This window comes from Clytia hemisphaerica, unplaced genomic scaffold (genome assembly GCF_902728285.1).
Source record: "Clytia hemisphaerica strain Z4C2 unplaced genomic scaffold, Clytia hemisphaerica genome assembly, whole genome shotgun sequence".
Lineage (NCBI taxonomy): Eukaryota > Metazoa > Cnidaria > Hydrozoa > Leptothecata > Clytiidae > Clytia > Clytia hemisphaerica.
Window position 1 is genome coordinate 103,193 of NW_027103897.1, and position 130,271 is coordinate 233,463.

Sequence of the window (130,271 nt, forward strand, 5' to 3'; positions counted from 1 at the left end):
TTATACGATTTGTATCAGATTAAGTGAAATATCCGGTTCATTGAATGAAAGTCAAACCTCCACGCACCAGGGAAGGCATTGCTAGTAAAGATATCTCTCTCGTAAAGATGCTTTATCTTAAACATAACTTAAGGAGGAGCCTTGAATGAGCTATTGAATTTATAAAGCAAAGTAATTTTCAAACTAGCTAGGATTAATCAAATTTGAAATGTGAAGTGTGTAGAACAGGATGTGTGCTCTTGACATTTTTGCGATCGAAAATCTTTGAATTCGGTATTCAATCAGGATAAAGGATGACTAGATTCCAAATAAGAATAGAGCTATTGATTTTATCTGAAATGTTAAAACATTGAAAATTGTTAATTTTTCTTTTAAGGAATCTTTGTCTGTTAGTTGAAAAGAAGTGCAATGAGAGATCAGGTAATTAGAAACAGATTTATTCACTGGGCTAAAAAGTGCATCATTTTATGGGAAAAGTGGAACAAGCCCAGGTTGATCCGAATGGCTCACAGATACGGGAAAGTCGAAATAACAATTCATATTTTAAAGTTTGCATGTCAATCGATCGTGATGAGGTCTGGGTTTGAGATTTGACGAGTCATGAAAACCAACATTGGAGAAAATAAACTTTCTGATAATGAGCTTATTTAGTGTCTTTGCTTGATCCATTAACCCCTTGATTGACTGTTCTCGTAAACTTTTCTGTATTTTTGGTCAAATCATAAACAACATTCAAACAAAACAAATCCTTCTCACGAGACTAAAAAGCTGTGCGCAGAATTAAAATGGTCTGGCTGAGTTTTACTTTTGATTTGACGAAAGTACTGTTTCATTTCTTGTTGGTCGGAACATTTTGGAGCATTCTAGTTATTCATTAGTTATTTCTTGCTTTCTGTTTAGCTTTGTTATTAGCGAGGTTAAACAAGTGTTTATTTAGACCGTTCAATGCGATATCGTAGGCATGTACATAAGATTTCACTTGCATGATTTGCTTTGGCAAGTTTTGTACAGGCCTACGGCATTGCACTTTATGGTCAAAATAAACCCGTGCTTAACCTCGCTATTTAGCCTGTATGCAGAACAGGTTTTTTCCATTTCAAATTTATTGTTGAGCGATACCTAAAACTGTTGTTGTTATAGACACTCAATATCACAATATACCCCTGTCTCACAGGCCCGGTGGAAACTTTTTTTCCAGTGGGGATAAAAATTCCTATTGAAATCCCAATGGTGATAGAAATTCTATTGTTCCAAGGTTGAAAATTCCAGTGGGGATGGTTTTGAAGTACAACTTTTAAACATTGAATATCGAATGGGGATCAAGTTAAAGTCAATTTCCTAGTGGGGCTGAAATTCTAGAGTATTTTCCCAACGGGGACCAAATTTTCGCCGAATTTTTCAGTGGGGCTGGGGTCCAAGCGGGTCTGTGACAAAAGGCTGTCACAATACATATGTTTTCTGATCTGGTCTCGGGGATGACAAAATTATATGTGTAGAATAGTTTGGACGTCATCTTTTTTAACAGATCATTTCTGTGTTTTACGTAATTCGGCTAGTTAAAAAGGACAGAGTCGTTCAGTATGAAAGCCAGTATCCTGCATAGCTGATAGCATCGCATCTATTGCACGTTTAACCTTGCGTGTAGAGACTCGATAGAGGGTGGAATTCCTTGATTATCTGGCTAAACTGGATTAGTCGGTAGATCAGTCGTGAGACTATGTGCCGAAATTTACGCGATGAGTCTAGTCGGTATAATTGGTATTAGAGAATATTGAATAGATGTTGTCATGTGTTGATTAACTTAAACGGTTGGTGGTATGTGATTAGAACAAACAATTTAAAAGAGGGGGTCATCTTTGCGTGAAAGTTAATTTTCAATTTACAAAATGAAAAAGTTTATGATGGTTGACATGATTGATTTGAATATATCAGTTTTATTTGACATTTTATCGGTTTAATCAAGAGTTGATTGACAAACAACGGGCAAAAGAAGACAGAGCTGTAAAGATATTATACACGTGGTACATTCAACAACACGATGAGAGTGTAGCTAGATAAAGAAGTGTATTCAAAATTTATGACGAAAAGGTTGCAATTTTTGGCGTTCGCCATTTTAGTGCGTTTTGATGCAAATTTTATGAGCCAACCCTCTTCTACTTCTGTTTTAACAATTAGGCAAGTTCTTGCACTTGGTCATGCATAACGTCCAGGACTAGAAATTATTAATGTGTTTTTTTTCTAATGGATTGAACTTTATAGGTAGATAAAAACAAGAATAGCAATGTCTTCCATGTGGAAAAAGGCGCTTCACCATGGAGGAGGAGGTGACGATGGCGAGGATGTGAATGAGAAACGTTTGACGCCTTTATCACATCGAAGATTAATGAACGAAGATAAGGAAGAACGAAGAAGTCTGGTTGAAAGTGAGGCTGATTCTGATGATGACATTCTCCAGTTCGATGAAGATAAAGAGGAGATTGACCAGCATTTGTCACCGAAACATCGAGCATCATCACCTCTCGTGAAAAGATCTCCTTCCCCTTTGAGGAAATCACCACTTTTGTTTTTGAAGAAGGAACAAGGGAACCAAGAAGAAAGAGCAAGTTTGATTGATGAAAACGATGATGATAGTGAAGGCAGCGGTGAAAGGCCAAGTACACCTGTACAGGAAATTGGTTCTAAGCCGATAGACCATGGATCTACATCAAGCCCAGTGAAACCTACTGATAGCCCATCGACGGCGGTACCGCGGCCTGTAGCTAGTAAATGGGCAAGATTAAGACTATCGGCACCAGTTGCAACACCAAAAGAGCCTGAGAAACGTGTTGATGTTGTTGGTAATGGAAACGAAAATCAAAATGGTAGCTTACCAAAGAAAGTCAGTCCGTGGCAAAAATTGAGAGATCAGAATGCCACCGCAAATGATAAACCGAAACAGGTGAACTTTGAATTGAACGATATGGCGAGTGATAAACCAACACAACCCAAACTAACCTCGAGCGGATGGGGAAAATTAAGAGCTCGACAAAACTTTGGTGACCAGAGCAATAATACTGAAAGTGTACCAATGGAAGAAATTAGTACCGAGACACCAGCGCCGAGGAAACTTGACAGTTTAGCAAACGCGGCATATGCTATGCATGCTACACAGAAACTGACAGGTGTTCTTAAGGATAGAGCTGATAAAGCTAAGGAAAGAGTCAGTATACGTGAACGCTTAGCTTTGAAAGAACGTATGGCTAAATTGGTCGCTGAAAGATTAACCATTAAACAGATTTTCAAGCGATATGTTGAAACGTCAACTCTACACGGTTTTTGTTACGTGTGTACGGAGACGTTTATAGTTCGACGTGTAATATGGGCCTTACTGATGATTTTTGGTGCAGTATATTTCTTGGTTAAACTGAACGATGGTGTACACCGCTACTTTACTTATCCTATTTCAACTTTAAGCAACACGATTTTTGTTCCGAATCTGATTTTCCCGGCTATCAGTTTTTGCCCTGTGAACCCATACAAACTAGAGAACTTTAACACATCAATTCTACACAAGATTCAAGAAACAAGTGGGCTACCACTATTCAGTAATTGGACAAACCCAGGGTACGATGTATCAGGACAGGACCTGCATGATGCAATTTACGCACATGCGTATGATATAGATGAATTGGCGCCTGATTGTGATTATATTAAGCAGGACACTGATCACCCAATGAGAGCACACAGAGATTGTGGTCCGCATAATTTTACAAGGTAAGTTGCTCAAACATTCAGGTTGTCAAGATACGCTCTTGAATTCTATCACTACATGTTTCTTTTATAAGCATTGTACTTATAAGCATATAAAATGTATGTTCCGGATTTTCGAAATTTTGAATGAGATATGAGCATCTTTACAAGCATTTTACCTAAGCATCTCCGAGTCTGTTTTCAAATTTTTGTATGCTTATAAAAAAACATGTATTGTAGTTAAATTTACTGCTTTTACTGCTCACTATCTAAGACTAAAAATAGAGCCCCACTCTTATCGATAATCCTTTACTTTCCCTAATCATTAATCCAAAAGCTGCGTAGCGATTGCAGGCAGTATAAACCAAAGTGTAGACGTTTCTAACGAAGATTCATTGAAGATTAGCGTGGAGACGACAATAAACTCTGAATTTCAAATACAGGACTAGACATCTTCAGTTAACAGAATCCGCAGCCATTGTTCAACATCTAAGCATTATGAATGTCAGTCCTTAATAAGTTTTACGTGTAAAAATCTCAGCCTACTTTTTATAGCAATTTTATATATAAGTCGAAGGAGACGGTATAAAGCAAAGTCTTCAAAATCACCAACATACTGTCGTCCGTTTAAGGTCCGTGTATATTAGGTGAGCAAAGACAATATAGAGCCGTATATCAAATATCGACTTTATTTTGCATCGACTTCGCTTACCATCGTCCTCGATATCTCCCGATACATAAACTCGTTACTAACTTGAACATGAATTTCAAACTCAAACTTTCATTCTGCCAGGTACATCTCACAACATGGTGAATTGTGTTTTACCATCAACTCTGGTCACGAAGATCACCCCATCTTGAATGTCAACCACAATGGAATCGGATATGGATATGAGTTACTGTTTGACTTAAATCTACCAGGATCAGTCCTGATGGAAGCGTTTAGTGGAATTCGTGTCATTTTACATGATCAAAATGAAACACCAGTTTTTCAAACAGGATTCTTATTGGCGCCCGGATTCAAATCGTTTATCCAGATGCAACGAACAGAGGTATTTTGAAGCGATCTTTAAGTTTGAGAAGAGTCTCAAAAACTCGATACTTCGAATGTCTCCTCAACTCAAACAAGTTCTTTGGCTAGGGCCATCATTAACGAGACTCCAAAATTCGAGCGAACTTCAGAACCATGCGCTTATTCGTTTACAAAAGGTCAGTAAGAAACTCAATCGTTTGCAAATTACAGGGTACACAATATTGCAAGTCTCAACGCTAAATATATACGTCCATAGGATCTGTGGCAATGCCTTCTATTTTAGCAAAATATTAAAACTATGCAAAAATTACTTCTTTCTTTCAGACTATCAACTTACCACCTCCTGTTGCCACTCGATGTGGCAGTAAACCACTAAAATATTCGAACGTGTACAATCAAAAGAATTGTTTCCTTGAAGTCATTACTGATCGAACAGGTGAAGCATGTGGATGCAGAGAGCTCTATATGCCAGGTTGGTTTGATAAATAGATAGATAGATAGCCCGGTAATCTAGGACTTTTAGGCGGTCTTTCGATTGTTTTCACGGTCAAGAGGCTTGGCTATCTTTGAACTGAACAGAACACTGGAAGGGGTGGGGATTCAACCTCGAACCCTTGGTTTTAAACACTGATGCTTTCGACCACTTGGCCATAGCTAATTGGTCTGAGACTGGTGAATTTCAACATTACCGTCGTTTTGCTTAAAATTCCTCTTCCCGGACTAATATTCCACTCACTTTTCCGGGATGTTTCCGCTATTTTTCTCAGGATAACCGTCCGAAAATTATAAAGGGTTTTTTTCTAAAGGTAAGGAAAATGTTTTATGTTGAATAAAAAACGAACTTATTTTCCGAAGCTCTTTTTTAACTAGCCAGAGTATTAGTCTTTTTCCGGGGATTAGAATCTTACAACACCCTTTGTAAATCGATAGCCTTTTGAATTAACTACTATGTATGTCTTAGTCGAAAATATTGGGTTGTTCCAAAAGGACAGGTTACTGTATGATAAACTTTTTCACGTTCAATTTTAGACAATGGTTTACCGTTCTGTTCACTCCAACAACAACTAAACTGTACTCAACCTTTCAAAGGTATTTACAAACAATATTTTTGGACCTACCTCCGGGTACCCCGGTGGAGGTCCTTTAAATTAACCCATGTCCGTTCGTCTGTCCGTTCGTCCGTCTGTTACCAGCTTTTCTCAGGATTGGCTCATTAGTTTTTTCTGATTTTTGGCACAATGATGCAAAATGGCAATGCCCAAAATGTGACGGAGCCCGATTTTCGAGAAAGAAGATTTTCCGGCCGATGCCTCGAGATTTTATCATTACTTTTTTCTGATTTTTTGCTCAAAGATGCGTATTATCAATGCTCAAAACATGGCTGAGTCCGAATTTTGAGAAAAGTTTTTTTCCGGCCGAAGATGCCGGAAACATGCCGGAAATCGCCGTTTTTCTGGATTTTCATTGGACTTTTTCCTTATAATTGGTTGTTTTTTCATTCAAAAACATTATTAATAGCAATGCCCACCATCAAGCATGTTTCAATTTTCAATAAAATTGATTTTTGAAGCCGGTGTAGCGGATTATTTTAACTCCCTGTAAATGTTGACCCCCCTGGTTAAAATAAACTAGGAAATAATGACTCCCCTAGAGTAGAAATTTCCTAGGAAATATTGACTCCCTTAGTAAATAATGACTCCCCGTAAACCTCTTGGGAATTGCTTTAAGGGCTCTGACCATAGTGAATTTTTTATAATTGCCGTGTTTAAAATCTGTTTTCTGACTGATGTAACCAACCAGAGATTTGGGAAAAGAGGATAAGAATTGCGCTATTCAGCTATAGAAATATAGGCTAGGGAGCCTTTTGTTCTATTGAAATATCTGCGCCCGATCGATTGTTTTAGTTCTGAACCAATCGGAGCGCTTGATTATACTATGCGCACAAGACTAGAAGTACAAACAAAAAATGGCAGCCGTGGTTGATATCGAAAGTGAAATAAAAATATTTTTAATATCGGGTATTTTGGTATTTTTTTATAAGCATTTTTCATTTTGGACAGGGCGGATACAGTGTTAGTCGAGCCAAAAACTTTCAGTTTTAGCCAAAATACTTTCCTCAAGGAATGCTCGAACCGATGTCACATATTTTTTTGTAGAAATAGAAATAACTACTAGTAAAGAATTTAAAATTTATTGCATTCAAACACAAAAAGAAGCTGGTAAAACGAATAGTTTTTCATTACTTCTCGGGCTAAAGTGTTTGACAATCATATAAACATAAAAAGAGCTAGCTTGGTTGAATATTAAAACAATGAAGGAGAAAGGAAGGAGAAGGGAAGGAAAATAAACAGGACTGAAACAATGGCAATTCATGATATCAATGACAAGAAATCAAAAATATCATGAATTTTTTTGTAAGAACTTTTTGAAGTTTACACAACAAAGCGAAAAATCATAGCAATATAATACAAAACAGTAGTACACAAAAGAATACATTAACAAAAATTATACGAAAATCTTTATTTGGTCGCGTTTTGTAATAACAAAAAATTATAATAAACTGGTTAAATTTCTGGACCAATTTGATTCTAATTGTCAATTTTATTTGTCTTATTGCTTCCAAAAAGTTACTTAAATAATTGCAAGAAAATTAATTACAATAAAAAAACTTTGACTTGATTTTTTCTCACTAAAAGCACTTTGGAAAATAAACATATATATTGTGAAACACTCTTGGATTTAGGGGGTCTCACTAATTCCAATAGAGGTGTGACTCAAAGATAAAAAGCAGTTTACCCTTTCAAATGAAATTTTAGAGAAAAAGAGCATAAATATAACCAGACTGAAGATGAATAATTATATAATGTGATGCATGAAAATAGTTCAGTGTCCAAACTGGAATTTCTATTAAAGCATTTTGATGTCTCTATGGTTGGTTCATATCTTGTAATTGTAGTCTACCCGCATTCTGGTGTCTTGTTTGGGACCATTTGCGTAATCAAGCAGGAAATCCTGGTAAAACAGGGATAAAAAGCCCTCAATCCAATTGCAAACAAACCAAAACATCATCAATGTCATCAGAAAAAAGACATTATTTGTACATAATGCAGCATGTTTTGGTATCGAAATTCAGTTGCCATTAAAAAATAAATTCCATATACTACATACATTATATACACATAAGAACTCATTTTCATTGGTAATTACAGCCATTACATATCAAAATCAAATCAAGATGTACTTTCCAGAGAGGATTTATATGATACAAATTGATATTCAGTTTACAGGGAAAAATTTGAATCCAAAAAACATCCAAGATTGTTAGGTACACATAATGCACATAATCAATTTGATAGAATTATTCCATTGTTGTTTCCATTGAGTTAAATATGGTTTCCACTCATCCATCTTATTAGCAGAATTTGTTGGTGTTTACAAAGATATTGAGCCTTGTACGTGACAAATTCAGACAAATTTTAAGCCAATTCTCATTGTATACCAACCACGTGAAGGTACAAAATAATTCATGGATCTAGGTTATTGGACAGTATGATGGTAACTAACCTGAAAGTATATAATAATGAAAATGGGAATTAGGATCTTTGCAGCAAGCTATCATTATCATGAACAAATACAGAACACAAACAACAAATCACCGACCACTGACAAAAACCGGTGAAATAAATCTTATATAACTGGACAATCTATTAACCGGTCAGAGCCAATCTATTATATTAACTGGTCAGAGCCAATCTACTAACCGGTCAGAGCAAATCTACTAACCGGTCAGAGCCAAACCGGTCAGAGTCATAGTTTTATAAATTACATAAGTAAAAATATTAGAACTTTGATTGCAATTTTCTGTTACATACAGTACAAAAACTTGAGATTTCAACCCCAAAAAAATGTTTTTCCTCAGTTCAGTAGAAGCTAAAAAGGCATCAAGGATAATTTAGCGTACTTACCAAATCTAAAATCCATTGCCAGCAAGTAAGTTTTGCTAGGAAAACATTATTTTTTCATCTAAAACTAGGAAAAAAATATACATTTTTAGACGATTTTGCCCATCTTCAATCAAAATGCTAAGAAAGTTTGAGGATATGTGCCATGTAAAACTAAGCTATAGGTTGTCACTTAATCAACCTTACTGCTACCCATAAAAATTATGTTGGCAACACAAAAAAATTCATTTTATTCAACTTAACAAACAAAAAATACACTTTTTCATATAATTTTTCAGCTATCTTTGAAGGATGTGCCAAAAAGATCTAGAAGGTGCCAATAAAAACCAAAGCTAGGCTAGTCACCTACAACCTTTTTCCAACCCAAACCACTTTATTTTGACTCTGAAAGACTTTCCAGTAAGGCAAACTAGCTAAAAATAAAAAGGTCCCATTTCACATCAAATTTTAGCATGCCTGCTTCCGCCATCTTTTTCTCAAAAAATAAAGCATGCAACAGCAGATTTTTTTGTCAGTGGAAACCCCAAAAGATCGTTATTTGCTTTTCAGTTGTTTATATAAGTAGGAAACCCCTCCAAAGGAGTAAATTCAGACAGTTTTTCTTGAACTGTTATAATACTGCACATAACGCCATTTTTTTCGCAGTACCTTCTTGGCCAAGTTGTTCCCTAGCCTAGCGACTTCAGACGACGCCGAATTCAATGATCAACAATGAGAAAACAGCGAGCGGCAGCGGCGATTCTTATCCTCTTTTCCCAAATCTCTGAACCAACAAAACTATGGCATATTATACATTTTCTGTTAGACAAACTATTCCTGAATCTGAAAATTCAAAAATTGCATTGAAAACATTTGATGAAGAAGAAAATGAAGACTTTTGCGAGGAAGAGTATTTCAACTTTGAAGAGCTTAGTTTCGGCGAAGAAAAAACATTTTGAAAAAATTTTCGCAGAAGATGGTGCATCTTTTACCGAACAATAAAAATTTTTGCGGAAAATTTTTGTAAATGCTTCTTTGTCTCAAAATCTTCAAAATAGTGGTTTTTCATCAATTTTTCATCTGGATTTTGCTTAAAAAAACAGTCATAATTTCTGACACATCTTTTTAGAAAAATTTTCCGCAAAATTTGAAATAGTTCAATTCTTTGCGGACAGTGTAAAGAAATTTTGAAACAAAAAAGTTAATTACCCATTAAAATTAAGCACTTTTTGTAAAAGAGGGTGATGCAACATATTATTAACATCTTTATAAAGTTCATAACGTCATTTTTGCAATTAAATTCTTAATTACTCTTAAGGGATTCTATTAAAAAGCAATTTATAAAGGCAATTCGTTGTTAAAAGTGTTAAGGAACCTGAAATATAACTTTTATGTTCAAATACCAAAATCAATTTTTGGACTATGGTCAGAGCCCTTAAGATGCCAAATTTTGCTAATTCGTTACTTTTCTCGCTCAAGGCTGTGAAATAAGAATTTTTTGCAGAGCTGATTTTCGTCGTCGACACCCATCTTTTGCCGAAATTCTTTCATTTATCAGAATGTATGGTATTCCGCAGAACAAATTTTCAGGTAATTTTCGGTAGACACGAAGTTTAAACGTTTATTCTTCATCCCGCTTCTCGTCAGTATTTTGTGACATGATCTTACAAAAGTATACGGCAGGTCTTAAGTATACAAATTTTGGGCCAAATCTAAAAATTCTTGAAGGAAATGCTTCCCTCAGATGGAGTATTTCTTTTACGGGGGTCTGTAGAGTTAGCCCTGGATTAGCCAAATGAATTTGAAATAACTTTGGCGGATTTGGCGGACAAAATTCGCCAAAATTAGTTCCCTCCAAAATTAAATTTTTTGTTATTATTGCTTAAATGACACCTGAAACTCATCAAAATTGCTTAAAATAAGGCAAAATAAAACAGATTTACGCCGTCATTCGCCAAAGTTATTTCCCGCCAAAATTATAAATTTTTTAGAATTTTTGCTGCACGCCAAAATTAGTTCCCGCCAAAATAAGTTCCCTTTAGGTGGAGTCCTGGTAATTATAGCCCAATTTTCAGTTTTCAAAAGCATGCTACACCCCTTCCTCATCATAGTGTCCTCCAGGGTTTGTCCCCCCCACCAAATTCTTAATTTTTTTAAATCTTCCCCCTCTTTTTTTTCCCCCTATGACTTTTCGGTTTTTTAGTCCCCCCCCCCTCTTCTTTTTTGCTTTCCCCCCAGAAAATTCTGAAAATATCAGTTGCCCCCATATACCCGTATAAATTTCTCAAATTTCAACTTGACACAAACGTAAAATTTTGCTGCAAAAAGAATACTAGACAAAATAGAACGAAAATTGGTTAATTTTTCAATCATGATCTAATCACCATGTGGACTGACCTTGGTTGCTGAGATAAAGTTGAAGTGATTTCATACTTCCCCCACCAAATTTATTGATGTTTTCTCCCCTCTTTTTTTCCCCCCTTTACTATTCAAATTTTCATTTTCCCCCCTCACCCATTCAAAATTGGAAAATTGCCCCCCCCCCTTTATAAAGGGGGGGAGGACACTATGCTCATATATCAGTGCTTTCAAAAATGAGAATTTCCCTCCCGACACGTGCTCTATAGCCCGACTTTTGGTGGATGGGCCCTTAGAGGTTTAGAGGGACTAAAACCGACCCTTAGAGGGACTGCAATGGAGGAAAAATCGATTATTCTTGAATTTTGTGACACTCACAGGGAGTTTTGTGCGCTTTTGTGCTTGAAATTTAGGCTTTTCAAGGTCAAGAAATTGGGTTTCGCTGTTTTTAAAACCCTTAGGGGGGCTGAAATTAAATTTTGTGATTTTTACGACCCTTAGCGGGATTAAAAAAGGCACCCTTAAGGGCGGCACATACCCGTACCCTTCACTTGCCTTATCCCCCCCCCCCCCCCGGGCGTTGACCGAACTGTAGTTGGCTGTTTGCAAAAATCTGTGGCAGGGTGTCTTCTCAATACATATGACATCAAATGAAGGTAAATGAGGACGTGCGTTGTCAATTCAAACTGAGTCCAAAAGTACAACAAACCCCACCTCATTAGATAAATCTAGGTACGCAGGCAAAAGTTTCCTAATGAAGAAAATTGGCACCCTCCAGGCAAGAAAAATGATAACCACCGCACCTGCACAACAGAGTTTTTATCTCAGATACATTTTGAAACAGAAATCACCTAGTAATGGGATCATTTATTGATTCTAGTGACTCTGTGAGTAAGTCGAGATGAATTTCTCAAAAGCAAAAGCAGAAAAAGCTTATTAAAAGCATTCTAAGTCAAAAAAGGCGAATTTCCAGGACTCCACCTTAAGGTAGATAATAGAGGGGAGTCATTTTAAACCAAAGGGGGTCAAGATTTCCTAGGAAATAGCAACTCTAGGGAGTCTTCATTTACTAGTTTATTTTGAGGTGGGGGGTCACTATTTACTAGTTTATTATGACTGGGGAGTCATTATTTAGGGGAGTTAAATTTTTGTGTGACACCGGAACTGTTTAAAAATCGCCGGAACAACCTATTTTCGCTGGAAAGACAGTATTTTTTGAATTTCTCGAGCTGTACTTTATATTTTTTTTATGAAATTTCGCACACTGATGTAAAATGACAATACCTAAAAAGTGACGGAGCCCGATTTTCGAAAAACTTTTTTCTGGCCGAAAATACTGGAAATATGCTGGAAAAACCGTTTTTTTTGACATTTTCTTGAATTTTCATCCATAGTTTTTACTGATTTCTTTGCAGAAAAATGCGTATTCGCAATGCTCAAAAAATGGCCGAGCTCGATTTTTGAGGAAAAAAATTTTCCGGTTAAAAATGCCGGAAATCGCCTTTTTTAGCAAATTTTCATTAGATTTTTTCCTTGTATTTCTATGTTTTTCACACAAAAACATTATTCATAACAATGCTCACCATCAAGCATGATTCAATTGTTTATAAAACTAATTTTTGCGACCAGAACTTTTTATTTATTTTTACCCTACAACCCTTCCCTCTCCTCCCCATCAACAATCAATGATGAATTTATTGCGTTATGCATTTTCGCTAAACGCTATATTTTTTGACTGATTTTTTTCATTTTTCTTTTCGCATTGCTATCTAACTTTCATCATCAGGTAGGTCCATTCAGCATGTTGCTTGTTGTTTTTATTTTTTTGAAAGTTATACGAAAATTATAGAAACCTCAATGGATTCAAACAAAAGTCATGAAAGAAACTCATATAGACATCCCTGTGTCACAGACCAGTTGGGACCCCAGCCCACTGGAAAATTTGGCAAAAATTTCGGCCCCGGTGGTAACCCTATTTGATAGGCTTACTGAGTAACCGCCAGAGACTAAGTGTAAAGAATCTCCACATCGGTAAATTTGAGGCAAAAAATAATACTCGAAAGAAAAAGAAAACCATGAATCTCATCCCAATTAGCAAACTCCAAAACAATATCATCTTAATGGAAAACGATTTGGAACAAAGTGCTATCTAACACTACCCAATAAGCAATTTTGAATTCCCAAGGGAAATTTGAAGAAGATTGTTATCCCCACTAGGTGAAAGCACTCATCCAATCGTTTAAATTTCAACAAATGAGCTAACAAACTTTGCTTTTCTTTTCTAGAACAAATCAGTCAGCTAGATTTGATAGATGAATGCCCCATCGACTGCAAAGTGACGTCATTCAAAACGGAGAAGACAGATACCCGATTTCTCCATAATGCACCGCAAGGCATGATGCCTACCATTTTGTTAAACAATGCAGCGCGAAAAGGGAAGAATTCGTCGCATCTGGCGAAGATTTATGAAGAATTGAAAGGAACTGATGAATTGGATCTTTATATAGAGTAAGTAGTGGTTTATGAATATAACTTTTTTTATAAACAGCTCTAATTTTCGGGCTAGACCTGGCGTTGCTTAGGATTCTAGCTCATTTTTCTGAAAAATATGCTTTGACCGCTCCTGATAATGCTAATGCTTATAAATCATATTCACTCGCTGTTATAGGGAAAATATGATACGAGCATTGTTTTTCTATCCTGAAATGAAGTTGACAGTGAACCAACAGCAACAGACATTCACATTCTATCATTTTCTTGGTAAGTGCAGTGCTGGTCTCAAAATTTCAATTGACCATTTAGGACTGTTCTAAAGCAGCAAAGGGTGGCATTCAAAATGAATCCAAAACTATAACAATACGACTTTCAGAACTAACATTCACTTTCTTTTCTGGCTATAGTATAAGTAGAAGTAAATTGTAGGTACGTATAGTAGTAGTTCATCTCCAACTAAAAGACTGCTTCATTTTCTGAAGTACATTTCTTTAGCCAACCGGAGTTCGGATCTTTTTTTCCGTCTGAGAGTGCCAATAGAAGCGGAAATGGAAACTTAGGTAAAACATTGGTCAATGCTGCACCTGGCTTGCTATCCAAACAGCGCATACTTAATTTAAACTACATTCACCATCATCTTCTATATACAGGTGATATTGGAGGCGAGTTCGGTTTGATGTTGGGTGCAAGTTTGCTGACGTTTGTCGAATTCATGGATCTGTTAATCTTCCTAACGTACCATCAAATGTTACGCCTCAACAAACAAAAGAAGGAGTCTGCTGCTGGGCAACAAAAAACTTGAAAATAGAGCTTCTATACTATTTTACCCTACAGAACTTTCAAAAAACCCCTTTATTTGGAGGACAATTAAAGTAGGATCCAAGTGTAGCAACAAAATGGAAGCAGTATTTAAGTATAACGCCCTCGTAGAATCAGTGGAGCTAAATTGAACTTAATAGCTTTATAATTGAAACATTTCAAGAATTTCAAGCGAAAGGGTAAACAAAATCAAAAGATTGGAATTACGATTGATTTTTCTATAGATAAACTGAGAAGTTGTAAATATGATGCAGTTTATACTTCTAGAACCCATTATGGCCATTATGCAGTATAAAGAAAATACGAAATATTTTAAACCATTAACAACTTTTTATGTTTACCCTGCATTTTCTACCCATCGCTAATTATAAAGGCTGGTAATATAGTCAATGGCGGACAAACGTTTGTTTAAAAGTTGTTTAGACTTTAGTAGAGCGTGAAAATATCAATGAGAGACTGAGGATAAACTTTCGCCCAGTGGTTGAAGTCTTAAGTTTTCAAATTCAAACTCAGTCGGAGCTCAAGTTACTGAGCAGATTTCACGTTAAAAACTGCTAAAGAACTCGTCGCCAACTGGTTAAGAATTTGGAAAAATGGTTAAGAATCCAGCCAACTGGTAAAGAACTCCCATATTATGATTGAGTCCGCTCAAACTGACGCCTGATTTGGGCAATTTTTCGCTACTTTGCCGTGATCAACTTTGATGATTTTTGTGATTAAAGAAGCAGAATAAACAAAAGAATTTCCCAAAATTTATATTCGCGAGACGCGGGAGGGGAAGAAAGTAGTTTTTTCTTTTGTTTAAAAAGGCTGTGCAAGCGAAATGGTAGGAGTCCTTTAACGATCCTTTAATAATTTTTCATCTCCAATATGTGGTAGAAATTTCAAGTATCGTCTTTTGTTAGATTTTTTTAAGCTATATGAACAAAGTGTTTTCTTTCAGTTGTTTAATAATTTGTCTACCGTTATTAATCTTCAACATGGGAAACAAAAGCTACGCGCATGCGTAAAAACATTGTTTCATCAGTTTCGAAAATGGAATACAGAAAGTAAGTAAAATATCAAACACTTGATCAACGAGGTTTTAAATGTTCTAGAAAATTTGCTTTTGCTTTGTTTGAGTTTTTTATAACAATGAAGATTTGCTATAGAGGTTTTGTATCGAGAATTTGAAGAGTGAAGGTTGACATTATGCGTTTAATTTTGACCCTTTTGGGTCTCCTTTTGTTCGTTTACGACATTGAAGGGCGTTTCTCACCATCAGTGATTCGTAAAAAGACACATCATAAGAAGAAAACGAATTCTTGGAAAAACATGGCAGTCCCAGTTGCTAATCTGACGTTCATCGAACCTGCAAGAACTCGTCAAAACCGACCAACAGTCGCTCCTACGACAACATTGTCTTTTAAACTCGGTCAAAACGAAACTTTCAAAACACTTGAGAACACTTTGGATAACATTTCACCAACAGTATCACTGAACGGAGATTTCACTCTAGAAAACAATGGGAACAATACCACAAATAACACAACTTCGAATATGATTTTGGAAGTTATAAACATTGCACCCTATTTTCGAGGGCGTTCAAAATATAGTAAAAAGTTTGCAATGATAGTGACATTGTATGCTGCTTTATCTCTAGGTTGTATTACAATGGCAGCGTGCTTGATTCGCGGAATACAGAAGCGGAACCAGAGGCATAGACAATATGTATTGTTAACCAAACGAGATATGGATTACCCTGTAGGAGGTGGTGGGATATGACATAAACTGGCATAAAGTTTAGTCAAGGTCGCAGTTGGATGTCGATCTATAACTTGTCTCGTCATGGATATATACAACACACAAGGCTGTTTCTAGAATTTGTCGCATAGGAACCTTATATAAACCTTATGTAAATGACTGGGAGGGGAGAGTAAAGTAATTTTGTAATTTAATTTGGAGAGGTTACTTTTTTGGGGGGGATCGACGACAATTTCAGGGCTATAAACTTGCGTATGGTCATGTGACATATGCACATGTGGATCTCTACATTCTGGTTAAAATGAATCTTGCATTTATGTAAATATTTGATTGTAAAAAGCTTTTAAATTCTATTTTATCAATTTATCCAAATCCTAAGAACCTATAAAATTTATAAAATAAAATTTTTTACGCAAAAATAAATTATTTTCAAGATATTTTAATGCTAAAATTATTGTCATTATCAGTGAATAATAGTATTAAAATTTTCAGTACTGCCGGAGTACTGCCCAGCCAAATTTCCTTAATGAAAAAAGTAGTACGCTGAAAAGATATCGAACCCAAACATAGCCTATTTTGCTTCAGCCAAAGCCGAGAAAATTGCATTTAACCCTTTAACTGCCGTTCGTATTTTTTAAGGTTCGACATATTTGCAATGGGAAAAAAAGAAGGTTCGACCTATTTGTCACGGGGAAAAAAGAAGGTTCGACCTATTTGCCAGATGTCGGCATATGCCGACATGGGCAAAAGGTAGCGATTTTGACTTCATTTTCTGAATGTTATATATGAAGTATCAGCCAAGGACTATAATTTCGAGTTGAACATTGTAGTAGTTAGTTTTCAACATAGAAAAGCTTTTAACTATTATCTTTTTTCATTTCAAACCATCTAATACAAAATCTTTGTAGAAGTGTTAAATTTTGCGGCAAAGGAATGGAAAGTGCCCATGTCGGCAAATCCCGACATCGGCAAAGAAATGGAAAGTGCCCATGTCGGCAAATCCCGACATCGGCAAAGAAATCGAAAATGCTCATGTCGGGATATGCCGACATCGGCAGTTAAAGGGTTTTAATGGTGACGTGCCTCGAAAAAATCAGTTTCAGTTTCCCAAATTACAGAAGGAGTCAAAATGAAGTTTGAAACAGACATCGATTGATTTTATTTTAACTAAAGGACCAACACAATACTCCCCTTGTGTAAACATAAATATACACATTAGTCCTTCTTCAGTTTCGAGATTTTCATTTCAATTTGGGTCAGAGAGATAAACAAAATACACGTGACACCAGAAATAGCCATTAGAGACGTATATGCACCATTCCAACCGTAGCTTGAACTTATAAACGCCAATGGGTATCCACCCAACACACTACCAACTAGAATATAAAGATAAATGGTGGATGATTCTTCAGGGATTCTTTATTCTATACATTGGTGATATTGTTGGCGAGAGAAGACACGTGAAAGGTTAAAGAGTTCTAGAGTTTATTCAAGGTCTTTCTAAGACAAAAGTCATAATATTGGGCTGATAGCTTTCTTGAGGTATATAAAGGTCCTTAGGGTTTTAAAACTAACATCTTAGGCTAAAAGGTTCCTTATGATGATGAGGTTAATTCTTTAAAAAAAATGTCCTTAAGACGTGGAGGGGATTTTTTTCCGGAAAGGGTTTTGGTGGTCAAGGCAAGTTCCCTTAGCGATCAGTTTATTCGTGAAATAATGTTTGGTACCTGTCCATATGGTAGTAGAGAGGGAATGACAAAAGACATGGAGGAAATTTTTTTTGGAAAGGGTTTTGGTTTCTAGATTAAAATAATTAGGGACTTTTCATGCGCATTGAAGTTAAGCGATTAGTTTATTAATTCGCAAAAATAATGTTTTGTACCTGTGGATATGGTTGTAGAAAGGGAATGGGTTGTTCCTTTCATTTCAGACGGAGCGCTCTCCATTACAACTAAGCCCAGCAAAGTGTGAGGTCCGTAACAAGAAAAACCCAAAATGAAACACGCTAACGATAAGATGATCTGAAAAATGAAATGATATTGTTTTATAAAGCGAGGCTGTGGGAAAAAACCCGGGGGGGGGGGGGTACTAGGGCAAAATGGGTTACGGGGATGCTCCGCTGGTCAGGGTACCTTTTTAAACCTCCACGAGTCCCAGGTAGGGTCGCAAAAACACCAAAATAGAAAAATCAGTCCCTCGTAGGGTGCCTTTTTTTGGAAAATTTGGGGAAAAAGTAGAACATTTGAGAAAATTTTGGAATTTCAGTCCCATTCAGGGTCACTTTTTTCGCAAATTTCGAGTCCCACGTAGGGTCCATTTTACGAACCTCAGCGGAGCACCCCCGTCGGTCGACAAGGGTAGTACCCCCCCCGGGGGAAAAAATTATTGTTCTTTGTATTCTTTCTTTCTTATAATACTTTTATACTACCACTCATGTACAACCTTCAACTCTTACCTTCTTAAACCTACACGAAAGGGGATTGCCTAGGGTAGGGTCGAATATGAATGATGGATTCCATGCATTGACGTCATTTCATAATGGCAAATCAATATCAAATGTACTTTTGGTAGCAAGGTGGACAGCTTTAACTCCTGACTGTGTCTTCTACCTTAAGGCCGGTCTCCATTTGCGCGCGCTGCAATCGCACTTTTTGTCTTCAATCCTTTTTGCTTGGAAAAAAGATTACGTCATAAAAATGTAGCGCGCGCTCAAAAAAAAAGTTGAACACATTTCAACTTTTTTCAACCGTTACGTCAGATCGCGCCAATGGAGTTGCTTCGTTTTTCTTTTGACCAATAGCGTGGAAGTTTTGCTCGAAAAATTGCAATCGCAGCGCGCGCAAGTGGAGACCGGCCTTTTCAGTCAATGAATTAACATGTTCCTCACAGCTACCCTATCATCGCGGGGATGCACTTTATGTCCAGCCTGTTTAAATCCTGTTGCCGTACCTCCTCCTACTGGTTTCGCTATAGATCTTGAAGTTGTTCAGACATTTTGTTATCTCGGTGATATGATTGGCAACAATGGTGGCTGTTTTGATGCATTTACTTCCTGTGTCAACGACGACCTCAAGTTTATCAATGCGACTGTCGACATGACTAACGATCGGGTAGCCTGGCGTACAATCATCAGAGGAAGGCGTCCAACCCCAGCTGCTGGGAACCACACACGTAAGTAAGTAAGTAAGAATTGAGTCTCATCTCTTAAGTCTCAACAAGATTAATGGTACCATTTTAACAAAAATTACAATTTGAGGTTGATTTTAAACTATCCTGGCATTTTGAACAGTTCGCAGAAACCAAAGAGTTCACAAAAAGGGAATATTTTGAAAGATTCTAAGGACATATCCTGTTTGGGCCCGATGACGAAGTCATAGTGGGGATTAATGTAGAAGTGAATAATTTGGTTTGTGGACGCTTGTTCGTACGTACTTTAAGGGGAACATCTCTGGCATTTGACAGAGGAGGTTAAAACTGTGATTTGAACGACGATTATGATGCGCAAAAACGTGGATAAATAAACATCGGTAATTTTAGAAATAATAACTATTGCAATTTTTCAATAAAATGGAAACGCGTTAGTTCCGAGAGTAATATATCAAATTATGGAAGGAGGTGTTCCAGATGGATTGACGCAATTGTGGTAGATGACCACTTGAATATTTTAAATGCACTTGATAGAAAAAACAGAACCATCCATCGCCAACCTGTTATTGATGTAAATAAGGTATTTATTGTAACCGTCGCAATGAGAAAACAGAAAAAAATAATAAAAGTTCTTGCCTTTTTTGGAAAAGACGGAAAAAGTGGTATTTGGTATTTCAGTGTCACTGAGGGTTATATTATTGAAATGAAGAATTTAAGTCCAAATTAGGTTTCAGCAATACAACCCTTTAGGCACTGAAAGAAGGCATACCGTTATCTTTCACTTATCGACCACTTATTCCTTGATTTCGCAAGAATCTACGATCTTCAATTAGTAAAGGTGTGTTAATCTTTAACTTTTCATCATTTTTATAAAAATAGAACAAATGACCTAGGGGCTACTAATTTTTTTTTCCATTAAAAATTCCTGGTTGCTAGGTAAAGAGCTTGACTAATAGAGAGTAAAGAACTTAACAAAAAATTCTTAGCTTCGATTCTTTCGATCTTTTTGACCTCGTAAAACTTGGAATTGTTACTTGAATTACTTAACTACCCTATCGGCCCTTTTTAGCCGGTCCTAAGTAGTCACCAGCCCTTCTACGCCGGCTCTTAATCTACGCTGAATAAATTGGCTTTAAAACAGCCCAGGTTTTGAAATTTGCATTTTATTTGCAAAAATATGGAGCCTTAAACATTTTATGGCTATATTAAGCTTAGTAACATATATCCTTGAACTTTTAGATTAGATGTTTGGTAAGTCCTCGTAGCTTCCTAAAGAGCACGTTAAACTCAACCTGGCCTTCATCAATTCTGCACACACCACGTTCTACTCTAAGTAGATTCAAATCCACGAAACGAATTTTGAAGAAGTCTCTACGGAGTTATAACTTCCTAAAGAGCACGTTAAACCCAACCTGGCCTCAATCCACTCTCTACATACCACGTTCTGCTCTAAAGGAATGTGGGTGGCGAATATGAAGGAAACATCGCATATATAGTGACAACGTGCTATGCACGCGGAATAACAGAACCTGCTCTAAGATTAGCCTTCATGTGGATCTGTTTTTATCTGGCTTCATCAGGAACGGGGGAAGCGGGGAGACTAGGGACACTTCAGCCTCCCCACTTTTGGGGAAATGACATTTTTTTCTCAAATTCCTCGCGAATTTTATCTCATTTTGAGCCTTCAGCCTCCCCATTTTAACGGCTGCTCCGCCGAGCCTGTTCATCAGAATGTTGAATTTCACTCTATTGTTATAATTCACGTCAATACAATCTGTGTTTAAATGTTTAAAAATCGAAGAAAACCATTGTAAAACAAAGACCACAATTGCATCAATCCATTTCTAGTCAAACCGGTTTTGAACCTGCGCAAACCCACAGTTTTTAAAACAGGAAAAAGGAAAACAGTGCAGGAATTAACTTAAAGCTCAAAAAACAATCAAAAGATTTTTTTTTTAAAACGTCAATGGAAATCAAAACGACGTTATTGAGCAAGTTTTACAGAGTTCTATATTTCGAATATATTATGACTTTTACCATAGGAAAATTTTGCCATACCCAAAATGACATGTATTTACATCGATGACTTTTTCTTAAATAGCTTATAATTCAGGAAGTAAGAAAAAAATGATCCTTCAAAGTGCCTTAACTTGAATGAAGTGAACAAAATTGTTTGATCCCTAACAGTTAAATGGTCCTTAATATGGTTCGATGGGGATTACATTCAAAACTCTTGGATCCGTTAATTCATTTCACTGATCCCTTTTTTTTACTTCCTTCCTTCCCCTTTTTACGTCTGATGGGTGTTTAGTATTAGTAAATTTACGGATTAAAAAGTTACTTTTTATGGGCTAAATAGTCCTGACGGGTCTGATTATTTTCACTGTTCGATTGTCTAGCCAAGGAACTTTACTTTACCAAACGAAAATGGAAAATATACCAAAACGTAATATACCAAATCCATTCATATCCAAGACACTCGTAAAAACACTAGAAGTATGACCTCAGGGCCCACTGCATGAAACCATATTCTCAATAAAGAGAGGTGACCAGAGAGTCAATGTAAGTTAAATTGCATCAACATTTTCATCAACTCATTTTTTAGGCTTTTCACCGAACAAACAGCATCAAATTTGTGTGATTAGTATGTACTTATAGAGACCGATGTAGGAGAGTATTTGACGAGGACTACAATTTGAGTTACCACCCAACTCTTTTTCATGTTAAGTGCCTGATGATAAACAAGTATTTTTGTTTCATCCTCGCTGTTATCTTAATCTTCTTACTCCTACGTTCAAAATATATCAACAACAAACAAGATTTTGTGGCTTATAAAAATAACTTCATCGTTGAATCATATGTATGATAAACCTGATATTTTCTCAGATTAAAATTGCATTGGAAGTAAGAAGGAATAAAGCTGCAATTTTTGCTGAAGCAAGCAAAAGGGATGTAGATGACATTATGTGTCCGTCCTTAATACCTATGACGTTTACTGGGGTTTTTGGCATTGATATGTCAAAATGACGCTATCAAAGGAGATTGAACGTGAACTAAAGGATCGAAGAAGTAAAATTAGGGTATAAAGACTAAAAGGCCTAAGATACTTCAATTATGTAGAACACTAATTAAGAACAATTCGAATGTGCCAATAAGATAAATAAGAACACTGGAACCTCAGTAGCAATTTACTGGTTCCTAATAAAAAAGAGACCTTCCTAAAAATATTATGATGAAGGCATAATGAGATATTGAATGTTTTGAAAGCGGAAAAATGATATCTTCACACGGGAATTCACTTTCTCTCAACCGTAGGCTAGACTAATAGAACACGTATCCAAAATATACAAAATGGCGGGTTAGATCAAATAGAAGTAACTGATGACAGGTTGTATTTTCATATTCAGATTTTGGCTCATGAAATACATCCTACGAAACCTAAAATAGTCACATTGAAAACATTACAGATAGCCTGTTATGGCATAAAATAACATTCGGAAGAAAAAGATTCGATTTTGATCCAGCATTATTTTGATTACTGTATTTGATTGAAATATTTCAGTTGATTTGATTTTCAAATAGATCCGGGAAGTTTCTCCTTCAAAGAAAAATTCACATTTGTCATATCATGATTAGCAATAAAGGAAAAGCGCTATTTCACAGAACGGTCAAAATATCAAGTGATCTAACTAGGACAAAAATGAATGGTTTTTGGCGATTTTTATTTTTGCCGGGTAACTAAGAACGGTGTCAAACTAAGTAAAAAGATGACAAAATTCAGAATACAAATGGTATTTCACAGAAAGAAACTTGTTCGGTAATTTACAAATACCTCCCACATGATCAATTTTAGCATTCCCGAAAATAACAATAGTATAGAAAATTAGTAAAGTACTGTTATGTTTCATAAAACCCTTTGTCCAAAGCTTCTCAAATTTTCTTGTAAATTTGTAAGACACTCTAGTCAGGCTTTAAAGGTCACTTTTCTATTGGCGTGAATTTTACTTTTACATAAGATTTGTGTAATGACGCTGGGAATAAATTGGGAAACAAGACCACAGTCAAATCTGTGCTAGAAATTCTTGTTTTTTGAACAAACACCGTAACTAACCAATCGGTCAAAAAGAGAATGATTCCAAATTTACTTTTTTACACGTCGGAGATATGATTGGTGTATTTATAAGAAACCAACTGGATTTTGATTCTAAGTTGTACTTAAAAATAAAATTAAAAGTGTGGTCTCAGAGACAGGGACGCGAAGCCTGAACAGTAGTTTTGAGACTGATTTATCAAATGATCCTAAGCCTATGTGGGCTGACTATAAATTTACAACTTATTGGGCACAAAACCATTCAATTCTGCCTCAGAGACAATCGTATGTTATATTTAACGTTACAACCCCTCGATTAAAACATTTTGTTCTTATAAAGGGTCACACCAATCGGAGGATTGGAAAAGAAAACAAAAAACTGTCAATCACAATCGAGATGATGGTGACAATAGGTCGATGACCGTTAGAAAAAGAATAGAAAAAGCAAACGTCTCGAACAGAAGGACATTTAAATATTGAATATCATGAAGTGAAGTTAGGTGAAAGAGATATAGTTTTGTCAAGAAAATATACAATATTGGACTAAGGAAAGGAAATTGGTAAAAACAGTACGCTGGGAAAGATTGATCAAAGATTAAGCAACATCTTCAAGTGTGACAAGGAGAATTTTGAAATTTTGGTTAGTGAACGGAACACCTCATCAAGATAATCGTAAAAAACACTTGAGAATTTTGTTGACCGTCAAGTGGATTTCTTAACTCTTTGTTTTGGTTTGTGGTGAATCCTCAATCTCATATAAAAAGTAAAATCATAAGTGTTAGTTATCCATATAACAGCCAAGGATGAAACAAGATCTTGATTCTCCAGTCTTGGTGAACGAGGATATGGTGACTGGCACATCATCTTTATTGGGTCGTCCCATGATGGTTATGGATGGTAACCTACTGTCCGCTTTTTGGAACAAAGGAGCTTGTATACCGGACAAATTAGTGGATAAGAAGGATATATTGAACGAATTGATCGATGAGATATTGATGTCTATGAGAGTCAAAAGCGATGTAAGTTTAACCCTTTGAGTGCCAGGGTCCTTTTTTCTAAGTTTTTTTTAAAAAATCGCTAGTTCAAACTTTAAGGGCTTATATCTCCTGATCTAGAAGGAATTAGAAGCTCGTATATAGCTCGTTGGATAGCTTAGAGTCTCTTCTTTCTTTTGGGCGCCTTCGGCGCCGCCCGATTTAGGAAAGGCGTGGTGGGCGGCGGCCAGGGGGGGGGGTAGGTTAGGGAATTAAAGCAGTCAGGCCCGCTGCGCGGACCTGACTGAACTGATGAAAAGGTGCCCAGTGGTAAAATTTCAAATCAATTCACTAGAAGACAGAATAAAGTAAAACAGGGCCAAATTTGGAGGTTCTTGGATCACTCGTTGACCAAAAATAGTCAAAAAAACGGTCAGAATCTCAAAAAAGTGAATTTTTGTCAATTTTTTGCATTTTTTTGACTTTTTTGCTTAAAATTTCGCTGGAAAGACTCACTTTTGAATTTTTTTTTGCTTGACCATAAAGGACAATCTAATTCCTACGAGTTCGACCAAAAATAACGATTTCTAACTCAAACTGGGCATTACAGGAGGGCTTCGCCCTCCTATATAGCCCATGTCGTATATATACGACATCGGCACTTAAAGGGTTAAAAGTTTCTTCTTTTGATTTTTTCAACAAAATTATTCAGATTGAGTTTTCTCGTTGAATAGGCTCTAGAAGTCAAAAACGAAAAAAGGAAAACATGTGGCAGATTGATGACCAGAGAGCCTAGTTTATGGTCTTCTCGTCATTTCAAATATTGCCCAAAGCAAGTATAATAATTCTCACACATCTTACATATCGTGAATGAAATTCTTAAGTGATTAATTACTTGATTAATTGTACTATAATTACAGTATTAAGTTGCAAAATTAATGAGATGGGGATTTTTAGAACAGCGATAGTCAACAAAAAAAAGTCCAGCAAAACTTGGTTAAAAAACCAGGACACAAAACGAAACTAATTAACTGGGTCACTGAGATAAAAGCTGACGATTAAGATAAATAATTGTTTCAAGAAAAGAATAAAAGATCCTTTCAACAACAAACCATTATGAGAACAAACATTAATGGTCCTTTTTGTTATTGTGTAACCACCTTAGGACCCCTTCAAGACTATAAACAATATATAGTGACGTCACTGATTGTTTGTATTCACCGTTAGGTTCGGAAATAATGACCTTGTTTTCTCTGACTGATTTCTGAGATTTTTTTCAGCTATCTTAGCAATTTTTTTCTTAACATTCCTTATAAGTAGAAATTGATAAATTCCCTGTTTTTTAGGGAAGTTAGAATGGAATATAGATAATTCGGGGATAACAGGAAATAACTCGAATATGAGTAACTTTAAAAATTATCTTATAAAAGGTCATATGATAAGGTAATCTTTAGACTTTTAGGACCAATGGTATATAAGTAAGATCCTCTAATGTCACTGATACTAACAGATACTAAACAATCCAAAACCCCGACTCGTCTAATCAAAAACTTCTACCTTATTTTCTACAGATGCACGATCCTGACGATTTAATGGACCTCATTAAAAACCACCGACGTGGCAGTACAGCGACGGCAAAATTACATAGCGTCAAACCTAAAGAACAGCAGCGTCGTAGTTGGGGGCCGGACGATACATGGTCCAGTCGTTTTGTTACTAAACAAAGTCTCTTGGAATCTTTATCTAAAGATCCTAAAAAACCAGAAATCACCAAAAAAGACAGTAAAAAATCTTCTTCGAAACGTTCGAAACATTCTAAAAAAACTTATCAACATTCAAATACTGAAAGCGTTTTGAATCTGCGAACATGCCAACCATTAGGTGGATTTCAGGCTCGAGGAAATAATTTACGACACCACAGTGAAAAAGACTACGACGCTGAAAATAGCGATAACGAATCAGAAATAGCGATCCGATTACATAACGATCGTAAATTATCGCAAAAACGTCGTGAACTTATGAAAATGATGTCTTGGATTTGTGATGAAGGTTTTGAATATATTCACAGTGAAAAAGTGAAAAACCTATCCGAGGCTGAAGTTTTTATTGATGTGATGTTGTCATCGACTATCCCGGTTCAAATGACATTCAAAGTCAATACACCAACAGACATAAATATAACATACCAATTTTTGCCAACATTTAAAGAAGAATATATGGTCTTGAACATCAGCAAAACACATTGTATGGTTATGAGGGCGTTTTGACTAAGAAACATACTTCAGCAATTCGAACTTTCTTTTAAGATTGTGTTGCTGATGAGAGACTTTGAAGATGGAATCATAAAAACAAACTTTGATGCTTTCCAAAGGCTTTTTATAAAGCCATTTTGGGAGGTAGCGAATAGGCGGACGAGAGAAGGCTTTCACAGGACCGAGATGGACGCGACATGAAGTAAATTCAACCAAAAAAAAATTTTTTTAACAAAAAGTAAGAGGGTTTTATGAGAATTTTTTTGTATCAAAAAATATTTATTTATACATATACGAGACGAAACAAAAACTTTATACCATATTGTAAATAATGTGTAAAATTTATTGTATTTTCAAGTTTTATTGGTTTAAATAAATTATCTTAAAGTATCTAATGGTTAAAACCTAATAGCATGTTAGTTCGTTTTTTAACTCCATCTTTTTCTAAAAACTCACTGGCGTTTTTATAGAAATGTTGGGATTCAATGCGAGGCCAAACATTTCAAAGGCATTTTTCCAAGCGCTAAATTTCAGGGGTAAAGTTCCCGGAGGTTATTTTTGCCAGGAACAACGGTGGTGCGCAGCAGTATCCAGTTCATTAAATAGCGACCGTAGTACAAATGTAGCGCAGGGCTGTGGATTCAATCACCCGCCGAGTCATACCAAATGACTTTTTACAGAAATGGCACTTGATGCCTCTCTGCTTGATGGTCAGCAATTAAAAGAAAGATTAAGGGTAGGTGGAGCAATCCAGGAAGAAAAAGTGGCGCACTCCCCTACCTTCGGGTAGATAGACATCTAATGAGGAGCCTTCGGGTCGCCTCCGACTGCGGCCGCAGACTTATTCACTTTTAATTTATAGATTTATAAGAGAGTGATTTTGGTTTCCTTAACATGAGGGATAGCACGGAAAGCGTTCCTAACAACCTGCACTACTTGTTTCATCTTGCTCACCCAGAGGGCTCTCAAAACACCGTGTTAGTGGTATGTTTCCTTTAGGAACGATATTAAACCCTTTGAGTCTCGTTTTGTCTCTCTGCCTTTGATTTGGTCGAAAACGATGCTCCTTGGACCACGTAGACATATTTTTGAAGTGCGAGACAAGATAATTTAGACCTTATTAATAAATTCTGATTAGTAAAAATTTGGTCTGGTTCTTCGTAATAATTTACCTTCTTCAAAGTACTGCTAAACTGAGGTTTACTCTCGCCAATGGTAACATATTCAGCTTGTATGTATTTTTTAATGCAGAAATAGGGGCAAGGACTTTCACAAGGGTCTTTCAGTATGTGTATGTTAAAAGGTTAATCAACATGCGAGTCATGGGAGCTCCTTTCATATTGATAATAAATCTCCAGCTTAACTTTCCATTTGCCTATGACCTAGATTAGGGGTAGAAACCAATCAAGTAGTCAGACGGCTGAAAAGTAAGTGTGAGTCGGTAGATATAAGTTTGGCATAAAATCATGGCTAATCCTCGAATAATAAGTTTTGGGGAAAATTTGTCCCGATAAATACAATACTAGTATGAATAAGTGAGGATCGCCTACTCTTAGGTGCCAAATAAACGGGGGCGTTCGAATAAACGGGAGGGTTGGAAAAAATTTTCAAATCAAATAAACGGGGGGACCTAATTACCGGGGGGTTGGAAAATGGACTTTTAAAAACACTAAAAAGGGTCAAAATAGACTAAATTTAGGCTTTTTGGAGTAAAACAAGAAACTTTCCTTTTGGGAGCTGGGAATTTTTTCAAAAATTAATAAACGGGGGGGTCCTAATAACGTCCGGGGGGGGGGGGGGGGGGTTGGAAAAAAAAAATTCGAAAAATAGGCGGGGGGGGGCGGGGGGGGGGGCATTTATTTGGCACCTAAGAGTACAACCATAACTGCAGGGAGGGAGGGAGGTAAAAAATATTTCATCCTGTCAGCTTTCAGTTAGAGCGTCGACTTTCCAGAAAAAGGTGGAAATAGATTTTGCTGATTGATGTTTTATATAATGACACCTAGTTGATGATCTGAGCGAAGAAACGTGGGCAGTACAGTATGATAGAGATGAGCCTGATTTAGATGCGTTTATTAGTTTAAAGTAATTGACGTCAGCAGTGATATAACAACAAGCTGAAATACTTGCACCATGGACCTCATTTGATTGGAAAATAATCCAAGGGAAGGATTAGAAGCCCCAAGATAGATGGCACCACTATTCTAGCATTTTAGTGTTAACTTTTGAAACCAGATTAACTTGAATGGACATTCATACGTACGACCCTTCGTATTATTACTTGTTCGTACGACCCTAACCTCTTCAAGGGGTTAGAGGTGTGGATTTCGGGCCCGTAGGTGCGAAATTTCCTAAGAAGCAGGATTTGAGAAATACGCATAAATTAGGAGGAAGGTTTCATCAAAAGATATTAATCAACATAAAGCTTTATGTGAACTGAAATCAATAAGGTGTTTACAGTAACGTGAAACAAAATTTTCAAAGGGTTGATTTTCCAAGTTTGGCTTTGACACCCATGATGCTCTTGTACTCTTGTGAACCTAGTAACCCCCCCCCCCCGGATGAAAAGTTTTAAATGTTTATCAATTCTCCATAATGGACGATAGTCACGATTTTGTCTTCCTATGCTAAGTGGATTGTTCGAAATATCATATGAATCAATACCTTGTAAGTTGTTGTGTTTCTTTCCATTGATGAGTCAGCTAAATTCTACTCGACTCTGGTAATATTTCTAAATACAGTGATTACTGTTATTCTTTTGCCAATATCCCTGAATATCCTAATAAGAAGCATTTTTTTGAATCAGGACTAGAACTGATAACAATGTGCGTAAGTTTAATAGATGCAGAGAAACATCAACATATATCGCCCTTGTTGAGGAGTGTTTACATTTTAACTGACCCTTGAGAAATTTCCTAATATTTCAAATCTCCTAGCTGGAAAGAAAATAAGCCTCCTCAATCAAAAGGGGTTGTAGTTGTGGTAAAATCAGTTTTTGAAAAAATATTTGACACAAAAGCATTGCCGTTGGGTTGGTAAAAAGTATGGTTTTGCAAGGAAAGGTCATTGTATGCCATTTTGCAAAGATGTACACTTGTTTACTCAGGACATGCCATATTGCTATAAAACTTATGAATAAAACAAATATTTAGCTGATGTTAAATTCCAACATTCATTTGATAAAATGTGAAATATTTGAACTTGTATTTTGTTGCACAAAATTTGTTTAGAGCTTAGATTTTGAGAATGGATGGACTTTGGTTCTTGTTTGTTCGCAAATGTCACCTTACTAAACAAGACACCAAAACCGTTTGAAATTTATCGAACCAGATTTAAAACATTTAAATCGTATCAGCCATATCTTTAAGTAATTGCTGACGAAAGTTCACTTTCACAAATAACTTCAAAATTACTTACTGTAGTAAATTTATGGTTTGCTAAACACGTTTCCATTTTTCCCATGAGATTATTCTTGGGCTATAAATTCTTACAATTTTCAAGAATATACCCTCAAAATTGTTTACAACAATGTTTCGAGCATTTGATATTAAGCTGATTTTACAGGTCGGATCTTTAACGAATCTTATATGTTGTACCATAAAAGGACTATAACAGTGAGTTTTACTGACAATTCCTGCATTAATAACACGCATGCGTAATTTATCATTCTTTAATTTAAACCATAAGTCGTTAATCTTTGCAATAAACGAAGAGGAATTAAATCATAGGGGCGGAAAAACTATCCGTGGTTGTGGACGGCGAAATTTGTCGTTTTTTATGAAATTTGTCGTTCTTTTTGTCGATTTTCAGCAAATGCAGGAATCGTGAGATAAAAGCCCTCATAACGAGCTTAAACTAAATTGTACGGTACCCGCTGTGTAGGCAATACATCAGATAACAGCAAATCGATGCACTGCACGACAATTTATCAAATATAGAAAAATACTCATTGACATTGTTTCCAAAGGGATGTACAAAATCTGCAAAATCTGCAGAAAGTTTTTGATAAGGAAACGAGTGTTTTGACACACAGGACAGATAAATGTCATCCATTGCATGACACAAAAGTTACAATAATCTTGCTTGATTGAGAAAGGAAGAGTAATATGTTTTAGTGGAGAAAAGATGATAACCACAAAAAATGATAACACAAAGAATGAGAATACAAGATAATAAACGGCGGAATGTTACCCATTATGTCCGTCGATTAAAGTGCAAAGGGCGTCCGTCCTTGAACATCGTCATCAAACGTACCGAAAATAACAAACTACACGATTTTTTATAAAAGCTGTTTTTAAAATTCATTAAAAAAAATGTACTGGTTATTGTTAAAAAGGTAAAAACTTTTTTGTATTATCAAACCATTTCTCGAGGAATTGAAGTTAGAAGTTTGATTATGGTTCTGAAGACTTCAGGATTTCAACTATAGGGGGCCTATAAGGGGCCTGACCTTCAAAACAGAAGCTTACAGTAATTGATATTTATTCATCCCTTCCTTAAAAACCTTCTCAGGTAGCCACCAAGAGATTCAAGGTCAATTTATACTGTAAATGTGTTGATTTGTATAAATGCTCCAACCTAGCAACCAAGGAGAATGTTCAAGCGAACTAAAGGAGTGCAAGTAAAAATAAAATTTTATTTGCTGTAGCTTGAGAATAACATGAGATTAAAAATGTTTGTCGTTGACATAAAGTAGGATGTTAAAGTCTATATACTAATCAATCACTCGTGAGTGTTTATTTCAAATTTACAAGTGCTGGTTTGGATCAATTTAATCCGAAAGTATCACATCAGATTTTTTTTGGTTAGATTTTTTCATCCGAGTGTGTTAGATGCTTTTATCTCCAGAAAAGCATATACCAGTGGATACCCCTTAAAACCACATACCCCTTAAAACCCACAATGTTGCATTTTTGGCTTTCATAACTACCAGATTTAATTTTATGTGGTATGTTTCACTTTTTTACAACCTCTTATAAATGTTCTTTCATAAAATACCAAATTTTAAGGATTTTAAAGATGCTAAAGTATCTTAAAATTCGAAGTTATTCAAAATTTTATCAAAAATCCCTTCAAAAAATCAGGTTTTTTGGACCTAGAAATTACACAATTGAATTTAAGGTCATAAAACCTATACTTTTTAGATACCTATACTTATGGTAGGTATGAAAAAATCATTTTCATCTTCGTGAATAGACCCCAACGAAAATGACAGGCCCTTAAAATTCTACTTTAAAAAGCACTTTTATGGTGGATGATCAATAAAATCTGAAAATCGAACTTTTCTCAAACCTGGTCATGTTGCATAACAAAATGTCACAAATTTGATGGAGATTTAGAAAAACATTAGAACCATAGGTCAAAAATGAAGCAAATGAAGGTTTTGGCCTTTCGTAGCCGTTTTTGACGAAAGAATCACACACAATTGCATTATGGGCATGAAATCCTGAAAAATGAAAATATTGTTGTGGGAATGAATTTCTAGCAAGTCTTTGAACCATTGAATCACGAAGCAACACCAAATTTGTATCCATCAGCTTGAGTATCCCGTTAGCAAGGGTCGGACTTTGTGGTTTTTAGCCTTATTTTTGTAGGTTTTAAGGGGTATTTTGATTTTAACACATATTTTTGAGATCATTTAGGTACTAATGGTATATTCATAACATTAGTAACTTTACAGTGAATCACTGTTCAAAATTTGAGGTCAAAAGAACTTTTTTGTAAAACGTTATTCGAGAAAAACCATTTTGTAGGTTTTAAGGGGTAAATAGCTAAAACTGCACTTTTTCACTTCCTCGTGAAAAACTGAAAACTGTTTTCTACAAAACATCACTGCTAGGGAAGACAATCATAGACAACGTACTTTCAACACAAAAAGTTTCAGCCTTACACTCCAACTAAACAATGAGATAGAGGGTACCACTTTTTATTGTGGGTTTTAAGGGGTATCCACTGGTATATTATCTGTTGGTATCTTTGTTTCTAAAGAGACGTAGAGTCCATTCACAAAGTGATCTTTTTATAGAGAATGATTTTACATGTTTTGCTGACAATATTTTTTCTCTTTAAGCAGGTTCTAGGCATATTGCCAAAATATACCCGGAAAAAAATGTGTTAGTGTAAAAGTAAAACTTTGACAGTTTTAAAAACACGATTCAGGAAACAGGAAAAATATGACTTGGATATCTAAAAATAAGGATGAACTTTTATCTTTGATGTATGGTACAACCGACTGGCTGAGAAACATAGCTGCTAATATATGTTCAACACTTATCGAACTAAAATTGCTTGTCTAGACAACATATCGTTGAGCTTATCTGACAGTCTACAAGTCTTTTTATAAGAACATCCAAAATCTTGAAAGCTTTTAAGCCTAAAAAAGTTCTTAACCTGTTCTTATTTTCACTATACTTTGAGAGTGTTTTTCTACTATTTCCTAAAAAATAGAGTCCGGAATGCCTTACAAATGTACTCAATTTGTTTACGATCATATTTTGGCTATAGATGCCTTATGCTCTTTATTTAGTTTGTTCTTATAAAAAAACTAAGTTCTGCCTGTTCTAATTTTAATTTAAAGGAAAGAGTAATGAAACTTTTCGACGAATAACGCAAATTGGTTTGAACACAAGAAATTCGAAACTTACTGTGACAGTGGCCTTTGTTAATTGCACGACATCCAGTAGAATGAAGAGTAAAAATGCCACAATGCTGGTCAGCGTACTGACGATCATCACCAAAACACGTGGATTGCCTGTCATCTTGGTGGAATACTGAAAGATGAAAGTATTTAATTTTTTAATATTAATTATTTTTTATTTAATTCTTGGTAAATTATAATTTGCTTGATTGGAGTCTTTTGTAATTAGTGTAATGCAGTGATATAGCTGCTATAATAAGAAAGTTATTACGTGATAATATGAGTTTAAACTGTATAAACTGTTTCTAAATGTCGTCACATGAATAAGTTTATGTTCAAACATTATAAAACAAAAGACTGGACATAGCTGCTCACATGGGAATTATAATTTTATTTTTTCTAATTATTTTTTTTCTAATTACTCATTAATTTTTACGACTTGTCGATTCTAGCGGTGTTTGAATTTTGAATTTTTTCAATTAGATCAAACTTGTATCATATGTAGCTGATGATTGTAAGCATGAAACTTTAAGTTCTACATTTTAAAAAAAGTTTTGACTCATCATTATTGTATTGCTCCTTTACGTAGAGCACTGTCTTTGGTGAAACAAACCCACCTTTATTGCTACTAGATTACAGTTACACTTTTCATATCTATTTTTCTAAATTTTAAATGCTTGAGAGCTTTTATAATCGTCCAAAATGTTCCAAAATTCTGAATATCTTATCTAGTATGGTCTAGAACCACTAATTTATCAATAAAATACTTTGGCGCATGTTTTTTAGGCCGAAAACTTCAAATATATTTCCGTCTAACCATTTCTTTTCTTAATTGTGTTCAAAAGTTTAAAGCAGTGAACTGGTTTAAGGCCTGCGAGATGATATCTGCTTGAAAAATTTTTTATATGTGTTGAAATTAATAGCGAAAATCATTCCATCCCACGGTGCCGCCAAATTGAGTTATAGGTAACTTTTAAGGTGCTTAAATAGAAAGCATCGTAGCTAACATAATAAGTTTTATCATCCCTGCTGGTGGGTAAAATGTTGCACCAGAGAAACAATGATTTTTCGGTTATAATTATATTTGATTTGATTATAAACTCTAGTGCTCAAGAAAATACCTTCTATCGATTATTATGTTCAACAGATATCAAAATAGGGCGTGGCATGAGCACCAAGCTTCAGAACAAGATTCAGAACAATTCGAAATAAGTATTGAAGGCTTTTTATTCAAAGTTTCAACACAAACAATTTCTCTTCTATAAAGATTCACACCCAATCATTGGGTTTTCAACACCAACTCGAGATTAGAAACAGGAATGTATTTGTACATCTAAGAAGATTGAAAGCATTTAGCTTTTCAAAATCATAATGTCATAAATGTTATACCGTGTGACTGGGAACCCCATTCTGCCTTTTTATTATTGTTGGAGTACAAATGTCAATGTAGCAACGGGTCAAAATCAGTTAGAAGACTACTAGATCTACTTTTTCCTTGATATTATACTAATAGCTACATGCTAAAGGAGGCGTAGAGTGTTTATTTGAGGGGGCGTAGTATTTTTATTTGAGCGCGGGGTCCTGATTACCCATGATTCCCTTTGACCGTGGAATAGACTCTACCGAATGTTTTTAAAAAACGCCCTTTTTGAGATTTTTACGTACAAATTTTTAATTAAAGGAATTTTAGTACAAATTCAGAATAGGCTGTTTCAATCTTGTCACAAAATTTCGGGTAGATATTTGACGGTGGAATAATTTTTGAGGCGTATGAAATATTTAATTCCAATAAGCATGTGCAAAATATATAAAATTTATTTCAACTATGAAAATAAAGTATGAATCAAACAGATTATAATAGATATATAAAACTTCAATTATAATTAATGACAAACAACGATTAAACTTGAGAATCCAATAATAAAAGTTGATATCTCATTATTTAGAGGTATGGTGACTAGCGTGGACTTGTTCCTTCATGATAATATGTTCCCTCGTTTCGTTGGCATCCTTACTGTATTCGAATTTGTAATGATGATAAAGCTTGGTCATTGGAAGGGAGGGTCCGTCAGAAAGAGGTCTGATCACTTGGTCAATACGGATTGCTTGATAATCGCCATCTACCGTCTCCGAAAGCTGTGAAAGATAAGGACATAAACCAGATTATGATGACTACATATTTACAGGTTTCAGCTCTTTTTATATAGATTTTCTAATCTTAAACTTTGGTCATACACATGTTATAAACAGTAGCGTGATGGCCCCAACGGCCAAATTACTTTGGGGGCACCGAAATACATAGGGTGTAAAAAGTCTCTGATTACTAATTTCGGTTTGGCCGAATTTTAGTCGACCCACCACGCTACTGGTTATAAAATGCGTTTTTTTTGCACCACTGTACTAAAAAAATTTCTCAATTCAAAAGTTATTCAAAAAAACCTCTTATCGAACATGGCAGTCTATTCTCATCTCAAACATTCAACTGAAACTGAATTATTGCCAGTTAATCTCCACAGATATAAAACATTTTCCTGAAAGTATATATAAGAATGCTAGGACCAGGGGTTTTGCTTTGTTTTTGGTAGGCTGGCGAATGAAGAATTAACTCTGGCGATTTCTAGATTCTAGGCCGGCGAATTTTTAGCAAGCGCAGTGCATTGATTAGCGTAAATATGTACTTTAGATGGCGAACTGAATTTTTCGAACGGCGAATTGTAAGTTTTTCGTGCCTTTCGTGCCGTTCGCCGGGCCTAAATGAGACCCCTGTAGAACTGTATCTGAAATTACTAGAATTGACAAAATTTCAGTACCTTGACGAATTCACAGTTGTATCCATCTTTTCCCGGGAAATAGACGGAACAGATATCAGGTTCCACTTCCCGAAGACGTTTGCCAAAAACATTACCATCGGGTTTAAAACCGCCACCGTTAACTTTGACGCGGTTGTAAATCACTCCGTTTTCGTACGTTAACGTATGTACGGACGTATACTCTCCATCATCGACAAAATGACTGTGTCGTGTTTGGACGTAACCCTCTGGGAACAGACTCTTGATGTGGTCAGGTATATCTTTTGGGTAACGGGTGAAACAACTAAAAACGTGGGAAAGAGTTGACATTTTCGATTGAGTCTAAGTGACCTTGAAAAGTCTTTTTTAAACACATAATTCTTTTGTCATAATAGTGTCATAATGCACCATTGGCGTTTGTAAATGAGAAACTTTCCAAGATTTGTTTTACACATTGTATTTAAACTTTTTCTGTGCTAATATTTAAACCAAAGCACCCAAAATGAAAAGGATAGGTCCTACTCTATCCAACGAGCTTTAAATTCCATCTAGATCAAATTAAAGATTAAGCTAGTCAATTTTGCTCACTTTATGAAGAACCTGACACTAGTAGAGTTGTGGTACGATTAAAATAAAGCTCTACTTACACTTGTCCGTATTGGAAATTATGAGTGATTGCTGACCATGAGCATGGCAGTTCACCTTCGGAAACAACATATTTGCCAACCATCAATCCTTTCTCAGCATTGCCAACACCTTTGCCACGAATGGAGAATTTGTGATCATCAATGTCAAAATCAACTTCCACGACAAAAGGAAGTTCTTTGTTGAAAATCAGAGCGCCAACATTGAATGAGCTCATGTCCATTCTAGAACCACATTGCGAAAGATTTTTTTTGAATTTTGCTGTTACTATGTGTAGACTGGGTTGTAGTTTACCAGGTAGGATTGACCACTCTAATTGATCTCATTGATATCTGAAGTTGTTGCATTGATTCTCTTAGACTGAGATTTCTGATCATCCCTTCCTGGTAAACTCGCACCAATCCCCCCATTGTTGTGTTTAAGGGTGATAGGTGTGGAAGGTCAATCTTTTTTGTAACAACTATCAACTCTGGTATAGATGATTAAAAGGTTGAAACTTGCTTCAAACTCATTGATTTCAAAGTAGCTCAGTAAGAGGACACTGTTGGAAAAATAGAGGAACATATTGCGTAAAAAGAGATATGTAATGTGACTTACTTTGTGAGGTGGTAGATGTATATCAGCTAATGTGCGAGTCTTCAGAACTCCTTCAAAAGTGATGCTTTGGTCAAGTGAACAACTCATATTTATACCCAGAATAGTCACGTGTAACACCCATGTTGCCTGGATCAGTGAATCGTCCACCCTGGGCAGACTCACTACAAATTATAATCCGATAAAGTCTCCTTGCTTTGCATAGTATAGTCGTCCAACCAAGATTTCAATTATTTTGTGTCACCTACAACTCCAGGCCTGGTCACACGTCTGTACATAGTGTTGTGTAATATAAGGGAACTGGTTTTGTCGTTCTTTTGTCAAAGAGTGTTTAAGTAAAGACTAAATTGCATAAATTACTATTAATTTAATTTCCTCGCATTTTTCAGACATCATCCTTTAACGAGAAAAACATTCCAGTTCATCTTTTTAACCCTTTCCATACCGGTGTCAACATCATCCACCAAATTCGGATACATAATAAATTTTGTCCTCTAGAGAGTTAATTGTAAGTTTCATAACTGCAACCCCTCCTTCAATCTTGTCAGGTCTAGCTGCGCATGCACGCGAAGTCGAAGGTTATTATTACTCTAAGTTACCCAAAGAGTTTAACGAATGAGAAACAAACTCTTAAAAAAAGGTCCTGGTACTTAAAGGGTTAACGAGAAACCAATTTGTACAACTGTCTTTAGTTAATATTTCATCCTTTAACGAGAAAAACATTCAATACGGTAATTTGAAGTTGTAGTAAGCTCCGTCAGTCTTTGACCCATAAAAATTTGGACAGTCTTTAGCAGGGAACCCCCCCCCCCCCCCTAAATCACAAAAATTACTTCAAATATATTCAATTCTAAGGTTTCTAAGGTTTGGCCAAAGTACCTAAAGTAAATTCGTGCAATTTTACATGGATGCATGCATCTTGTCATATGCAGTTTGCGAGTTCACAAGTGAGGAGAGAGATATAATGTAGATAGCAAAATTACGTATACTGCAAATTTACTACACGTTTTGGAATGCATCAAATTTTGCTACAATTTTACTGAATGTGAATAAATCTCGTCGAAATGAGCCAAAGAGAACTCCATTCCAATAAAATCACTCAAGTATCCCAATGAACCTCAAAAGTTTGGATTCGGTAATAATTTGGCAACAATCTTTATAATCATGAATGGGTTAGGTAAACTTTGGTGGGACCTCATAAATTTGACACTGGCATGGCCAAAGCAAAGGGAATGATTATCACTTAGGTTCTTTTTTTTCAGGGACACGTTCAATTCAGACATCAAACACTCTGGTGCACTCCGCTTCGATTGGAGAGTATTAAATGTACTTTCATCAAAAAACAAACCTCTATTTATCAAACTATTACAGTTAAAATAATGCTGTGTGAGAGACGATTATTGTTTGATCTTTTTAAAGTTATCATCATTGCGGTTGATATCCTCCTTCTATTTACTTCTCCAGCTCTTTCTTCACAATTGAAATTCACCGAATTTTTCAATGTGTTGTCTACACAAACTTATATAACTTAACAACTGAGTGTACTAGTAAAATGTTGGTCGGTATGATGCAAATTGCCGAAAAAGAATTGGTAGACTTTTCCTATTTCCTGTAATAGTATGGGGCTTATATGCCGAAATAATATCGAGAGATTGTTTACCCGTCCCACCACTTAGTAACTCCGGAATTTTCAAACATTTTAATTATGGGCGGACACGAAAAACCAACATTCGTTCACCTGCTTAGTTCCACTTTCCAATTAACCCAATGCCGCTACCAGCATATGAGATCTCTCGATTTTTGCGCTTCTGAACCAGTATGTAGGTTTGGGCCTAGGTGCGCCGCAACCACCACTCTTCTCCCACCCGACGAATGAAAAAATAAGTCGAAAGGGATTTTTTATTAGTTGGGGATGTGTACACACATTTAAAATTGAAAAATATTTGAAGTTACGGAGTGATGGCATTTGATGGGTTGAGCTTCATTTTGCTTTATATTCAAAGCTTTTAAGTTCAAAACAAGATGGTTATGCCACAGTCTACTTCAGCATTGTCGTAAACTTTCTGTTATCATTAATTTGAGTAAAAAAAAGGCGTGGAAATCATGTATAATCTGTAATAGGGTTGGCTTATGATATCAAACTCTCTGATTCTATTGGGTTTGTATACATCCATCGTAATTCTATCTGATCGAACATTTTGCAGATGTCTTTGCTGATAAAAAACTTGTGGTGAGTTCATGATAAAAAGCGATCACTAACCTTAGAACGAATAATCATTAATGATTAATCAGATTCTAATTTGCATCGAGTCAAAGAGAGATTATGTCTATATGTGATTTGAGGAAAAATTTCAACCTGAGAAATCAATTAAGTTCATTCGCTTTTCTTTTTTTTTGATCAACTCCTGTTTTGCTCGTCATTTTTCACTAATGGAAATGAATGCTGGGGTCCAGATGCAATCCCCAAAAATACATGCATGGGTCATACTTAGAAAGTCACCCCTTTCATTCAGACCTCGATACTGCTTTACAATTAGTTAAAGTTAAAGTTAAAGTTAAAGTCCCCCCCCCCCCCACGTTCGCTCTTATTATAGAGCGCTAAAACGTTACTTGCCGTGTAATAAATCGAAACTAATTTAAAGGGATAATCAGATAGTACAGGGATTGTCCTGTAAATTCTTTATCTTTCTTGGTGAAACCTCCTATTCATTTTTGCTCAACTTTTCCTTCAAATAAAAAATTTGAAATCTCTTAAACGACTCTCCGAAAATGTGTTCTTACGTTGAAATTCTATTGTTTCCTTACCAAAAGTTTATAAAAACTGCCAACTTGAAGAATGTTGACTTTTGAATTCTCTAAAAAAAACCTGGTTGGAAAAACAACGAATAACCAGCATACCTTTTGAACGAGAACATCGGATATGCCACCAGAAATCAAACTTGCAATAAAACCACCTGTTTGGAATACCATCACGTTGAAATTCGCTGGAAAAGGAAGGATAAAAAGGCTGTTTACATTAACCCTATTCAACCTAGGTATTTAGGGGCGGTTCAGAACTAGGGGGGGGGGGCTTTTCCTGTACCACCCCTTAACTTTTGATCTAGTGGGTCTTTTTGGATGAAATTTGGCACACATCTTTGTGACGTAAGGTAACTTTTCACAATTTTTTTTTGATGACGTCACTCATCATGCCTAAAGTGGGCAAAAACCGAAAATTTCCTTTGTTCTTATAAATAGCTATTGTACTCTAAGAAAGGCTTCAGAAAAAAGTTGCCTGAGTTTAAAATGCTTATTTTATCCTAAATATTCAATAAATTACGGTTTAAACGATATATTTGACATTGAAAATAAATTTGTATAGGAAAAGTGTCAATTTTTGTGACACCTTACTGTCAGAAATGTCATCATGCTCAAGGTGTGAAAATATTTAGGTGTCAATTTTTTTTCATTTCGAAGCTAAATAAAAGTTAGGAATTTACAGAAAATTTCACCGCAAAAGCTCTATTATTTCAGGAGCTAGGCCGAATAGGGTTAAAGAACTTCGTCTGTCGATTTTTAGAAATTCTCTAGGCAAACTCAGATAAAAATCATACTTCAAAAGAACGAATTCTCTTTTTTTTTAACATATTAGAGTATACGGATTTGGGCTCTATATCTGACCTGGACTTAGATTTAATATAACGAAAAATCAGGGTAAATGGTAAGTCTGAATCACAGACCTCTACAAAACTGTATGTAGTATAAGGAGCAGGAATCCGTTAGTGGATTCCAGCAGTCTATATAAATGAGCGTTGGTAAAGAGCGGTAAGTAACTGTAATGCAGTGGTAGAGCATCCTCCTACTGTGCACAAGGTTGTGGATTCAACACTCAGCCGAGTCATACCAAAGGTTTCCAAAATGGTACTCGATGCCTCTCTACTTGATGCTCAGCAATTAAAAGAATGATCAAGGGTAAGTGGAGTAATCCAGGGACAAATACTGCCACCCTCCCTACCTTCGGGTCGATAGCCATCGAAAGTGGAGTCTTCGGGACGCCTCCGACGCAGTCGCAGTCTTACTAACTTAAAGAGCGGTCTTTCCCTACCTTCAGTTTGCGACGAGGATCTGCCAGTCAGCAGATACAATTGCAACCAATCTTCAGATCCTACTTTGACCAGTGACCACAGCAAATAACAACTACTTATCAACCAAAACACCGGACTGGTGAAGAGAAGAGTGAACGGTGAAGAAGTTGGTGTGGAGCCGGTGCCTTCATTTTTTGTTGATATTGTCTGTGAAGAATCTGAGCTTTTGGAGATATTAGTATCTGCTGTATTTCCAACTTTAGTCGAGGAAGATACTCCTGATTGTTTATTTTTATCGTCTGACAGCCCTGGTAGCGGTTTTTGGTACTCCTTGATGGTTACTGTTGCAATGAGGGCAAAAACACAGGTGATACTACCAATGATGAAGAAACACGTTTTCCAATGATGATCTTTGGTGATGACCATGATAATGAATGGAGTGATGCTGGTACCGATATTGATGGTGGAAGAGAGGAGCGACCAGACGGTCCCAATCTGTAAAGATGAGCCAAAAAAACATCTTATGACATGGTATAGGGTGGGCTTGGACTTCTCTTATTATATGTCCCTAATTTCCACATTGCTGGGAATTTAGGATTCAGTATGCAAAATTTCTCATGGTCATATAATGAAATGATACACGAAATTTTTTTTTTGTTTACAGTTTGTTACAGTTGTTTTAGATCTGTCGAATAATCTGTTTGTTTTGATCAAAGACCTGATGCTCCCAATATTTGATCCTAAGGACCCCCAGGTGACAGACAGATCTTTGGACTTTGGATTTTGACAGCAGTAGCTTTTTAAAGTGGACGAACTCATTTTAATTATATTTACAAAAATAGGATTAAATTGAACTGTCATTATCATCATTCATTAAAGGGTGATTTAGAGTGGCATCATATTACAGTTTGTAACCTCTTCAAAAACAAATTTGGGCGAAATAACAAGAAACAAAATATGAAGTGTTTAGATAGTGTATGAGTAGCACTTGTACTAGAAAAAGCAAGAACACGAAATTCCAACACACATGACATAAGTTTATTATCTCTTAGCTATGGATATAAACAAGGGGTATCAAAAAATCATTCTCATTTTTTCATAACGTTTAGATTCGGGGCCCACTTTTTATGGATTGTATCACAAAAAGAATTCGTTTGTGAGTTAAGCAAGTTTTATTGGTCATGATGTTAACTGCTTACTATTTGAATTGAATAAGTTAGAATAGGGGAAATATTAATCAGGAGAATCAGTTAACGGTTAAATTATAATTCTAGATTGAACATGTTGTGTTTTAGGTGTAAAATATTATTATACAGGAGAACCAGGAGAAGCTACACCACACTAACCATGGATCATTTACCAAGACATCGGCAACAAGAGTACAAGGAGAAATTGAGACGTAGAGTTTTGGAAAAGAATGAACAACTTTTGGTCCCTATCATGAGTACATTGACAAGCCCAATGACCAGAAAGATTGTTGACATTTACACTGATAATCTAAATGGAGACGAAAGCACCTTTATTGCTTTAACCTATCCTCAACCAGGAGAAATATTGAAACTGTTTGAAGGTAGGGATACAATTTCAAATGATGACTATATCTGTCTTGAAGACGAATTTAAAAAATGCAAGAAAATGTTTCAATTTTGGTCAGCTGATTATGACAAGCAACGTGATCTGCATCTGAAACATATGTTGGATGTTTATACTAAAGGTTCTTGGATTTTATACACTGTCACTAACATGTTAGAAGATCTTGTGAAGGCTACAGGAGAGAAAGACAGCAGATTTGTATTCAACTACTATTTTGGAATTGCCGCAAATATCATTGAATCTAGAACCTTTAAGGAGGATTTTTCCGTACATCACGATTATTACATAAAGCCACTTACAATGGAACACTTTTATGGGTCAGTTATAGAGAATTTAAGAGAGCAGTTTGGACGAGAACCCACTTTACGAAGCGACCAGCTTAAAATTAGTTTGTTATTTGGCTTATTCCCAGGTATTTTTACAAAATATTCCGACAAGTTAGTTGGTTGGATTTCCCTAACTTACGCTGGTGAAATTGGTTCATTGTATGTGGACCCAAAACATCGTAACAATGGATTAGGGCATTCACTGTGGTATTTCATCAAACGTAAAGCCAAACAAATTAATGTTTTTTCATCGGGTTATGTAAAACAACCTCGCAATGAAAAGGGAAAGAGTTATGTATCATTTAGTGGTGTGTTGGGTTTTAAGCAAGGTATGTCAAAATTATGAAAGCATACGAGAGGTGAATACTGGATGGGGAGGTTTACGAAGTTTTTTATATTTTGAGATACTTTTAAGGATTTTTGACATTCGATATATTTTGGCAATTTTTATTCATTTTTAAAGCATTATTTTGATTTTTGGAACCTTTAAAGGCTGTGGACTAAAGTTTTAGTGCCATTTATTTTAAATTTTGAGACTTTGAATATAAAAATAAAGGATTTTTACAATTCTCCGAGTGAATGTTTTTTACTTGAATTTACAGTCCTGGACAAATCTTTAACTTTCTTTGATATTTTTTAGCATTTATTTGGGGAATTCGTAAAGAACAAAATAAAATGATGAGAACTCGAACGCTTCTAATTAATTTTCATCCCTATTATAAAAATCCTAAATCCATAAAAGATACTCTTTAGAGATTTATGTCCGGGGGTACCCCCAGACAAACGGAGTGCGCAGTAATGCTGCTCTTAAGGGAGCCTTTTTTAGATTCTCAAATTCCCGTTAAGGATTGTACAAAACATTTACAATTTTCGAAAATCCCACCCACCCGTCTTCCGACAAACCTAGTACCTCTCGGGGATTCATAAAAGCATTTCAAGTCCCTTGTTATATTACAGTTTTCGCATATTCAATTTCAAGATAATATTTCGATTGCCAAGATGATTAAAATAATATTTCACCCTGATCGTTTATAAAAAAACCATTCAAACTCATTATGTACTGTAAATCAATGAGTAAGTGAAATAAGGTGGAAATTCTTTGTTCGAGAAATAGATATTCCACTCCCAAAGTAATTAAAGTGGGTTTTTGGAAATCAAAGTTGAGATCCATTATAAGGATACAAATTACTTACCGCTTTTTCAAAGACTTACTTTAAAACATTCAGCATGATATCAACAAAAAATACCCAATAGTGAACTGACTGAGCTTTTATGAAAAATCTGCATGCTGAATGGACCTACTTGAAGGCTAATGTAATAAGAAAATAGAAAAAAACAATACTCAGCCACTTTCTAAAGACCTTGCCCTCTGTCTTTGTGCAAAAAAAATAGAAAAGCTGGAAAGATAGTAACAGACGAACGGGCGGGGACGGACAAGGGTTAATTTGTAGGATCTCCAGGGTCTAAAAAGGGATCAAAACAATAAAATTTAGGAGAAACCTCCGCTTTGTTGTACCATTGGTTGACCAGAACAGCAATAGCATTCCATCCAAAAGCTTGAAAGAATCCATTGGCAAGTACAATCCAAAAGAACATATTTTTCTCTCCAACAGCACTGAAAGCCAGATTAGTCAATCCACAACAAAACAATCCGAAACAAAAAATCTTCTTATTACTGTATTGATCCACTAAGAATCCAGTTAAGAATTTCCCGATCGAATACGTGATCATTTGTAGGCTAGCCATCAGACCAAAATCTCTTTTAGTCATCCTCATCGTGGAATCTTCCATTAGAATGGGAACTGAAAATGTTAACGATTTTCTGGTTACATAATACAAACAGTGTCCGATGAAACATGATACGAACAAACTCCTTCGCCATATTCCACTTTGTGTCATTTTAAACGAAGTTTTTGTACTGTTTTCTCTACAAAGACAAAAAAGCAATTTACACTTAATACCTTTAAAATTCTGAAGTAAATTCTCATACTTGGAAAAATATGGTAATAGAAAGTACATGAAGTTTTGCCAGTCCACAAGGTGAGAGTCATTGACTTTCTTCTGTCTATTTCAGGGGAAAATTACCCATAACCCCCCCTCCCCCATCGCGTAGAAGATAGTAGAAGTAAATCATTTTTGGGAAATTGAGAGAAAACTTTAGAGAGCCCTGGATATTCGGAAAAGTTTTTTTGTAGTCACCCTTGGAACCCCCTGGTACCCCAAAATGGCACGAGCCCTGAATTTTCAAAGTTTCTCTAGGGTAGCCCCTGGACAGGAAATACGACCTCTTTAACATAATATCTAGACTATTGGACTTTGTCTGTCAATTCTTTTATACTTTAAAAAAAAGTTTTGAAAATCAATTTTAAGACTTTGTTTTTTTTTCAAAATTGAAATTATATAATTCACTTTAAGGGTCAAAATATACACCACCGCACCATAAAAATTCTATAAATAATATAATACCTAATAAAAATTCAAAAGATCAAAATACAAGTCCTAATCAATCTTTAAAAAAAAGAATTTCTTGTAATAAAATCGCCTATTATGGACCTTTTCATAAATTACGTCATGAACATCACTTGCCTCGCTTTGAAATTATTGCCATGGTGATTAACTCCCAGCGCATTTTATTAAAACTTATTAATTTATAAAAAATCATTCAATGTCTCAAGGTATAATTATTTGAATACGAGACAAGTATTATGAAAAGTAGTAGTATATGAAAAGGTCTATTGAAGAAAAATGTTATAAGAAAAATGAAATTCTACATTGAAGGATCTACAATTTTATGTTTTTTATCACAAGTGAAAGAGACTGTGATAGCATAACGTGTACCATTTTCAACTCGTTCCACAAAATGAATGTTCTCTGAACCAGAAGTAAAGAAAGAGAGTCTTCCAAATTTTGGTTCAACACTTTTGTTAGTATGTCCATCTACGAACATAAAACGACCTCCAGTGAAATCAACACCATAATCACTGAGATAGAGTAGAGATGTGTAATAAAATGTTCCGTATGTTACACGATCAACATGTTCATGCCAATATTCATCGTGTTGAGTTGACGCTGACTTATTGTCGAGTCGTGAAAAAAATGTCGGTTTCGTAAGATGCAACACCTTTTTATCAACATTAAACTCGTCAGCTATTGTTTCTTGAATCTTATTTCGAATTTTAGAATAGACTTCGAAATCTGATTTATTGAAAACTGAACTTTCAGAAGCGGCATGTAAATTTATAAATTTATCTCCTTTACTTAAAGCACCACTGTGCAAATCCAAAATGGTAGCTCCACCGTTACCTCCACCATATTGCATTCCTTTAATTGCAATTTCACGCATGTGTTTGATATCTTCTAAAGTAAACAAATTATCACGAACAGCTCTGCCACACTTTTTGGGTTTGCAATTTTTAAAACTTTTTCCATAATCATTTGAGCATTTAACTTCCACAAAACGCTTTTCATAACTTTCAGTTTGATAAGCATCATTCAGTAATTCATTGTTCTCCCAACGGTGCAAATAATCAACAAAATAAATAGAAAATGTCAAAAAGATGACAAATAAAAACAAGTAAGGCCAAATAGATGCATTCTCAATTTTTTGGATCCTTCCTTTGTTCTTCTTGCGATTCAAAATAACATTCAAAACAGCTGAACCAACTTTTTGCAATCCTGATGGTCCTTTGCCATCTTCCTCTTTAGTGCCAGCAGCAAATTTGACATTTCGTTTTCTTACATTGGACATTGTATTTTCTTATTTTATTCCTATCTGAAAAAATAAGAAAATATTGAAATGAGAATCTGTACAGCGCAGACCTTGACAATTGAGTAAAATCTAGATAGAGAATGAAACGCTAAAGACTAATTGAGACGTACTCAAATAGAAGCACTGATATGTTTTTTTTAATAAGCCATGCAGGTCCTTTAAATTCCACCTTAAAAATCATATTAACAAAAAAATTTATTTGTATTCTTTTCACGCGTATCTATTTACATTATGTATAAATTAAATGAACGAAAAATTATAGCTTGTGAATTTAAACCATATAAAACTACAAAAATTTCATTGAAAACTTCTCTAAAAAACTATAAAATATTTTTCTTTAATTCTCAATGTATGATAAAAGATAGAGTGCAATGTGTTTTTACTAAAGGGATATTCAAAAAAAAATTTCAGTGCTTCAAAAAGTTTATTCAATCAATTATTGATAATTTGATTTAAAATTCCACCTTTGTAGACTCATTTTTAGAAATTTCAAAATCAAATGAAAATAACTGAGCCACAATTTAGAAGCTTTTCTTAGGCTCTGTTGAAAAAATTCTGGCTTTAATTTTTTTAAAGGAAAGGAGAAAATCAAAACATAGCTCTACCCGTTTATGGCTAAAAACCTACTACTTGCTGCATTCGATCTTCCCCATAAATGCAATTCTGATTCCTAATAAAATATTTGTATATACTATTTGTAAAGATATGCAATTTTGGATACCAACTAAAAACTTGATAAGCAATCTGAGAGAATCCAGATTGCAAACAGTTGACCTTTTATCTTTTAGCTTTTGCCACAATCACTCCAATTGGTTCCACATGAAGCAAATACAATAATTAAAATAAATACCTGTAACGAATAAAAGAAATTAATTAACGATGCCTTTTTATTAGCTTTCCTTTTTAAAATTAGCATTTTCAAACCGTTATCAGTCTTGTCAGATTTAGGCCCAAAAACAAAGATAAAAAGCAACGAGAATCAGATAAATAGTTATTTGAAATATACCGGGTGCACCAAAAAAAAGTATACAACTTTGTCGAGATATTGTGAGCTTCAGGATTTAATTTCTTTGTTCATTCTTTTTTTATTGTATAGAGGATGCTCTAACTTGAATTTTGAGCTATCATACATTAAATTTGAAAAAGTAGTTCGGAAGTTATTACCAAAAAACTGACTTTTTTTCCATGTCGAAATTTCAAAAAATCATTAAAAACAGCGAGCAAACTTTTCTCTCGACACTTACCTTCTTTACACATAAAAATACCAAAAAAATGCAACTGTGTTCATCAAAACTTACGGAATTTGATAGTATGGTAAAACTATTCCCACGTGGGTTAATATTTTTGGAAAGGCTAAAAAAATTTTTGGGAAATCTCCAAGAGAGGTTTTGATGCTATGTATGTGTGCTATGTGAGAAAACCTTTGAAAAAATATATCACCATTTCTAGACTAGTTGCTCAAAGAACTTGGGTCTGCATTGAGTTTGCTGGTGTTGGAAATGTTCATGACGTGCAAATAAGATGGAGAAACTGTTGGCAAAATATAAGATAAGAGAAAAAGGAATAAAAAAGACAATGAAGTTGTGTTTTTGTCATTTTGTCTTATTTATAGCGTGATTGCTGTTTTTAATGATTTTTTGAAATTTCGACATGGAAAAAAAGTCAGTATTTTGGAAATAACTTTCGAACTACTTTTTCAAACTTAATGTACGATAGCTCAAAATTTAAGTTAGAGCATCCTCTATATAATAAAAAAAGAATGAACAAAAAATTTAAATCCTGAAGCTCACAATATCTCGACAAAGTTGTATACTTTTTTTTGGTGCACCCGGTATTTCAAAAGAATGCGAAGAATGACATACCAATATAACACATACGATGGCGACTGTAATTTTCACATTTTTCATAAACATTGTTCTCTCAAGAGTTCTGCTTGATTTCTTAAAAGTCATGGCCTAAAATAAGAAAATTTGTTTAATGGTTATCGAATTGTAATAAATTTCTAGATAACAGTTTAGGGTTAAAGGCATCACACACACAAATACTAGACTTTGATAAACCTCATTCACTTACAGAAGTACTTAGGTCATCAGTCTTTTCAACAAGAAGCTCTAGTTTTTCTCCTCGTTGTGCTATTGAATCTGGTGAGAGGAAAAGAAATGTGTAGGTGTGGTAAATTTATCAAACCATGTGATATACGTACATAAATGGATACATACAGCTTCATGAAAACAGTTCTTTTACCAGATTTACCAAGATGTCAAAGCTTCTATTAATACACAGAACACAATTTTGTCCATTGCTGATCATAACCGAGCATATTTCAAATTAATTTCAAGAAAATAAAGTATTACGTAAAGCTGTACTTAACAAAGAAAAGAAAGCTGTTACCAATATTATTGATCATGATCCCTTTCAATTCACTCAAATCTTCCTGTACTCTCTGCATTTTGCCAGAATCTCCTTTCGAGAAATGTCGCTTAAATGAAAACAAGCTAGATGCTGAATGGACCTACCTGATGATGAAAGTTAGATAGCAATGCGAGGAGAAAAATGAAAAAAATCAGTCAAATTGAATCATGCTTGATGATGAGCACTGTTATCAATAATGTTTTTGTGTGAAAAACATAGAAAAATAAGAAAAAATCCAACAAAAATCTGCAAAAACGGCAATTTCCGGTATTTTCGGCAGGAAAAAAAAATTTCTCAAAAATCAAACTCGGCTATGTTTTGGGCATTGTTAATACACATCTTCGTGCAAAAAATCAGAAAAGACTAATGATAAAATCTCGAGAAAATGCCAAAAAAACAGTTTTTCCGGCATATTTTTCGAAAATCGGGCTCTGTCACATTTTGGGCATTGCCATTTTGCATCAATGTGCCAAAAATCAGAAAAAACTAATTAGCCAATCCTGAGAAAAGCTGGTAACAGACGGACGGACGAACGGACAAACGGACGGACATCGGTTAATTTATAGGACCTTCACCGGTGTACCCGGAGGTAGGCTCAAAAATTATGTACAGTATGGGTCCGTTCATTTTTTGGATTTAGGTGACCATTGCTGCTCAAATGATATAAAAAATTATCCAGTTCAAATAAAAGACAGTAAACCATGAATAGATATTTTGAGTGAAACATATTCAAAAACAAGAAAATACGTACCATCTCACTGGCTAAAACACGTGAAAATTCACTCTGCATTGCATAGGGTAGCGCAGTATCGGCCCGATTCTGGTATGTTTTGGTGAACCTGATTAAGTAAAAGATTAAGTTTCATGATAAAAAGCAAAAGACAAGACAAGTTGAATTTGAAAGCAATAAAGCTTTTTTGCTTTTGAATTTGAAAACGGAAAAAATTTACATTGTGATCTGATAGATAGATTCCCTTTATCTTCAAAATAAGATGATTACAATTCCTTGTAATAGAATCGTTTGTATCTCAGCCTCAGATAAATATGCCCAAAATACTCCCCTCCCCCTTAAGGACAACCATGAAGTAGTAAAACATTAGATACCTTCTGACAATTTCTCCAAGATATGCAAATGATTTGGATCTATCAAATCCCTAAACATAAAAACATTAAAAGAAAGTTTTAGTGAACAAAGTACTCAATATCTTTTGTGTTTAACCTGGTTTAACAATAACAGGGGGCTTCCAAGAGTCTGGTATTTCTGTATTTGAGGGAAAGTAACTGGTGGTTTTGAAAGGCTAAACTTTCGGTACTTGTCATAAGGGGCCTGGAATTCCTGAGTTATTTTATTGAGTTATTTTGCATGTGACGTCATATTTTCAGTTTTGTGACGTCATAATGATGTCATCACACAAATCTTAACTCGGTTTTTCTCATGCATTGTTAATACGCATCTTTGAGCAAAAAATCATCTCGAGAAAATGCCAAAAAAACAGTTTTACTCCAGGTCCAAAAACCGAGTTTAAAACACCAAATATAACTCGAAAAATTAAAGGCTCATAAAAACCTCGAGTTATCACTGACATGACGTCATAATGACATCACAAAACTGAAATTTTGACGTCACATGCAAAAATACTTGGAAAAATAACTCGGAGAAAAATAAGTCGGGAAAAAATATCACGGTAATTCCAGGCCCCTTGTCATAACATTTTAAACCAGTATTTGGAAAACTTTTGGCCAGTAAGCTGGTATTTCATGAAAAAATTATTCTTTGTACCCTCGGGAAGAACATGAACATAGATAAGTTCAGCTGGAGCAGTAAAGAGTTCATTACTTACATCTTCTGTAATACACAAATACGTTATTCTGTTTTGGACAATGTAATGAAACAGGTACCTAAAAAGAATAATTTGATAAGAAGAAATTAGAAATAAACAATAATTTTCAAGGAGAAAATAATTCTACGGAAACAAGTTTTTGATTTCAAATTAAAAACACTTCTGTGAAAGGTGAATGATAGGCTTTCTTCTTGGTAGAATTGTTGGGGTTTAAAACTTTAAAAAGGTACTCTTGTCTCCTGAATAGACGTCCCCCTGCCTTAAACTTGTTAAAATTTTCCTTTTTGTTAGGATATTGGTTCTTATTTTATGTGTTCATTTGCTAAAGTTTCAATTTTGTTGTTGAAATTGATATCAGTTAAAAAAAATTCTGTCTTCAAATTACCCCCCCTCTTATTCCACCCCCCCCCCGCTTCTATTCGAGAGACAAGAGTATATAGTAATTCAAATTCGAAACACTTCTGGGAAAGATGAATGGTAGGCTTTTTTCTTTAAAAGGTATATAACGTAATAATATTAACCCTGTTTGTGTGTATGTCATTTTATCATCGCTTGGTCCAATCTTTGAAAGGATATGATCTGTGATTTCTTGAAAGTTTCCACTGCAAGAGGCATACCTTGCCAGCACAGTGGTGCCCCTTGCAACTGTGGCATACAATATATCATTAGACATCTTTTTACTTCAGGAAATATTATACTCTTTTTTTTGTAATTCCTGGAAAATTAAAAGATTTTTCAATTAAGAGCAATCTGATAAGTAATTAAAAAATAAATATTTAAGAATGATAAATGAAGATGAATGAAACTAGCATTCTTTGCCAAACGTACAAATTAACACAAAGAAATTACTCTATCGTTGCTATGTCATAGAGCCTAAAGCTACAATGCATCAAATATTAAAATACATAAACACTAATAAAATCTCTTAGTAAAAAAAATAAGCACTGTAGTGGAATTAATTAAATTACAAAAAAAAAATCTGAAAAATAGTACAAAAATTGCATAATTGAAATTGAATACTAAAAATAGTTGTCAAAAATTGCATGTTCTTGGGTTGGGTTGATAGGCTTTGAGGAACACCAGTGGTTTGCTTAAATGTGTGGATTCTTCAACATATAACATGAAAATTGACATTCAAATAGCTTGCTACTGTCTTACTGTAAACGCAGAGCTAAAAGGAACAAATCCCCTTGTTGTGCTTTCAATCTTGGGTTTGAAAGATCTTTCTGGATTTTTATAATATGTTGAGAGGAAAAATCCTTCTTTGTGTGATCTGTTTGTTAAATAGAGTATCAAGGAATTTCCTAAGCCATTAGCACGATGACGAGGATGTACAAAAAGATCACCACTTTCCCCAGGATAAACTGATGCAATCCAACCAGCAAGCTCATTTGTGTCCTTTGTAAATGCTCCAAAATATAAACCAAAGAAAACGCTGACCTTTAACACCTCTTTCAGGGGGGGGGGGTCTTGCAGTTACTCCTTGACACTATGTGGAGTAACTGCAATTTTGGACATTTTCTACAGACACCACCACCCTTGCAGTTATTCCATAGTGTACTAACTGATTTTACCCTCAAAATTGGTGTATACCACCCCCAAAAATGCCAAATTTGGCAATTTTTTCACTGAATTCCTCATTTTTGATACCATTTCACTGGGTATGTCTTATTAACGACCATTCAAGAGTTAAATATCTCGATCATTTTCCAAGTTTGTTAAAATATCTTTCATGCCTTGATTGAAGAAAAAAATTTGATTTTTTTTTGACTTTTGAAAAAAATGTTTTGAATTTTTTTGCTTCCGGAATTTTTAAAAACCTAAAATTTTGAGTGAAAAATTGAAAAATGTGCTCACTTAGTACACCATATCCTACCAAAATCGACAATTTTGGGCTTAGGCACCACCCATGTTGCAGTTAGTCCACTGGTGGAGTAACTGTTTTCCCAAATTTTGGTTTATATACCACCACGGTAGTAATTGTCATAGTGTTTATATAATAACTGCATGACCCCCCCTGCCTCTTTACGATTTCCTGCCATTTCCCCATGTTCATCCCAGTTTTTGAAACCTGATTCAAAGTGTTGCATTTGGATATGTCTAATGGTGTAGCGATCATTTAAAGATATGTCAACAGTTGTTTCTTCAAACATATTGTAAACTGATGTATGGTCTGTCACAGTTCTGAAGAAATAATAATCTATATTAAAGTGGTTTACCATTGAAGTTGATTTTTCTGCAATATTTAAGAGGTTTTCAACCAGTTCCGTTGGAGTGTGACGAATTGGAGACCTGTGAATGTAAACTTCAAGCATATATTTGAGATGAAGATCGAGGTTCTTTTGATAATTCACTGACCAGAATTGAAAGATTTTTTTGCATTTTTTTAATTGTTCTTCAAGACCAATATAGTCATCATTTGAAATTGTATCCCTACCTTCAAACAGTTTCAATATTTCTCCTGGTTGAGGATAGGTTAAAGCAATAAAGGTGCTTTTGTCTCCATTCAAGTTATCAGTGTAAATGTCAACAATCTTTCTGGTCATTGGGCTTGTTAATGTACTCATGATAGGGATCAAAAGCTGTTCATTTTGTCTTAATATTCTTTGTTTCAATTCAAACTTAAACTTTGCTTCATTTTCTTTCGAGATAAGGAACATGTTGATTGCTACTTGGTTATAGTGTTTTCAATTGCCAAATATAAAGTTAAAATTTAATAAAAATATCAATTATTTTTTTGGCTTTATTTCTAAAATAAAAACCGATTAGAAAGCCAAATATTTTTGAGCATTTTGGATTTCGACTTGAGCCCTTGGCAACAGGTACCCCATGCATTCTTCTAACCCCAGATTTTCCAAAATATTCATCCCATCAAAATGCACATTACAAAATACACATCCCTTTTCAATTATGAGTTTTCCTCTTGGTAGGTTTAAGCCTTGATATGTTATTTTGTATGGAGCTTTCCAAACTAGTAAAGTCTGTAGACCCGTAGAGAGTACAATTATCAATTATAAACACTAAAAAATGCATACAAATGCTTAAGCCAGCATCGACAAAACTAGAAAATGTCAGCAGAGAAAATCCTCACTAATTGTGTCGTATGCACCAATCAAAATGTTTTATGCGATGACATTCAGTCATTTTTATCATTTTTTTGCGTAATATGTCAACATTTGCTCTCAAGTAGTTGATATAGACCTTTTCGCCTTTCCATCCGCCATCTTGAATTGTATGCAAAAATACAGGAACGAAAAAGCCGTGGTTGGATTTATTTGGAAAGTATGGAAAACATATGCAAGTTTACACAAAGATTAAAAAGAGAACGAAGCATCTTATAAATAAATATTATAATCATTAGAACAATAAAAGATGTAATTTCTTAATCTGAAAAGAAATATCTACAGAACAACAAAAGCCTTTTAGAAATTTGTTCTTAAAGACATAGCATATTCTGTTTTCTTGCCACTAAGAAATTCCACGAAGACGGAGTACACACATCAAACTTTCAAAACACGCAAACTGAAAGCAGTAATTAAGACGTCGCACATTCTTTCCTGTACAACTACAAGAAAATATTAAAAAAACCTGTTTTGATATAAAGGTCAACTGCAACACGTTAGTAAAAGCGGCTGTAAATTAGGGGGTTCAGATTAATCAATGTTTTAATTTGATCATTTGGCGGTCCTAATTCCTTGAGAATAATTTACCGTCAGCCGAATACGGATTATTTTTGTACCTTCGCTGGTGACTTTTCAGCTTGAGTTTATGTCTAATGTTATGGTTTTTTTAAGCGCTTTTTCTAAAGGGCTACTTAGACTACACAATATATTGACGAACAATATTCGACAATATGGTTTGCGGACCGTATTGTACGAAGTAAACAACTGGTACTCTATTATAAAAAGGAATTTTCTTTCTGTAAACAATCCCCCTTTATTGTTGGAATATTGCAAATCGAGCTGACAATATATTGCGCACACCTTTTCAACATATTGTCGACATTCAGCAATATATCATCAATATATTGACTGACAATATATTGTGTAGTGTATGTAGCCCTTAAGAAATGAGCAAATATAATTATTTCTAGTTTTCAAGAGAAGCAAATTTAATCTTTCTTTAGCCTGGGAATCCAAGCGTTAAACTTTGTTCACAGTCTAGTTTATGATATTTTTGCTGCTTGTTTAACGCTTGGCACAGGTAACTCGCCTGCAGGGAGATTTTTCCCTGCAATGCAGGTTCGGCCTGATTGGCCAGCATTTCAGCTTATTACTTAGCAGTACTTTCGCGAGCATTTTGATAATTTCGATGCGCACGCATAATTTATGGAAAAAGCTGACTCTGCAGAAAAAAGGAAAACAAATGAAAATAAAAACATAGATTCATTTAGAAACAAAATGGCTGTTGACTGGAAGTCTAAAAACATGTGGCTGATGTTTTGATGTTGTTTTTAGTAGTTTTGAAAGTCTTTAGAGCTTGTGAAAGAGTTTTTATGATAAGTTGATTATGTGGTTCACACACAGACTGTTTATAACATTCTGTGTCAGACTAATCTACTTGCACCAAGCTCTATAATCTTAGAACTTTGTGAGGTGAGGTATTTTTTGTTTTTTCTAAGATTATGAGCTTGGATTCCCTAACCTGATAACAGCTCACGGTAAACCTCTGAAGGCGCTTGGAAATTATACATCTGAGGAAAATAGTCCTCCCGCAGAAAATTCTACAACAAGAATCTTGTTGTGCGCCGGAAAGTTAAAAACTGATACGGCGCCCTATTCATAAACACAAACGCGGTCCTTACGATTTCGAGATTGCATATTCGTCAGATTGTTATGTTTTCACACATCCCTTTAGAGCTTCAGCGTCGTGTGCAGAAAACATTCACAATCTGATCTCAGGTTAGGATTCCCAGGCTAATCTTTCTTCTACAAGACTACACTTCAAAATAATGCCAATTATGTATGTAAGTTTTATTATATTGATACCGTCAACTGCTCCAACTTTGGACGATTGGTCGAAACATGGGACTGTCAGTTAGGAACATTTGGCGAGTTCCTGTACGTGGCCGCAATCGAAAAAATCATAACATACTTACTTTGGTTACTTTTTGTTGTCTTCGAGCATATAGCTCTGGCAAGAATCTTTTGATCCACACCACAATCTTCGTTAAATCCACAATTCCTGAAGGAAAAATGGATCAGCAGAGTGATTTCATGTCTAAAATTGAGTTTGAGTCAACCCTCCTGCACCCTGTATGACCACGGATTTGGGGTTCATCGGGAATTGTTTTGAGGTGCTTATCCAGTGCAGTTTTGAATTTATCAACTGGAACATTTTTCAAGTTTCTAATGCACTTTGGCATTGCATTGAACAGCTTTGCACCATGTATTGCTAAGGTGCTGTCACGTTTTCGAATTATTTGGACCATTGTACTTGGTAACACACATTCGTCCTAGACGCAGGTGGTCTTTTGCTTTGAAGCCATCATTGATATTTGGTATTATGCTTTCTAGAATTTTCCAAGTATATATCCTATATCGTTCTCTCCTTCTCTGAAGTGAGTATATATCTTGAGCTGCTTGAGACTTTCCCAGTAGTTTTGAGGTGTTCCTCTTATTTGCTTTAAAAAAGATTTCTGTATCTCTTCAAGTCTTTGAATAAGGCTGACAGCAACAGGGCTCCATAGAACTGAACAGTACTCCAGAATTGGGATAACAAGCGATTTATATAGAGTAAGCAAAGTATGAGATGAGCGGCAAGTGAAAGTTCGCAATATCCAAGAAATGAGATCTCTGGCTTTTTCAATAGTTGTTTCAAATCTGGACATTAGGACTCTCAAATCTTTAACAAAATCTTTTTCTTGAATTTTATCTCCTGATGGTGAAGTATAACAGGTTTTCTTTTTGATTTCATTATTCGAACCATAACGCAACAATTCAAATTTGGTATCATTCAATTTCATATTGTTAGTGATTGTCCATTGGTATATGATCTGAAGCTCTTGTTGTAGTATTTTGACATCTTCAGGATTTTTTATTGATTTGGTGGCGCAAGTGTCATCTGCAAAGGACTTTACGATACAGTTTATGATGACATTTGCGTCTATGTCTCCAATGAGGATCAGGAAAATCAGGGGTCCGAGTACACTTCCTTGTGGAACACCTGAGATTACCTCCTGTTGGTTTGATTTCACACCATTCACCATTACTGTTTGTTGTCTGTCTCTCAAAAATGATTCTATCCAATTATAGATTTTACCAGTTATTCCAAGCCTTTTGAATTTTGACAGTACAATTGAATGGTCGACTTTATCAAAAGCTTTTGAAAAGTCTAGATAGATAACATCAACATTGGTCTCCTTGTCAAGTAGATTTAGTATAAGATCATGTTGCTCAAGTAGCTGACTTAAACATGACCTCCCACTTCTAAGGCCATGTTGATTTGGGTTGAAAAGGTTATTATCATCCATGTGTTTAACTATGTGACTTCTGATAACTTTCTCAAATATTTTTATTACATGTGAGGTTAGTGCAACTGGTATAATTTGAAGCCATTGACTTATTTCCGCCTTTGTAGATTGGGGTGATGGTTGATTTATTTAATTTTGTACATAGCTTCAGCCAGGTTTCTAGGTCCCCCGAACAAAGTAAGGTCCCCCCAATAATTTACCTCCCCCAAAAAAATTGCCTTGTGCTATGTCCCCTTAAACACTTGGGGAAAAAACAAAAACATTGTTCTTCCGCCCCTGTAGAGAAGTCAATAAAAAATATATGCGAGTACAGTACTGATAAATGAAAACTCAACTTTACTTGTATTAATATTTATGTTTACAAATCTTTTGCTTTTTATATTTGATTTAATAGTAAGATAAGAGATCTTTTGAAATTAGCTGAACAGCCCCCAGAGTTTCAGTCATGGATCATCTAGGTCCCCCCCAACAATCTAGATCCCCCCAAATATTTTGGTAATTTTAGCCCCCGGGCTCTTTAAAGGCCAAAATATTTCTTAGCCCCCCCCCCATGATGCTGATGCTATGATTGTAGGAACAATTCCTTTTTCAAGGTTTGTTTTCCATAGATGGCACATCGGGAAAGCTAATTCCTCTTTGCAATGCTTCAGAAATAAAGCTGGGAAGCCATCTGGGCCAGCAGCTGAGGATGGAGATAGCTCACTGATGGCTTTCATTATATTTTCTTCTGTAACTACCATCTCTGAAATTTTGGTTGCTCCTGGATCAAAGGCTTCAGCATCTGGTGACACAGGTTGACTGAATACTTTAGAGTATTGTTTCGAAAGGATGTCAGCCATTTCTTTATTTTTCATTGTAAGTTTTCCATTGTTGTCTATCAGTGGTCCAATTTTGGTCTTTACTTTTGCTTTCTTGCGGGCGTATGCAAAGAAATACTTGAAATTCTTTTTAATAGATTCAATTGCTTTATTTTCAGCAAATTGCTTTGAGTCTTTGAAAGATTTTTGCAGCTTTTTCTCAATTTGTAGCAACTCCTCTTTGATTTTTGCCTTTCTGTTTTGCGAGTTACTGTGTAAAAGCTTTTTTGTAATTTTTCTTCGTCTTTTGGTTAAGGTTCGACGATACCTTTGAACTTTGGATCTTCTTTTGCTTTCGTTTTGTGTTCTGCTTGGTATGGAATTTTTACAGATCTGGAAACACAGATTATTGATTGTCTCCATGGTAAGTGTAAACCGCAGGTTACAGGTTGCAGGTCACAGGTCACAGGTTACAGGTCACAGGTTAACAAAACACAGACCGGAAAACTGTAACGCACTCGTAACATACAACTCATAACATAAGTTCCTGAAAATATTATATATTATGGAAATGTTATATCAAAATATGTTAATAATGTTATTTAGAAGACTTAAACGACAAATCATCAACCCCAAATATTGACAACAAATGACGCTTAAATTATGTAAATAAAGATGTTATCTCAAAGTATTAGGTTTTGTACGCCAATTAACAATAAAATATTCTTCATGCATAATAGGATGCTGACGCTGCAAGTGGATATAGATTGACAGGTTTTGAAAACAATAAATACTCCAAGAGAGCTGTTTTAGAGAGATGAAAAAGGTGACGTCATTTTATCAAAAATACAAAGCAGGGGATAAAAATATTGAAACATTTATAAAGTATAATCCCATTGACACTATTTTCATCAATTCTTGTTATCATACCCAAGGTGATGCAGGAGATAAAATGAGATATGACATAGTGATTGTGAAATAGCTATTTTCCTGTTAGGGGGCTGTTTAAAGCAAAGGTGAGATCCATATTTGAATACTTCTTTATTCTTTGTATATAACATACGTAACATGCGTATAACATTGAAAAGATAATTTTTTTAAATGTGTGATATAGATGTAATATATAATACAAGTATTACAGGTTATATAATACAAGTATTACAGGTCCGTGTTATACACGGCATAAAACGCAAAATCACATGGTAAGCACGTGGGTAGAATTTAAGCTTTAAAATAGTTCAATAAATAGATCAATAAAATACCTTTGGAATTATATTTTTGACATGAAACATTTTCTTTGTGTTTTACAGTAATTGTCAACACTGACCTGTGACCTGTAACCTGTAACCTGTAACCTGTGGTTTACACTTACCGTTGTCTCCACTATTTCATTTGGATCTTCACTAAGTGTCTCTTTCCATCTGACATTTTGCACCTGTTCTTTTATGTTATTCCAGTCTATTTCGTCAGCAAAGAAGTTCAGGGTATCAAATCCTGTACGAGGTTCTGGTCGTTCATCTTCATTTGAGACAGAATTAACATTTAAACAGGTTTCAACAAGAACAATCTGGTGGTGTGATGTGCTTTGTAGGACAGGAACTGTTGTGCAGTTGTGGATAATGTTTTCATCGTTTGTAAAAACAAGATCAAGTATGTTTCCATCTTTATGTGTGGGAGTGTTCACATATTGGGAGATGAAGTGGTCATTGCAAAATTGATTTAGAGCATTCAGTACGATTCTGTCATCCAAAGGACAGCCAGATTTTGGTGTACCAGCTGGCCATGTAGCTTTGGGCAAGTTGAAGTCACCACCAAAAATTATACTTGGGTGGGATAATGCTGTCAAAGCCAGTTTTGCTCCATTGAGTGGGGTAGTAAAATCATTAGCCGTTGATGGATTTCCATTGCTTCTATCGTCTGGTTGACGGTAGACAACCAGCAGGACCATATTCTCAGCTTTTGAGTATAGACAGAGAAGTTGAACTGTTTTTGAAGAGTATGAATAAAGTTCTTCAAATGATGCTCCGATGTCTTTCCTTATATTACAAAACAAACTCCACCAGTGTGTCTTCCTCTGCTTTTCTTCCTTTTGAAGAGTCACAGCGGAATAATGTAACGTAAATTTTTCTATTGAATTTATTATTTCTTACATTCTATCAAAATGTAGGCTAAAATGGCAGATTTCTATCCTTAAAATTCGAAAAAATTTTCTCATTGCCCAACCATGGTGGGCAACATTTATTTAAATTTTCAATTTGGACCCCCAATTTTTTTTAACCCCGCATTTTTATGATGTACATGAATTCTTTCTTCTCTTCCTCAGTTGGTTGACGTCCCATGACATGTTGATACGTATAAAAACTAGTAATAATACTACCGGAAATGACAGTAGCTTTTTTTGCTGGGACCTGAACCTTGAAAGCAATTTTTGCAGGGACCTGAACCTTACTGAAAAGTGGGGGGACCTAAATCGTAGGGGGGCCTTACCTAAAACCCCATTTGGAGCCATGCAAGTGAAATTTGTACGCTTTCAGTGGAGTTTGTGGACAAAATCAGAAAGAAATTGGCTGAAAAGATTTTCGTCCCAATACTTGTTTTTTTATCGAGAGTACCCTGCCTAATTGGCGACCAAAATTTTTGGATTCAAATTTTTCACTTATATACTTTTAACTTTTTTGAAAATCCTTGTCAACCAATATCTGGTCTTTATTTTCACTGTAAAAACGAAAGAGAAATTGTGTATTTTTTAATACGCTTAAGTATATAACTCAAATCAAATGATTTTGGAGAGGGTTCAGTTAGTGAAATGGTGCTGGTGGGGCCGAATTGCCGTCCCATGTTTTGTCAGATAGATAGTCCCAAGTTAGATAGAGCAGTTGACGGTACTTTCTTTTTGCATATATTTTGCATACTTTCTAAGGGAATTTTACCACGCCACCATAATTTTTGCATACAATTCAATATGGCGGATGGAAAGGCGAAAAGGTCTACGGCTGAGTAGGTCAGTTGTAGTTGAAACAAAATTGGTATATCAACCCGTTTTTGCCTGCGTTTCCATAGGGAAAGTTGGTTTTTTGAGCTTTTCTTAAGTTCTGTCGCAACAAAATCCCCTCAAATTTTAGTATGTTCTCATCAATGGGCCATTCCAGAAAAAAAAAATTACCCCCTAATGGATGACATCAATTTTTGAAATAAATTTTGGCACGGAATTCCAGGCAAACTTTAAAGAGAAAGTATCAGAATTCCATGAAATTTACTTAATTTTGCATTAAAGTATTGGAATTCCATGATTTTTTTAGGTTACAGTAACGGAATTCCACTGTTTTGATAGGTATTTTGTAAATTTGTTACGAAAATTCCGGACTTTCTTGAAAGCAATTTGCTACGGAAATTCCATGTCGTCCATTGGGGGGTAACGAATAAAAACTGGAATGGCCCAATCTTTTCATGATCATGATATTATTATTATTATTATTCAATCTCCTCAATTGCGGTGTCACAAATTTATAATATTTACATTCCAAAGTTTGTTTAAAAAACAATCAAATCTTACAAGCAAACCCTCTAAATGTTCCATAAAAATCAATTAAAAGCCTATTAAAAACGATTTTTCAGCTAAGTTTATCTGCCATTTTGAACCAGCTGAATCGGGTTCGAGATTCGGAAAACTCTTCCGAATTCGAATTCCGATATAACGTAATCGAAAACAAGAGCCCCAAATTTGACGATAAAATATTTAGATTAGACATTATTTTATGTCACTGTCTGTAAAAAAAAACCAGCCCGATACTTCAAAACTCATTGTCTTCATTGCGATACAACTCAATACAATCTGGATACATAGTCATATAAACGACTGGATGTCTATCTTCGTTGCCGCCTGCACTTCAAAGTTGGTATATAAAATATCCGACAATAATCCGTCACAATTTTATTTATTTCTTCGAATTACTTTGGTAAAAGAATTGATAGAGCTTGAACACTACTCGTAATTCACAAAAGAACTATTCTAAGTTCTTTTCATAAACATAAAGGGGACACGAGAAGTTTTTTTTGTGTTGGGGGCCGTCCACATAGTACGTACGCAATAATAGGGGGAGGGGGTCTTGTCAAAAGCGTATGCTTGCGTACAGGGGGAGGGGAGGGGTCAAAGGAAAATTATACGTACGCAGAGAAAGTTTTTTCATAGCCCTTTTTCGCTTGTTTTTTTGTCGACTTTTACGCTTGTTATACGCATCAAGGAAAAGAAAAAGTTTCTTGATAAACATGTATGAAATTAAGGTCCGAACCAAACGATTTGAATTCGAAATTTTCTTCAACCGAGGGGGGGGGGGGGGTGAATGAAAAAGTACGTACTTTTACCAGAGGGGGTACAGCCATTTGTTGCATAATTGCGCACCAACGCGAAAAAAACTTTTCGTGTCTCCAAGCCTCCAACCTGAAACGATTTCTCGTGTCTCCACCCCATTTTTCATTCTACCAATCAATCAATCAAAGTGAATTCTGACTTTTGTCCCTGGGACAAAATCAGCGTGTCTTTTGGGTATTTCCCTCACTTTTTGTCCCATGAAACAAAAAAAAGAAACCATGGGACACGTACTTTTTTTCTTGTGTTGGTGGGATTGAGCATAATTATGTTGCATTGCACAAACGCGAAAAAAACTTCTCGTGTACCCAAGCCTTTAAATTTGCAATATATTTTATCAACATTTTTCAACGCTGAAATGCAGAATTTCAACTGCGTATATACTTTTTGAATCACTTTTGTCACTCCAATAATTTTTTATGACTTGAAAAAAAAAACAGTATTTCAAAGTTGAGTGCCTGGCCTGTGTCACAAGAATATCATAATTTGATTCCCATTCTCTCTAAAATTATTCGAAACTTTTGAGTCAAAATTTAGAAATATTAGTCAGAGTTTTGACAAGCTGACTATGATTTTGCCTATTATTTTTGTCATGAAATAGATAAAAGGCTTGAGAAAGGTAGAACAACACACAACAGAGTCTGATGTCGAACTTTTGACGTTGTTAGCAAGGTATATACCAAGAGGTATACCATAAAATTTATTGTTTCATTTTATATTTTTAACGAAGCGGCAACAAAGCTAGCAGTGCTTTATATAAAAGAGAAGAAAGAAAGTTGAAATATATTTTTCAAGCTGTACGAAAACAGAGTTGGCGTTTTAAAGACAATTATATTCTATTTCCTGTGCATATCAAAATAATAATACTAACAAAAAAGAAAAACATTTAGAGTCCTTGTGGGATGGTATTGATGAAACATTAAAGTATTCCTACTAAAAAACAAATATTTTTTCAACGACGAAAAACGCTAAAAATTCTCATCTAGATTTAAGTTTTAACGACTATTAATTTTAGTTGGTTCAGTATTACAAACTAAATGTGTCCTAAAAGCATTTCAACCCTAAAATACTATTAAAGATGAAAAATGCCAGATTGGCGAAAAGCAAACAAAAAATAATTCACTATCTCTAGAATGCTAATAAATGGCATAACAATAATGATAACTATGACTCTTGAAAATAATGATAAGAAGAATAATAAAGTTGATAAAAAAATAACAACAACACACGTAACAAAAGAAACAAACAAAATGCGGGTGTATTTACAAAAAATCAAAGTCAGTCGACACTCGTTCGTTCGACCAGGGTGGGTAAAGGATACTGAAAAGTGACCAGGCAACCCCTATTATACCCATCTTTTGTTTAAACGTGAGATTTTACTTTACAACCTGGTTAACCTAGTTGGTTTGCTTTAAGAATAACACAGTAGACTGCAACATTAAAATAGGGGTTTCCTGCTCAAAAATTTAGAGCACGCCTTTCAAAAAATGAATAAAATATTATAATTAGCACAGATTACGGTATTATAATGGTATATACAAATTTGCCTAACTCTCTTTTTCTAAGCCTTCCTAACATCATTCAGAACAAGTAACTTGGTTCAAAATCAAGAAATTTCAAATATTTTTCCTCAGTTCTGATGTAATTGCTCCCTTTTGGACAGAAAAATCCCACTTTGCCCTACTCTACTTTGTTTTGAGTTGAATTTTGTTTGGGTAACACTAAGTTTTTACTAAGGGTTAAAATTTTCTATAAAATTAGCAAACTATTTCATATTTTCCCACTTCTTTTTTAAACATACAAAATATCGTCTTTGGCCATATTATTTTGTTCATTGCAGTTTTCTAAAAGCCTATTTTAGGCCAACCATCAAAGTAATTTGAGTTTTATCAGGTCTTATATGGTCCTGATGCCATGAGCGAACCTCGCGAAGGTTTAGCTTGGATCTCGTCAGTGGCTTTCCAGCATTGTTCGAATATTTGTAATACAAACTGTGCAGTCGTATCATTTGAAATTGCATGATTTATACGACTTCCTAAAAAAAGAACGTTCTGTTATTACGCGACTTAAAATGGCGATGAGTAGTAATAAAGAAGTGTAGTGAACACTAAAGAATAGGCATGTTGATACCACGTCTAATGATTTTTTACTGCTATTCTTGGATAAAGATATCACTAATCAATAATCTAAGCAGCGGAGGGCATTACCTTACTTGTCAGATTTAGACGGTAGGAGCATCACCGTTCTGATCTTCTCCCATATCAACGCCAGAAGTTAAAGCAACCGGTGCCACAAGTGAATTGAAGACGGCTGGTGAGATGATGTTCTTGGTCCGTTGTTGACCATCCAAATTCGAACGGAATGCGTTCACCACACGGATCTATCGTGGGAAAAGAAAATGTGTCAATCTGAAATCTGAAAATTCACTAACTCTAGCTGAAAAACATATTGTAATATACCTCACACTATAGTACACTACAGAGGAGCACTTCTCTGAATTATTCCGAGGTAGCGAATAGACCTTTTCATAAATTATGTCACGCACATCACTTACCTCGTTTTGAAATTATTGCAATGGTGATTAACTCCCAGAAGATTTTATTACAGCTACTTTCTATTGATAAAAAATCATTTAATGTCTCAAGGGATATAATCACTATGGAAATTGTTTGAATACGAGGCAAGTGATGTTCGTGACGTAATTTATGAAAAGGTCTATTAGATGGAATTCGCCGTAGACTAAAAAAGCAATCCCAATGGCCTTCCCATCGTCCAGTAGGGTTGTACTAGGCATCAAGTTAGTATAATATTGTTAAGGAACGATGGTCTTACTTGGTACTGTAATCTTGATAAACTACGCATCCACAACACACGTCCCATTGGTCCTTGGTCAGTTTCACTAAGAGAAACACCTTTACTTCCGAGACGGAACCTCTTTGGAATCGTGAATTTGGGAATGGAAACGACCACTTGTCCCCATAATAGTTCAGTGAAGCCAAGGAACATACACCACATCCATTGTTCAATAGTGAGAGAGGTGACGGAGAACGCACGGCCGAAGAATTCAACCAACAGGATCTAGCAAAACAAAAAGCGCTGGTTTAAAATTTGATAATTTTATACAGGTGCCTCGTCATGTAATTTTCCTTTATGACTAGCAAAAACTTTTAACTAGAAGAGTTAACTAGACCAAATTAGTCCTAATATAATCTGCAGCGGAGAGAAAAATGGCCAAAACTTTTGATAGAATTCAAATTAAAGCGGTTCGTCCTTTTTTAATGGACATTTACGAGTGGAATATTATCATATAAAAAATACTTTTGAAAAATCAGAAAATAGAAAGATGAAAAAAGATTGGACGTTGCTTTTTTGATCCCCAGTGTGAAAAAAATTAACCAAAATATTTATTCAATCGTAAGATTTAGGTCAAAGTTTATCACAGATTGACCTGGATTGACTTGAAAAAAAAGAAATTAAAATTGAAAGTTTATTAAAATGGTGCTGTTAGCACAAATTTTTTTCTCATTTTTTCGAAAGTTTTTGAATTTTTTCTCTTTGATAAAACTCCTCTCCTGATTATCTTTTCAACGAACACGAGCACAAAACCGCTATCTAATTCGAACCTATCAAAGGTTACAGCAATTTTTGTCTCCACTGCAGATTATATTCAGACTGCTGTTTTAAAAAGTCGTGAGAAATTCCTTAGAGATAATTTATTCATTTATGTAAGCAAATATCAAGACACAAAGTTTATTACCTGGAAAAGGAGAGTTCCAATGACAATAACACTGAACAACTTATTGGCCATGAAATTGTGGAAAACATTACGTTCACCGTGAACTTTTCTTGCGTTGATTTCGTTGAAAACTTGCATCAAGACGAAAGTGTTGAAGACGATGGTCAAATGTTGTGTTGGTGCAGCACCGTGGGAGCGTCCGAAACCGTATTCAATATCGAAAAGAATGTGTCCGTAGAAACACAGAACGATCATGCACACTAACTGGTATAAACCATGTCCGAAAATGAATCGGAGCATGGATCTAGAGATCAGTGGCTTGGTGCGACCGTACGGTTTACGCTCCAAGAGGTCAGGTGTGGGTTGTTCGGTAGCCAGAGCTAAAGATGCGAAGGAATCCATAATGAGGTTCACCCATAAGAGTTGAGTGGCAGATAAGGGACTTTCCATGACGGCAACAGCACCAATAACAGCGATGGAGATAGCAACCAAGTTGACAGTCAGTTGGAATTGAATGAATTTTGAGATGCTGTCGTAAACGTTTCGTCCCCACATTACAGCTTTCACAATACTGGTGAAGTTATCATCAGTTAAGATGATGTCTGATGCTTCTTTGGCTACGTCAGTTCCTTGGATTCCCTGTCAAAGCAATTGGAAATACATTATTGGGCTGTTTGAAAACAATCCATTTTACAACTTTTGAGACATACTCTTTATTAATTCAATAGTTATTAAGTCCCACCTAATATGCTCAAATAAACTTTTCAAAAAAAATACCGGGAAATACAATGTTTTCCAAAAAATGAGAAAGGTTTAATCAAAATGAAATACTGATGATTTATGTGATTTAATTATAATGAAGCTTTTCGATCTCCCTTTCAAGAGTTATTGAAGATGACTTGGTATCCATCGAAAAAAACAAAAACAAAAAAGAATGTGTACTAAGGCGAAAATATAAAAAAATGTAGTGTTTCCGGAAGCCGGCCAGGTGAATGAAAATTTTTTTCTGACTTGGCCGCAGACTATGGCGGTTCCTCTATTATGGTTCATCATAAAGAAAATCAAGTTGACCGTTCAAGCTATCAAACGTCGTTTGGTTAGATATTCCCGCTTGTAAATTAAGTTTTGTTCGTTAGTAGTTGATACATTAGTATTCAGGACTTATTTCATACTGTTTGTACATGAAAGTTATCTTTAAATTTCAATGATCTTAAGTTATCAAAAATAGCAACAAAAAAAATTTTCCGGCCGGCCGCATGAAAGCTTTTTCATGGTTTCTGCCTACTTTTTCAGTCCCCCCTTAAAATGCAATTTCGCCCTTAAAGAAAACTCCCCCCTTAAATCGAACAAAAATTACCGGTACCCCTTGCTAGAATGTCCCCCCTTAAAATGAAAAAAAAAGAGGAATCCCCCCTCAGATTTTTATTTTTAGACTTTGACAATAACAAAGTACAACGATTGGTTTGATATCAATGCCATTAACATTATATTAGGTACATAATGATATCCAACTACTGTAAATAAAATTCAATAAAAAGAAATCATTGAAAATGAACTGGATCCTATAATCAAATGATACAAATAAAACTTTTTATGAATAAAACCAAACAAAAGATGCAGTACCTGGTACAACAGTTGTGTCTTGTTCATATCTTAGGCCTTGTAAATTATCTTTATCATTAGATTTGAACTGGGAATGTTTTCTGATTGTAGTCCTAGTTTAAGTTAGGTCGAGTAAGTGGTCTTCCCAAGTAGAGAATTTAGGCAGTAAAACACAAGTAAGATTTCATGCTTATGACATTGATTTTGGATGTGACAGAGCTGAAAATGTCAAAGATCATTAATGTCAAAGATCATTGATGTCGACCAACTATTTCAATCTTTGTACCCTCCAGCAAACAATTTTTACAATATTGAGAGAGAGAAGAGAGTATGCAGATTCATGGGCCCCGGCGAGCCTTTTGAGTTGGGGGGGGGGGCAAGATTTAGGAAAAAAATGTCGCCCACCATGGTTGGGCGACGAAGAAAAATTTTCAAGGTCATTCTAATGTACATAACTTTCAATATAGCATGGTCTGCAAAATAGTGGGTATGAGATTGTGAGCACAAAAACGGGAAAGAAGATATTATTAGACAAAGAAAATTTATCAATAAAACCAAATATTTTAGTCCCCCTTTTTTCTTATTTTGATAGATTCTTGCAGCCCTTGATAAAGAATCCCCCCTTATTTAAAAAAAATGACAAAAATCCCCCCTTTTTCAAAATGCAATTTTTTTGACCCCCCCTTATTTTAGGGGGGGGGGGGGGGCAGAAACCATGTTTTTTCCTTCACCCGCATTCCGGAAACACTACTTTTTTTTATTTTCGCCTAAGTGCTCAGTAGAAAGAGCTAAAGATTTTAGGGATTTATAATGGGGAAATATAAAATGTCTTACCATGGCAAATCCAACATCAGCTTTCTTCAAAGCAGGTCCATCATTTGTTCCATCACCAGTGACGGCGACAATCTCACGGTTCTTGTTTAATTTGCTGTCAATGATTCCTTTCACCAAGATGTATTTATCTTCAGGTGATGATCGTGCCATGACACGGATTTGTGGCCACAATTTGTCGATCAATTCTTGTCGCACCTGAAAGAGAATTGGAGCTGTCCTTCCTTCCTTCCTTCTTTTTAGCGAAGGGAGTCTGCTACGTATTAAGTGTTACGTATTTTCTATACTTACTTTTTACAAGAGCTTGCCATCACCAAAGGCTGATAAAACCTTATAGCCTGTATTTTGTGGTATCTAGATTGGTTCAATATCATTTTAAATGCGTTCAAATACTACTTACTTTCCCATTTTCATCTTTGATTCTTCGGTTGAATTCTTTTCCTTCAATTACCAAGAAATCATCATTGGGTTTCAAAATACCACATTTGAAAGCGATCGAACGTGCAGTGTTGACATTGTCACCAGTTACCATACGTACTGTGATACCAGCACTTTGACAATTCTTGATCGCATTAGGGACCTGAGATTCAAAAAATCCCATCAATCAAGAACCTGCTTAACATCCGTGCATACTCTATGCAGCCAAACATTAAAAATGGTTTAAATCTATCCTAGAGCTTCGAGAAAACGGTAGGGCCATTGAAAACTTACAGCTGAAAAAAGCCCCGGATTACTACCCGGTCCTTCACTCTCTACCATCATAGAGTGGAAAAAGTGCCTTTCTTTGGAGAATTTATTGTTTGTTAGGCTTGCTATATCAGTTGGTAAAGAAAAATAAAAAAGGTTGCTATACCTCAGGACGGACAGGATCTTCAATTCCGACGATAGCTAGACAAGTCAAATCATCCACGATGACACTTTCATCTTCCCAGTCAGGAACACCAAGGTCTTCGGGAAAATCGCGGTAAGCAATACAGATTGTACGTAGCCCGTTCGAAGCCATCGGTTCGATAGCTGTCTTCACCAAAGCCTCGTTATCACTTTCGGTGAACTGCTCAGCTTTCATACTCGGGTCTTGGATAATGTATCGACATTTGCTGAGCACCATTTCGGAAGCTCCTTTGGTGAACAGTCTATATCCACCATCTTTCTTTTTAATGACGGTTGACATCGATTTTCGCTTGGAGTTGAAAGTGAAGATTTTGACGAAGTCTTTCTCCTGATGGCTGTCACGGAAGTGTTGGTATGTTTCACCCAATTCCAAAACAAAACCGAGCAACGCACATTCTGTCTTGTTTCCCAATTGTGTCGGTAATCCTTGCCCATCTTCTGAGGCCTAAAAAGGTGGAAAGTGTCCAGTCTTTATTTCTTAAATTCAAACAAAGCCTTAACAGTTTTTGCTTGTCAGTGCTCTAGTAATACTGTTTTCATCATTTCGAGAGCTAAATATCAAGGAAGGGCAAATACAACAGTGGACTAAAATAATATGATAATTATCTTTTTGTATTGCATCATTGAAACTGTATTATAGTATAAAGTAAAATGTAGTATGGGCTTCTTCTGACGTATGTAATAGTGTATTACTAAACAAAGCTTAGTCTCAACAAAGCCACGAAACATCAAAAAGAATTATTAGAATGAAAAAAGTAACAAACTATTAAAAACATAGAGGGGAACCATCTAAATAATTGATAGGGTTAGCTTAAGTGAGATTCTTTCTTTCGAATTTACTAATAAAACAGCAAGATCATGGTTTCAAATAAAAAAGTCTTAGACTGTCTTTTCATAATATTTCACATATTTTGAGAGTTTGAAGTAAAAAATGTGGGCTCATTCATTTTTACAATTTTTTTTGAAATTCGAAATATGAGACTAAGTGAATGAGATTAAAGTTCTGCACGAAATATCTATCCCTTTAATAAAACCGTTTCACCCAGGAAGTAAAGTAAGGTCAATCCCTTCAAAAACAAAACGTACCTCTATTCTAGAACTGTAATTACTGTTGATAGCAATACCTTGACATAAAACATCGATAAACTCTAAACCGAGGGTATCTTGAGAAGGAATATTCTTGAAATGGTTTCCTTGAATATAGCTTTCAACAACAGTCATACGGTTAGTGGTCAATGTGCCCGTCTTATCAGAACAAATAGCAGTAGCATTTCCCATTGTTTCGCAAGCATCCAAATGACGGACTAAATTATTATCGATCAACATTTTTTTCACAGAGTAAGCCAAGGAGATAGTAACAGCCAAAGGTAATCCTTCAGGGATGGCCACAACCAAGATGGTCAAACCAACAATGAAAGCTCGAAGGAAATTGATCAAGTGCTTGTTGTCCCAGCTTTCTTTTTGGATTCCATAAGTTTCGACTGAAAATCGGATGATGATAACGATGGTGGTGATAACAGCAGCAATTACACCAAGCCAACCGATAGAAACAGCAAGCCTGGTCAATTTGTTTTGCAAGATAGATTGCTCCTTTTTCTCTTCCTCCTCAGCATTTTCTTCCTTGCCATCAGCTAAATCTACATCTTGCATCAACTCCGTATTTTCGGTTGCTTCAGTTTCGCCATTTGCTTGATCAGGTTTTTTACCGGCACCAAGCAGCATCATGATAACACCAGATTGAGAATTCGGACCAACTGCAGTAACAATGAATTTTCCGCTGCCTTCCATAACATGAGTACCAGATAACAAACCAATGTCTTTTTCAAAGGTTTTCTTAACAATATCTGATTCTCCAGTTAAAGAGCTTTCGTCCACCTTCAAATCACTTGCTTGAATAATTATTCCATCAGCAGGTACTAAATCTCCATATTGAATATTACATAAATCTCCAACAACTAGGTCAGTGCTGGGAATCTTAACAACATTTCCACCACGAATCACATCTACTGTTTGTTCTTGGTCTATCTTTCCTTGCAATTGACGAAATTGTTTCTCTTTTTGCCAATCATTGACAGCAGTAACTAATGATACAACAGCAACAGCAACTAAAATAGCAACACCTTCAATCCAGCCAGTCTCGACGCTTTCAATAACCATACCAAGTACTAATGAAACGATGGCTGCTACAATCAAAATCCTTAAAATAGTATCTTCTAATGCTTCAAATACCAATTGAAGAAAAGTTTTTGCTGGTTTGGGTGGAATAAAGTTTACTCCAAAAACATTTTGTCTAGCTTCTAGATTTGCATTAATGTTCATTAATCCTCTTTGGGATGAACTTTTAAGTTTTCTAACTAATCCATTGATATCACCAAACTTTTCTTCCAGTGCAGTAATGGATTCTTTTCCCCTATTTTTCATAAATTCTGATAAGTCTGTTGGGGAAACTTCAAATTTGATGATGCCACCAACCAAATCATCTGTGTAGTCAAAAGAAGCTTTTCGACTACGATTTTCTTCCAAATCACTGTCATCAGCCGCTTCAGGTGTTAATTTATCTAGTTCTGTATCCCCCATCTTTACAGATAAGCTAAAACGAAAAAAGTAGAAAAACTTAGTCACAGAAACAGAAAATGAATGTTAGTTACTTGTTGTGTTTTTGCCATATATTGCCTTTTTCACTCACTATTTTATTCCTCAATAATTGGCGTGGCAGCCTATGAACTAAAAATCTATCTAGAAGTATCATCATCTCGTCACCCCTTAAGAAGAAATTTTGCCAAGTGCTCTTACACTCATCCTTAAGTCAAATTGTTGCTACTGGGAAAATACAAGAATTGATTTAAAAGGGCCTTCACCTTATCACCCTGTTATCTTTATAGCTCTGTGTCAAGTATTAAAGTGTACCACAGAAAGGTTTAAATTCTTAAGAAGTTTCGTATGATTGTATCTTGTTAGCATGTCCATATATAAACACCAATAAATCATAACTTATCAAAACAAATAAAACCAGTTTATAATCTTCCTAATCTGATTAGCCAATGTCTTCTACAATTTCTTATTAAAATTAAGAATTCAGTCTTAACAAGTTGGATACTTGGATAAATTCTGAACAACTGACTTTAGAAGCAAAAAATGGTTATTCAAAGAATGTTACCTATGTGAATTCAAATAACAAATCTCTGACATTTGATGAATTAAGTTTATAACACAAGTTCCTTTACCAAAGGTTCTCTCAGTTTGCTATTCTATTAAAAATTGACAGGGTTTTAAGAGTTTTCAATCAATCATTTTTGAGTGAATTAAATCAAATACTTTCTCGAAAAATACCGAAAATACATATTTACACAATAATTTTAATTTTACTATTACGGCATGATTGTCATTGAAATTAGTTCATGTTCATGTTGGGTTGAATCTATTGAATGTCCGTAAAAATGGTTGTGTCATTGGTGTCATGAAGCTTTCCAAATACCAAAAAACTCAAAAAAGTACATCCTGGACTAACATGAAAATAGCACACAGCTTTCATGTTTCGAGCTGTATGCTAGCTATATTCCTATGTTGGGTACGGGTCATTGCACCACAGGCTTGTTGGTAGTCAACTTTTTCTTTGGGTGTGCTGCATATTTGATTGACCTATTCACGTACAGAGCAGTGCCTGTATTGAGAAGTGAACTGACACTTTTTGGGATATTTGTGAAGTTTGGGAAGTACTTTTATGTAATTTAGTGCTCAGTTCAACCCAGTTTTGTGTTGTACATAGTTTATTAACCCATTTGTGCCACTGGCATCATTCATATGAGCTTGATTTTTTTGCTCCTGTATCGTTAGATCTGGAGCAAGGACATTTTTCATCACAATTGCAATTTGGTGTACTTTTGAACCACAAAATGGTAGACAAGATGTGATAGGACAATTTTAGGTAAAATAGAACTTTAACTGTTTTTTAAACTCAAATAACAACCTGATTATAGTCGAATCAAATTTCACACACTGAATTTATATACCTTTACTAATTTTGTTTATAAGTGCTTAGTACACAAAGCTAGAAAGTACACACGTAGTAATCAGTAAGTTGCAATGAGAATATATTTTTACTTTAAGCTTGGTTAGGCTTGTATCTAAAAAATCTGTATAAAAAACCCTAGTCTGAAAGACAATTGTTGATCACATCAGATCTTGTTACTAAATACTCTTCCTGGGATTGATTGTGAGAGGTAGACAAAACTGAAGATGCCTAACTGTGACTGTGCTAGGTATCAATTCCCTAAGACACTGTGGACAAAGTGATAGTGCAGTGGCCTTGTTCCCCAATGGTTGACACTGGCCCAAATGAAAAGGATTCTCATAATGCAAGAATTTTTGAGGTTACTGTAAGTTGTTCTAATGTTTGCTTGCATTATTTTTGCAAAGATATTTTATATAACTTATTAAAAAGGGGGCGCTAAAATCTCTCCCAACTTTCGAAAATTGCCTCCCAGTTTTGGTTGACCCCCATGCTAATGCCAGCCAGGTGAGCTTTTTTCCTCACCTGATTCCTGGAAACAAGACTGTTTTTTTTTGCCCTAATGAATAACTCCAAAAATTCGTCGCGAAAACCATTACATAGTGACTAAGAGCACAATAACTTGATGATATTATATATTAATTTCCATACTTTTAAAATTTTTTTATCTTACTGTACTAGTCTTGAAAAAAGCATCTGCACACCAAAGTTATAAAGCTTATTGATTGTATACTGTAACTTTGTGTAATGCCGAACGAATCTTGTCTAATTCCGTCATAGCAACTGCCTGTTCTTTGAAAAATGTTTATCAATGATATCTTCTGAATAAGCTGTTTAAAAACCACTCTAATATAAACTACTTGTAACTACTTTACGGACCAGATAGTTGCTATGATGGGATTAGACAAGATATGTCTGCATTACACAAAGTTACGGTACCGTAAACCCAGATGACTTCGGCCACCCTCTGTTTACTTCGGCCGACTTTGAAGGGCTGTAACTTTTTATAGAATGAATGAATCACATTCATTTTTTCTACACGTTTGGCCACAATAAAGGTCTTTCGGATGGTGCAATAGAAAAAACAAGAATATTTATTCCTCGCGAAAATGGGGCAAAAAACGGAAATCTTTGACCGTCTTTTTTGAAACCGTGATTATAAAAGATTGCAGAAAGATATCTGTAAAAATTTTACACAGCAGTGCTGCATATAGACCAATTGTAAAGTGTACGAAATCTTTTTGAAAAATGATGAATCTTTAACGAGCTATAACCCCTTAAAGTTGACCCTATTTTTAGCTTATTTTGGATAATAAGTCTATGTTGACAACTTGAAATATTCATGTCAATCGATTAAGTTGTTAAACTGTTGCACGATCTAATTAGAATGACGTCACATTTTATAGATTTCCTGCGAGAGTTACTTCATGAAGTTCATTGACATGCAAATGAGTTCAAGGATATTTTTAAGGGCCTCTTTATATCACGATCGATAAAAGTGAGCGGGATGAAAGTTTAAAAGCTTGCTCTTTCATGTTCTTTCACAAGCATTAATTCAAGATGTATATTAAGGCAACGTAAAAAGGGGAAGGAAAGATACGAGAATTTCCCGAAGAAGTATCAGTTTATCAGATACGTATATCCCTGCCTCATGCAAATAGCATTTTAGCTCTCCCCGCCTCTCGCGCCTCTCTGGGTGACCGCCTCTCTGGTTCCAACGAAGGAAATACCATATTACATCCCTGTCTCGTGCGAGTGTGTGTATGTGAGCTTTCCTATTTCCCTGTCTCACAACGAAGAGAATACGCATTACACCCCTTTCTCGCAACGAAAGGAAATACGTCACACCCCTTCTCACAACGAAAGGATACACGTTACACCCCTTTCTCACAACGAAGGGAATACACGTTGCACCCCTTTCTCGCAACGAAAGGAATACACGTTACACCCCTTTCTCACAACGAAAGGAATACACGTTACACCCCTTTCTCACAACGAAGGGAATACACGTTACACCCCTTTCTCGCAACGAAGGGAATACACATTACACCCCTTTCTCACAACTTCTCACAACGAAGGGAATATACATTACACCCCTTTCTCACAACGAAGGAAATACGCACCAATTTTTTTAGTTATTACGGATTTTCAATTTAGCAAGAACTAAGTTTCGCGAAAAGGGCCAAAATTCATGAAAATCACGAATTTACCGTTTTTAATTACTCCACGGAGTTTAATCCACCTAAGGCGGCGGACACGTAAGGTATTTTGATTTGATTTAAGTCAATGAATCCAGAGTTTCGCCGGTTTAGGGATTGTAAAAATCTTCTAGCGCCACACGATGGACATTTGAAAATGTTAGAAAAGGTTTTGAAACGCTGTTGTGTGCCAACCGTTTCATATTTGATCGGTATTAAATGTGGTTTTGCCGGTTGAAGATTAAAATAATTTGAGTATCTTGCTTTTCTTTCAAGATATTCCAAATCAACACGTCGAATAATGGTACAGCTATCAAGTATCCCGGAGTAAGAAGTCAACGCATCGTCATATTGGACGGCATACAATTAGGAAAAGGTATTTCGTTCTCGAATGTTTTCACCTGGTTTTATCGTCATCCTTTATACCATTTTAATATGTATCTTTCGTCTAGTAAAAAAATTTTGTCATGCACCCCTATTTTAGGCCGTTGACTACTAAATGACAAAAATTTATCCCAACATAGATAAAGTAAAGTTACATCTTCTAATTTACAGGATTTTGACATTAACATTTGCGTTCTAGGTAGTATCAATGACGAGTAGCGGAATATAATGACATAAAAAGGAGGGATACCGTGAAAGTGCAGAATAGTGTACAAGTAAGTACTCTCGGGTACCTAATGGCTGGGGGCCGCTAATTAATTTTCCACTTAGGACAATTTTATAACCCCCCACCCCGCTTATTAAGTTTTGAGATAACATTAACTGTAAATTTCTTTATATGTCTAATAAATATTCGATGGGTTTGGTTGTGCTTTCTATCTAAAGAGCTAACGTAATGAAGCCCTGAATATACCTATTTTTGTTCATTCGTTGTCTTTTATAGGAACCACTGGATAAACCGATTATCGAGATCGTTCTCAGGTAGACATGACCCTTAATTGTCAACTTGACTAAAACACGGCAGGAAAATCATTTATTCAACATCGAAGCGCTAAGAATTATGCACCCGACTGTATCCACGGAGATTTTATATGCAAATATTTTTATTATACCCCTATATCAGTGACCCGGTCAGCTCCACTTGATGGATAACCCGGTGAAAGAAATTACATAGAACCCAAATCATAGATCTTATTTATGGTCTTACCCCGGCCAACAATCGTTAGTTTTTTTAAGAATTCTTGGAATATTACTTGAAATTACTTTTTTCCTACTCGACGAAGTTAAAAGTTATCACTTAGTGAGTTTTGGAGATCCTATAATCAGACCCGGTGGGCTTCAAAACTTCACTGGGTCACTGAGAAAGGGGTGTTCTATTATATGTGAAATATAAAAAATGTACGTCTATGTGTGTCAGTAAATGTCCGGGACAGTGTATATCATCCGTTTATGTCCAAATATACGAGCGGCTTTACAATAACCACAGAGTATCATCAAATTTTACACTTGCGTTTGATTTCCAGTTTAGTGAAATCGGAGAGGTCATGTCGCAGCTATTGGTGAATTGCACCCAATGGAGAGAAGATAAAAATTCCAATTGGGGAAAGAGAAAGATCCATTGAGTAATTCGGAACTTCCAAAAGGAGATAAACTTGAACGATTCGGGGGGAAATTATGAAAAGTTAACAAAAGTTTATCCCCCGTCACAATTTTTCCCCGACTTAATTAAACCCTAAATCTTCTTACGCTATAAGATATTTTGCAACAGAAATTTACTACTGCTATTTCCCGTGTTAGGTCCCACCGGGTTCTGTGATACAAGTGTGTAGGGCAGATTATTATGTTCTTCTGTTGCTCGCTTTTCCTTTTGACATGTAATCGTTACAGCTTCGGTAAAACAACAAACGCAAAGCAAATGCTTGCAGAATTTGTTTGTTCTTATAAACTTCGTTTCTTGATCCATCCTGATTCCAAAGAGGACAGGGCCTAAAAATGAAATCGGAAAAACGATTAATTAAAAAGCACGTTGTTACTTAACACGATCCCACCGAACCGGTTTACTGCCTAGTAATCGTAAAAATATACATGAACAATTAACGAGCCGTAATTACTAACAAACAGATATATTTTCATATATTTGATTTTGAGGCTGGCCGAAGTCATCTTTTGCTACTTTTTGGGCTTCTTCGGGTCATTACTTTCGAAGGAAATACTTTTAGGTTGTGAAATTTTAACACATTAATTTGAGGGACTTCAAGATGATGTATAAGAAGTTTCATACTCGTACGATCCATATTTATTGCAAACGAAAATAAAAATGGTCAAAAGTGGCCGAAGTCATCTGGGTTTACGGAACTTTGAGTGCTTCATTGAAGGTTAAGAAGATAAGAAGATAAAAAATGCGCTGGATAATTTTCATTGCAACTGTTTTTGGTCAATCATTGCTGAAAGTTTGAAAAAGTTTTTCTGACGCAAAAAAAAATTTCAGCCAATTAAAAGCACAGTGTGCTTATAATTACTATGTTTGCTATATCGTCTAGGCTAAAAAAAGTGCGAAAAGACACGAACGTCATTTTTTAATGAGTGTTGTTATGATTTTTTAGATCGCGGTCGCGTACAGAAACTCGCCAAATGTTCCTAACTGTCTTAAGCTGTCCGCATGTGAAGCCCACAAACGGGAAAACCTTCAGTGCTCAAACGCAAAGCGTGAGCCTCTCCTTCACAACTAAGGCTTTTTCTTTCCTAGAAGCAACCCTCTCACCAACTCAGACACCTTTGGGCGTCTGCAACGACGAGTACCCTCGATAATTTAATTTTGACAGGGTCACTTATGGCATTTCATTGAACACAAACTTCCATTATCTTAAAAAGACATATCATCAAGGCTTACAGACACAAAATTTTGACTAATGTAGAAAGTTTAGAAGTATAATTTTTATTATTGTATTCGGCGGCATTTTAAGCCAAAACGATGTCAGGAATTAACCCACATTATAGTAAAGGCTTTTGATGTGCAAGCGACGACGGTTTGTTTGTTTGTTTGTTTGTTTGTTTATCTGTTTATCGGGAACCGTCTAGTAATACACTAGTTCAATTTTCATACTACCGTATACTACCCTGCCAAGTCTATCTGTCATTACCATAAGACATATACCTGTTATGACCATAAATGCTGAATTCTAGATTCTTTTTTACTTTTGTTCCCTCATTTTCCTCATAATTTTTCTTCTTGCTCGCTGAGATTTCTATTTGTTTTGATTTTTGTCGGTCCCGTAATATTTTTAAAACATTCGATTTTTGTAAATATACAGACTAAAGATTGAATCAAATTTGCTATCTAAATAAAGTGTATAATAATGGTATGGAATTTCTATAAAACAATATAATTTAAAAAAAAAATTAATTTAAATATTATCAAATTTTGATTATAAACATGATTAATGTGCAATAATTATTACTAGTTTCTGTGTCAGTAATTTAAACGCCTATAGGTAAGTACCTGAGCTCTCCACGGGATCTCCACCTGAGATATGGAAACTCGCTCGCACCGCTCGCTCGATCAACAAGGTTCAACGGGTTCAACAGGAAGGAGGCAGCAGCATTGTCCTCTTTTCCTGATTTTAAATTTTTACCTAGCCTGCGAAGAACAAAGAATTTTGATTGAACGGATAGTTTTATTTGGTTTAGACAGGTATGATTTCTTGTGATTATTGAAGCCTGTTCATAGCAAAAGGTTCAATTTCAAAATAAAGTGTCTGGATTTTCTTACCAGGCGGTACAGCAGTTACAGGGCGGTACTAATCAATAAATTACCAGTTCCTACCATAAATTGGTCTAATAAATACATTACTCTTCTAATATCGACACCCTCCTGTTTAGATAGGAAGGTCAGAATCACTGATAGACAAAAGATTTTTTTCTCTCAAAGTCTTAAAAGAATGGGGCGGGGGGATGGATGGGAGTGAGGAGAATGCAGAAATAATTGAATCAATCGAATATTATCCATGAGTTGCCGTTCGATTGTCAACTGTAGTTGAATCAATCGAATATTACCCAAGATTTGCCATTTGATTGCATTCGATTGATTCGATAACGTTCGATTGATTGATCCTTTCGATTAATTACATTTGATTAGGCAGGTTCGATCTTGTTCGGTTGATTTGATATTTGTACAAGCAAGCGATTAAGTTGGATTGGTTTGATTGTGATTTTCGTTCTAAGTTGTTCGATTGACACCGTCTGGTCGAGAGCAAGAATGGAAAAGTGAGAATGAATGGAAAAGCCAGAATGAATGGAAAAGCCAGAATGAGAACGGGGGGTGAGAATGGGAATGGGGTGAGAATGGGGGAACAGGAGTGAGGGAGAATGGGAGCGGGAGTGAGCAAGAATAGACCCGTTTCAATGTTTTTATTTTTCGCGTTTGTATGCGCATGCACCAAAATAGTTACGGTTTTTCAGAGGCAAAAAACACGAAGCGCTTGCTGGAAAAAGGCAGTTTTGATTTTATTATTCAAAATCTCTTCATCAGAATTTAATGAAATTTTAGTATAAAAATCCTATATAGTTATTAGATAACATACTAAAATTTCTATTCAAAATTCCTTCTAGATCCGGAGAAAATTGACATAAACTGCGTACCTCCAGCTAATGTTGTTATCTTTTTTGCCTCTGAAAGTCGGGTCGTTTTGCGGGTCGTAACGAGCCGATGTAAACATGTGACGTCACATGAAACGGGCCTATAGGAGTGGGATCAAGAATGGAAAAGCGAGAATGAGAACAGGAGCGAGAATGGGAACGGGGGTGAGAATGGGGGAATAGGAGTGAGAATGAAAGCAGGAGTGAGAATCAGAACTGGAGTGATAATGGGAACAGTCAGTGAAAATGGGAACAGTCAGCAAGAATGGTCGAATAGGGGGAGTTAAAACAGGAAAGGGAGTAAGAACAGGAACGGAAGCAAGAATAGGAACGGAAGCAAGAATATGAATGAGAGCAAAAACGGGAACAGAAGTAAGAGCGGGAATGGGAAAGGGAGTAAGAATGGGATTGGGAGTAACAACAGAAAAGGGAGTAACACTCACAAACATCAACTTGTCAGATCTAAAAACTGCACGGATGAAAAACTTTAATCTGTCAATCATTTTCTCAAGCAAAAAGTATGCAAAGTGATTCTAGCTTCACGAAAATGCTGCAGATCATCAGTGGACAGTATTCCATTATCATTATCTTTTTATTTTGAATTCTGGAACTTTTGCAAAAAAAGGAAAAATAGAAAAGCTGTATTATTCACTGCTCTATTAATAACATACTGAATTTGAAAAATCTTCTATGTGGCGATTTTTTGCAAACTTTGAAAAACAGATTTTTGTCCTGCTTCTGCAGGTCTTTAGCCTAAGAGCAAAGTCCAAATATGCGTTTACCCAGGTTTACCGTAAATTTTATATGAACAGTTACTGGATACATCATATCTTCCTTTGGTCCAAGTGTAAAACTCCTACTCTTTGGGATATGCCCACTATTTTGAATATTGAATTGTACAGTTTACATACCATGTAAAGGCTCTCAAAATTTTAAATTTAACTCTACCCAATTTTCACATAAGCTATTGTATTTCTTTTCTAGTGTTACATTTTATGAAATAAAAAAGAAAATAAATTTAATAATGGAAGGGCAGGGGCAAAGTTATGGCTCCTCCTATTCTGGTTCAGATTTTGATTTTGTTGAATTCATCAAAAGACCATTGACTATCTGCAGATTATTATGTATTGTAAGTGATTTTACCCTTTTTGGTTGAATTTTGTTCTGCATCTAAAGTCTGTCTCAAAAGTAAGCTGACACTTAAATTTTTTAACAATTTTTGCTTTTTTGAAAAATTATACACTGTTAGGAATATGATGTAATTACTTTGAATAAACGCCCCGGGCGTTTATTAAATTTTTTGTGTGTTTATTCGAGGGGGCGTTTAAAAGAAGGGAGCGTTTATTGAATAATTTCCATTCAAGATCACCTTTGGAGGGAATCAATACCCTAATTTGTCTTTATTGATCTTTAAGCCCGAATATCCCTGTTTAAAAACATAAAATTGTGTCAAAATTACTTTAGTTGTGAAGATGCTACAAATTTTAATTAACCAATATGTATCTTTGATTTTATTTAAACACTTTCTTGATGCTTGAAGCCACTTGTTTCAAATAAACGCCCCTCCTGGAGGGGGCGTTTATTGAATAATTTCCCTTTTAGAGGGGGCGTTTAAAAGAAAGGGGCGTTTATTCGAAGTAATACGGTAGATTAAAATGTTTTATACTATCAAGAATCAAAATTCAAAAATCATAGCATGACACTTATATTTGAACCTCGCTGATTTCAAATCCACTTTCTGATTTTTCAAGTGTCTATATCATCTTTTGTATAATTCCCTTCGAGAATATCTTTCAAACTTTTTAACATAGGGTTCTGAGAAATTGTTGAAAAAGTAAAGTGTCCACATACTTTTGAGATAGACCTAAATATATATTTTTATACTTGAAACTGAGAGTAAAACAAATGAATTAATATTTCAATGTTTTTCTTTAATTGTCTTTATCACTCTTCAGATAGAGAAAAACGTGACTTTTCAGAAGCCTGGAGAAGTTATTTCTCCTGGAGGGTTTCTTGGGGTTTATAAGTAAGTCTACGACTACAGTTGGAGGTGACTCAAAGGTTCCTTATTCGATAGCTGCCTACCCAATGGTAGCGAAGAGTCGTTAGGTTGCTAAGCCATTTTTGCCATCCTATTATTACGAAAACTTGCCTGTACAAATTGTGTAAAATTGATTCTTATCCTGTCTCCCTTTTAGCTTTTCGCTATCGTTGTTTTTGGATGTATCTCAGCTGGTGGTTATGATGATGCATCAAAGCATTGTGTGTTCAACAGAAACAAAAACGCCTGTCAATATGGTGTCGCCATTGGTGTTATCGCATTCCTAGCGTGTCTACTATTCCTTGCTGTTGATGCACAATTTGACAGCATTAGTAACACAGTCAACAGACGTCACCTGGTGACTGCGGATCTTGGATTTTCAGCTTTCTGGACATTTCTTTGGTTCGTTGGCTTTTGTTTCTTGGCTGACCAGTGGCGTAAAAGTCCAATGCAATCTCAAAATGTGACAAACCATGCTAGAGCAGCCATTGCATTCTCCTTCTTCTCTATATTCACATGGGTGAGGATTGATTGAGGTTTTTTTTTCGAAGGGAATTGTACTGTAGTCACAAATAGTTAAACACTTGTACTGAGGTTATTGTCAAAAAAGAGTCTCTTATTTTGCTCTAAAAGACTAATATTTAGTCTATGATTGCTTTAATTTTGGGTATTTAAAAGTACAATTTTCAACTCTCGGTAATTGGCCCTATCCCCAAATGATTAAAATCTAAAGATTTCCCCAATCCTCCCCCTCCCCCGTTTATTCAGCACCTAAGAGTAGTTTCTTCTAATTCCTTTATTCAGTGTGTGAGATTCTATTCGAAAATAATGTTTTAAACATTTTTGGACCTACCCCGGTGGGTTGGAGGTCCTATAAATTCACCTCTGTCCGTCCGTCCGTCCGTTCGTTACCAGCTTTTCTCGAGATTGAATCATAGGAATCATTTGATTTTTGGTACAAAGGTGCAAAACGGTGGTGGCCAAAATGTGACGGAGCCCGATTTTCGAAAACAAATTTTTTTTGGGCAAATTTGGGCCAAAAAACGGCTAAAAAACGGGTTTTTTGGACTTTGTGAAAAATTGGATCATTAATTTTTTCTGATTTTTTGCATGAAAGTAGGGTACCATCATAGGTAAAAGATGGCTCAAGCAGATTTTTGTAAAAAAATTTATTTGGCTTAAAAAACGCATGTTTATCTATAAGAATCACTATTAATAAGCATACATCAATGTTCTTAGTCAAATTACTCAATTTTTTTATGAGATAGATGTTTTTTTTGCTCATGAGGGCTTATTTTTGAAGCATATGTGTGTTTAGACATGAAATTTTGGTTGCTTGGCGTGTTTTTATAGAAAAACTGGCCAAATTCGATATTTTTTTATAAGCACATTATCAATTACTTAGGTATTAGCTTTTCTCGAGATTGGCTCTTTCATTCTTTATGATTTTTTGCACAAAGATGCATAACTATAAACCCTCGAATGTGACTGAGCCCGATTTTCGAATTTTTGGGCAAATTTGGGCCAAAAAACGGCTAAAAAAAGGGTTTTTTGGACATTGTGAAATATTGGATCGTTGTTTTTTTCTGATTTTTTGCATGAAAGTAGGTAAAAGATGGGTCAAGCAGATTTTTGTAAAAAAATTTATTTGGCTTAAAAAACGCATGTTTATCTATAAGAATCACTATTAATAAGCATACATCAATGTTCTTAGTCAAATTACTCAATTTTTTTAATGAGATAGATGTTTTTTTTGCTCATGAGGGCTTATTTTTGAAGCATATGTGTGTTTAGACATGAAATTTTGGTTGCTTGGCGTGTTTTTATAGAAAAACTGGCCAAATTCGATATTTTTTTATAAGCACATTATCAATTACTTAGGTATTAGCTTTTCTCGAGATTGGCTCTTTCATTCTTTATGATTTTTTGCACAAAGATGCATAACTATAAACCCTCGAATGTGACTGAGCCCGATTTTCGAATTTTTGGGCAAATTTGGGCCAAAAAACGGCTAAAAAAAGGGTTTTTTGGACATTGTGAAATATTGGATCGTTGTTTTTTTCTGATTTTTTGCATGAAAGTAGGTAAAAGATGGGTCAAGCAGATTTTTGTAAAAAAACTTTTCAGCTCAAAAAACGCATCTTTATCTATAAGAATCACTATTAATAAGCATACATCAATGTTCTTAGCATGGCTCGCACCCCCCCCCCCCCGGGAGCTACACCTAAAATTTGCTATATAAGAGGTGGGAGCTGCTTGTTTTTCCTGACAGGCGGGGGGAGCTCTATCTTGGGGGGGGACCTGCATTAGTTTATGTAATTCTGGGGGCTAAATAACACTTCCTAAATATTTTTCTTTACTGTTGGTTTTTAGTTTCTCTAAACCTTTATGTTTTGTGAACCCTTTAAGTGTCAATGTCGTATATATCAGCCATGGGCTATGTTATGTAGGAGGGCGAAGCCAAATTTGGCCCTGAGAAACTTGATTCTGTCCTCCAGCCAATTAGTTTGAAGTTTTACCACTTGGCAGGCGCCTAAAAGAAAGAGAATCTAAGCTATCCAACGGTCTATAAACGAGCTTCTAACTCCTTCTAGATCTGGAGATATAAGCCTTTAAAGTTTGAACTAGCTATTTTCTTTAAAAAACTTAGCAAAAAAATGACCGTGGCACTAAAAGGGTTAAAATGCAAAAAATGAAGACATTCTATTGCATTCTCTAAAAGTGCACACACATGTAAAAAGAGCTTTGTGAATGCCATAAAATTTTTCCCCTATACTGGGACCTAAAATTTTATCAGGCTGGGGGGACCTTGTTCTCAGGGGGGACCTAAATTTGGCGGGGGGACCTAGAACCCCAGTCGGAGCCATGCTTAGCCAAATTACTCAATTTTTTGATGAGATAGATGTCTTTTTATGCTCACGAAGTCTTGAATATAAAAGAATATTTCAAGAGCATGAAATTTTGGTTTCTAAACGTTTTTTTATAAGAAACAAACGACCGATTTTCGTAAAAAGTTTTTTTTCCGGCCGAAAATGCCGGAAATATGCCGGAAAATCCAGTTTTTTGACATTTTCTCGAATTTTCATCTTTAGTTTTTTCTGATTTATTTTAGAAAGATGCGTTTCCGCAATGTTCAAAACATGGCCGAGTTCGATTTTTGAGAATTTTTTTTTCCGTTTGAAAATGCCGGAAATCGCAGTTTTTACAGATTTTCATTGGACTTTTTCCTTATATTTCTATGTTTTTCACACAAAAACATTATTGATAGCAATACTCACCATCAAGCATGATTCAATACACCTTTCCCGTAATTCAAAGTTCTCAGAAATGGCCTGGGAAAATGTGCGCTCCACCGTTGTGTGTAAAATTGTTTGGGAGGTAAAAAACGCGTTTTTGCCTGCGAGGGGTTAGGGAAAGTGGGATTTCAGCATCTAACTTTTGACAGCGATCTTTTTGTGGCAAAATATTTTCAGGGTGGTATAATATCATGAATAGATTGAACATACTAAAATTTGAGGGAATTTTGTTCGACAGAACTTAAGAAAAGCTCAAAAAACCAACTTTCCCTAAGGGAACGTAGACAAAAACGGGTTTTTTTAACTCCAGAGACCAAACGGTAGAGAGCATCAAAATAATGCGCGCGCATTAGTTTTACGAATTACGGGAAAGGTGTATTGTCAATAAAACTGATTTTTGCGACCAGAACTTTCTATTTATTTTTTCCCCACAACCCTTCCCTCTCCTCGCAATGATGAATTTATTGCGTCATGCATTTTCGCTAAACGATAAAATTTTCTGGCTGATTTTTTCATTTTTCTCCTCGCATTGCTATCTAACCTTCATCATTTGGTAGGTCCATTCAGCATCTAGCTTGTTATTTTCTATTTTTCTCAGATTGCACTATCACTCATGGCATACCAACGTTACCGCCAAGGCGATGGATTCGAACGCACACATCAACAACCTGCATCGGGCGGTGATTACAACACTGCCAACCAGGGTGGATACAATAAGTCACCCTATGCCTCATTCCCACACCCTGGCGAAGATGAGTCCGCCCAACAGTCGTATCAGTCACAGCCATTTGGTGTACCCGAGCAACCGTTTGGGGTACCACCTTCGCAACCTGTGAAAACTGAATATAGTGTTCCCGAATACTGATTGAACGAGATGCGAAATTAACAATTAGGGTATTATCTTTCTTGACATTCTTTTATACAAAATATCAGATCATTGTATAACACAAAGAGATTCACACATCTTCTCCTGAATAAGTATATCATATTCTTTGTGAAATTTTGTTATGATATTTTTTATAATGACAAACAGAATGCAAAGTGAAATAGACTAAAGATTGGGATATGCTTACATCGTCAAAAATCAATGAAACCGAAATCCACTCGTTGAACTTACCTTCTTTTTTTTGAGCATTCTGTATACCCAATAAACGACTAATATTTTTCTGTCATTAACTTTGGCTGAAGTCTATTTTTTCAATCATTCTAAATTACAAAGTGTTTTTTATCAATATCAATCAGAAAAGGAAACTATTGTGAATTAAGTGACCTTTGTTGATAGGCATTCATTGCTGAAAATTACAATTATAACCCTTTTCTCCAAATAAATTAAAGTTATAGTTTTTTCATAAATTTTAAATAACATCATTGATTTGGGAGCAAGGAAGGTTTTAAAGTAGGAGATTCCGCTAGCTTTAATTTTTTGTAGAATTACTGGATTTGCCTTTTTCATATTTTTGAATTTGAATTGTCGCAAAAATTCTAGGAAATCGCACGGTTTTGTTGATGAATTTAACTTTACTGTTTTTTTTAGTTTGTAGTTGAATAGAGTGATCCAAATTATTTTAAATTCAGTAGTGGGTAATGAAATTTATGAATCAACTGATATTTCGAAAATATTTCTTAATTACTATCCTTCTATTGCCATCCAAAATTATCTGCCATATCTGCCATTTTTGATCGGAGTTTTCTTGGAAGTGCCGTAGTTTTAAAACTCCAAACCATGATGCATTTCTTGGGGACTCCTCCCCATGGGTAATACTGCTAAATATTTTCAAATTGTCCAAAATATTTCATGATTATAAACAAGTAGTTTAATTTATTGTATTTTTTAAAACAACAACAGCATTTTTTGTTCTTTTTAACGCTTTTTTGTCGTATTTACATTAACTTTTTCAAAAACTTGGTAGCTTTTCTAGACATGTGATGATTTATAATGACAATGTCACCTCCGTGTCCATAAAGGGATATATAGGGTGTCCTTTAATGAGTTAGTTTTTTTAATGAATTTGAAAGCTAAGGTACGAAGAAACTAATAATGCCACGATCAGCCAGGATGAGATTGCAGAAGAAATTCACAAATTTATTTTCACGAATATTCGAAGTGAATTTTCTTCGTGACCATTTGATTTCGGGAATTCAAATTATTTTCCGATATATACATAGAGTGAAGGAAATAAATGAATCTAAAGTAGATTTTGATTTCTGAAATTTTAAAGCGAGGATCGACCTCTCTTACAGTAGCCTTTTAGGATTTTCATCATCAGTATTTTTTGTTTTGTAAATTCGTCATTCATATATCTTGGTTATTACGTTGTTTTTCTGTTTTTTTTTTTTTTTGATAATTTTATCTTTTTTGGAAACGAAGATTTAATAGTAGTAGAATATTTTGTTATAAACGGATTGTTCGATACTGTTTTGATTCTTATTCCCGGTTTCGAAGCATAAAGATGTTTTTGGGTCCTTGAGCTCTGTCATATCTCCCTTAGCTCCGTCATATCTCCCTTAGCTCCGTCATATTTCCCTTAGCTCCGTCATATTTCCCTTAGCTCCGTCATATCTCCCTTAGCTCCGTCATATTTCCCTTAGCTCCGAGCGTAAAACTTAAACCTATGAATTCTCTTAGAAAAACCCTTAGAAACTAATTTATATTTGATATTTTAAAAATTTTTGTCTAGGCTTTTAATATCTGGGATGTTTTTCTTTTTTTTGGAAATTTTGATTTTTTGGGGCCTGTGGAAAAGTTTTTAGCTAAAACGATGCTAAAACTTTGGGGCAGCCTCGAGACTTCGAAAATGGTCGGGTTTGGCTGAAATTTAGCACATTTTGTTCCTTGAGTGAATATTTGGTGGTCTTTTCTTTCATTTTTCAACAATTTTGATTTTTGGGGCCTGGGCACTAGTTGTTTTTGTTTTGCTACAATTGGGCCTATAAATAATTTGAAGCAACTGAAGTTGAGTCCAGTGTGTTGCGCACTTACCTTATCGGCCCTTTTTACACCGGCCCTTATTCCGCAACAGCCCAATTTTGGGCTTACGCCAATTAGGGCCGTAAATAATGCCAAAACTTGTTAAAATCGCTATTCACTTCAGGCTTCAAAACAGTAAGTATTAACTAAAATTTACATTAAAATGTCATCTTTCAGAGTTAAACTGTTGAAAATTCATTGATTTTCGTGAAGTTTTGGATATAGAGTAAAAAAGTTGATAGTTTTCATCCTGCCTAAAATCCTTTAAATTGAGAAAAAATGGTTAAAAATGAACGCCGCTTTTAGGTAAAAATTGCAAAATTTTAGCCCTTTTAAATAACGCTAATAAGGGCCGATAAGGTATGTTGCATAATTCGGGATTTACTGCATTTTGTGATTGGGCTTCTTTAAAACCTTGAAAAACCCTTAACCTTTCGAGCATCTTCCTGTTTTTTCACTAGGGGAAGCATTTATATTATCTATTTTACAGACCAGAATATAAACTTGATTAAAAATCATGTATTGGCTGATTGACTCGTTTGATTTTATTTTACTTATATTTGTTCCTGAAAGCTGATTTGTCAAATAAAAGAGACTAGTATCATAAAAATTCGTCCCTATGAGTAGTTGGTACTTTGCTAACCGGTCTGTAAAATACACGTTGACCCCCTGTCGGAACTCCAGGGACTACTGGAACCTTTTACTTGAAATTTTCACAAGTGTGATAGAAATACGATAAATTTCAATTTATTTGCATGAGCAGTTGGTATTTTACAAACCGGTCCGTACTATATCCAAAAAAACTCACTTTCACTTCAGCATAACCACTTGTTTAATTTTGCTGAAATTTTAACCTGCAACTTTTTATTATCAATACCTAACACTTGTCAAAATTCAAGTCAAAAGCATTTTCCAATCACCAGAAACATTATCCCCAGGGTAATTTAGGGTAATATTTGGCCTGTCTGTAAAATACACGATACCAACAGGGTGGCAAAAAATGATCCCATTCCCCAAAAATACATGTCAGGTGGAGTTGTCTCACAGAGTTTGAGCAAGATAAATAAAGTGAAAAAAAGTTAAAGGGCGGGAGCGTCCTATTTTCGGTATTTTCAAAGAATGACGTCATCAGGTAGCAATGACGTAATCGATGATGCCAGAATTTTCACCAAAGATGCCATTTCACGAAAGCAGCCAGCGAGGCGACCTTTTTTTCCAATGTGTTCTGAGAGCATATTTCAGCTAGAAATTTTGATCTGTTCTAATCAGATCTTCGAAAATTAATCGGCTAGAAATGTCTAGAAATAATGATGTGTTCTGACGAGACAGGGGTATAATCAAGGTCATCTAACGTGTTCTTGTTACCTAGGTAACCCTAGAAAGCTTCAGAACACATCTTTCGTAGAGAAAAACAAATAAAACTGTTTTTCTAGATTTTAGAACACATCAAACCATAAAGCAGTGATAAGTTTAGGGAGACAAATAGAGGTTAATAAAGGTTTCCTAGAAATCAGAACACATCATTTGCATAAAAAATTGAAAGGTCATAACCGGGTCATAACATTTGGTCTCCTAGAAGATAAGAACGCATATTTCTAAAAAATCTCTTCGCCGGCTGCTTCTGATTTCATTTTGGTGCACAATTGCTAAAGTTCAAGTCAACATGGAGGTATAGAAACAGGAGAAGTATGCTATTGTAACCATGCTCGCCCTACGATTAAAAAAATTACGAGGTATACATGCTCATAATCTCATATATCGTGCATTTTTAACGAGCTCTTTTGTTGATAGGTGAAATCTTATTGGCTAACAAGTGTTGGAAATAAGATGAGACGAGATTCATTGTTTCTGACATCAGTGTAAGAAAATATTTGGATTAAAAAAGGGCCTGTAAACTTTGCAATCCTTCATCAAATGACAAGATTTTACTAAAGTTCTACTAAAAAGTTGTATTTCATCGGGCGAGCCTAGAATTTCTTTTGATTTATTACATAAAAGAAATCAAAAGACTTTAACGACCAATTACCGAAAAATTCATCTCCTGTCTTTCTTTATACCTCTATGAAGTCAATAAACCTTTTCATAAATTACGTCACGAACATCACTTGCCTCGTTTTGAAATTATTGCCATGACTATTAACTCCCAGCGGATTTTATTACAACTACTTTCTAATCATAAAAAATCATTTAATGTCTCAGGGATATGATCACCATGGAAATTGTTTGGATTAAGTGATGTTCGTGACGTAATTTATGAAAAGGTCTATTGGATCAATATTTCAAAATTTATCAAAAAAATCGTTTGGGGGGAGGGGGTCTACCCGCCCAAAGGCTTCGACCCTCCTCCAAAATATAGAAATCAGCGGGGTTCAAATTTGCAAAGTTAATAGTGAAAGTGTTCAGTCTAGTAGAAATTTTGCAAAAAGCTTACATCAAACTACTCAAAAATATCTTTCCAACGAGACATAATTATTTGCTTCAACTTTAGAATGTTTGAAAAACGACTGACCGTACTGCCATTTTTGTTGTTGCAGACTTTCCAATTACAGGGGATGTGGCCCCTTAAATGGAGGTTTTGCCTTAATGAGCCATGTTTGTACTTTAAAACCTTGGAATCCTAGCACATCAATCCTAACACATCAATCCTAAAACATTTCTCTTAAATCCGAAAAAAGAAAAATACCAAAATGTCATTTTTAACATGGCTAATTTTCTTCCTTTTCTTTTATTTTCAAAAATTAGTCTTGAAAATCCCTTTTTTTAGACTAAAACCGTCAAAAGTCAAACAAGAATGGAAATTAATCCCTAAAAACTGGGTAACTCTGGAAAGTATAAACATACATGTTTTTTTTATAAGCATAACGCTTATAAGCATATGAAGGCTCAGATTTGCAGATTTCCTAAACATAACATAAGCATATATGTCAGCCTGAAATATTTTTCCAGTTCTCATTTTTATCTGTTTAAAAAGGTTTGGTAGAGTTCAAGTAAAGAAAAAGACTTTCCACCGTTTCCTACATTCCACTGCTCCCAAAATCTGAAATTTTTTAAACAAAATTTCTGAAATTTCACTACTGACCAAGGGGCACTTGCTTATAAAAAAAACAACATGTATGCCAACATACCAACTCAGTAATTCAAAGTTTTTCAGAAAATTCGAAATATTTTACGATAAAATTAAGATAAGAGACTGCTAGTATTTTGCACAGGACTTAGTATTCAGCCTGGCCTGAAACATTTATTGTTTCGGTATGAATTCTTTTTTGCAAAATTATCAAAAACTAATTATTTTATCGTGTCATTAATTTGAGACATGTTTAAAGTGATGGGTTTTTAACAATTTCAATTTAATTGAATCGACGTTTAGGCGGCCACTAACCTCCGTTTTGACAACCATTTGTATGAAGACAAAGAGAAAAGTAAATTTGGAGATTTGTAAAGCATTGCCTTCATACCTATTGATAGTAATTTGATGTGGGTGCTATGCTTTTTGATTAAGATATTTCGAAAAAACTAAAACCTCCGTTTTGGGCGCCATTAGAAAAATGTGACTCAACTATGACTGAAAAAAAAATCAAACAAAAACCTTTATCATAAAAAAATTATCTTTTGGGAAAGAAACTAGACATGTTGAAGCTCAATTCACAAGAAAAAAACGTTCCATTTTTTCTGAATTCACTATTCAATTTGGATTGACATTTCGGGGGCCACATACTGTATACGTTTCAAGGATTTTCTCTAAAAATGGAAATTTTGGAAGCTACTATAAAGGTCCCGTAGCGTTAACACCCAGAGGCCCAGAGTATGAAATTTGAAGTCTTTTGTCGTTACTGGGGGGAAACAATAACAGAAGCTTTAAATTTTTTAATAGCAATTCAAGAATACTTTATTATCTCTAAACCATAACTTAAATAAAAATCAGGATATAGTAAATATGCTGCAATAAACAATAAAAAATAATTTTAACGATTCGAAAAAAATTAAAAAGGTTTTCACCAAATCAAAGATACTGTAGTATTCAATACACGAAAATTGTTGTGGATATACAGCAGATTGGAAAGATCAAAGTTATCTCAAAATTGAGTACCATAATAATATAAAATGGGTAAGGAGCAGGAGCAGGAGCTAAAGGAACGTTCGTCGCTTGTTAAAAACTAGATAAATCTTTGTGAATTGATATTGAAATTGGGATACAAAGGAAGCATAAAATGTTTCAAAAAACGTTTTAGGAAAAATTCTAGGCCAGCAAAAATTTCTAAAAAAACTTGGGAACAAATAATTGAATAAAGATATTTGAAAGAAAGATGATAAATAACCCACTCTTTAAAAAGTAGAGCTTATAAAATAAAGAGGACTTTTCTAGTAAATACTTCTAAAAAGGAACACAAAAACAAATAAATTTCAAATAAAAATAATAATGATAAAAAATTTGCAAGAAGTTGACAAATAGTTGCATCCTACGTCCCTTTTCATTATATTTGCTATGTAAAGAAGAAAAAAACTTGTGTGAAAAACGAAGAAGGAAGAAAACATACTCGAAAGAAATCTTTTCTTCCTTTCTGATTTGTTTGTCGATTCTTTCATATTGAATCAGAGATATGCAAACACCTGAGAAAGCTGAGTAGACAGTGAAAGAAAAAAAATTCTACGTTCAAAACTTCATCTCCAAAGAAGAAACTTATATAAAATCTTTCCAGGGAATTTCAAACTATATACCTATCCAAAAATACACCTTTTAAGCTTTTTTGGGGTAGTAAAATCCCAGTTCGTGTAGTATAAAAATGTCTACAGAAGCTGGAAGAAGAGGGATTTTAGACGGGAACAAAAGCTTTTTTCTTTAAATCGGGAGTGTAATGAAAGCTATAACAATTATGAAGAAAATCATGTTTAATCTAAGGGAAATCCTGTCCTACCACATTTTAATTAGATACTTCAAAATCTCAATATTACAATAATCATTATAATTCACAATAATACTGCATCAATAAATTTGGCAAAAATTAAAACAAAAAGAAATTTATAGGAATATAATTCGGTCAATAAAGGGAAAAATAGGATAAAATATTTTTCTTTACTATAGGGTCTATGATACAAAGTTTCTAAGTTTTTTAAGGTCAAATATATATACAAAAACAGTTTAAATCTTTGATGAAATGATAATGCAAAAATAAAATCAAAAGAAATAAAAAATGATTAAATGCCACGTTAGACTCCCTTCATGAAATTTAAAAGAATGACCAAAGTATAATTAAGAATTAAAACAAAAACTTCCCTGAATATCAAGAAGAAATAAAATTCGTATAAATTACCTTAGTGAATCGAGAGGGAGCTTTCATAGTAAAAGTGGCCATGAATAAATGACATGACAAAAGGAAACTTCAAATTTCTTTTTAACAACAAAAAATAGTACAGTAATCAAAAATATATTAATCAAACTTGGGGATACACTGAAAAATTAAAAATGGAAACAAAAAAATTAAAAATGATAATTGGTCATAAAAATGAATGTATAGTTTTTAAATGAGGACAAAGAAGAGCAAAAATGGAACTTAAAAAAATTGTAAAATAATTAGCAACGTTATTCCAAGTACTAAATAATATAATCTTAAATAAAAAGAAGGAAAAACTGCCAATAAACGACAAAACCGTTGTTGTTTAAAACACAACATTGATGCTTTACACAAATGTTAAAACTTTATTGGAGAATTGAGATCTTTAACAAATACATAGTAGCTTTAATTGATCATGCAATAATTCAAAAAAATTTAACCGAGAAAGTTTTGATCGAAAGATACCAGAAATTCACAGCATTCAGGGCACAGAGTTTATTTAATTTGTGTAAAAGCATCGAATATGAACCAAGACAAATCAAACAATTTTAAATGATATGATTATAAAAATTAGCACGACCGACACAACAAAATAAGCTTGGCGGTCAAAAAATAGTACTTTCTTTTTTATCAATTTTTGATAATCCATAATGTATAGATAATGAACTGCTTCATGTATGGGAATGTTTTTTATCATTAAATAAAATTAAAATTTAAAAATTCTTTTTTCTTTTAAAAACGGAATATCATAAATATACTACTCAGAAACCTAACACACAAATTTTCACCGCATTCTCAATGCATTGTCATGTAGTAACGTAGAACATAGCCAGTAAAAAGTGAGATAAAACTTCAAAACCAAACCAGTAACAATTTTAAAAACCTACCGCAAAGAACCAATGTACAAAAACTTCCACAACCACTCACACAGTGCATTGAAGACCTTTACGCCCACCATTACCGCTGTTACCAGAATTTTGTGAATGGTTTTGACGATTGTGTGGTTTACGTGACCATCTTTGAAGATTTTGAATTTTCATGAGATGAGATTGCAATGCCAAGCGTTGTGTTTCAAAACGTTGGAGCTCTTGAACTACCAAATAATTTTGAAGGAGTTGTGTCGTAAGTGGATCGTAATTAACACCAGTAGCAGCAGCTGCAAGAAGAGGCCAATTCTGTAATTTCTTCAGGTATTCTAAGGTTGCCAGTTGATTATTAAGATTTTGGTTTGGATTTGACTGCCTGTGATGGAAACCTGGTAGATTCATGTTTCCATTTTTACGTGATACAAAGGCATTAGCAGATGGTGACAGATGGTTGTTCATCCGTCGCTGGTTGACCGACATGTTTATACTATTTGCCAATTGCTGCGGGATTGAATGCTTATTTTTGGATTTGTCTTGGTTCCCATGAGATGAACCAGCATCTTTCTTGGGTTTCTCAGTTACAGTTGGTAGCTGACTCAACACTTTTGCAAGATATTCCGATGTTGAATTTACAAAATCGTCACCTTCTTTGTAAATGACTATCACCAATCCATGAGCACCTAAAACGCAAACGTATTTTGAAAGTCATCAAGTCTGAATGAATGAGACAAATATTAGAATTATTCAAAAATTTCCTATACATTCTAGAGTCAGTTCTGTCCCTAAACATACGTGTTAAATATTGCCAAATTTTGCAAATTCATACTTGCAGGCAGATTTGATAGTTGTTTTGGCAGACATGATGGTATTTTGAATAACTAATTACTGTTGGGTACCTAATAGCCGGGGGCCCGCAAATTAATTTTCCACCCAGGACGTTCTTATTCAACCCCGCGCTTATTGATTTTTGGGAATTTTTTTTGAATTCTGCTGTATTAGCCTCCTTTTCAAAAGTTTTCCACCCAGGACATATTTAGTCCAGCCCCCCGCTTATTCCAAACCCCCCGGCTATTAGGTACCTGAGAGTACTCCATAGCAGTTACCTAGAGACAAGATAATTTATCATGTTTTTATTGGCTGAGGGAAAGTAATGTGTATGTGGAGTAATTAGTTATTCAAAAGACTGTCGCGTTTGCCAAAACATCTATTACAAGAGATAGCTTTTCAACCGAGCATTTTTTTAACCCACCTGAATTTGTTTTTAGCCAGGCATGTTGTTGGCAAATTGGGAAATATTTTAAAAATTCAAAATTTTGTAAATACCTTTGAGTGGGTTTGCGATTTTCCCTAGATTTCAAAATTTAATGCTAGTTAAATATTATCCTCACATTTGATTTATAATCATGAGTTTTTCCTGAAGTCCTTCAAGGAAAATAAAAGAAATTAGAACAAAAGTGGTTTTTTTTGAAAAAAATTGTCAGGCAAATGAATGTATTCCAAAATCCCTGACCATGGTAATCAATCAAATTGGTATTCGTAGTGTCCTCCTGGGTTGGTTACCCCTACTAAAATCCAAAATTTTCTCGATTCCCCCTCTTTTTTATCCCTCAATATATTTAAATTTTTTTCGGACCCCCTCTTTTTTGCTTTGAAATTGCTTGAAAAATAAAGTTTTATTGAAAAATTGGTTTGGTTCAAGTAAGGTTTGCTGATTTTATTGCATAAACAGGTCTTCTAAAAGATTGGCTTGAGATCAGTGAAGTTCCCCAATAAAAATTTCCAAAATTTATGGTTTTCCTCCTCTTTATCCCCCCCCATCAAATGTTAAATTCTTTTTCCCACACACCTCAAATAATGTAGCAAAATCAGAATCTCCTTTATAAAAGGGGGGGGGGAGGACACTATGGGTGTCTGAATAGAAAATAATATGGGTTCATCACTAAGAGCAATTTACTCTAATTTAGAGCAGTGTTTGTACTTTTATGGTGTGACAGGTTCAGCTCTTTTTTAGTACAGTATTACGGGACGTAAGAGATGGAAAAACGGTATTTTAAAATCACACAGTGACAGTGATTTAAGCCTTATTTTTTATGTTTTGTTTTTATGATGTCCGGGATTCTGCCAAAATACAATGTCTGAAGTCCAACCGTTATTTCAAGCCTTGAGGAATTGCATGTTAGAAGGGAAATGCTAGGCTGCACACATCCCATTTGATATGTTTTGATATAGGGGATCCATTTTGTGTATACAATCACCCAAGATAATGAATCAACGGATCATGCACTAATGCACTAATGGGAATTGAACCCACAACCTCTCGCTCGCCGGGCGATCGCTCTCCCAACTGCTCTATCGGTTTGTTGCTATTACACTAGCTCGAAGTAGATGAGGGGAGCGACGTGCTCAATGTTCACCATCCGGTACCTGAATTCTACGAATCAATGGAATTGCCAAGAACTGAGACACAGCTAGTGTTCAACCCGCTAACTTTGAGAAAACTGTTAAGCTATGTACATTAGGGAGAGGCATTAGCCCAACAGAGCCCTGATTTCAGACAACTAGTCCATCAACAGTCACTGTGTGAAATCAAGTGCGTAATACTTATAGGTAATGAATCAACGGATCCTGCACTAATGTACTTCCCAGTTTTCTCAAAGGTAACGAATCGAGTGGGAATTGAACCCACAACCTCTCGCTTGCCGGGTGATTGCTCTCCCAGCTGCACTATCTGTTCGTTACCTTTGAAAAAACTGGGAAGTACATTAGTGCAGGATCTGTAGATTCATTACCTATAAGTAATACACACTTGATTTCACACAATCACCCAAGAGTTTTTGTGTTTTGGAAATTTATAATCAATAATTTGTAATGAAAAAGACCATTGCATTATCACAAACGACTATAGTGATACACACTTATTAAAGAGAATTTTTTGAGCTGAAAATAGTGTCATGATCAAAGTTACTTTTGTTCAATAAATCTGTGGACTAAAAGAAATGACATCATTTCCTGTGCCATCATTTGCAGAGGAGAAAAATAGTCTCAGGGGTTGAAAAGCGGCATTTCATACATCATTACAAAGTCACCACATGAAAACATACACTTAAAGTTGTTTTTGTTTACAAAGCTAATTTGTGACTGTCAAAAGGTGAGCAGGAAAATTAACACTTCAGTAGATTCAATGAGTTTTTAACAGCAGGGAAAAGTCAATAGACAAAGAAACATCTCATAAATTGACAATCAGAATGTTTGCGTATATGTCAACAACAATGGATTTTGACCTTGACACTCATTTTACAGTGTACATGATATAATAAAGATAATACTAGATGTGTTTATTATTACAATAACACAGCAATAGGAAGTAGTGAATCTAAGATTTTTTTCTCAACAGTTCTGGCATGAAGAAAAAAGTCTAAGGCCTAAAACTGAGACCATAGTATCACCACGTGTTAGAAAGTTGGATAGTAAAATTAAAGGGTAAAGAAAATCATTAATTAATTTCCCTTAATGAGTTTGAAATCCATTTTAATTATCACTGAACCACATGGATAAAGAAAAAATCTGAAAAACTAATTTCTATCATCTTTCAAAGCAAAAAAAACAAAACTGAGGACAAATTATGTTCCGTTCAAACCATGCATAATAGCAAAGAATTGCCTTCAACTTCTAGAATTAAGAATTCTTACCAATACGATAGGAGACTTCACTTGGGTCAATCCATAAATCAAGTTTCTTGGGAAGGTTGCTTGTGATCATTTCAATATCAATTTTGACTTTTTCAGCAGCTTTTACAATAACTGTATCAATGTTTTCTTCGATGGAAAGGCATCTGTAGGCACTGCCTTTTGCAGGCTTCTCTGGATACCAATGACCTTCAAACTTTTTAGAAAGCAAACTTCTGAGTTCTTTCCTAAAGCTCTCAACTTCTTCGGAGCTAATTTTCTCGTCGAGAAATGATACCAAAAACTGAACAGCAACTTGTATTTCAATATCCATTTTGTTTTCAAAAATCTTGCACTGGTTTGTTTTCATGTGTCTAGTTTATTCTGATGAAAGTCTCTCACTACAAACCAACGTGGTCGACTTTTTTGTTGATATGTTATGTATAGCGCTGCTAACGTGATAAAAAAGAACACTCTTTACGAAATGCGATCAGCCAATCAAAACACGTTATTTTAGAAAAAAAATCAGAAAGCCGCTAATCTGATTGGCTATTCGGAAGCGACTTATTGTTATCTCAGATTTTGTGAGAGAAACACTTCTGATGTCACTTGCGGTCAGTAAAAACGATTCAACGAGCAGAACTAATTGAGCGAACAGTAAACTAAAATTCTTAAACAAATGGTTTAGTTTATTTACTTTGTAGTAATAAAAACTGCATGCTAGACCGACTAAACGCTGGAAACAGTCATGCCAATTAAACAAAAGAGTGTACGTTTAGCTTGTTCAAATCGTTTTATCAATAGATGTGTGTATATTTGTATTGTTTTAGTGCGTTTTATGAGTTTCTTAGATCATTGAAAACAAACTTTGTTGCACATGAAATTCCAAAAAATTATTTCGAGCGTTTTAGATTTCGCAAATATTTGCAAAATTCACAAAAAAATATTCAGAAAATCAGAAAATGACCGCAAAATAAAATCTGCTAAAAGCCGCACAGGCGAGCAAGGTTTTCGAATAAAAAAAAAGAAATTTGGTTTCTTATGAAAAGTCTAAGTCTAAATCTTTTAAGCCTGTGATAATCTTGAACATTTGTAAACAATAAATGTATGTAAGAACTCAACTGCTACTATGTTGCAAATTCAACTACTTTTAATCTTCTTTTTATTGCGCCATTATAATGGCGTAATTAAAATGTTTCATACATGGTGACGTCACATAAAAATACATACCTTACTGGTTCAGACTTCTATCATTACAAAATATGATCATACAGTAATTCTATACAGTAGGTAACAGTCTAAGCCATCAGCCTCGACCTTAAAAGGTCACAAAAACAACTCCAGGCCTGTTTAAATACAGAAAGTGTGCTCACAAAAGAGAAAAACAGGTCACAAAAACGTACAAAAAGCTATTTTCGTCGACCATCCTACGAGACTTGAAGGCAAAGGGCATGCTACCAAAAGCAAGCCAGCACCACATTCGTAGCACCACATTCAACACCACTTTCGCAGCACCACATTCGCACTTTCGTTTTCGCTCCAGCACCACTTTCGGGACTTTCGTTTTCGCTCCAGCACCACATTCGGCAATTCCAGCACCACATTCAACTTTCTGCCCAATTTTCATACTAAAGGAGAGTATTCCTATCCTGGAAATTATGATTCCTATCAAGCCTCATCTATTAGCTTCAATTTAAAGCAAAAATAAAGTCTCTATCATCATTTCTCTTAATAGCCTCGCGTTATAAAGACACCTCGGTAGAATACCGAATATCTTAATTTTAGTGTTTTGGACTAGAAATTGTACTGAAGGAGATTATTCCTATCCTGGAAAGTATGATTCCTATCAAGCCTTATCTATTAACTTCCTTTTAAAGCCAAAATGAAGTCTCTATCATCATTTCTCTTCATAGCTTCGCGTTATAAAGACACCTCGGTAGAGTACCGAAAATCTTAATTTTTGTGTTTTGGAATAGAAATTGTACTGAAGGAGAGTATTCCTATCCTGGAAATTATAATTCCTATCAAGCCTTATCTATTAGCTTCCATTTAAAGCAAAAATAAAGTCTCTATCACCATTTCTCTTCATAGCCTCGCGTTAAAAAGACACCTCGGTAGAGTACCGAAAATCTTAATTTTGGTGTTTTGGACTAGAATCTGTACTGAAGGAGAGTATTCCTATCCTGGAAATTATGATTCCTATCAAGCCTTATCTATTAGTTTCCATTTAAAGCAAAAATGAAGTCTCTATCACCATTTCCCTACTCAGCCTCACGTTTTAAAGACACCTCGGTAGAGTACCGAAAATCTCAATTTTGGTATTCTGGCCTTTAAATTGTACAGAAAAAGAGTATTCTTTTCCTGGAAATTATGATTCCTATCTAGCTTGATATATTACCTTCCATTTAAAGCCAGAATGAAGTCTCTATCACCATTTCCCTTCACAGCCTCGCGTTTTAAAGACACCTCGGTAGAGTACCGAAAATGTTTTGCATTCAAGATTATGAAATACATAGTCGAATGAATATTCATAATATTCATATAAGAAATGGTTTGAGAATTTGCCGTATTTTTTGTCTAAACACTTCATTTTAATGTTACGTGGTAGTGTTAAAATTTCAAAGCTGCCTTACTTTATGGTTATTCGCATATTTTGGATTGTGAGTCGTCTGTGACAACGTTTGGCACCGCTAGTTTTATGACATATTTTATGGTTTATGAATTAATTCAAAACTAATTTCACAGGTCACGTGACCTTTTATATGACTAAATAAGTAGCCTCGCTAGCAAATCAAGTCAAAAAGTATGTTGACGTTTCTTTTAAAGAAATAATTAAAAAAGCAATTATAAGAGCAATAGCATGGTTGGTGTGTGGTGCACATAGGTGGGCTTCCAATATGCCAGTATTCCGTTATATGACCTTTTTCATCTTTGGTATTCGAAAGAAAAATTACCGTTATTCTGCTATTTGAGACGTCTTCCGGTATTGATCTTTACACAGTAATCTACCGGTATATTTTCAAACAGACCGGTACAGTAATTTGGTATCGTTGTTCCAAAAAAGGCAAAAAGAGGGCAGGGGCTTAAAAAAAGCCACTGATAACTCATAAAGATGACATACATTATAATTGATGCCTTCATCAATGACTTCATAAAGAAAATGTTTTCACTTTGTTATTTCAAACTTTTTTATTTTATGAGACATATTGTACAAACTAACCTCTTTATCTCTTGAACCGAAATTATTAACCCCCGTCCAATCTTCCCGATTTTTTCCCATTGGTAAGGAGTCTCTAAGAAAAACAGATTTGAACTCCTAACATTATTAGGACTGTTTAAACACGCAGCACACGGCATATTGCTCGAATTCTCGGGTGCAGCAATCGCTAAGAGTCAAGTGCACGTGTAGATACTCCCTTGCTCAACAGAGGCGATTACCCTGTGTGACACCCCTGTGTCACAGACCCGCTGGGACCCCCTACTGGCCCCTACCCGCTGGTTTCGATAGGAATTTTTATCCCCACTGTTAGAAAAGGTTCCTCTGGAGCTGTTGAGATAGGCACCCCTATTCAGTTCAGTTCTACAACTGAGGTACACACCAATCCCATATTTAAAGGGGGAGCGAAGTGCAGGTGTACGATGCAATCAGCTATGTTTCTAATAGTAATAGGAGATAAACATCTTTGAATCACACTAGTTTAACCCTCTCTCTCAAAGCGTTCCTTATGATAAAAGCCTGGTTATACATAGTACGTGATGCAGGGCCCAGAGTCATTGCAGGCGAATGACCCTGGTCTCCCCACGTTTATAAAAACAAAAGGAATTTTTTAATCCCTAACGGACTTTCAAGAACCTCTGTTATTGGCAAAATCATTCCAAATTATGGTCGTATTGAAGCAAATAAAAGAGGGTCAAAATTAGATAGTTTTCTCTTCGGCGCCAACCATGGTCCATAGTCACTTATTTTTTTTGTCATTCCATTTTTGGGAGCAAAACAGGGGCATCAATTGGAGTCATCAAACAACATCGGTTATTTCTAGTCAGGTACTTAGCAAAATCTCACTAGTCATAGTCTACAACCTCTGGCCATTTAGCTTGCACAAAAAAGTTTCCAGCGATTCGTTTCGATATTGCTAGTATTGTCAGATTTAATTGACTTTTCGCCAGAACCTGTTTTTCGTCCCTCGCATGACTAAAGGTTCAATCTCAAAATTAATACTTTACAAAATTTAGAGTTTTACTGTGATGGTCATCTTTGAGAATGAGATTGCCCTTTTTTCATGTAGAGGAATAGTCGATGTTTTCATATGACAAAAAGGCCAATCTCAAAGGCAGAACAGGATTGCAAGATTTCCAATTTTCCAAGACACTTATTTTGAGATTGAACCTTTAGTCATGTGAGGGACGCTTTGAGGATTTTTTGACCAAGATTAAGGAATTTCAAGAAAAAAATACCGGCATTTCGTACCCCCATTTTCTTAACCCTCCCCCTCTACTGCTGCGAGAGCAAATGCATTTTCTTTAGAGTAAACTGAAAACTGAGTCGTCCATAATTAATTTGTATCAGAATTAGGGCTTGTTTGTATATCTTTTTGAGCGTTTTAAGCATGTGAATACTAAATTTGAACTTATTTTTTCGCTTTAATTTTTGCCCCCGCAAGGAGCGCAGCGACTGAGGAGGCATTCATAGCTTCACGCAATATATTGGACTGGAATCTCGATTTTTTGCGAATTGTTTTTGTTTTTGTGTTTGCGTCGTAATCGGCTTTCCGGCTAATTAAGTGTTCCGCGAAAATATGGCGGTAAATTATACAGCGGTAAATGTTATATATATTTTCATGTTAGGCTATATGCTATTACCATTATTGCGTATTACATTTTATTAGTTTTGATTTAGCATTGAAAAAGTTGAAGCGAGTGTTATAAATACATGATTACACCATAACACGAATTACAACTGATTACAATATTACTTCTGCAAATCAAAACAAACAAAATGGCAGACTGGTTATGATGATGAGCTGATTCATTTTGACTGGAAAAATGAAAAAGTGTTTTGTATGTCAAATTTTGTTTCGTGTCTTTGAAACTGAAACTAAATACTGTAATTTAGTCAGAAGTTCATTTCAGCAATGATTTCAATTCTTTTTCTTGGAAGTTTTTCAGCTAGAGTTTGCTCAAGTTTTCAAATGTACATTTGATATTTTTGTTCAAACTGTAATTTATCTTTGTCTGTTATTATATATAAATAACTAGCTTTATTGTTTATAGCGAGCTTCTTGAGCTTTAAAGACCATCATATGGTCGTAACTCGAGAAAGTCCTTCTTAACTTGGTAAAACAAGATATCGGCAAAGTACAAAAAGGTTGAATGTACACATAAGTAAAGTTGAATCCAAAAGTGGTTGAATGTGCTGAATGTCAATCAATGGTTTTTTTTGGTCTTCAAAATAGATTTACCTCACCTAGAGTGTTTTCACTGTTTGTTCAGTGTGGTAAATCTATTTTAAAAACCTGAAAAAAGTTTGTTTACATTTGTTTAACTTTGCATGCGCACGTTCAACTTTTTCATTCAGTTGTGATAGCCTAAATAACTTACGCTCCAGGAGTTTGGTGAAATAGCTCCAATTTAACGGTGGTTAGACTAGGCACACAGACAGTCGTACAGGAACACCATAAAGTGAGAATATAGCTAAAAACTCAAAAAGTCTAGTTTCCTGAAGGCCCGTCTCTTCATTGTCTGCACTGCAATCATATCTTAATGGCTTCAATCCTTTCAGCTTGGAGAAAAGATTGCATCATGAAAAAGTACTATGCACTTGAAAAAAATAGGCACATCTCAACTTTTCGACTGTACGTCTGAATGGACCACAATGACATTCCTTAATTTTTCTTTTGACTGCAATCACAGTGTACGCAGGTGGAGCCTGGGCCTTAACTAGGATTGGTCTATTTCAGATGGCGCAGAACTTGTTGATAAATTTGAAATTTTATACGCAGTATCATCTTATCATCTTACTATTGTTTATTAGGCAAAGTAGCAATAGCGAATTGTTGAAATATATAGCAGCCAATGAAAAATAAACAAGCTATTTCTGATTGGTTACCTTGTTGATTTATTCACCGCTATATATTTTGCCTACAATCTAAGATGTCTGCAGCATTATCGGAAAAGGTCTATTTAGTGAATGATCATGACATATATTGTTGTAAGAAAAAACAAACAAACAAGGAGATAGTCAGTAAGATAATGATACCATGATTTTCGAAATATGTTTTTGAGAAGCTTTTCCAGCTCTTCCTTGAATTTTATTTAATTGTCAAGCTGCATGAATTCTTCAAGTATTTTGTAAATGGAATATGATTTTTTTTCAATCAATCAATAAATAATTAAATTAATCAATTGTTCCTGATTATTTTTTATGCTTTAATTTTTAAAGCATTAAGAGCTTTATAAGTGCATGACATGACCTTTCTGTGGGGGCATTTAGTGAAAGCTATGACTAGTTTAAAAAGAGCTCTGGCCATGTCCATATAGTACATCCCTATATCACAGACCCGGTGGGCGGGAGGTGGGAACGATGGGACCAACAATACATTGAACAAATCGGGATGACGAGGTGCCTTTAAAACGTGACGCTAGAAAGGGAAATGATAATAGAGACTTCATTTTTGCTTTAAAAGAAGGTAGTATATAAGGCTTGATAGGAATCATAATTTCCAGAATAGGAATGATCTACTTCAGTATAATATTTAGTCCAAAACACCAAAAGTAAGATATTCGGTACTCTACCGAGGTGTCTTTAGAACGTGAGGCTGGGAAGGGAAATAATAATAGAGACTTCGTTTTTGCTTTAAATGAAAGGTAATAAATAAGGCTTGATAGGAATCATAAAGTCCAGGATAGGAATGCTCTCCTTCAGCATAAATTTTAGTCCAAAACACTAAAATTAAGATTTTCCGTACTCTACCGAGGTGACTTTAAAACGTGAGGCTGGGAAGGGAAATAATAATGGAGACTTCGTTTTTGCTTTAAATGAAAGGTAATAAATAAGGCTTGATAGGAATCATAAGATCCAGGCTAGGAATGCTCTCCTTCAGCATAATTTTTAGTCCAAAACACTAAAATTAAGATTTTTCGTACTCTACCGAGGTGTCTTTAAAACGTGAGGCTGAGAAGGGAAATGGTGATAAAGACTTCATTTTTGCTTTAAATGGAAGACAATATATAAAGCTTGATAGGAATCATATTTTCCAGTATAGGAATACCCTCCTTCAGTATGATTTTTAGTCCAAAACACCAAAATTAAGATATTCGGCACTCTACCGAGGTGTCTTTAAAACTTGAGGCTGGGAAAGAAAATGGTGATAGAGACTTCATTTTTGCTTTAAATGAAAGGTAATAGATAATGGTTGATAGGAATCATAATTTCTAGTATAGGATTACTCTCCTTCAGTATGATTTTTAGTCCAAAACACCAAAATTAAGACATTCGCCACTCTACCGAGGTGTCTTTAAAACGTGAGGCTGGGAAGGGAAATGGTGATAGGGACTTCATTTTGGCTTGAAATGGAAGCTAATAGATAATGCTTGATAGGAATCATAATTTCTAGTATAGGAATACTCTCCTTCAGTATGATTTTTAGTCCAAAACACCAAATTTAAGACATTCGGCACTCTACCGAGGTGTCTTTAAAACGTGAGGCTGGGAAGGGAAATGATGATAGAGACTTCATTTTAGCTTTAAATGGAAGCTAATAGATAAGGCTTGACAGGAATCATAATTTCCAGAATAGGAATACACTCCTTTCAGTATGAAAATTGAATCGAAAGTTGAATGTGGTGCTGGAGTTTCCGAATGTGGTGCTGGAGCGAAAACGAAAGTGCCGAATGTGGTGCTGCGAAAGTGGTGTTGAATGTGGTGCTACGAATGTGGTGCTGGCTTGCTTTTGGTGGGCATGCTTATTCAGAAAAGGAGTTGAGTGTTGAAAAGGCAGATGTCAAGAATAAAATATAACAAAAGGAATTAAAGATGTATATAAAGATCAAATTCCATTACATTTCTTTCTCACAATGCAACAAAAGAAAACTTGCTCTTTTTACGAATAATTTCAAAATACCCTATGAAGACGATCAATTATTTTCTCACGCTTTTGACGCGGGAAAGAACAATATACATTTTTTGTAAGAACAAACTAAATAAGAACATAAGTTTTCGATGGTCAAAATATCAAGAACAAGTTAAGAACATTTAAGTCTTCATTGGCCTGGGAATCCAAGCGTCTCTTTTATAAAATCGAGAAACCCCGTTATTGCTACTAAGTTAATGCCGTAGACTTTTGTTAAGCGAAAGAAAATATGAGGAAAATTTTGGTAAGGGATTTTTTTGTTTTCTCATGAATAAAATATCAGCTTGGATTCCCAGGCTAAGTCTTTAAGACTCTAAAACACCAAGTTTTGTTTTGAAATTGGGCACAAAAATAGTCAAAATATTCTTTAAGAATCTTGGATGTTCTTATAAGAAAAACCTGTATGTCGAATGACTGATTTTGACGCATGAAGAAAATTAAGTAGAGCGAATGAACAGACTAAAATTCTATAAATTTTATGTTATAATTTCTTACAGATTTTATCAGATTTTATCAGATTTTATCTTCTTATAATATTCTAAAAAACTGAGAAAAAAAATTAATAAGATACTGTATGGATCTATTTACATCAGATGCTATGTACCACTAAACTACCTAGCTAGCAGCATTGCAATAAAGTCTCGAGTTTAAAGCCCCGAAAAGACTTAAGTTGAAAATATTGGATAAGAAATGAAGGCACTTACAAACGTCAAAGTGAAAGTAAAACATATTGCCAGATGTCGCGCAAAAACTGAATTCGTCCTTCTAAATAAATGCGAAACAAATCTTAAAGCTTCACTTTCTCTTGCTTGGGAAAGGTTAAAGATCCATTTAGGGTTTTAAAGTCACCCGGCTGGCAATTATGCAATAGAATTCCCAAAAAAGATTATTCAAAGAACGAATACAGTAGGTGTAAATCCCAATTTTACGGTTTCAATAGACCTTTTCATAAATTACGTCACGAACATCACTTGCCTCGTATTCAAACAATTGCCATAGTGATTATATCCCTTGAGAAATAGATGATTTTTTTATGAATAGAAAGTAGTTGTAATAAAATCCGCTGGGAGTTAACCACCATGGTAATAATTTCAAAACGAGGCAAGTGATGTTCGTGACGTAATTTATGAAAAGGTCTATAAAAACAAGAAAGATGATGACCTCCCTGCTGTCGTCTTTAATTATCATAATTGAGTCAATATAATGCGGTCATAACATGGTGAAAAGTAATTAAAAAATTCTACAGCATTACATGTGGGACGAAAGTTTAAAAAAACCTCAAAAATATGAGGAAGTCCTGGTGTGGATTATCTTAGAGTAAAACCTTTCGGAAATCTTGGAAAGCTTTTGATAAAATTACAAGAATACAAAGCTAATGTTATTGAAACGTCATGCCGGGTTATCGTAGCTAGGTAGACTGGTGGTCGATTCCACCCTCATTGAAATGGACGGATGTACCAATATCCAATTTGGACATTAACATCAAATTTTGGAAAATTTATAGTTCGCTCTAGCCAAGGCTCTAGCAACAAAGCTCCATAGCGATGCCCAATTTTCAAAATCGATTCCTCGCCGTTGTGGGTTCCTCTTACTATGCAAAGTTTCTTTGGTTTTTAGACGACCTCTCTCCAAACCAAAGTCCGCTAAGTTTTTATTTTCTTCAGTAAAAATCTTCTTCGTTGACTTTATTATCAGAGGTTTGGTTCTTGATTTGTTCTTGACTGTTGTAAAATTGAGCAACCTAGAAAGAAAGAAAACGATTTTTGGTAATGATTTATGCGAACTAAACAAAGAAATTCTTTTTTTATAAATTTTTGTTAAGCTTTTTTCACATGTACGTAAACTCTTACTTTAGACCTTACGGTAAATCGTTCGTAAGGCTGTCTTTTGGGAATTTACCCGCCCTTACGTACAGTTTTTGTTGATTAAAGCTTTTTTCACATGCACGTAAAATTTTACTGTAGACCTTACGGTAAATCGTTCGTAAGGCTGTCTTTTGGGAATTTCCCCGGCCTTACGTACAGTTTCTGTCCCGTAAGAGGGTCTTAAGTGACTTTTCCTTGCGTTTAAAATGTTTTGAATGTAAGCAAACTCTACTTAAGACCTTAAAACACTACGTAAGCGTAGGGAAATTCCCCGTTCTCTACATCTTAAGTAAAGTTTTACGTGCATGTGAAAAAAGCTTTATAAAAAATAATATTAGAAGAAGGCGCGCCACTATGCCGACAAATTCATACCATAAAAAAATACACGTTTTCTTATATAAGAACAAACTATATAAGAACGTCGACGGCAAAAATGTTGGGCTTTAAGACAACTAATTTCTTAGGAAATTGCACAAAAATACTCACAAAATGGTAAAATTAGGAACATTTAAAGAACGTTTTTGGCTTAAATCTCAAAAAGTTAAGAACATCCGAAGTCTTCAAAAATTTTGGATGTTCGTACAAAAATGGAGATGGAGAAATTAAAGAATTCATAAATTCCAACCTGTTGGGCTGACGTAGCTTCTTCCGGTTTTTTGTCATCCCGAATTCGTAAAAATCGGGGAAATCGGAGTGAAATTCCTTTCACTGGATCAACCTGAAACGTAAAAGATCCAGTCAATAAGATCCACCAGTTTGAATTACAAGATCTTTCAACTATTTCATTGGATAAATAATAAAACAATCGATTCTAGCATGCCAAAAGTAAAAGTTTATATTTCAGGGCACCATAGCACCAACTCCGTCATCAGAATACAACGAGAATCTTCGACCAAAAGAAATCATCGAGCCCAACAGCCACAATTACCAGCCCAATTACCACTAGAACTTTCAACTTTATAGTTTCTTAATTTTATTAACAGATGAAAAAAACTTTATTTAAATCATTAGTAATATTTGCTATCAATTACATCAACATATTCATTTGCTAAGATTTTAGTACCGACCCCCCCCCCTGAATCACCAGAGCTTATAGCTCCACCATAAAATTCAGTTGCTATCAGCTCTTCCATAAGGATCACCAGAGCTATTAGCTCCACCATAAAATTCATTTGCTATCAGCTCTTCCATCAGGATCACCAGAGCTATTAGCTCCAACATAACATTCAGTTGCTATCAGCCCTTCCATCAGGATCACCAGAGCTATTAGCTCCACCATAAAATTCAGTTGCTATCACCTCTTCCATCAGGATCACCAGAGCTATTAGCTCCATTATAAAATTCAGTTGCTATCAGCTCTTCCATCAGAATCACCAGAGCTATTAGCTCAAACATAAAATTCAGTTGCTATCAGCTCTTCCATCAGGATCACCAGAGCTATTAGCTCCACCATAAAATTCAGTTGCTATCAGCTCTTCCATCAGGATCACCAGAGCTATTAGCTCCAGTATAAAATTCAGTTGCTATCAGCTCTTCCATCAGAATCACCAGAGCTATTAGCTCCACCATAAAATTCAGTTGCTATCAGCTCTTCCATCAGGATCACAAGAGCTATTAGCTCCAGTATAAAATTCAGTTGCTATCAGCTCTTCCATCAGAATCATCATGAACATATCAACGACTGGACGTCTATCTTATATTCTTTCTTTGAAGCGAGCTTCGTTGCCGCCTGTATTTCAAAATTGGTTTAAAAAATCCGACAAGATTCCGTCACAAAATTATTTCTTTAAATTACTAGCTAAAAGAATTAATAGAGCTTGAACATTACTCAAAATTCACGTAATTCACGAATGAATTATTCTCAGTTTTTTTCATAAGTTTGATATATATTTTATCACTCTTCCGGAGAAGAATCATTGCGATCCCCATTTTCACATAAATAATTATTTCAAACGACATTTACACATTTGATATGTACTCCAAAAAGAATCGCTTTCAATTTTGAAACGAGAGCGCAAACAGTCTTGGGCATTATCTTAGCCACAATACTTTAAAAACCAGTTTCCCAGAGGCATTGGCCACCATGAACACCGGTGAGTCAAGAAATGAATCATCGATATAATCTATCTCGTTCTGCAATCTTTAAGTAAGTATTGTGACAAATTCACCAAAGGCTTCAGATGACAAACAGACTCGGAAAATTCATAGCCAATGAAAGTCAACCACAAAACTTCTCTGTCTATTCCTTTTTTTGTTGAGAAACTGAAGAGTTAGAGAAGATTAGCTTTCATGTTTTTCATTCCAACAAATCATAATCTTCTGAAATGCAGGTCTAGTTTTAAACGTACAGTTTTATAAATATCAAAATCGATAGAATATTACCAAGTTTGCAGTACGTTCGATTTATTCATGAACGACCCCATCATTAACAGACAATCCACGTCTTTCTAATTCTGGCCTAACAATTGAGGGGATTCAGAAAAATTGCTGGTGAAAAACAAGCAAGCAACCTTTAACAAACTTTATTTCGCAACACACGGCAAGATTTTTCAATAAAGCTTAAATCGCCCGTGGTAAGGATGGGACAGGCTAGACCTTTAACAAATCGACACCGAGACAGGTTAGCCAGGTCTGTATTTTACATCGCTAAGTCCAACAAATCCAACGAGAAAGGTTATAAGCTAGACTTACAATTCCGACTGATGCTTTGTGGACGGGTGAAATTGATAAATCGGCTGCTCGCACTTCCCAAACCTTAAAGATGTGAAAAACAATAGAACTTAAAAATCTTAGGTTATTTTAAATAATACATGAAATTTATCAAAATCAGTCTTGTCTTAATTCTAAAATTCTGGCAAACTCGAACCCAGTCTTTTAGTTCGTTTTTTTTTAGATTCTAATATTTTGCTCACGAAACGATTGTATCACGTCCATCAGTTTAAGAAACTGTGGTGCAAGTGGCTCTAGGTAAGAGATTCGAGTTCTTGTTCCGCTTATAAAAGATAAGCATTTCAACATGATGCCATAAGGAATCTGAGATGATTTAGTTGTTGCAGGTTTGTCACAGGCTGGATTGATAAAACTTTTCTCAAAATTTGTTCTATTAAAGGTTTTATTTTGACATAAGGGTTCCCGTTTCATATCAGACACATATTTCATATCAGGACAGTGTCTATCTATTGTTATATTATGCTGATATAAGCAAAAAAAATGTTTTTCTTTTCCTCTTTCTGACCAATCTTGCTCCACATGCGTGTCAATCCAATGGGAGAAAGCTTGTGAATTATAATCGATGAGCAAGCAAACGATATCACTCTTATTTAAAAACAAAACCTTTAAGCTACTACAGTCAACTCACTCTAATTCGAACCTCTGTTATTCGAATCTCTCTGTAATTCGAACTAGATATTGGGCCCTGCAGCTGGAAAATTACTCTCTGTAATTCAAATCTTTTTCTTATTCAAAGAAAATTTTTGGTCCCATGAAGATCGAATTAGAAAGATTCAACTATAGATGGCATTCAAAAATTGTGTGAGGTTTTCAAAAACAGCAAAAAAAAAGAGTAGTAGTTGAAGTAGGTTGAAAAAGATTTTGTTGTAAAATGGGCCAAAATTGCGGCACAAATCAAGAAAAACACTCTGCTGATAAAACAGCAGCCACAAATTTGTTAAATGAGTAAAAATCATTTTTTTCAGATGAAACTCGTAGCAAAAGGGTTTATCCACAAAATATCAAAAATGGAACCAAAATTATTGGGTCATTGGGCTAGAATTGCGGCTCAAAGTTGACGATTTTTTTTCATATATGCTTTGATTGAAGCCACATTTCAAGCCCATTGAAAACCCTGCAGCCACAAATTAAACCCATAAGTATCTTAAGACCTTAAACTACCAATTTCAAGAAAAACGGTTAAATAATATTCAAGTCTTAAAGCAGGACAGCACATAAGCCAACCCTAAAAATGCCAACTAATACCTAATGTAACAGCTCAGAAGTTTATAGTTACAAAAAATGGTATTTGCAGCCACAAAATGTACACTCTTTCTTAAAATAACACTGTATTGTGTCAGATTGTGTTTGTTTTGCTTTAGGCTTTGCAAATATTCATGTTTCGAAAACAAAACCCAACCTGGAATGTGTAAATTGATAAATTAGTGATTGAATTATGATTGAAGCCACATTTTAAGCCTATTGAAAACCCTGCAGCCACAAATTAAACCCATAAGTATCTTTATCAGACCTTAAACTACCAATTTCAAGAAAAACGGTTAAAAAATATTGAAGTTTTACAGCAGGACAGCACATATAAGCCAACCTGTTGAGTGAGCCACATGACATACAGCCACAAAACCTGCCCTCACTTTGCCATCCTATATTTCAAGACTGAATCACTCAACATTTTTGGAAAGCTCATCAATTTCCTCATTTTATGGAATTTTGTACTACACAGCAGCCACAAGAATGTCAACGCTGTGGGCTAAAAAGTGGTTGTGATTGAAAACCTCACTTTTTGGGGTTCTATTTTTGAATGCAATCTATACCAACCAATCAGGTGTTGTAAAAATGACGCAATGTTAGAAGACATTGCAGAGGTACATATCCTAAATAACCAAAAAAAGGATTTACCTGGACAGCATCGAACCAATGATCTGGTCTGACGCTTTCACCAAACCGGTAATAAGCTTTTGGTTTCTCAATGATGTGTGGTTTGAAGAACTCGTTGTGTTTCACTAAATCGTCATCTGAAAAACCGGTACCAGCCTGGAAACGAAATAATGAATATCTTTTATCATGAGCTATCGTACCCAATATGTGTTGACCTAGATGAATGGGCGTTCATTTCCCAAATTAACCGTAGCACAATATTGACAATCAAACTCAGACCTCCACCACAAATGGGCGAATGAACGTTTACGATATTTCGTGGAATTTTTACGATGTGTCTGTATTCTTTATAATACAGTTCACGCTCTCTAATTCAATTTTCAAGGGGAATTGGATTTTCATCGAATAATGGAGCATATCGAATAGTAGGGAAACAGTGAAAATCTTTCCTCACCTTACAAATTGATTGATATTCTTCATTCTCTTCATCATAACAAGCTAACAAAAATCCGCCATATTTGCCAGTTCGTTTACCACTACCATGGAAGCCACCAATCACCACAAGATCAAGAGTGTCACCAACACCCTCCAAATAATCTTTCTTCAGCTGAAAACGAAGCAAAAGTGAAATTTTTTAGACGATTTTAATCACTGATCTCTAGCTTCTTGACTGGATCTGGCTTTTCATATAAAAGAAAACGTGTTATGTTTAACAGTGGATTAGTCTACCATCTTGTAATTCTAATCTGGTTGTCAATAGGCCATTTCACAGTCGAAATGGATCATGGTTAATCAGGACTGATTGCGCCCCGATAACGGTTTCCTGTTGGTAAGACGCAAAAATCTTCAATTTTTTTCAAAACTTTGGACCAATAGAAGTCGTCATTAGCGCGCAGTGGTCCTGATTACCAATTACGCTTTACGACTGTGAAATGGCCTATAGCCTCGAATAATTTGAAATTCAAACGTTCAAAAATCTAGTGAAAAACAGAAAATAACATGGAGGAACTAGTCGATCATAATGTGGAAACACTTCCACGGGAAATCGGTGAGTAGTTAGCCCTATCTAGTGTGTAAAGGAATATGATGTCTGTGGTTTGATTTGGATCAGAACTCGCAATCGCCTAATGGTTATTTCTCTTCGAATGAGTCTCATTTTGTTCTTTGGCGAGTTTCATCCACTGAAACAAACAAAGCCAAGTGGTACACTAATTGTAGCACTAAAACCAATAGCAGTGTAAATGCATCGATAGTGCTAGATCTACTTTTCCTTTGATACTTGTTATGATCTTAGCACTGTTTGACGTTAAATTGTAATATTGCATCGAAACTCCGATCAAAGATGGCGGTTATGGCCAGTGGCGTGGTGGCAGGGGGGACCAGGGGGGCCAGGCCCCCCCCAGCGGAGCCCTTTTGAGAAGGGGCGCCCAAAAATAAGGGACGCCAAGAAGGATTTTTCAGGCGCCCATATCGAAAGATTGACAAATGAAAAAACAAAAATGGCGCCCCACATCACCTCAAAAACTCAAAATTTTCTGGCTCGCTTTGCTCGCACACTCCCTTTTTTGTGTTCATAATGAGCGTATAGAGAGGGCGCCAAAAACAAAAAATCTTTTAAAAGGGCGCCAAATTTGCCTTGGCCACCCAAGAGAAATTTTCCCACCACGCCACTGGTTATGGCTTGCTGCAGGGTTTGTAAAAGTCAGCGGTTTCATCTCTGGGCAAATGGCACAAAAGAAAGACTATTGCATAGAATTGCTGTCAATACTTCGTTTAGATCTTGAAATGTACTGCAAGAATTTCAAAAGTTAATAGTGGAGTCAAATTCTACCCGCGAAAACCTCGCCCAGAAAGTTCAAAACCTTTAAAGGGAATATACAATAAATTGAATTCGAAATTAGAATTGTCTGATTTTTGGCCCAGAGCTTTAGCGTACTGGGCCTTTCAAGAGAGTCGTGCTCGTGTGTTACGCTAAGCTATTAGCCGCATTCCGTCATATAATAAAAAACCATCCAGGCTGTTTGGCTATAATGGAGAGGCTTGAACAGATAAATAAAACAATAATTGAGATCTACAACTTCGCGCTATATTTTTTGTTCGGGAAAGACTAACAGGTTAGTTTAGAACTTAGATTTTCGTTCAGACCACAATGTTCGTTACTTATAATTCAATCAGCCTATGCCCAGACTAGCTCTCAACAACGTGGTTGGATTTCTGCGAAACTTCCTTTCAAAATCTTATCGAGAAAGAAGAAGGATGCTTGTATACAATTTCGTTTAATTTTTTTGTCATTCAACCGTGTTGTGGCAACATCTCTCCTGCTTCAAGTACCATGAACAATAGGATTATAATGTTTGAAAGGTATGTTGGTTTTTCCTTGCTGTCAAAATAGATAGCACTTAGACCTTTTATTTTAAAACTTCGTCATCTTTATTTACCCTGCGGACGACATAGTTTTCTGTAAAAATCAGGGCCTTGGAATTTCCTTCCAGACCCCTGCGCTCATAGGATGAGATGTGATTTATGGATTATTTGATCCGGATTGGGAGATCGATCAAAGATTGATACTCAAGATTTATAAGGACCGTGCCGACGCACCGGACGTCTGGTGTATTTGTCCGGTGGCAAAAAGTATCCTTTCGCTACACCGGACGCAATAAGTCCAGTGTCAGTCCGGTGTTACATACAGGGAATTTTGGACGCCGGACATTTATGAAACAAAAAATTAAGAAACACCGTACGCACCGGACTGGTCATGTCCAGTGTTTTGATTGTCCGGTGGGAAAAAATATCCTTCTCCGACAACGGACATCCGACTTCCTTAAATCATTTAGACTTAATTCTGTGTCGTCAACCCCGCCCCCCATTTACAGACTGGAATGGTAGACATTTGCATACGCTTTGGAAGGGGTGGGGGGAACCCAAATTTGGACATTTTCAGTGCACAAATCAATGTGGACAGCCCCAATATGGTTTAAATTTTCTATCTAGGTGGCAAGCTAAATATTTCCGTTCACATCGCCCACCGACTCACCTCAAAACATTAACCCGAGTCGACAAGTCGCAAAATGTTCGGAAAAAGTTTTTTGATAGCTAACCTTTTTGAATCATCATTCGCTACGAGTTTATTGTTAACCCCACATTGAGTCGCGTTCGAGCTTTTTCATGTACCCTTATTGAAATTTTCAAGTCGAAATTCGGCGACGCGGTTAGGGCCAATACCCCCAAGGCCAAAATAAGGTCTGCTTTTAAGGTTCTCACATGCGCGCGCACATTTAATTGGCAAATTAAAGATGGCGGCAAGAGATTTTGTTGATTGCCGACTTGATTCTTCGGGATTTACTAGATTTAAAAAACCCGACAAAATTTACTACTGACCGACCGACTGGATTTGAAGATGACGCGAACGGAACATGTTTTGCTTGCTGCCCTATTGCGTGGATACAAAATAGGGGATGCATAACATTTTTTATATTGTTGCTGTAAAATCAAAAGGTCTACAGTTTGCTGGTATTTTATTGGTTTGATTGTCGTTTGACTGGCTAGTTCGAAACGCAGGTCACAATTTTTCTCAAAAGAACGGGCAATAGAGCAACAGTAACTCTGAGGCCAGAATTCCCTCTCACCAAACCATTTTCAAAAAGTGACCCAGGAGGGGAGTGGGTTTGAGTCTGCCCTAAAATTTAGAACCTTTGTTTTAATCCCAGATGCGTCCAAAAAAGCAGTAGCACAAAACAAGTCAGGAGAAGTTTTAACTTAGGTGAGAACTGACTTGGGTGTAATCAGTGAAAAATACTGTTATTTTCAGACAGATACTAATCTTTTTGTTTTCTTTACAGTGTCCTGCGCTGGTCTGCTCAATCAACCTTAAAGACATGGGCAACAGAAGATCAATACTGATACCCAATTTTAGGTGAGTTCTCTGTCACTTTCTCGGTTTGAAGTGGAAGATAACGCTTGAGTGATTCTAAATAATCACACTTTTTCCAAAAACATACCTGACTTTACTATGAGCGTACTGACCACTTTTTTCATCTACTCTTCAAGCCCTACCAGTTGGTCATATTAGATATGAGAATTTCTGACCTCCAAATTTTCGACATCAACCCTGTGGATTTCTAAATCCTACGTATCAGTGAGAATAAAAACACTAAGAGAATTGTTTATTGAAAAGGGGTGCGACAGCAAGTCATCGCCTGGCTATTTCCTCAAGATTAGTCGCTAGTCCAAAACCCCTTCAAAAGAGACTTTAAAGTGCAAAAGAGGGGGGTCTGAGAGAAAAAGTTTCATAGAAAGGAGATGCAACAAATATTTATGTTATATAATTAATGAAACTCCTTGGCAGTGATAAAATTAAGTAATTATTCTGTGTGGGAGCTCAATCGCATAGAATCATCATCAGATCAATGTTGCTTTATTTTAACACACCCCTTTTAATTGAAGATCTTGGGATGTATACATTTAATATATTGAATTTTTTCTGTTTTAGGTTGTCATTGCTCATCATCAGGTGGAGTGCAACAATAGTATAAATCAGCGAACTTGCATCTATTCAGCGTTCACGGATTACTTTGAAAACTCAGCTAAATTAATCATTCAGTTTATACGGATAACTCGACAAACTCGTTTTAATTGTTACACTGATTATTCGTAAAAACTCGGCTAACTTGAATTTACTGGCTGACATTGATACTCGGCATCTACTCGGTTACCGGCTCAGATTTAAATAGCGAATTCAACCCATCTTGCAGCTTTCTCAGCCATCCGAATTCCTTGAGTTTGCTAGGTTTAAAAGAAATAAATACATTGATATTGTTATTTAACTCTCATTTCTTGTACCTGTTCCCTTCTAAATTTTCCAAAGCATGATTTTTGCGATCCCACTGTGCGAAATTTGTGCGAGTAAGGATTGAAACTCGGCCTTCAAGGAAGCGAAAACAAACTAGATATGACAAAGCCCTGTTTATTGGTTTTTAGACTCTGGGCCTTCATTCCCTTGGGCCTCTTGTTAATTGGTAAAGGGAATACTCTTGTCTCCCGAATAGACGGGGGGGGATGGAATAAGAGGGGGGGGGGGTAATTTGAAGACAGAATTTTTTTAAACTGATATCAATTTCAACAACAAAAAAGAAACTTTAGCAAATGAACACGTAAAACAAGAACCAATACTAACAAACAAGAACCAATACTAACAAAAAAGAACATTTTAACAGGTTTAAGGTCTATCTACACTGTAATGAAATATTGAATTATTCGGAATTTAATTAACAGGGGGGTCTTAATAAGAGCGGGGGGGGGATGGATTTTTTCTCTTAACAATTAGCGGGGGGGACGTCTATTCGGGAGACAAGAGTATACCTTATTTCACATTATTTTGTCAATTCGAATGGGTGTGCTTAGTGAAAAATGTTCGCGTAAAGAAGGAGTGTTTTTCTGAGGAGGAAGACATAAAAACTTGGAGTTTTTATTCACAGTCCTTAATTTTTGCATGGAGCAGATGTCATATACATCCATAGTTTCTCGTATTGCAACTCACGGACTCCAGATTAAAGGATATTGGAAGATTAGAAAACGTGGGATTGCAAGTCCGAAAAGTAAATAAAATACTATCATTTGCTCATCATGAAAATTTGTTGTACATTATTACGTGTCTGACGACATTCGTGTACATTTAATCCTACCTTATCGGGGAAAAAAATGCCGGGGGAAAGTGACGAAAATTTTGAGCAGGTGACGAAATTTCCCCCCAACGAATTTTTTCCCCAATATTCTATCACCCAACCAAAACTTTTACCCGATTTTTCTATCCCCGACCAAAACTTTTACCTAATTTCTTAAACCCCAACCAAAATTAAAATCTAAATTTTTTACACCTTTATTAACCGAAATTAGTGCTTTAAACGCCGAATTACCAGATCTTTTTTCGAGCTAGTGAAGGAAACCATTTCTTTTGGATAGTTTAGCTGGGTGAAAGTGACTAAATTGTAAATTTCGTTGGGAAAAGTGACGAATTTGAAATTTTGGTCGGGGGAAAGTGACGAAAATGCCTCTAGGTGACGAAATTTTTCCCCGACGAAAAAAAAACCCGACTAAATAAAACTCCGACATTTTTTTCCCCGATAAAGTATTTGCAAATCCTTACTTCCATTGAGCTACGAAACACCCAGTTTTCGGGCTAGTAAAAATCAGGCTTTCTATTTTTCACACAAAGAAATTAATGAAGACTACGCCAATAGCTAAACCTGTAATTTACGAACAAGAAAAAAATGGGTGTAATTGCGGCCGATGTCAGAACATCAAAACCCCGTTTTCTAACCAGGACCTAAGGAGGGAGACAGGGGTGTACAAAGATCGATAGAGGGGTGTACATGGAGTGATATAGACCATGGAGTATGGAGGTGTTAAGGGAAAGATAAAGCGGTGTATATGGAGAGAGACAGTGGTCCACAAGCCAACGAAAATAAATCAGGGCTCGAAATAATGGAACGGAAAAGGGGTATCGAGGGGAATGTACAGGGATATACAGAAAACGAGAATTCTGAAACTTCGAATTTGTTGCAAAAATATGATATTTACATGACAGATGCAAGAAAACCAGCATTTTTTCCCTTTTCTTTACTTTCATCGCACATAAACAAACAGAATACAAAACAGATGCAAGTTATTTGGCAAATATGAACAGTGCAAAAAAGTGATTGACAGTGTTCAGTTATAAAAGGAGAGACAACCTGTGCAATTTTGAACATTTGTATAAAGAGAAGCGAGGAGAAAGTACTGGCGTTACTATGTAAGTTGATAATATTTTTTTTTTAAAGGGAAAGATACAAGATTTGGAAAACTTTGATTTGGGTGGGTACCCCTCCTATTGGGTTATAAACAGTTAGCCTAACCTGTGTGGTTTGTTCGCCCGTATTTTTTTGTGATAAACAAAGAGGAATGAATCCATACAGTCACTTTCGGTCGTGGTTGTGAACGGCAAAATTTGTCGTCCTTTATGAAATTTGTCGTTCTTTTTGTCTATTTTTAGTAATACAGGATTTGTTAGATAAAACTCCTCAATTTTGTTAATATATATTGTAATATATATTTTGGTAATATCGAGGTATTTAACAGCAGAAGTATTAATCGGTCTTAATTTGTGATTACATTTTTGAGACTCAGTGTTCTTATAAAAGTATTCTTATAACAAATGAGTGTAATTATTTTAAGACCTTGTCAAAGTCGTTCAAGTCTCAAACCTTTGAAGAGAACAACCCTGTGTCACAGACTCACTGGGACCCAAACCACACTGGAAAGTTTGGCAACAATTTCGTCTCCGGTGGGAAAAACCCTGTAATTTAGCCCCACTGGGATGACTTTGATTTCATCCCTACTCGAAATTCCATGTTTAAAAATTGCACTCCAAAACCATCCCAGCTGGATTTTTAAACCTTGGAACAATATGATTTCTATCCCCATTGGGATTTCAAAAGGAATTTTTATCCCCACTGAGGAAAAAAGTTCCACCGGGGCTGTGAGACAGGGGTGTAAGAGATATATGCTAAAGAACTCAAACCGAGAGAAGGAATTGTTACTAATTTTATTTCACAATCTTTTAAAGTTACACGTTAGAAATATGCGCGTGTACACCACATGGTAGGAAAAGAGGGTGCGCATCACATTTTAAAGCTTTAGTTTTTTTAAATAAGAGTGATATCGTTTGCTTATTCATTATTTTTAATTTACGAGCTTTTTCTCATTGGTTTGACACGGATGTGGAGCAAGATTGGTCCGAAAATATATTATATCAGCATAATTTAACAATAGGTAGACACTGTCCTGATATGAAATGTGTGTCTGATATGAAACGGGAACACTTATGTCAAGTCAAAATTAACAATAAAGTGAACTCCAAAACCGAAAAGCTAATTATGAACCACGAAACCACAAAAAGAAGTTCCCTTTTTCAAAGCTGAAGCAACTGCCATTTAAGGGTGACTTCAGACTACATGTTTTTTATAAGAGCCTTCGGATCTCCTAAATTTTTTTGAGTTACATGCCTGAAAATGTTCTTAGAATTTTCTTATCTTCACTACTTCGACAGTACCTTTCTAAGAAATTAGAATTTTTAAGAGTCCGCAAAGCCTTAAGAAATACTCTTAAATGTGTTTGACCATCGAAGCGCTATGTTTTTATATAGTTTGTTCTTATAAAAAATGTGTATTTGTTGTGTACAAAGAAAATATGGGGAGATGCAAGAGACGAAGTGAGTCAAAAAGTGTTGATTTTAAAATGGTATTACGAAGTGATTACAAATTGTTTGGGTGATATTTGTTGACTGAGAAATCGTCATCAATCGCATCAATAATAAAATAAACACATTTCTATTTCTTAATGAAAAGATTACCAATTCCGATTACCGATTACCGATTACCGATTACCGATTAGTAATTCCTGACCATTACTCGCTTTAGACGCCATTTTGTTAAAGTCTCCATAACTCGAGTACGTACAGGAAATGCAAACATTCTCGAGTTAAGATTTCGAGTTATGGAGTAAGGTTTATAAGGTATTGTTAATTAAGGGACTACTAACTAGCAAACTTGTCCGAGTTAAGGAGGCATGCTGCGGTATGCCAGAATTACCTTACATCTGACGAGTCTTTGACAGGGCCGGCGAAACGGGGGGGGGGGGCTTTAGTTTAGGGGAAGTTTACGTTCAACAATGTAGCCAAAACGGTTTAACAATCTTTCTTTGCTCCATATCCATAAAAATCTAACGGATAAACTTTATTTAGATGAAGTTGGTAGAGAGTTTGTGTCGACTCGAGAACGTCGTTTTAGTTACTTTTTTAATCTCTTTGATTTTTTCATTCCAATAACTTCATAAAAATTAAATTTAGATCACTTCTAAGCCAATGTAGAGTACCATAATTTCAAAAATTTTCCGGCCCGTCGGCCCCAACCGGTGGGGTCTCCTTAGTCACTATAATCATTTAGCCCCCTCACTTTTAAAACCGATTCGCCGGCCCTGTTTGAACCCTTACATTGCTATAACTAGAATCTCTCCACAACTGTTGTTGTATTATTGTAATATTACTTTTTAAAAAAGTCAAAAAATGAGGGTAAGACATTGTGAGCTGGAGATGAATGGAAAACAAAGTGTTCCAATGTTTTTTGACTTTTTTAAAAAGTAATGTTTTAGCATTTAGACCATCACTTTTCATCTAGCTGACCACATTTGACAAATGACCCCTCATAATTCAATTTATCCTTTCTCTTTCCAATTCAAAATGATTGATTCTTTAACAGTTGATAGAACATGAGAAAATTCACCACAAAGAGGGGGACTTTTTTCTGGGAAACCCGGTATAAACAACTCCTTATCCTGCCTTATCGGCTGCTAGCACCCACTAATCATGGCTCGGCCCCCCCCCACTTATTTGGGGGGGGGGGGTGTAAATCTAAAATCGGCCTAAAAGTGGGTGGGAGCTGTCTCATTTTTTAAATTTAGGGGGGGGGGGGTCTAAAAAAAGGGCGGGACTGAAGGGCTGCACTAAAGTTCTGGGGGCTAACTACACTAATTAAGAAATTGTGAAAAAATATTTTTTTGTTTGGTTTTAATGTTTTGTTTTTAAATATTCTACCGTTTTATTTTTATCTGCGTGCGAGAGGGGGTGGTACACAGATTTCAACTGGGACCTGAAGCTTACTGAAAAGTGGGGGCACCTAAAACTTAGGGGGGAACTAAATTTGTTGGGGGGGGGACCTAGAACCCCATTCGGAGCCATGCTAATGGATTCGTACTTCTTATACGGCTTGGTAGACCTCCTTTTGATTAGAAATAATTCGAAAAAATTTAGATTTCATGCGAGAGTTCGAGCAGCAGAGAGTGGGATGTCGGTCTCTCAGTATCTGAAAGTTTTTGTTTGTAAGCCTCTGTCTGTTTTCAGAATCGCATTCCGAAAAGTAAATCATGTCTTTATCAGGCATGTCATAATCTCTTTGTCAAACATTGAGGAGGGGTTGAAGTTTGTACCTTTCTAAATAGGAACCATCTATGACGTAATGTTTGTTTGCCTTGTAATGATTAACCTTTCACAGTTTTAGCTAGTGAGTGACAAATACACGTTTTTTTATAAGAACATACAAAATTTCTGAAGCCTTCGGATGTTCTTAACTTTTTCAGTTTCAAGCCTAAAAATATTCTTAACATGTTGTTATATTTCGCCATTTTTTGAGTATTTTTGTCCATTTTGAGAAATTGGGTGTTTTAGAGTCCACGAAGCCTTAAAATGTTGTTCTTAATATTTTGGCTATTGAAGCCTTATGTTATTATAGTTTGTTGGCCCAGCGTTAGCGAACGGGCCTTTANTGATTTGAAGACCTGAAATTCTTAAATAGGGCATACCAAGAAGCTGAATCCGAAAAACAGAAAACTCTTATACTGTCAGCTATTCCCAAAGAGCAATATTCTATACAAAATATTATGAACTTGTTTTCATGCACCAAATATCGAGTTCAACAAGCAAGGAAATGGGCAGAAACAAATGGGGCACTAAACTTCCAGTCAGAAAAACCCTTTACCAAGAACAAATTGAACATTGACTCTGCTGAACATTTCGTAAATTTCTTGTTTCAAAGTAATGGAACAAGTACTTTAGAGTTTGCTGATGGTTCAAAACAACTTCTTCCAAAGTCTGTTCTTACGTTGTCCAAGACTCATACAATCTCTGCATATAAAGAACATTGCCGTCTTATAAACTTTACACCTCTATCTGACAGTACTCTTTGGCAGATTTTGAAAGCTATAAAGCCTACTTTAATGGGATTAATTTTCGCGGGGATTAATTTTCGCGGATTTCGCGGATTTGGGTGTCATCCGCGAAAATAAGTCCCATTGGAAATTTGAAAAAGGCCCATCCGCGAAATATTTCTAAACAAAACTCAAAATATGTCAAATAAATACTATTTGAATGGTTACTTGCATCAAAGAGGCGCAAATAATGTGTATTTGAACAACCAATATGCATGATTTGACAGTAAAAGTCACAAAATCAAGAAAATAATGCCCCCCCAATAGTGCCATCCGCGAAAATTAATCCCCGCGAAATCTTAAAATTTTGCGGATGAGCTCAACCGCGAAATTTAATCCCCGCGAAAATTTATCCCATTAAAGTAGTCAACGCCGTGCAATCGCCGGGCTTGATAACAACACGTCAGATGGCTTACCCTATTCAACCTAGGGGGGAGGGGCTTTTCATGTACCACCCCTTAACTTTTGATCTAGTGGGTCTTTTTTGATAAAATTTGGCACACAAGATCCTTGTCACGTAAGGTAACTTTTGACAAAAATTTTTTTTTGATGACGTCACTCATCATGCCCAAAGTGAGCGAAAACCGAAAATTGCCATTGTTCTTATAAATAGCTATTGTATTCTAACAAAGGCTTTAGAAAAAAGTTGCCTGAGTTTAAAATGCTTATTTTATCCTAAATATTCAATAAATTACGGTTTAAACGATATATTTGACATTAAAAATTAATTTGTATTGGAAAAGTGTCAATTTTTGTGACACCTTACTGTCAGAAATGTCATCATGCTCAAGGTGTGAAAATATTTAGGTGTCAAATTTTTTTTTATTTTGAAGCAAAATAAAAGTTAGGAATTTACAGAAAATTTCACAGCAAAAGCTCTATTATTTCAGGAGCTATTACCAATAGTTTGACTTCCGAACAGAAAGAGCCCCCCCCCCCTAGGCCGAATAGGGTTAAAAGGTTTTCAAACATTGACTGACCAACTAGATGAGCTAGAACTTGATTCAAAACAAAAGTCTGCCCTCAGAAAAGATCTCAACGATTCTAAACGGTATCTTAAGATGAAGTACCCTTTACATTGTACAGAGGATAGTGAAATTAGTACTCATTGCATGTCATTTGCTCTTTACTGTCCCAAGGATGACAACTTTCAACCTGAACACGACCATGGTGATCATGATAAGGTGTGCCCAGATTGTTTCAAGCTTATCAAAACTCTAGAAACTTTGAAAGTGTCAGCTCAGAACATAGATTCTCGTGAGATTAGAGATGAAGTGTTGTACGACATGAAAATAGCATCTGACCAAGTAATTGGTTGGATGAAACACATCCTCAGAGGTGTGAAGCAAGAACACGGTGATCTTAAATCGGATTAAAAAATGTTCCATTTTGGTCATAAAGAAAAATTGATGATGTCTAAAGACGTGATTTTTCCTTTATCTGATGAAGAACTAAAAATCGAATATACAGTGAAAATTTCAAATTTCTACTCCTTTTGCAATCCGGAATAACTCCAATTCCGATTTTGAGGGAGCTCACGCGGGATTTGGCGGGATATTGAGGGAGCTGAAAGTAAACATTTCCAAAATTATCCGATTTTGAACAACTATCTTAAAAAAAAAGTTTTGTGTTAAAATTGTACATACTAGGGCTTTATTCACTCAAAGAATGGGGTCCTTTTAAGAAATTTTACAGCACTTTTTACAAAAATAGACTTTCGATTTCCCCGATTTATGAACATTACTCTAAAGATCGCAGTGGAAGAAGCAAAGCATTTCGCCATGGAAAATTTATCAAACGAAACAGGGTTTTGGCTAAGCGATTGGGCACAAAAAATCTTGCCTTCAAGCTTCCGTGAAGGACAAAGAGAATACTTTGGGAAACAAGTGATACTTTTATGGACCTACCTGGTTGTGCATTTAAAACATATATAATTGATATCTACGTGACGTGACCATTAACCAAAATTCCATGCTCTTGAAATATTTTTTCATATTCAAGACTTCGTGAGCAAAAAAAAACCCATCTCATCAAAAAAATGAGTAATTTGGCTAAGAACATTAACGTATGCTTATTAATAGTGATTCTTATAGATAAAGATGCGTTTTTTGGGCTGAAAAATTATTTTTTTACAAAAATCTGCTTGAGCCATCTTTTACCTACTTTCATGCAAAAAATCAGAAAAATACAATGATCCAATATTTCAAAGTCCAAAAAACTCTTCTTTTAGCCGTTTTTTAGCTGAAATTTACCCCAAAAACTTTTTTTCAAAAATCGAGCTCCGTCACATTCGAGGGTTTATAGTTATGCATCTTGTGCAAAAAATCATAAAAAATGAAGAACCAATCTCGAGAAAGCAATACATAAGTAATTGATAATGTGCTTATAAAAAAATATCAAATTTGGCCAGTTTTTCTATAAAAACACGCTAAGCAACAAAAACTTTCATGTCTTAACACACATATTCTTCAAAAATAAGCCCTCATGAGCAAAAAAAACATCTATCTCATAAAAAAAATTGAGTAATTTGACTAAGAACATAGATGTATGCTTATTAATAGTGATTCTTATAGATAAACATGCATCTTTTGTGCCAACAATTTTTTTTTGCAAAATCCTGCTTGAGCCATCTTTAACCTATGATGGTATCCTACTTTCATGCAAAAGATTAGAAAAAAATAATGATCGAATTTTTCACAAAGTCCAAATACCCCGTTTTTTAGCCGTTTTTTGGCCCAAATTTGCCCAAAAACATTTTTTTTCGAAAATCGGGCTCCGTCACATTCGAGGGTTTATAGTTATGCATCTTTGTGCAAAAAATCATAAAGAATGAAAGAGCCGATCTGGAGAAAAGCTAATACCTAAGTAATTGATAATGTGCTTAAAAAAAAATATCGAATTTGGCCAGTTTTTCCAAAATAACACGCCAAGCAACCAAAAAATTTCCTGTCTAAACACACATATTCTTCAAAAGTAAGCCTTCATGAGCAAAAAAAACATCTATCTCATAAAAGAATTGAGTAATTTGACTAAGAACATTGATGTATGCTTATTAATAGTGATTCTTATAGATAAACATGCGTTTTTTGAGCCAACAAAATTTTTTTGCGAAAATCTGCTTGAGCCATCTTTTACCTATGATGGTACCCTACTTTCATGCAAAAAATCAGAAAAAATTAATGATCAAATTTTTCACAAAGTCCAAAAAACCCGTTTTTTAGCCGTTTTTTGGCCCAAATTTACCCAAAAAATTTTTTTTCGAAAATCGGGCTCCGTCACATTCGAGGGTTTATAGTTACACATCTTTGTGCAAAAAATCAGAAAAAACTAATGAGCCAATCTCGAGAAAAGTTGGTAACGAACGAACGAACGAACGAACGAACGGACGGACGGACGAACAGAGGTTAATTTATAGGACCTCCACCGGGGTAGGTCCAAAAAGGGATGTCAATGCATGTTGATGTCGTCCTTAAAAGAACACCAGAGAATGATCTTGTAAAACACACATACCTGACAACCCTAACTCGCTGTGATCAAGATGTAGTTGAAACATTATGTGTTGCTGAGCTTGTTGTCAAGCAAATAAGAGAGGACTTTCCAGAGCTCAAAAACCAGCCAGCTGTTATGCCGGAAACTCAGTGGCAGAAGTAGAATATGTAATTTGTAAAAGGAATGACATCAACCTTTTGCGCCATGACTATAATGAGCCCCAAAAGGGCAAAGATCAAGCGGATCGTGACAGTGCAGTAGCAAAACGATATCTAAACGCCTACATTCATTCAGGCAACGACTGTCTTACTGCCAATGATATCAAAAAAGGAGTTCTCCATCAAGGTGGTCCTAAAAATACCAAAGTGTGTGTTGCTGAGATTGACAAATCAAAATGTCACTTAACCCAAAGTAAAATCAAAGACATTCAATCCTTTCATTCGGTACTTTTTCATAGATTGGAATGGTATTTGGCAACTTTGACTGTGGAGCTGGTCGGTTGAATCAACTCTGATTTAGAGTTCACATCTGGCCTGTGTCTCAAAGTGATTTTTCCAAAATCATGAATGTCCATCTATCCTATCAACGAAAAAACGGATTGATAGAACGCTGTGTTGTTTGTTCTTCTGCCCCCAAATTGGCTGTATCGATACGTTTCAAACCAACGATGAATTGAATGAACACATTGATCGTGGAATACATAATCATCATGCAACAACATCCAGCATCGATTCCGTTTAGATTCATTATGCCAAACTTCTTCATGAAGCTTCCCACACCATCACATCACAAAACCAACCATCAGTCTCCATCCCCCTCTCAGATTTGATTGAAGATTGCGAGTTGTACAGGGATTTCAATAAGTTTGGATGGGCTCTTACAGAAAGAGTAGTTACCCGTTTCAACCAGAAGCAACGTCAATTCATTTACGATGAGTTTATGAAAGGAGAGTCAGGATCCGGAAAGAAAACAACAGCAGAAGCTGCTGTGTTGAAAATGCGTTCTTGTAGAGATGAGAACAACTGTAAAATGTTTACCCCTGATGAGTACCTCACTAAGGAGCAGATGGCTCGTCAATTTTCCCGCCGTACTCGTGAGAAAAAGAAAGGAAAAGTTATCGAGCCAACCAGATTGAAGTGTGGATGAAACTGACGTACCAGAAGAAGAAATCGATGTATTACAAGATACAATGGAGCCATAAATCACATTTTGAAATCAAGATAAGTGATTTTGTTTGTATTGCGATAACCAATGAAAATCCCAAGGCTCCAACAAGAAAGGAGCATTTTATTGGTCAAGTTATTGATGTTGATGATGATATGATTGAAGTGAGCTACCTTGTCTTTAAAGCAGGTGGTTACTATGTTTGGCCACAAAAGGCTGATCAATCGTGGGTTTCAAAAAGTGAAACCCATTTGAAACTAGATATGCCAGATATTGATCGTCGAGATCATTTGATTTTCTCTGAGACTGACAATAATTACATCAAGAACTGTTGTGTGTAAAGATTACTTTTAGTAAACTTGATTTTTCATTAGAGTTTATCTCACATCTTACCATTTACTTGCTACATCAATAATTTGAAAACTCACTTACTTTTGTGTTCTATAGAAGCAGTTGAAAAAAAATTGAATAATGGTCTCAGTCTTATGTTTTAACCTTCAAAATATTTTAAGTGAATAGCTGACTTTGATTTGGCATCTGTTCCTTTAGTCTTTTAGGGATTCTAAAACATTTTGTTATAATTTTATAAAATAGTTAAATATAAGTTAGTATAAATATTATAAAAAAGTTTATAAAAATTATAAAAAATATTTATTTAGTATTGTTACTGACTTTGAACACCGATGAAAAGTTTTGAAACCAGTGATATTTGATTTCTGAAGACGTTTTATGCTTTGAATAATACTGGATAGGTTTGAAAAAAATTATCATTTCAAGATCTATTATGATAGATTATTTTGTTGCTCGTGATTTCCATGTGTAACATAAATTTTGATTAGTTCTCTGAAAGTAATTCGCAAGTTTTCACAAGTTTTCGCAGCATCTTGAATGCCTAGCTATCGATTATTAGGATCTAAGGAGCACCGGCTATTCTGTTTCTAAGTCATTTTTAAAGACATTTTGTTATCATTTTAACTATTATTTTGATAGTTTTCTAACTTTTTGAACTTTTCAATTCAAATATGTTATTATGTGGCATTCACAAATGAAAACTTTCACATTTTCATGAGTTTGTACGGTCCAGGCCCTAGGAATTTAGCAGTCCACCATAGAAACGAAAGGTCATTTTCATATGTAAATTGTGGCTGATCTATACATTTGCCCATAAAGATTTTTTCAGGAAGTAAAGTAGACCCAATGGAGAGACTTTCCTGAAAATTTCAAAAAATTCTGGTGTTGGCGTAAAGTTATGGCCTTCCGGATTTGGAGGGATTTTCGGTTTTTTGCTGTGGTCGCAACTTTGGCCGCCATTGAATTCCAATATGTCGGT

The 130,271-nt window shown here is 35.4% G+C and overlaps 10 protein-coding genes and 3 long non-coding RNA genes across 14 annotated transcripts; 5 read left to right on the forward strand and 8 right to left on the reverse strand.

Annotated features, from left to right (window-relative positions):
- Positions 1-2,258: 2,258 nt before the first annotated feature.
- On the forward strand, positions 2,259-14,690 carry LOC136808729 (acid-sensing ion channel 2-like). Its single transcript, XM_067065271.1, has 7 exons — positions 2,259-3,753; positions 4,523-4,781; positions 5,087-5,234; positions 5,792-5,851; positions 13,347-13,569; positions 13,730-13,821; positions 14,205-14,690. The coding sequence occupies exons 1-7, from the start codon at positions 2,282-2,284 to the stop codon at positions 14,354-14,356; spliced, it is 2,406 nt and encodes an 801-aa protein (XP_066921372.1). The 5' UTR covers positions 2,259-2,281; the 3' UTR covers positions 14,357-14,690.
- Positions 14,691-17,309: 2,619 nt separating this feature from the next.
- Positions 17,310-45,150, reverse strand: LOC136808732 (glucose-6-phosphate exchanger SLC37A4-like). The gene is made up of 6 exons (XM_067065275.1): positions 44,728-45,150; positions 41,329-41,803; positions 40,143-40,228; positions 33,224-33,349; positions 17,999-18,137; positions 17,310-17,492 (listed from the first exon to the last, which is right to left on the reverse strand). Exons 1-6 carry the CDS (start codon positions 45,124-45,126, stop codon positions 17,332-17,334), a joined length of 1,386 nt encoding a protein of 461 aa, XP_066921376.1. The 5' UTR covers positions 45,127-45,150; the 3' UTR covers positions 17,310-17,331.
- LOC136808730 (uncharacterized) lies at positions 23,821-26,988 on the forward strand. Its single transcript, XM_067065272.1, has 2 exons — positions 23,821-24,372; positions 25,899-26,988. Exons 1-2 carry the CDS (start codon positions 24,157-24,159, stop codon positions 26,592-26,594), a joined length of 912 nt encoding a protein of 303 aa, XP_066921373.1. The 5' UTR covers positions 23,821-24,156; the 3' UTR covers positions 26,595-26,988.
- On the forward strand, positions 30,549-33,513 carry LOC136808733 (uncharacterized). The gene is made up of 2 exons (XR_010846914.1): positions 30,549-30,915; positions 33,157-33,513. It is a non-coding gene; the product is annotated as an uncharacterized lncRNA (long non-coding RNA).
- LOC136808731 (green fluorescent protein-like) lies at positions 35,014-37,383 on the reverse strand. Its single transcript, XM_067065274.1, has 4 exons — positions 37,248-37,383; positions 36,653-36,874; positions 36,027-36,309; positions 35,014-35,352 (listed from the first exon to the last, which is right to left on the reverse strand). The coding sequence occupies exons 2-4, from the start codon at positions 36,871-36,873 to the stop codon at positions 35,155-35,157; spliced, it is 702 nt and encodes a 233-aa protein (XP_066921375.1). The 5' UTR covers position 36,874; positions 37,248-37,383; the 3' UTR covers positions 35,014-35,154.
- Positions 45,151-45,943: 793 nt separating the features above from the next.
- Positions 45,944-47,032, reverse strand: LOC136808734 (2-oxoglutarate and iron-dependent oxygenase domain-containing protein 3-like). Its single transcript, XM_067065276.1, has one exon. The coding sequence runs from the start codon at positions 46,973-46,975 to the stop codon at positions 45,995-45,997; it is 981 nt and encodes a 326-aa protein (XP_066921377.1). The 5' UTR covers positions 46,976-47,032; the 3' UTR covers positions 45,944-45,994.
- A 463-nt stretch (positions 47,033-47,495) lies between these two features.
- On the reverse strand, positions 47,496-51,960 carry LOC136808735 (vesicle-associated membrane protein 7-like). Its single transcript, XM_067065277.1, has 8 exons — positions 51,771-51,960; positions 51,250-51,307; positions 50,513-50,562; positions 50,160-50,247; positions 49,388-49,475; positions 49,070-49,137; positions 48,859-48,951; positions 47,496-47,846 (listed from the first exon to the last, which is right to left on the reverse strand). Exons 1-8 carry the CDS (start codon positions 51,920-51,922, stop codon positions 47,781-47,783), a joined length of 663 nt encoding a protein of 220 aa, XP_066921378.1. The 5' UTR covers positions 51,923-51,960; the 3' UTR covers positions 47,496-47,780.
- Positions 51,961-52,024: 64 nt separating this feature from the next.
- On the reverse strand, positions 52,025-54,129 carry LOC136808736 (uncharacterized). The gene is made up of 2 exons (XR_010846915.1): positions 53,271-54,129; positions 52,025-52,698 (listed from the first exon to the last, which is right to left on the reverse strand). It is a non-coding gene; the product is annotated as an uncharacterized lncRNA (long non-coding RNA).
- Positions 54,130-64,365: 10,236 nt separating this feature from the next.
- On the reverse strand, positions 64,366-72,540 carry LOC136808737 (plasma membrane calcium-transporting ATPase 1-like). Of its 2 annotated transcripts, none has more exons than XM_067065278.1 (8): positions 71,031-72,540; positions 69,907-70,389; positions 69,454-69,633; positions 69,057-69,251; positions 66,642-67,259; positions 65,717-65,962; positions 65,092-65,264; positions 64,366-64,919 (listed from the first exon to the last, which is right to left on the reverse strand). In XM_067065278.1, the coding sequence occupies exons 1-7, from the start codon at positions 72,519-72,521 to the stop codon at positions 65,106-65,108; spliced, it is 3,372 nt and encodes a 1,123-aa protein (XP_066921379.1). In that variant the 5' UTR covers positions 72,522-72,540; the 3' UTR covers positions 64,366-64,919; positions 65,092-65,105. The 2 variants fall into 2 exon arrangements, with proteins under 2 accessions (XP_066921379.1, XP_066921380.1); XM_067065279.1 differs by having other exon boundaries at positions 64,644-64,919; positions 65,097-65,264.
- A 3,870-nt stretch (positions 72,541-76,410) lies between these two features.
- On the forward strand, positions 76,411-77,406 carry LOC136808746 (uncharacterized). The gene is made up of 3 exons (XR_010846916.1): positions 76,411-76,527; positions 76,735-76,810; positions 77,038-77,406. It is a non-coding gene; the product is annotated as an uncharacterized lncRNA (long non-coding RNA).
- Positions 77,407-81,678: 4,272 nt separating this feature from the next.
- LOC136808739 (synaptogyrin-2-like) lies at positions 81,679-87,022 on the forward strand. The gene is made up of 3 exons (XM_067065280.1): positions 81,679-81,858; positions 82,928-83,290; positions 86,665-87,022. The coding sequence occupies exons 1-3, from the start codon at positions 81,754-81,756 to the stop codon at positions 86,929-86,931; spliced, it is 735 nt and encodes a 244-aa protein (XP_066921381.1). The 5' UTR covers positions 81,679-81,753; the 3' UTR covers positions 86,932-87,022.
- A 6,763-nt stretch (positions 87,023-93,785) lies between these two features.
- LOC136808740 (protein BTG3-like) lies at positions 93,786-99,360 on the reverse strand. Its single transcript, XM_067065281.1, has 2 exons — positions 98,920-99,360; positions 93,786-95,910 (listed from the first exon to the last, which is right to left on the reverse strand). The coding sequence occupies exons 1-2, from the start codon at positions 99,263-99,265 to the stop codon at positions 95,288-95,290; spliced, it is 969 nt and encodes a 322-aa protein (XP_066921382.1). The 5' UTR covers positions 99,266-99,360; the 3' UTR covers positions 93,786-95,287.
- Positions 99,361-108,540: 9,180 nt separating this feature from the next.
- Positions 108,541-114,819, reverse strand: LOC136808719 (DNA ligase 1-like). The gene is made up of 6 exons (XM_067065261.1): positions 114,760-114,819; positions 113,949-114,101; positions 113,516-113,650; positions 111,581-111,643; positions 109,515-109,607; positions 108,541-108,765 (listed from the first exon to the last, which is right to left on the reverse strand). The coding sequence occupies exons 1-6, from the start codon at positions 114,817-114,819 to the stop codon at positions 108,685-108,687; spliced, it is 585 nt and encodes a 194-aa protein (XP_066921362.1). The 3' UTR covers positions 108,541-108,684.
- Positions 114,820-130,271: the final 15,452 nt, after the last annotated feature.

What these genes read in the sequence shown, in the direction of transcription:
- LOC136808731 (XM_067065274.1), bottom strand. Translation starts at nt 36,873, where the DNA reads ATGGACATGAGCTCATTCAATGTTGGCGCTCTGATTTTCAACAAAGAA. An exon ending in AATTTCCAATACGGACAAGT is followed by an intron (nt 36,310 to 36,652) that starts GTAAGTAGAGCT and finishes CCACGTTTTTAG; the next exon opens with TTGTTTCACCCGTTACCCAA. An exon ending in ACAACTGTGAATTCGTCAAG is followed by an intron (nt 35,353 to 36,026) that starts GTACTGAAATTT and finishes TATCTTTCACAG; the next exon opens with CTTTCGGAGACGGTAGATGG.
- LOC136808737 (XM_067065278.1), bottom strand. Translation starts at nt 72,521, where the DNA reads ATGGGGGATACAGAACTAGATAAATTAACACCTGAAGCGGCTGATGAC. An exon ending in AAGATCCTGTCCGTCCTGAG is followed by an intron (nt 69,634 to 69,906) that starts GTATAGCAACCT and finishes TTTGAATCTCAG; the next exon opens with GTCCCTAATGCGATCAAGAA. An exon ending in TTGGAACTCTCCTTTTCCAG is followed by an intron (nt 65,963 to 66,641) that starts GTAATAAACTTT and finishes TTGTTTTGCTAG; the next exon opens with ATCCTGTTGGTTGAATTCTT.
- LOC136808730 (XM_067065272.1), top strand. Translation starts at nt 24,157, where the DNA reads ATGAAACAAGATCTTGATTCTCCAGTCTTGGTGAACGAGGATATGGTG. An exon ending in CTATGAGAGTCAAAAGCGAT is followed by an intron (nt 24,373 to 25,898) that starts GTAAGTTTAACC and finishes TATTTTCTACAG; the next exon opens with ATGCACGATCCTGACGATTT.
- LOC136808729 (XM_067065271.1), top strand. Translation starts at nt 2,282, where the DNA reads ATGTCTTCCATGTGGAAAAAGGCGCTTCACCATGGAGGAGGAGGTGAC. An exon ending in CTGTACTCAACCTTTCAAAG is followed by an intron (nt 5,852 to 13,346) that starts GTATTTACAAAC and finishes TTTCTTTTCTAG; the next exon opens with AACAAATCAGTCAGCTAGAT. An exon ending in GAATTGGATCTTTATATAGA is followed by an intron (nt 13,570 to 13,729) that starts GTAAGTAGTGGT and finishes TCGCTGTTATAG; the next exon opens with GGAAAATATGATACGAGCAT.
- LOC136808735 (XM_067065277.1), bottom strand. Translation starts at nt 51,922, where the DNA reads ATGTCTAATGATATATTGTATGCCACAGTTGCAAGGGGCACCACTGTG. An exon ending in ATGACATACACACAAACAGG is followed by an intron (nt 51,308 to 51,770) that starts GTTAATATTATT and finishes TATTCTTTTTAG; the next exon opens with GTACCTGTTTCATTACATTG. An exon ending in CTGATGACCTAAGTACTTCT is followed by an intron (nt 48,952 to 49,069) that starts GTAAGTGAATGA and finishes TTCTTATTTTAG; the next exon opens with GCCATGACTTTTAAGAAATC.
- LOC136808719 (XM_067065261.1), bottom strand. Translation starts at nt 114,819, where the DNA reads ATGCAATATTACAATTTAACGTCAAACAGTGCTAAGATCATAACAAGT. An exon ending in TAACAAGTATCAAAGGAAAA is followed by an intron (nt 114,102 to 114,759) that starts GTAGATCTAGCA and finishes CTTCGTTTTCAG; the next exon opens with CTGAAGAAAGATTATTTGGA. An exon ending in ACAAAGCATCAGTCGGAATT is followed by an intron (nt 109,608 to 111,580) that starts GTAAGTCTAGCT and finishes TTTACGTTTCAG; the next exon opens with GTTGATCCAGTGAAAGGAAT.
- LOC136808739 (XM_067065280.1), top strand. Translation starts at nt 81,754, where the DNA reads ATGGAAGGGCAGGGGCAAAGTTATGGCTCCTCCTATTCTGGTTCAGAT. An exon ending in TCTGCAGATTATTATGTATT is followed by an intron (nt 81,859 to 82,927) that starts GTAAGTGATTTT and finishes TCTCCCTTTTAG; the next exon opens with CTTTTCGCTATCGTTGTTTT. An exon ending in TCTTCTCTATATTCACATGG is followed by an intron (nt 83,291 to 86,664) that starts GTGAGGATTGAT and finishes TATTTTTCTCAG; the next exon opens with ATTGCACTATCACTCATGGC.
- LOC136808732 (XM_067065275.1), bottom strand. Translation starts at nt 45,126, where the DNA reads ATGACACAAAGTGGAATATGGCGAAGGAGTTTGTTCGTATCATGTTTC. An exon ending in ATCCTCGTCGCAAACTGAAG is followed by an intron (nt 40,229 to 41,328) that starts GTAGGGAAAGAC and finishes TTCCTTTTCCAG; the next exon opens with CGAATTTCAACGTGATGGTA. An exon ending in TTCTACAACCATATCCACAG is followed by an intron (nt 17,493 to 17,998) that starts GTACAAAACATT and finishes TTTATATTCTAG; the next exon opens with TTGGTAGTGTGTTGGGTGGA.
- LOC136808734 (XM_067065276.1), bottom strand. Translation starts at nt 46,975, where the DNA reads ATGTCCAATGTAAGAAAACGAAATGTCAAATTTGCTGCTGGCACTAAA.
- LOC136808740 (XM_067065281.1), bottom strand. Translation starts at nt 99,265, where the DNA reads ATGAAAACAAACCAGTGCAAGATTTTTGAAAACAAAATGGATATTGAA. An exon ending in TGAAGTCTCCTATCGTATTG is followed by an intron (nt 95,911 to 98,919) that starts GTAAGAATTCTT and finishes TTTGCGTTTTAG; the next exon opens with GTGCTCATGGATTGGTGATA.